At 45.4% G+C, this 130,413-nt stretch overlaps 5 protein-coding genes across 15 annotated transcripts; 3 read left to right on the top strand and 2 right to left on the bottom strand.

Moving 5' to 3' along the window:
* The first annotated feature begins 14,231 nt into the window (after positions 1 to 14,231).
* Positions 14,232 to 29,579, top strand: LOC116941943 (BTB/POZ domain-containing protein 2). The gene is made up of 8 exons (XM_032953352.2): positions 14,232 to 14,829; positions 18,421 to 18,577; positions 19,925 to 20,030; positions 22,251 to 22,448; positions 23,209 to 23,401; positions 24,110 to 24,197; positions 24,784 to 24,930; positions 26,434 to 29,579. Exons 1-8 carry the CDS (start codon positions 14,264 to 14,266, stop codon positions 26,593 to 26,595), a joined length of 1,617 nt encoding a protein of 538 aa, XP_032809243.1. The 5' UTR covers positions 14,232 to 14,263; the 3' UTR covers positions 26,596 to 29,579.
* Positions 29,580 to 29,727: 148 nt separating this feature from the next.
* Positions 29,728 to 48,149, bottom strand: FAN1 (FANCD2 and FANCI associated nuclease 1). Of its 3 annotated transcripts, none has more exons than XM_032953350.2 (14): positions 47,618 to 48,149; positions 43,816 to 45,176; positions 43,489 to 43,629; positions 42,806 to 43,013; positions 42,128 to 42,361; positions 40,751 to 40,882; positions 39,894 to 40,002; positions 38,627 to 38,746; positions 35,454 to 35,618; positions 34,997 to 35,198; positions 34,683 to 34,786; positions 33,031 to 33,225; positions 31,395 to 31,523; positions 29,728 to 30,928 (listed from the first exon to the last, which is right to left on the bottom strand). In XM_032953350.2, exons 1-14 carry the CDS (start codon positions 47,623 to 47,625, stop codon positions 30,788 to 30,790), a joined length of 3,249 nt encoding a protein of 1,082 aa, XP_032809241.2. In that variant the 5' UTR covers positions 47,626 to 48,149; the 3' UTR covers positions 29,728 to 30,787. The 3 variants fall into 3 exon arrangements, with proteins under 3 accessions (XP_032809241.2, XP_032809242.2, XP_075922949.1); XM_032953351.2 differs by having other exon boundaries at positions 43,816 to 45,173; positions 47,618 to 48,148; XM_076066834.1 differs by lacking the exons at positions 29,728 to 30,928; positions 31,395 to 31,523; positions 33,031 to 33,225 and having other exon boundaries at positions 34,085 to 34,786.
* Positions 48,150 to 48,722: 573 nt separating this feature from the next.
* PTAR1 (protein prenyltransferase alpha subunit repeat containing 1) lies at positions 48,723 to 56,157 on the top strand. Its single transcript, XM_032953345.2, has 7 exons — positions 48,723 to 48,895; positions 51,148 to 51,317; positions 51,621 to 51,687; positions 52,093 to 52,197; positions 52,391 to 52,610; positions 52,754 to 53,064; positions 53,602 to 56,157. Exons 1-7 carry the CDS (start codon positions 48,804 to 48,806, stop codon positions 53,963 to 53,965), a joined length of 1,329 nt encoding a protein of 442 aa, XP_032809236.2. The 5' UTR covers positions 48,723 to 48,803; the 3' UTR covers positions 53,966 to 56,157.
* A 2,730-nt stretch (positions 56,158 to 58,887) lies between these two features.
* CA14 (carbonic anhydrase 14) lies at positions 58,888 to 115,301 on the top strand. 2 transcript variants are annotated; one of them, XM_032953346.2, is made up of 12 exons: positions 58,888 to 59,279; positions 59,426 to 59,520; positions 62,110 to 62,133; positions 71,283 to 71,462; positions 73,508 to 73,656; positions 87,467 to 87,562; positions 91,263 to 91,329; positions 95,369 to 95,526; positions 96,679 to 96,814; positions 107,341 to 107,361; positions 108,130 to 108,217; positions 109,220 to 115,301. In XM_032953346.2, the coding sequence occupies exons 2-12, from the start codon at positions 59,436 to 59,438 to the stop codon at positions 109,290 to 109,292; spliced, it is 1,077 nt and encodes a 358-aa protein (XP_032809237.1). In that variant the 5' UTR covers positions 58,888 to 59,279; positions 59,426 to 59,435; the 3' UTR covers positions 109,293 to 115,301. The 2 variants fall into 2 exon arrangements, with proteins under 2 accessions (XP_032809237.1, XP_032809239.1); XM_032953348.2 differs by having other exon boundaries at positions 58,893 to 59,279; positions 96,679 to 96,808.
* Positions 115,302 to 116,342: 1,041 nt separating this feature from the next.
* Positions 116,343 to 127,470, bottom strand: APH1A (aph-1A gamma-secretase subunit). 8 transcript variants are annotated; one of them, XM_032953339.2, is made up of 8 exons: positions 127,361 to 127,470; positions 126,728 to 126,911; positions 124,750 to 124,920; positions 121,646 to 121,719; positions 121,220 to 121,342; positions 120,569 to 120,696; positions 119,590 to 119,713; positions 116,343 to 118,328 (listed from the first exon to the last, which is right to left on the bottom strand). In XM_032953339.2, exons 2-8 carry the CDS (start codon positions 126,838 to 126,840, stop codon positions 118,309 to 118,311), a joined length of 753 nt encoding a protein of 250 aa, XP_032809230.1. In that variant the 5' UTR covers positions 126,841 to 126,911; positions 127,361 to 127,470; the 3' UTR covers positions 116,343 to 118,308. The 8 variants fall into 8 exon arrangements, with proteins under 8 accessions (XP_032809230.1, XP_032809234.1, XP_032809229.1 ...); XM_032953343.2 differs by having other exon boundaries at positions 126,728 to 126,914; positions 127,361 to 127,444; XM_032953338.2 differs by lacking the exon at positions 127,361 to 127,470 and adding an exon at positions 127,015 to 127,354 and having other exon boundaries at positions 126,728 to 126,914.
* Between the last annotated feature and the right edge of the window lie 2,943 nt (positions 127,471 to 130,413).

Genomic DNA, 130,413 nt, shown 5'->3' with positions numbered 1-130,413 from the left:
AGATACATCTGCGCCGTTTTGAAACATTCAAGCTGTTCCGCCAACAATCTACCCTGGGTTTAACCAGACTGGATTGTGTGAGGAGCTCGCAGATCCTTGAGAGATCTGGACACAGTCCCATCATTGAGTTATTCTGGCGGGCGAGGCTGCTTTGTCTGGGTCAAGTAGCCCGTATGCCCAGCCACCGCATGCCAAATCAGCTTCTGTTTGGCCAGATAGAGGGGCTAAGTGGGCACGGGCTAGAGAAGAGATGTGCTAATGCGATACAGAATAACGTGGAGCTGAGTCGATTTTCTAATGACTGGAACCAGCGGCGTCAAGATCGGCTTCCGTGGAGAAGGCTCGTGAAGGACGCTACTGGGCATTTGGAAGCAGCCTCCCTCCAACAACGACGAAGGGCAGAATAGCGACGCTCACAACAACGAGCGCAGCGCCGGGTGTATAAAACGCAGTAAGTTGGCACAGGTTGGTGCATCTGCCAGTCATCTCAGTAGCTCAATCCATAGCACCTGGGTCTGTCCCGTGACCTCCAGCCAGCAGACAGCCTTCCAGACTTAACGTCGCTGCAAAGTGCACCTAGCCTGGCGCAGCCACTTAGTGGCGAACTGCTGCTGTTGTGATTGCGTCTAACGCGCGTGTGTGCGCCTCTCATCCTGTGCACGTGTTTGTGGTGTGCGTGCGAACGTAGCCGTGTGCACGCGCGTGTTCGTATGCATAACTATGTGCACGTGTCTGTCTCTCTATGTGAGTGTGTGTGTGTAGGCTAATGAGTACGTTTCACGTATCTGCGTGTGTACGTGTGTCAAGAAGGTGTGTGTGTGTACAATGAGTGCGCGCCCATCTGTGTGCGCGCGTGCGTGCGCGAGCGTGCGGCGAATGCCGATTGGGTATCAGGTAAACACGCGGAGCAAGGAACGGGGGTGGAGGTGGTGGTGGTTGTTAGTAGTGGTTGGTGGTGTGGTTGTGTTCTTGTGTGCTTTCGTCCGAACCACACGTTGCATTACGAGAGGGGAGAAAAGAAAATGCATTGCATACACAGCCATCATCAGCATTCCCATCATGATCATCACACGCAGACACATATGCATATACAACGCATCGGTGTCGTGCACGGGATTTTTTTTTTATTCCACGCGCGAGAGACAAAGCCATTGATGAAATAAAGATTTGATTAACATGCAGCGCGTGCAGACGAGGATGTGCATGGATGGGTGCTCTTTACGCACTGTATGTAAGGGCGGATATAGATTGCTGCGTGGGAGATTGAACGGATTTATGCAATGTTTGGGTGCAGTGCAGTTGTTCAACGCGTATTACATATTTATATGTGTGCACGTGAGAGAGAGGCAGAGTGAAATTGCTATAAGAAAGGTCGTATTCCCTTACACGAAGGGGTCTTGGTCTCAAGTGCTCTGCTAAGGACTGGTATTTTGTAAAGGATGTGATTGAAACACTGTTATGCTATGACCCCAACACTGTCTGGGGCTGAAAGGAAGAGAGGGGGGGGGGGGTAGGGGTGGTAGGAGGAGTGTGTGTGGGGGGGGGGAGAGATATACGCAGGAAAAATTGCACATCCACGGATGGGGTGGATGGGTGGACGAGTGGACAGGGGTGTGTGACGGTGGGAGTCTTCTCACCCTGGCACCCACTGCTCTTGGGAGCTCCCTCCCCTTCACTCCCATCCCAGCCAGTCTCCCTCCACCTCCTCCATCACCTCCCCCAGTCGATTCGCTCTGCAGAATAATTTCATACTAGACGTGGTGGGGTGTGTCTGTGCGGCATTTTTGGTTTCTGCCACTGATAGATAAAAAAATGGTGAACGGGTTGGAGAGAGAAATTACACGCATGCACACTCAAGAATAAAAATTACGCCGAAAAAAAAGCTGTGCTAAATTAAACGTGTAGTTACCCAAGTCGGAGTTCGCGGATAATTGTCACTGAATGCCCCCGTGTACGTGTTCAACATTTGTTATATTCGTTGGAAAACACCGGCAAGAGCAAGGACCAGCGGTCTTGAAAAAATACATTTCGGGATTGCTTTGCAGAGCTGATGAGCATTACATTAGGCACGTGGACACTGCCTTGACAAGCAAGCCCAACTCGGAGGCATGTCCTCTGCATACGTGGAGTGAGGAGCTAGAATATTTTATTTTAAATATTGCATGAGTTGGCCATGTGACTTCGTTTGCTCGCACCCCACCCCCCTCTTCCATCCCTCCGCACTCATGCCAGACCTCTCTTCCACAGGTCGCCCTTCGCCGAGCATCACCCGGGTAGCCTTTGTTCTCCAAATCACACGTTGCAATCAAGAAATATACCAGATGTGATTATTTTTTGTGCGTGGGGTGTTGGGTGGGTAATGTCTCGACAACTCGCCATCACAAGATTTTCAATTAAGCGCTCATTGTTATTTTGCGTAGATATTCACTAATCAAGGACCGCTGCACGCATCGGCGAGGTTGGACGCCTACTGTGGCGCCTATAGCCGCGTTTGCTGTTGCGCAAATTATCCCCATCGTTAACCGCAGCAACTCTTGACTGCGAATATTAATTGTTCTGCTGGTGACTTATTGCTGCCCCCGTCGTACGTAGTTAAAATGTGTCCCGGGGAAAGTTGACCGTTAAACTATCGCAGACTTGTCATCATCGGCTAAACAATACGCAGCGATTAAATTCATAGAGCCATTGCAACCTTTGGAAATCAAGGTATCAATGATATGTGTATACTGTACAATCAACATTTTTAACACCTTGGCTGTTTTTTGTACATTCATATTGTTTGATCTATTGTAATAAAAGTTTTACTGTACCTGTACAGATGCCCCTGTCTTATATTCAATTCACAAGCACGCTTCATGCGTGAAGTTGATCCAGGCCATCTGTACATTCAGCCGATTACCAAATTTCGAATAGTACAGCACTTGGATGGGCGACTACCAAGAACGACAGGTTGGTTGAGCCTACTGCCAGACTACGTGATGAGCAGCATTGGAAAGTGTACCAAACGCCAGTGTTGGACTTCTAAGCTCCTACGTCTATGCTTTCACAGAACGTGAAATGTGGTCTAAAATAACCCTCGTGACCCGCGCAACGTTGGGAGGCCCTCATCCAGCAGTGGATTGGCAAAAAAAGGTTGTACAGTACATGTATGTGTGCCTCGTGCATTTACGTCTGAGTGCTACTTAAGACAAAGCCATTATTATTGTTCAAGCACAGTTCGTGGTCGAAAATTAGGTGGGTCTCCCAAAAAAGGCTCTGCAATCATTACTCGGCTGTTTACCTTTGCCAGGCATGTATGCACTTGACATTTCTTGAAATGAAATTCATAAACCACGTTGGTTTGGGCTTATTTTTTTTATCATTGCGTTGCTGTGACACGGATGTTCCACTTGATAACAAAACAAACTCAAATAATTCGTCGTCGCTGCTCTATACAAAGGAAAACGTATATAATACTGGAAGTGTCGTGTAAAAGACCTCATTTCCAGATCGGTGTTATTGACGGAATGAGTCGTGTGTTTTGTCATCGTGCTTGTGCACCCACTGACCAAGTCAGCAGCATCCACATTTTTATTTTTGGCCGCTAGATGTCAGCCTTGGGCAAGTTATTTTAGAGGGTGGCACGGTACAGTACATCTATTGTTTATACAAACCAGCGTCCTTTCCTACCGACACGAATCTGCCTTCAACTATAAGGGGGGTGGGGGAGGAAACAAAACCCTGGCTTGTGTCGACCGGGTCATAATGTCAAGATATATGTATAATACAGGCTCAAGTTAAGTATGTAAGCCGTACCGGCATAATGGTATAATAAAACCACTGCGACGCCTTGTCCAAGCTGACCATTGTGCACACAGTAACCGTGCAGCAGTCTGTTTCTGGCCACCGCATTGAGACAAGCTGAAGGTCCATTGTTCTGGCTAAAAAGGCCCTCTGGAGGGTGGATTCCAGATGGGGCCAGTGAGGCGAGAGACCAATATTCACCAGAGATTTGTGCATGCGGAACGCTGAGCGACTGGGGGGGGGGGGGGGAGTCTAGACGAGACTGGAAACCGGTGGGAGATGGTGGGGGGGACGCGGGGAAACTGGCAGCCAAGCGGGACTATGGTAAAATGTAAAGTGCAGTCCTGTGTCATCATGGGACCTCCTTTGCCTGTACCAAAATATGATAATAGGTTTTCCCATTTTTTTCTGGTAACAAAACAGGTGTTAAGATGATAAAACACTATACTGTTGTTAAAAAAAGGTTTTAGTTTGGTGCTTTAACATATTAACACCTGTTTTGTTGCCAGAAAAAAAGGGGAAAACCTGTTATCATATTTTGGTACTGGCAAAGGAGGTCCCATGATGTAGATGCTCACCCCGAGCTCTCATTAACTCTGATAGTGGCATTGTCTTTGTGCTGTTCGCCTTTTGGCGTCCTCTGGTCTAACACCGTTTTGAGACCAGGCTCTAAAGAAAGCTGTCGCTGGTGTGGACCAATCAGTTTCAAAGACAATGCATCATATATTATCAGAGTTTGTTTTTTTGTTTGCATTCTGACCACAAGTATTGTGGTTAATGCAGACATGATTCCTTGTAAAAAGGTTTAAGTTTGGTGTTTTAACATCTTAACATCTGTTTTGTTGTCAGAAAAAAGTGGAAAACCTATTCTCATTCAGTACTGTGGTTTAAATCGAGAGGTGTTCTGCTTCTGCAAGGTAACCAGTGGGTTCGTAAGTTACCGCAAATCAGCCGAAGCGGTCGATTGAGCGCGACACGCATCGGCACCACTCAAAAGACTTCCACCCCCTATTAACATTCAGCCCTACGAATAAAGTGCCTATCACACATCCCTCGTGTCATTTATTTTTTATTATAAAGTATTGTTGGAAAGTGTTTATTTCGGCGTTGATTTCGGTGTAACCTAATTAGCAAGCACTGAATTCCACAAATTGGGGATGGCATTCAATTGTTTGCATGGGCAATTGTTGAGAGTGACGTTATTGCATTTGCACGTTTGGGGCAGCCAGGACGCGCTTAACATCAACCAGATTGCACACTGACATCTGATGAGTCGATTGTTCTCGTGTGGATGTTTCTTTGTTTCCTTCATGAAACGGGATTCATTTTATTAATCGCATCTCAGTTTACACTGTAGACTACCAAATTGCAAGTATGATCTAAAAATGTATAGTACGTTTTAAATGTATAAGTCCATAACGTTACAAGGCACTACACATTTCAGATGTGTCAAATGTGTAAGAATTCTGTTATAACATTAACAAAGTCACAAACACCACATAGAATTGCTGGGTAATATTAAACTAGTAATACTGTGAATTTAAATCACTAATTTCACAGTATATCTGGTTTATTTAATCTGATGCCATGTTAAGTCTAGCTTTAAGAATGTGATTCCATGTTAAGGCCAGGCTTAATTAAACTAATCAGGGTAATAAGCCGAATCTTAATGAAGCTCATTGCATTTTAATCGGTTTAATCGCAAATATCGAATTGCTTAACATTCCTTATTCCATATCAAGCAGCGAGTTAATGAGATGTAAATATGTATCCGCGTTGAAGATCAAGTATACTACACGTACTCAATAATTGTGCATTAATACGTACGGTGCGAAAGAAGGTCAACACACGTTTCACACGTCGCGATTATATTTAAATAAATTGCAAGCTTAATATGTACAACCGGCTCCTATCCATTAGCGTGGTAAGATGGGTTTTTTTTTCCTCATCGTGGCTATACAACATTCGCATTCGTTTTATTTACGAGAACAACGTGAATGCTTTAACAAGTGTTAATTACGCACTGTACAATTTAAAAGTACAGTACATTCGGTGTATTAACGTCACTTCCGATGACGTCATGTTTAGCTTTAACCCTCGAGGTCAAACATTTTTTTTATGTAAAACATAGGCAGTGATTGGAACGGATTACATCGCCGATAAAAAATCTTTTACTTTAAATAAATAATTATGTTTTACAAAAAATGGCACGTAATTGTCAGTGACGTCATCGCTTTAAAAATGTTTGAGGCGTGGCGGTTAAAAAGAGGCGGGGCCAAACGGGAAGTTCAGCCAATCAGATCTCGCGTATTGAAGGTGTGTCTATGGTGGTGACCAATTAGACGATAGCAGGTACGTGGGCGAGAAAAGCTGTTCAAGAGGCGGAAAAAAAATGTTCGTGGTTGGCTCAAGGGGTTAATTTCGCCGGGTTGCTGCCCCCAAGTGGTGACGATTTAAATCGGTTTCAGCTGCGCGCGATTGAACCGGTTTCTTTAGCGCAGTGAAGTCGATCCTCTCAGCCCGGTGACTGATGAACAGAGCCCGTCCCTGGGGTACGGCGAATCGGGGGCGACCGCCTCAGGCCCCGCGCTTTGGGGGGGGGGGGGGGGGGCGCGCTTCGACCTCACGGTGTCGGGTGTAAAACTTTCGGTGTAGTTTGAAGGCCCCGGGCCCCGCACTCCCACTATGGACGGCCATGCTGATGAATGTACAAAGCTTAGCTTTAACTTAATTGTGATTCATATTCTTGGTTCTTTCGGTAAAGTCACGTAGAAGGAAAACAATTAAATAATAAAAGTATAAAACAATTAAATTCTCACGAAGTTTCGACTGCAACACAAGCAATCATCATCAGGTGTGAAAACCACAGCAAGAAATTTTGAAAAAAAGTGGCGTTTTTTTTTACGTTAGCACCACGGAGAGCGATTTGGCAGTTATTCAGATGGACGAGCCCATCTATGTTCGGAAAAGAGGAGGGGGGAGACGAAAATAATGGATGCGGTCTGAAAGCCACCGTAAGCGTGAACAATCAATTAAGACCCGAAATGGTTTATCAAATCCTTCCAATGATTGCTAAGCCAGAATCCATCTTCTCGGTTGAAATTGTCTCTGTGTTTTGTATATGTGGATAGCCTCATGAACGAATCTCTCATGATAGCCAGATGGCTTGCAGAGAAGCTCTGTCTTGGAGAAGTCAATGTCATGTGAGCCTACTGAATTATAACAGTGATCTGCCACGGCCGAGGTGTTGGTCCTACCGTGTTTTAGGTCTGCTTTGTGTTCACGGGTGCGGTCCGAGACATGTCGTTTGGTTTCTCCAATGTAACTACTACCACAGAGGCAGCTTAGTTTGTAGACGCCAGGGTACTGTATGTCCGGAATCACATATTTTACAGACGGAACCAGATCACGGATTTTATGTAATGTGTTGAATCGGACCTGGATCTTGTGTTTATTCAAGATTTTGGAGATATATTTTTGTGATCCCCGCAATGTAGGGTAAAGTGATGGTTTTTAATGACTCCTCAAGAGGGTCCTTCTTCATGGTTGGAGTGATAGCTTTGCGGATTGTGTAGTCGGAGTAACCATTAGCCTTAAAAGCTTGGTGTACGTGCTTGAGTTCACTGGCTATGTGTTCCTGGTTGGATATGCATTGGGCTCTATGGTGCAGAGTCTTGATGAGGGAATTCTTCTGGGATGGATGGTGGTGGGAATCCGGTTTCAGATAAGCATCCGTATGGGTAGCTTTCCTGTAGACAGAGTGGCTCATTGAACCATCAGGTCTCTTTTTTATTAGGACATCCAAAAAAGGAAGCTTGCCATCTTTTTCGACTTCCATAGTAAATCTGATGACTGGGTGTATGGAATTGATGTGGTCGAGGAATTGGTCTAGAGCAGGCCGGCCATGTGTCATCTACGTACCTCGGAATGGCTTCTCCCATTAATGTAATACTATAAAATAGAGATGTGTTTCGGACAGTTATCCCAAGTCTACTCCTAACTTAAAAATATACACCCGCATCACTTTTCACAATACAACAATAATAAAGAACAAATATTACAACGATTCAATACAATTTAAAAATAAGAATAACCTTTTCAGGGAACTCACCAAAACAGATATGCATGTTGGAATGACTGTGAAGGTGATGCGGAAGCGTTAAGTTTGCACTGCAGGGATACCTGTATTTGTATATACTCTTGACACAGGTACATATTTCATTTCGACACAGGTAAGTGCTGTATATCATTTTGATGCAGGTACATGCATCCCTTTAATACACGTACACCGTGTGTAATAATGTACTGTCATAAGCTCTGTTTTTATGAATCACACAATTTTTGAGTGTGACCATGCAGAGGTCTCCGTTTATTCTGGCTCACCATTTGAAACAATGTTCACGTTTCTTAAAGCCCCATCATTTTTTCAAACCCAGCAGTAAAAATGGATAGATCTGTCAGCAGGTTGTGAGATGGGGGTGAGCTGGGAAAAATGCAAGTAACAGAGATATGGAGTCAGAGATTAGGATGACGGTGAGAGAAGGACAGAGGAATAGATGAACAGCAAATATGAAGGAAACAAGAGAAGAAGTGAAGTAACGTATGAGTGGCACCTTAGAGGGACGACAACTAATTTAGATGTTGCACTGGCAATGGGGTGTGGTATAGACAATATGGCAAGTTAATTTGTAGTTTGTCAGATAAATTCGACTGAAGAATAGCATATGATGCAGGGGAAAAGGTGAAGAGGAGAAAGTATAAGGTTGATGCAAAACGCAGAGAGATGGTGTCAAAGAAAGAAGGATTGAGTGACAGATTGGGAAAAGAGAAGAGAAAGCAACAGGAGGCTGATTAAAAAAGCAGAGAGATGGTGTGAGAGAAAGATGATGCAGTATCGAGAGGAGAGAACAATACAAGTAGAAATGCAATTCATGACAAAAGACAAAACCAGGATGAGGATGCAAAAAGCAGAGAGATGGTGTCAGATAAATGATTATCTAGGAAAGAGAGCAAAACACAAGCAGGAAAGAGGACATCACCAGAGAAAATATCAACGTGAAATATGATGCATGAGGATGATGCAGGAGAGAGTGTGATGCTTTAAGCGATATGCTCAGACCATATGGCAGATCCCATAATTCGTAAAACACCGCAGAGAACGTAATATGTAAAAAAAACGCACTAACGTGGCATACCGCACATTACGGGAGGAATTAGACACGCGATTCCATTCAGCGGTAAATAAATTCAGACTTCAGGATCAACGATCCGGTATATTTTAAGAAGAGCCAAGAACCAGGGTAATCCGTAAATAACATTAATTTGCAGATTATAATTGAAGCATGGATCTTTGGAGTCGTGTAATAATGCATTGAGAAGTGGAAGAGTGAACTATCTACAAAAGTATGTGCCCATAATCCGTTCACCCGGCAATGAGATGTGGCTGTGTCATTGTAACACATTCTCAACTGGGGTGCCCTTACACTTGGAAGTGTAACTGTCATGAGGTGAATGTGTTATCGCGTAGAATGAAACCTCGTGACTAATTTTGCATCGGAATTTAGGATTTTAACCAGGCAAAGGTAGCAAAAGCCGACCTGGGGGCGACACAGCTTTCGTAACGCCGTTCTACACAAAAAATTGGATGTTGCCGGATTCTTCACGATTCAGCACCGACGAGATTACGCGTGAATAGACAGAGAAAGAACGAGAAGCTGCCCACTCACCCTCACGCTAATTATTCTGGTTGTGTTAAGTTATTAAGTTGAGGTATGCAACTAAATTGTATCTGTAGTGAGTTCAACTGAGTCGCAGATGCACTCTTTGGAGGCACCACATGTATTAACACCAACACACGGGGTAACTGCCCCTTAACAGAATAACAACCTATGGTGGTGACCACCAGGCTAACTACACTAATTACAACGTAACTAGCTACAATGGACCGGACCACAGCTCGGGTCCAGGTCCACGTGTTGGAGACTCTGTAGGACGTAGAACGTAGACGAAAGTTTCTTCAGGATGAACAACAGCGCCGGTCCCTCTTGGGGACCCGGCTTATATCCTCTGTGGCGTGGCTGACTCCGCCCTTAGCCACGCCCACCTTCCAGAATCCTCAAGCAGGATCTAGACCCTAACACGTGACCACCCCTAGCCCCCACTTGGGACCCCTGTGTAGACTTAACCGGTCACGTGTCCTCTGGGGTCAACCAGAATTCCACGGCCCTTAGTCATCCCATTTCCATGGCCGGCACTTGCACACCCTATCCTGTAGGGGTCGGCACTGCAAGCCAAGCGTGGTGCCATCCAGCGCTGTCAGTCAGCGCTCACCGAGCCCCTCTAGGGCCGGTACTCCACCCACATCCAAGTGGTGTCTGCGATGTCAATACATCGCACGCCGTGCCTCTAGGGCCTGCATTACACGGTGACATCACGCGATGTCACTACCTATAAATGAGAGTAAGTCTATTTTTTTCATTCGTATGGCTGTTTCTTTCGTATGGCAATTTCACATACAGGTGGTCAAGCCAGATAACTGCGTAAGGAGCAACGGAGTGTATCACTGTAATGTCTCCTTCGTATTTGTGGATCAGGCATGTTGTATGGTCTGTTCTGGATGAGCACAGTCACACAATGGAAAGTTTTAAATTTTCTATTTGTGCATCAGGTATCCGCATCTGCCAAGGTTTATGCGTATGCGGTTTAGGGGAGACCACTCCTTCTAATGTGTAGCATGGTGTTTAAAGGGGATGGTATCATGTCAGCATTGAACCATTGAAATGTATGAAATACTGTATGTCAAATTTACAGCTCTCAGTTTGAAAATTCAAAGACCTTGCACTGTATTGGTGTTTATTTTGTTGATAAATTATCATTTCAAGCCCTTTGTCAATCCACTGTTATTGGTTGGGGTTTGACCATACTTCACCATATTAGTGCATGCTGGCAAAGTTGGGAACTCTGGAAATATTCAGATATCACTCCCCACAAGTCACTGGATTCATTGCTAATATTCTCGCTGATTAATTGCGTGGGTGTTTTTTTATCCACACTTGAATATATTTGTTTCAACCCACATTTCCCTTGCACGAAAATAGTTTTCCACAATGAGATATCATCTGCTTATGAAGTTAATCCATGTAAATAAGTGGTTTAAGTTTTAAAGTTAATTGAGTGAATAAGTCATCATTATAAAAATAAATTAAGGTGTTTGTTTAAGTAACACAATAAAACAGCGTATCTATCCATAAATGTATTGATTATTTTATATTTTTGTTTAAGGCCAACCATAATTTGGGTTAGCGATTAAAATTGGCCCTCACTACATAACATCTTATATTCTAAGATCAGATAAGTTTAAAACGCTTGTCATTTTAGTCAAAGTTAATAGTTTCATTAAACACATAATTTACTGAGAAGTGCATACATATGGAGAGGATTGATAACTACTCAAACGTTACCCATGTAGTATTCCTTATACCTACTATAATCACCCAATAATGTCTGTCCTTAACGCTCGTGACGTCACTCCACATCGACCAGCCCCCCTCATTAATATTCATGAGCAGGTGACGTCCTCCAAATGGACACCCCCCCACCCTTCATTAATAATCATGAGCAGGTGACGTCACTCCACATCGAACAGTCCCCCTCATTAATAATCATGAACAGGTGACGTCCTCCAAATGGACACTCCCCCCCCACCATTAATAATAATTAGCGGCTGACGTCACTCCACATGGAGGGGGCGAGGCGCCTCCTCCCACCTCCTCGGCGTCACTTATGGAGTTAGACTGATGGCCTTAATCTTAGTTGTCTTGTGGTTGTTGTTGTTATTTGACTTGCATCCCACTGGCATTTTTGCACACAGCGTTGGTGTACGGTGCTATTTCAGGAATATTTTTTATATTTTTTCCTGTATTTTCTGTTTGCACAGTCACATAATCACTTTAAGATGTTTTCTTGTTCATGTTTTTTGTTTGTTGCGGTTGCACCCGATTCAAGAGCCGAATGGCTCACAGGGCTATACCAAATAAATGAACTATGAACTTACAACCCTCACTACAAAGGCAGAACCCTTACATCACGTGATCTCCGTAACGCTGTTGTTGAGACATCAAAGTAAAAAGGACGTCATGATGAACGAGGGATTATAACCTTTAAATGAAATAGGTCTGTGTCACCGCGCCCTTACAAATTGCACACGAATGGATGCAATGAATATCACGTCGCGGTCTGATTTTCGCTTGCAAGTTTCAGATTTACTGCAATACACCTGTCCTTGGACGGGCAAAAGGCTAGTTTATAAATGAAAGTTTCTATGGTACAGCTATGAAGGCTTCACAGACTACTCTTAGCTGCCCATTGAAATGACTATGGCTAAGCAGCTTGGAGTTACTTTATGTTAGCCTTTGCTTATACCGTATATATTCAACTATGGCATTTTTAATGCGGAAGCATTCATGGCTAAACAGACCGATCTGACTGACAGATCCTTCCGCAGTGACCGCAGGGGTAAGAAAACAAGTGTTATTTGTCCCTAGAAGCGTCATGTCTTTATATGTACAGCTAAAATTTTGATGGGCTAATAAGAGTAAATTACTTGATAACCCACTCAGCTCAAACTGTTATTACATCATTCGCTGCTTTGGCCACATAAAAAAAATTGAGCCACTAAATGTATGCCACCCGAGGTGGTCCCAACAAGGGAAATATCCACTCTGGGCTCATGGACTACGGGAAGAGAATGAGAAGGGAAGGACTCAGGGAGGAGGGAGAGACAGGGAGAAGGAGGGAGCAGAGAAAGAGAAGGGAGGATGGGTTCTAAGAGGGAGTGAGGAGTATAGGAAAAGACAGAGTGATAATACATACCGTATTCTTGGTTCTTTCGGTAAAGTCACGTTGAAGGGAAACAATAAAATAATAATATATAAAACAATCAAATATATTTTATTATTTTATTGTTTCCCTTCAACGTGACTGTACCGAAAAAACCAAGAATATGAATCACTGCAGTCACGAAAGCTTTAAATCAAAATTTTATACATACCGTGTCAACCCATATGGTTTACCCGTATTCTTGTACAGGGAAATTGAGTTTTCAGGTCCATATGGCGTACAGCCGTTTCAATACCGGGTAAAAAAAAATTGTCTATTTGTTTGTGTTTCTCCCAAGTGACGGGACTTTACGGGATGAACGTTGATACTTATAAGGACACGGGGTGACCAATAAGGTCTGAATTGGTATGTAATAAGGTAGGCACTGAGGAGGGGTCGACAGGTGTGGAGAATATGTCAGGAGTTCGCAACCCAAATTACAGCCATTTTCTCCAAATTCGGTTAAGAAAAACCGTCAATATTTCAAGAGCCGCCATGCATGTTCGTAGAAGATGGTCCTTAAAGAGCCGCAGGTTACCTACCCCTGGGCTAAAGGGGAGAGTGGAGGGAGCAGACAAAGGAGGGTAGGGGGAGGGTGTGGAGGTCTGAAGGATGATCCGAAGCGATGCAGAGGGAGAACACTTAGGGGGGCCGGAGTGAGGGAGAATGAGCAATGAGGGATAGAGGAGGAGGAACAATGAGGGATAGAGGATGAGCAATGAGGGATAGAGGAGGAGGAGATATAGAGGAGGAGGAGCATGAGGGATAGAGGAGGAGGAGCAATGAGGGATAGAGGAGGAGGAGCAATGAGGGATAGAGGAGGAATGAGGGATAGAGGAGGATGAGGGATAGAGGAGGGATAGAGGAGGAGGAGCAATGAGGGATAGAGGAGGAGGAACAATGAGGGATAGAGGAGGATGAGGGATAGAGGAGGGATAGAGGATGAGGAGCAATGAGGGATATAGGAGGAGGAGCAATGAGGGATAGAGGAGGAGCAATGAGGGATAGAGGAGGAGCAATGAGGGATAGAGGAGCAGGAGGGATAGAGGAGGAGGAGCAATGAGGGATAGAGGAGGAGGAGCAATGAGGGATAGAGGAGGAGCAGGAGGGATAGAGGAGGAGGAGCAATGAGGGATAGGGGATGAGCAATGAGGGATAGAGGAGGAGGAGGGATAGAGGAGGAACAGGAGGGATAGAGGAGGAGGAACAGGAGGGATAGAGGAGGAGCAATGAGGGATAGTGGAGGAGGCGGGATAGAGGAGGAGGAGGAGCAATGAGGGATAGTGGAGGAGGAGGGATAGAGGAGGAGGAGCAATGAGTGATAGAGGAGGAGGGATAGAGGAGGAGGAGCAATGAGGGATAGAGGAGGAGCAATGAGGGATAGTGGAGGAGGAGGAGATATAGAGGAGGAGGAGCAAGAGGGATGGAGCATGAGGGATAGAGGAGGAGGAGCAATGAGGGATAGAGGAGGAGGAGCATGATGGAGAGAGAAGGAGGGGCAGGAAGGCAGTGAGGAGTAGGAGGAGCAGGAGGGATAGAGGAGGAGACAAAGGCAGGAGGAGGGGGCAGGGAGCAGGAGGTGGAGCGAGGACAGAGGGAGGACATGGCGGCGGGCGGCCCGGCCGTCGGAGCAGCAGCAGCAGCGCCGGGCGCTGCGGGGGTAGCGGCCGCGCTGGCGGCCGTGGCTGCCGCTCCGGGCGGCGGCGGCGTAGGAGGAGGCGGCGGCGGCGGTGCTGGTGCTGCTGTTGTTGCTGCTGGTGGTGGTGGTGGAGCAGCAGCAGCTGCAGGGGCAGGAGGAGGTATCGGAGTTCTTGGAGGAGCAGCAGCAGCAGGAGGAGGAGGAGCAGCAGCCGCAGTCGCTGCAGCCGCAGCCGCCGCCGCTGCAGCAGCCGCGGCCTCCGGCATTTACAGGGAGCCCGTGTATAATTGGCAGGCCACGAAGACGACGGTGAAGGAGCGCTTCGCCTTCATGTTCAACAACGAGGTGCTGAGCGACGTGCACTTCCTCGTGGGCAAGGGGCTTGGCTCGCAGCGCATCCCCGCGCACAAGTTCGTGCTCTCCGTGGGTAGCGCCGTCTTCGACGCGATGTTCAACGGCGGCATGGCCACCACCTCGTCGGAGATCGAGCTGCCCGACGTGGAGCCTGCCGCTTTCCTCTCGCTGCTCAAGTGAGCTCGTGGTTGTCTCTCCTCGCATTCGGGGCGGGGGGGGATTTCTCTTCTCCTGTCGCCATCGCTTTTGTCTCTGCGGCCTAGCCGTGTGCGGAGCCAACGCCTTTTCCTAACCGCCTTGCGGGCTTCGGCGCCTCGGACCGCGGCCGCTTTGGTGGCTGCCGAGGTGGTGCCACCCCCCACACCACACCCCCCGTGCGTCGCAGCGTGAAAGTTGTAAACGAAACGCGCATTCTGGTTTAGTTGGGCGCTCCAACACCTTGGGTTGGTCGAGTTCTACCGTCGTCACGCCTTCCATGCTAAACGCGGGCGACTGATTGAGGCCGAGCACGGGTGGAAGCCTTCGCGCTTTCCTGGTTGGCTCGGCCGGGGCGCGACGCACTCGGCCCGGCCGGCGCCCCCCCCACCCCACCCTTACCCAGACCGCGTTGAGAGAGAGAGAGATGTATTTTCAGCCTTAATTTTTTTCCAGTTTTATTTTCATTCTCGGTTCTTTTTGTTTAAACCTCCCTTTGCTTTGAGATGACCGACTGTTTAATCGTGTAAATGGCTTTTGCGGAGTGTAGGGACAGTGCAAACAATGGCAATGCGATGGGGAGGATCTTAAAGTGATTCATTGCAGGTGCGCGCATCACCTTTCATCATCAATCCCAGCGCAAGTTGACTTTAGCATAACAACAAAAAATCTGGCTCACATTACAGTTTTACTTTTCTTTTTCGCATGCTTCTTCTTGAAAGGGTTGTACCATTTAACAGCGTTGCGAGCACCGAGTAGGTGCTAAATAGTAATTGATGCCTTTTGTTCTCAGAATTTACTGCACTCTTTTTAGCACCGCACGCACACATGTGCATGGAGCAATGGAGAAATGTAATTTCGCGAGCGTGTTAGCAGCATGCTAGTGGCAGATAACAGCACAACGGTCCTTTTCACGATCGGTTTTTATTTTGCAGAAGAGAAAAAAATTGGAAGTTGACAGGTTGTGCATCCACCGTGCACAGCATTAGTTGTTTGTGAGCAGTTCTCATTTATTTTCTGATTGTGTTTTCTTTAAGGGATATCAATGGTTCCATCCGTTGTCTGCCGCGTCAGAAGCGAAATACACCCAGAAACCTATCGTTGAGAAGAGGGTATCTCTAGACAATCGGGTGCAGGGTGTCGAATAAAGGTGTTCTGGGGGCGTCTGCCAGTTTTCGCCACTAAGGGGTGGATTTGGCCACACAAGCTGCTGCTTGACATCCAATTTATTTCGTGCCCCGAGGCAAACAAACCCCCATTCATAACGGTTATTGTCACACTTCACTTATTTTTGTTACTTAAAAATACATCACGGGGTTCGATACACCCGGAGTCATATGACTCTATTTTTTATATGAATTAAGTAATCTCAAGTGGGACTATGCTGCCCTCTCTCAAATAATATGATTTATTATCAGTTGATTATTCGTAGCAGCCGGTGTAAACCGTTTCTCTGTTTTGTGGTGGATAGCTGATATATTGATCCAATCCAACCTCAGCATGCTTCCTAAATGTGGTGTGCATGTTGCTCTTTTTTCCCTCGGTATGTAGCATTCCAAATGTAGCACACTTAGTGTGGTCTTTAGTTGTTTGCAAATGCATTAAAGAAGACCAGATGAAGGGCTTATGTAGTATTGCATGTTGGCAGACTTGGTTAGGATACAGTCTCATCTGCAGTATGTTCCTTTAGAAAATATTCGGTATAACGATGTATTGTTTGCCCATTATTTCAGAGAAGGTCCCCTAAAATATGTTTGCATTAGCACGGTTGGCTACGTACGGTGCGAAAGAAGTTCGACGTACATACAATTGAGTAACTGTAGTTACACAAATGTTGCAGTTACATTTTATACATATTTGGGGTTTTGCTTTTCACTATCACGGCACTTTAGGTAACGGTGTTGAAACGGGGTCTTTAATGTCACCATACAGCTGATGACGTGCTTCAGTAATGCCAGAAATATTTTATCAGGCGCTTGCAGGAATAAAACCGCCGACAATAAACTGACCCACCGGTGAGCACGCTGACCCCTGCCTGGCCTTTTAAGCTGGTCCACCAAACACATTGCATGTAACATCATGACAGATGTATTGGAATGTAATTTAAGTGGCCGTTGAATCCAAAATATCACATTTAATTAGGAAAGAAATTACACATAATTTAATATAATTCATATTTACCCTCACAAATTAAATAAAGTAGCACATATCAAAATGATTCAATTAAGTTGAATTTTGTCAAATAAGAGACAAATCAAGTTTCATTGTTTCCCTTGATTGGACACCTCGGGGAGAGGAAAAAAAGACAATTTGTTTGATATTTTTTATTATGGTAATACCAAAAGTAAATAATTTAATTAATAATTCCATATATATTGTAGGACGCTTCGCAGTAAGGAAAATCATCCAGGGCTGCTGCAGGGCAGACTGCGGAGCAGTCGCAGAAAGGCTCTGTGGAGAGAGAACAGAAGAGATGAAAGCTTCCAGCGTAAATGGCCGTGGTGTGTGTCGTGTTTGTTGGATGTCTGTCAAGTGCCAGCATGCAGTGCTGCACAGTACCACAAATTAAGGATATTTTTTAGTTGAAAAATATCCTTTTCATTCTTGGTGAATAAACAAAGTCCTTTTCATTGCAACACTTGTCAACATCACTTGTTAGCAGTATTTAATACAATGATTGCTTATTTATAAGCTCCATATCAAGAACAAGTAAAATTTTCCAGTAAGTTGGCTTAGATTTTTGGCAACCTTCAATACGGTTTCATCTTCTAGTTAATGATTTTATTCATTACGTTTTAATTTAGTATGTTAACATTTATATGACACTATATATGGTAGGTTTACATCTGTTGTAATTTAAAATAATGTTTCAGCCTTATGGACTGTTACACCAATACACAGTGCATATGTCACTTTACGACCATGTAGTTGGGCTGCTCCATCTATCATGTGAATACAATGAAATTCTGATATTACAATAGCAGGGCAGTAGTCTTTTACAACAGCGCCTTAGCCCATAGCCATGATGTGGTAAATTGTGTGTCTGGGTCTTATTTACCGAAATGATGAAATGGCCACACCATATGGTGTGGCCATTTCATCATTGGATGTCTGAAATTGGCACATTTGAAAATGTAACCAGGTGTTTGGTTGCGGAATAAAATGTATCCCTTACTAAAGAGATAGTGCTTGCGGGAGGTGAGAAGCTAGCCTCCATTTTCAGTATTGAAACCTGCCCATAGGCATGGCAAGAACGGGGTACTTAATTTCGCTCCGCGTGCACATTGCATATTTGAGAATGTGGCTGAAAACACTTGGGCTCTGTTACGTGTGTGGCACATCATGCAACTCCCTGGGCTTGGCCACACCCTTATTTAGTGCCGTTGCAGTTATTTTGAATGGGGGATGGTGGCTTAAAGTGTTCGGTGTGCTTGGCTACCATTGCTCTTTGTTGCCAGGTCGACCTTGTAAAAGCAAGAGACTGGTTCTTCACTTGCCAAGAAAAAAGTGAAGATTTGGCCATGCTCTTGGGGAATCACCCGCTGTCGTTTTGTTTTGTGTTGCTCCGGAAGGTTCCTATACTCGGACGAGGTGCAGATCGGGCCCGAAACTGTCATGACAACTCTGTACACGGCCAAGAAGTATGCGGTTCCTGCGTTAGAGGCACACTGCGTGGAATTCCTCAAGAAGAACCTCCGCGCAGACAACGCGTTCATGCTTCTCACGCAGGTGCCCCGTGTTTTCCCATCGCTGAGAGCAACACAAATTGCTCCCTTTCCACAATTTTATCCCAGTTGTGCTATTGGTGTCATGCATGAGATGAATAATGTAATCAAGTCTCACGTAGAACAGTATGCGATTCCCCCCACTATTAGAAAATGGCAATTTAAAATGCCTTAAATTGACTTGTCCACATCAGGGGGCAGCACTTTTCCATCCACTTTGCCGTTTGAGTGTCATGTTTGCCACTTGACAGTCAAACCTATATCTTCTTTTTCAGAGCTGGAATTTAGCCGAATTAAGGGCAGAACCATGTTTAATTTGTTGTGTTCGTGCCGTTATTGTTGACCCAGCTGAAGCCATCATCTCACGAAACTTGAGCACCTTTTTTAATCACAGGTGGCTGCAATATTTCAACCTTGAATCTCAGCAGTGCCAGCTCAGTGCCATGACCTCTGAGCCATCCGACCACCTTGGATAAATCGCACTAGAATGTGGGGTTGATGTCTTCATAATCACCTACGCACATCTTTAGCGTTTACATATCCAGCTACTGCCTGCTCAATTTTTTTATCACTTGTTGGATTGAGTTGTTTTTTGTTATGATCCTTATTCCTGGAAAAGTATTTAAACACGGTAGGACCAACACCTCGGCCGTGGCAGATCACTGTTATAATTCAGTAGGCTCACATGACATTGACTTCTCCAAGACGGAGGTTCTTTGCAAGCCATCTGGCTACCATGAGAGATTCGTTCATGAGGCTATCCACATATACAAACACAGAGACAATTTCAACCGAGAAGATGGATTCTGGCTTAGCAATCATTGGAAGGATTTGATAAACCATTTCGGGTCTTAATTGATTGTTCATGCTTACGGTGGCTTTCAGACAGCATACATTAATTTATCGTCTCCCCCCTCCTCTTTTCCGAACATAGATAGACTCGTCCATCTGAAACAAGCTGTCAAATCGCTCTCCTTGGTGCTAACGTTAAAAATAACCGCCACTTTTTTCAAATTTTCTTTCTGTGGTTTTCACACCTGATGATGCAGTCGAAACGTCGTGAGAATTTTGTCTTATATTTTTATTATTTTATTGTTTCCCTTCTACGTGACTTTACTGAAAGAACCAAGAATATGTTTAATTGCAGTTGAGTTAGACTGATAGAGTGAGTTCTGTTTGTGCTGTTACTGAAGCACTTATTAAGCTTGCAGAGGGCAAGTGATGCTTGATCCCCAGCGTTAACCATCGATTGATCTCAGAGTTTTCTGAAACAACAACCCTGCTTGCTGGACCTGTGCGAAATGAGTGGGAATTCCCACTTGTAATGTTCCTTGCGTGTGCATCATGGCAGGCCCGGCTGTTTGATGAGCCTCAGCTGGCCAGTCTCTGTCTGGAAAATATCGACAAAAACACGACGGATGCTATAAATGCTGAAGGATTTACAGATATTGATCAGGGTAAGTATTATGGAAAGGTACACTTGTGCTCAATCTAAACATGAGCGTGCTTTTCAACATACTTCATCATCATCCTGGGGTAGCAAGGTGGCACAGTGATACCACTTGTGCCTTGCTGCAAGAAGGGTCTGGGGTTCAATTCCCAATCTAGGAACCTTTCTGTGCGGAGTTTGTTATCCCTCTTGCTGTTTTCCATGAGTTTTCTCCAGTATCCTCCCATAGCTAAACAAAATCCGATACAATGTAAATGGTATTAGCCAAACATTCCATTGCAGAAACACTATTTGCAATTTACTGCATTTGGATTACACACAGCCGCTCCCTACTGCAAAAACATGGCAGGATCCTCCTTAAAAAAACCTTTAGACCCAGGCTTGCCTGGGTAAACAAGTGTAATAAAAAAATAAATCATTCGCAAAGTGTTCATCCGCTGCTGCATGAAGGCCTCCCTCTCCTTACCTATTTTAAGTTCAGCTTTGCAGCCTTTTATGTGCAATTTATTTTTACTGTTTGTTAAAATTACTACTCAAATCTGTGAGGTGCTCAAACCTCTTCCATTTGTTTGCACCTTTATTCTTTCAATCAGGATTACTAAATATAGTCTAATGGTGTAAATAACCTTAGTGACAGCGTATCTTATTTTACTGCTCATTTTTGTACAATCTCAAAGTAGCAATTCCATCCTTGCAATGGTTTTGATGATACCCATTTGATCGTTTTTGTCCACCAAATTAGGTAAAAAAAAAATGCTTGAACGGTTTAATGAACAAGGTCGAGTCAAGAACAGATGCATCATTGTCATAAATTGATGTTCGCATTTCTGCTTATATATGCAAATAGGAAAAATGTTAGACACTAAATCGCACAGTATATAAATGTCAGGCATAACTTAAATGCAAATCTGAGCCATATTGAATTTTTTAATGCAGTTTTTTTTGTCATGCATTCATCTTGAATTTTGCAAAAACAGTTTTTAGCCCAAGGGATCCGAATTAAAGTAGTGCAGGTGCATTAAAACCTGCAGGAGAGCAAAGTGCTGAAAGAAACATTCTGCACAGAATTGACAGTGCCAAATGTATTCGTCATGAAAGAGCAGTGCAGTTATATTTACGTTATCGTTAGCCTATTTTTGACGATTGATCATAATGAAATCTTGCCACATTGGACTTTGTGATGTGTAGTAAGTGACCGTGCTGCTCTCTGCATGTTTTGTTCTGGCATGATTAATGGGGTGAAATATTACAGCTGCTATCAGAGTATTAGCTTCATTTAACCATGATTATTGTTTGATATTTACGAATATATGTATTTAAAAATGTAAGTGTGCTTCATTTAAAAAAATCTAAATTGACATTAAAACAAAAAATGTCGCTGAATACAATTATCAACACTCAAACTGGGTCAGTAATGCATTGAACACTTTGCAACACTTTTCTACAAACATATTAAGCAATGGTGTAGAGATTTTATTAGGACCTTCAATTATTTCAAATGTTATCTTATTTTAATGTGTTTATATTAAATGTGTGTTGTTAACCATAGCTGCCCATTATCCCTTTCAAATTAAAACTACCAGTTGCACAAATTGGTTTATAGTAAGAATAAATCACATTTACTCTAAATATTTACAACTCCGAGGCACCTTACAGTAATGGACAGCATTTAGACATCTTCCAAATTGCACTAAACTGTTCATAATACAAGTTAACCCAGATTAAACCAGTAACCCTTAATCACAACCCTTGATATTTTGCCTAGATAGTGAATCATTATAAACCATATTCCGAATCAGCATTCCTGATGGAAAATACTACATTTTCAGGACAGAATTAAAACGAGGCATGGATTTTTCTGACTGGACATCCAATGAAAGATAGTTCCATAATCTTAGAGAAGATTTCACAGCATGTACCAAACAAGTGAAGCGTGTGAATATATGATTTGTAAAGCTAATTCGAAGTTAAAACCAACAAAACTATTAACTTAAGCATATGACTGGCCGTAATATTTATCGTGATGGTGTAGCTTTAATTACCAAATTACCCTTGGGATGTATCACAGTGCTAGTGTATTGCATTTCAGCCATTTCAACGCCATATATATTTTGGGGCCCCTCGCATTCCGAGGCCCAGGCTGCAGCCACTAAGGCCCCGTGCGTTAACCCGACCCTGGACGTGCGTGAATCACACTGGAAGGACATCACCTTGCCGCCCCGTGCAGATACACTGGTGGCCGTGCTGGAGAGGGACACGCTGGGACTGCGGGAGAGCCGGCTCTTCAGCGCTGTTGTGCGCTGGTCGGAGGCGGAGTGCCAGCGGCAGCAGCTGCCTTCCACGCCCGAGAACAAACGGCAGGCACTGGGAAAAGCCCTCAACCTTATCCGTTTCCCCATCATGACAATTGAGGAGTTCGCTGCTGGTATAACCACTTTCATTGTCTCTTTGCTCGCTGTCAGCTATTTGTGGTTCGTGGGAGGGAAATTGATATGACCCATACTCTTTGGTTCTTTCGGTAAAGTCACGTAGGTAGAAATAAAACAATAAATCGCGACGTTTCGATAGCAAACACAAGCCATCGTCTTGAGGTGAAATCGCGATAGCCGCGATGTCTGCTGCTCTCTGCAGACAGCAGACATCGTGCTGCTCGCGATTTTCGCCTGAAGACGATGGCTTGTGTTGCTATTGAAACGTCGTGATCTATTTGGTTTTATTTCTACCTACGTGACTTTACCGAAAGAACCAAAGAGTATGGATTCCTGCAGTCACGAAAGCTTCAAATCAAGATTGATATTATCCAGTCTGGGTTTTCCTTAATTCCAAAAACCATAACATTTCCCGACTAAAATGTGTTTTGGGGAACATAGCATAAAGAGGCTGTCATCCGGCTCACAAAGATGCCTTGCATGGGAAATCTTCACACCTGGGAAATCTTCGTGATATGTACAGAATGGAGTTTGGAGGGCAGGTTTCTGAGACAGGCATCTGGGAGTGGCATCCAGAGGTAAGCGACGAAAAGGAAGACCTAATTCCATATTGAAGCATACTCTTTAACAGCAGACCTTGAAGGTCCGTTTCGAATGAACAGCAACTGTGCCATCTTGCGGAAAAAAGGGAATGATTGCCACATGTTGCGATCTCAAAGACCTTGGCCTTGTTTAACTGTCGACCTTGACACACAGGCCCGGCACAGTCGGGGATCCTCACCGATCGTGAAGTGGTCAGCCTTTTCCTGCACTTCACGGTGAACCCCAAACCACGCGTTGATTATATCGACCGGCCGCGCTGCTGCCTGCGTGGGAAGGAGTGCTCCATCAATCGCTTCCAGCAGGTGGAGAGCCGCTGGGGCTATAGTGGCACCAGCGACCGTATAAGGTGACTGCTAACTGGGTGTGCAAATGATATCCAAATGTTAACAATTCTCATGTGGTGGACACTGGTACAATGAGAAAAAAAAAACAATACAGATGAGATTGTACAAATGAAAATTTTTTTTTAATCATCGTGGTGATTCATCAAATCGTTGTGGGGATGAATCATTAGCTTACTCTGTATATAAATAATACATGTACGATACATGCATCAAACCATGTTTGTAATAATCGTAATTTACAGCTTTTTACTAATAGGGTTTTTTCCCCTTTTTTCTGGCAACAAAACTGACACCTTTTGCAAGGAATCATGTTAACATTAACCACAATACCTGCAGTCAAATGCAAACAATAAACAACTCTCATCATTTATGCATTGTCCTTGAAACTGATTGGTCCACACCAGAGACAGCTTTTCTTAGTCTCATATGGTGTTCGACCAGATGATGCCAAAAGGTGCACTTGAGTCGAAATGTGAGCCCGGATTCTGTCAATTTCAGCTGTAATGGCTTGCAAATTATTGAAACCCAGCAGATTTATCCCCTCTAGTAATAATGAAGTATTTAAAACTTCTAAAATTTCCCACTGTACCGCTGCACAATTGCAAATTTCCTTAATTAGCTTTTGCCTTTCACCAACTTACACACAGCAAATGATGAATGATATGTCAAAAAGGGGCTCCTAGAGACCAAGTGTGCCCTTTCTTTCACAGGTTTACCATGAACAGGCGAGTGTTTGTCGTTGGATTTGGCCTCTATGGCTCCATCCACGGCCCCACAGACTACCAAGTCAACATCCAGGTGGGTGCCTTTGAGCCACTTTAAAATCGACAGACACCCATGTCAATTTAAACGCAAAAGCTCAGGCAGTTGTGGCTGAGGTATCGCAGAATTTAAAAACGGCCCCTGATCTGATATATCTCTACAGCAGGTAAATAAAAAAAGTATTGGAAGATGTAGTTTTTTTAACATTTTAAGTAAAATTTGCTCAACAAATGTAGATTGATGTGTTGTGATTTCCAAGGACTTTTTTTCTGAGAGCTCGCAGAGGTGGTGATGAGTCGTATAGTATGGTTGTCATGGGTCCTGGTGAAAGGAATTAATTGGGGCCCCATGTTATATCAGTCCCCTTTCCCCTTACGTGTCCGTTGGCGCACTTCACACGCGCACACATGTCCAACGATATCGGCCAAGTCGTCTTGGTGCGTCCAAACACCCACCTGACTACAGAACTTTATGGCCGCTCATCCCGAGTCCCAACAATCTGCAAATACCGACACTTCGTCATCTTGCACCTAGGCTTTGGCCAGTGGGGCCTGGTTTATTTGCACTGCCAACACCCTTGATAGCTATGCCATTGGTGATGCAATTCTGTGGACCTTCACAGATGCTGCACACGGAGAGCAACACCGTTCTGGGGCAGAACGACACAGGTTTCAGCTGCGATGGCTCCGCCAACACCTTTCGTGTCATGTTCAAGGAACCCATAGAGATCCTGCCCAACGTCAACTATACGGCCTGTGCCACCCTTAAGGTATGGCTGCTGTGATTCATCTGTATTCCGTGATGATTTATTATCGGCTGCTTTGATGGACAGTGTCAGCAGTCGGGGAGCTGCTTTTTTCTGTTGTTGCTTGCGTGCACGCTTCGTCTCTGGCATTATGCTTAACATGTTAGAATATCTTCTTTGGTTCTTTCGGTAAAGTCACGTAGAATGCGAAAAATCAATTGATAAATCAATTTATTGTTTTATTCTCATTCTACGTGACTTTTCCGAAAGAACCAAAGAAGATGAATCATTGCAGTCACGAAAGCTTTAAATCGAAATGTTAGAATATGTTAAGCAAACGTAAGCTTTTAAGTTTTACTACAGAGCAAACAGTTTAGTATTCTCGGTTGGCTACGTACAGTGTGATACACGTGTCGTGACGTATATTGTGTCACTACGGCATTTAGCGCTTGCTACTGAGAGCAGAGTGGAACTGTGCGTGTTAGAGCCTCTCTCTGGCACCAGAGTATGTATGGCATGTAAGGGGGCCCTAGGGGGCATGGTTCTGGTGACAGACAGAGAGAGGGCAGTTGAGGACGTGACAGTCTAGGTGAACCCGAGAGGGCACGTGACCAGGACAGGATGAGGGAGGCCAAAAGGTGGCGAAAGGGACACATGATGTATGGCCCAGAACCTTCGAGTCGGATCGAAGGGGGCGTGGCCGAGGGCGGAGCCAGGCCACGCTCGGGGGCATAAAAGGGAAGTACCGAGAGCCGATCCGGGCTGTCTTCTAAAATTAACCCGTGGTGCTACGTCTCTTCGCTCTTCGGCCGTCACGTTCGGCATCGTGGGGCAGTCGGTGTCACTGACCTGACCCGGTTATGTAGTTACCCCATTGTGGTCTAGTTATTAGTGGTAGTTACCACCTGTGTCGGTACCCTGTTGGGATTGTAGAATAAACGTGTTGCCTCCAAGTTGAAGTGTGTGCCTCCGTGGAACCCATTACACATGTACAATTTAACTAATAATTTACCACCATTAGAGGGTAAGTGAATTTTTTCCTAACCTTCGTCATTATAAAACAAGCCCTAATCCTCGTAGATCACTCATAGATTACCAATGAGAAAAATACCATAGTTCTAAGGATTTTTTTATGTACAGGTGAGGAAATTGTTACCGGATTATTAATTTGTTCATTTTCCTTTTGATAAAAAAAAAATCCTGTGAATGCATTCATGAGCAGCAGCATGTGATCTCTGTTGGCGCTGCACGTTGGTAATGAGACAGATGTGGATGGGCTTATCGCACTGTGCTTTAGCTTTTATCACAGCTCTGGGCACCACTGTGGGTGAGCGAAGCAGGGCTATTACTGTAGGCATGGCCCCTAATGAAGGTGAAATTAGTATGCCGCTTTGCTGCTATGAAAGGCAGAATGAGCCCCTCACCCTAACCATTTTAATCTGGTCTCGCTGCTAATATATGCACGGTCTGTTGCTTTGCATATGTATGCACTCTATTGAGGCTTGCATGGCATTGTGGATATTTCAGGGTCCGGACTCGCACTATGGCACCAAGGGACTCCGCAAGGTGATTCACGAGTCCCCCACTACGGGCTGCAAGACCTGCTTCACGTTCTGCTACGCGGCGGGCAACAACAATGGCACGTCGGTGGAGGACGGTCAGATCCCAGAGATCATCTTCTACACGTAAAGGCCAAACGGGGGGAAAAAAAATCCTACTGCTGGCTCGGTCGTCGTCTTTACGTTGTTTTTCAATATTTCTGACCAGAGCACGATTCGTTTATTTTCCATCGCCATCTTTGTCGTTAATGCCGGACGGGCCAATTGGTGCAAGAGCCCAAGGTTCTCGCTTCCGGTATCCCCCCCCACAACCTCTTCCAGAGAGGGATCTTTAGGCAGGAAGACCTACGGGGTAGCCATTACGGACGAACTCCAATGTTGCAGGCGTCAAGACAACCTGGCTTGAGCTTTAACGCATGTAGAAACGCTACCTGATTTTCCAAGCGGTAGTTTTGTGCGGAGGGTTTTTCATGAGTTTTGAGTGGGGAGTTGTGACATGCTACCGTTCCGTCCGTGAAATCCAACTGAGGACTTTGTGGCTTCCTGCATTATACCGGTCTTTTGTGCAGCGCTCGAATTTCTCACTCACGCCACTGCTGGTGGAAGGGCCTCCATTCAAGGGAGCTCTAGAGACCCTTTCTGGAGGGTATTTGGCCCACTGTTCCACGCCGATCAATGTAATAGGTCTCAATTAGTGCACCAACTACAGTTTTGTCACATTGCCACTCGCAAAACGCTGCCGCCGGTAGTTTGCTGCAAGTTCACTAGAATGCCTGTACCTGGTTAGTGCGAGCAGCACTGAGCGATCACATGCAGAAGTGCATTCCTGCCCCCCCACAGTCCAAAACTGTAATATTCACATAGCACTTGGTGTTCTAAGTTCTTGCACTTGACTTTTTAATGTGGCAGCAGCGCGCAGCTTGGAGCGCCTGCACAAATCGGGTGCGCAGAATCTGCACACTGGTCAGAACGCGCGTTGGGCTCGCAGCAGGGGATCACTCGGTGGCAAGTCGCCGCTACAACCACCCACACTGGTTTTAACGCTGGGAAAATGTCGAAAGAGCAGTAAATCTGGAATACCTCATGACGTACAATCATATACAGGGTTACGAAACTGAAGAGCTCTGCTGCCAAGGGTGCAACATTTCCTGTGTAATAGATTCATGGCGTGTTCTCTTAGCTCTGTTAGTGAGTTTAGTTTATTTTTGGATTCATCAGTAGTGACTGGTAGGGAGGAATGTAGCAGTGTTTGGCGAGGCGATGAATTGTCAATTAACATGAAAAGGAATCCTGAGGTGCGGGTCTTCTAAGAAGCGTGTAATGTAGCAGTTTGTTTTTATAATTGCAGTCGAAGGTTGTTAAAGCGCTGTCACATTTTACCCACAATTTGCTTGCAATTGAATTGCAGTAAATATGACTGGACTTGCAAAAATTAGTGCAAGCTTCTGCCAAAGTAGCCACACAATTCATTATTATTCCTAAATGTTTTATATGTACAATGAACTAATTAAAATGGGACTGCCTTCTTTAAGCAAAAAAGACAGCCATGCTGTTGATAAGTAAATATGTGCAGATGTTTAATGTGCAGATGTTTAATGTAAGGCCAGTATTAATTCTGATAATGGAGCTTAATTTCCATTCTTGCATTCGTTGTCTCTTAAATATATAACTGATTTCCGCTGGATTGAGTGATGACAAAACTGCATTGCAAAATCTGTAGAATTTTATTTAAAACTGCAAAAGTTTAATTATGAATCATGCTATTTTAACCGTAGTATTAACAGATGTTTGTGCAAGTTTGGGGTCTTTCTAAAACCTGAACAGTGTAATTGTGATCACACATCAATGGACAGTGCTTATCAGTTTGGTTGGTAAAAACATTACAAAAGAGAAAAAATTACACACGAGGTGTTGGCTGCGTTGCCCTTCGGCACATTATGGCAGTCGTGTTAATGACATTCAGTTTTGCATGTGGAAAAGTGCAGTGACAGCGGTCCATTAAAGGCTTGTTGAGCAGATGCTAATTGTGAAGTTTTCAACCAAATGTGAGTGATTTATAAAGTGAGGATTAACTAGCTGCAAACTCGCGATAAGTTCTCGTGCCCAACTATATTTGCGAATTAGTTTCTAATTACATTTATTAGCAGATTGAAAGACCCTGTACATATCATTTTGCTTTCTTCTGTGTTCGCAAGTAGAAATGTGATTGGAATGTTGGAGCACGTTTTTATGGCAAAAAAGCAGGGTAGGGTTAGGAAATTGGTGAAAGCAATAGTTTTAGGAGGACGCGATGATTTAACATTTTGCGCATAACCTGCCGCTTTCGTGTCGCACAGTTGCAGCCCTTTGTGGACTGTTTAAGCGTTTTCAGGCCTTTGTACTATTTTGTTTTTATGCTTGAACATCAGCCCAGCTTGTATGTACTGCAGCCGCACCTATTTAATGGCCACGGCCATCATTGTTAATGCACGACATGCAGTTGATTTACATTTCGTTATAGATTTTCATAAAATATGGAAGCCCCATTATCACGAATGGACTAAGATGACAAGTGAAAATTTACTCAGCTGTATGTCAACTTCGATGATAGGTTAAATGCATCTGATTTCAGCTATCACGTGATCATAATAAAAAATAATACATGAATGGTTGTCAAACAAAGCTTGAAATGATATATGTAAAATGTAAGAAAATTTGCGTGTCTGCACTTTACTGATAAAGGTGATGTATAATGCTTTGCTTGATTTGTTTTCTCCCCGAGTTGTACAGTAAAGGCAGAAACTGATAAAACAAGAAAAATTGAAAAAAGAAACATAAAAACCATTGCCAATGTGTCTGGTTATTTCCTCTGGGGTGACAAATGAAAGCTTTGCATGCAGTATACTGAAATCCACTTAGGCTCCCAAATGACAAGACGGACTCGCTGTATGCAAGTGCTGTGACTTCTGTGTTCGCACTTTAACCGCTCCGCTTGATTAGTTCCATCATAGAAATGGAAGACATCCTATCACTGTCTTTTCACCGTTGTTGCTGTTGTGTTGTTTTTATTTGTCGCTGCTTTGGGCTTTTTGGACAACCTGTATCCCAAATATAATAAAGAATGTAACAAGGAAATATCCATGCAGTTCTAAGCGCACGGACTCAACGTGTGCAGCATGTCACCAACGTAGCCTTTGAGGAAAGTCTAACGTGCACTGGTTTACCACATGGCTTGCGTTTTCAGTTCCAAGTTTGCCAAAAAATCAACATGACAAAGCCAGAATAATTTTAGTGCATTTACTTGGCGTATTTTTACATTCACGATTTGACAATTTTGCACTCAAAAAAAGCATAATTAGTCTGAAAGCACAGCGTGTCAAATGTGAAATTAAAGTTAGATGAACATTTAATAACCCACACAGGTTAAATTGCGCTTTAAATGTTTTGTGCACCCTGAGCTTGAATAGTAAAACACAACGGTTGCACAGTTAACACTTCTCATGGCACTGTATAAGAATATTTTTGGATGTTGTATTAAACTCCATACGAGAGGCACAAACATGCTCTCAGAGGTAGCGCATCTATTCTGAAATGTAAACCTTTGCAATTTGCAGATTATTTGTTGCTTGTTCACTGGCAGTAAAATCACTCCTGTATTATTACTCTGACCTATACGAAAGCCGAATTTCATTTTTTTTAATAAAAAAAAATGAATAAGCCAAATTAATCTTGCTGTAAAGGCAACCACGTGGAAGAAACCCATTTTATCATGTACAGGCAAGTCCTCATGATCCAGTCTAACCTGAATATAGACGCGCAAATCTACATTCAGGTGTTATTTAATCTACTTTGCACACATGTTGTGCTAAAACGTGGAATGGTGGATCATTGGTAGCTAAATGTTGATGAAGTTCCTTTATGATGGGTGTAAGCCTTTGTTCAAGGCACCGGACTTAAAAATCACCAAGGGAAACACTCCAAAGCAGAGACCACCAATGCCTCATTTCCATAGACTGCAGGAACCATGCGAACAGGCTAGCCCCAAGAGCTCGCATTCCTGCAACAGGCATGCTCATGCCACACCGATCTTAATTGGGATCAGAACCGAGTTGCCCAACCATGGAACACAGTGATTTCACGGGGTCATCACGGATGCAAAGAGTGTATTGTGATGTCACTTAGGTAAACTTCCTGGGAGGAGGTGCGAGGTGGAGCAGTGGGAGTGAGTTCATGGAACAGACATAAATAGCAGGATGGCCACAGATTGAGATATTCCTGGGTCAGCACAGGCTGGTTCCCAATACTAATGGAAACAAGGTATGAGAAATCGTCTTAAGGCCACGTTAGTTTTCCAGTCTGGCAGCCCTGGCTCCATATGCGGTGACATGGCACACTTCCACCTGTGCGCCCAGCTGCATGAGCTCATGCAGCCACAGGAGCTGCTTCTGGGACAACCGATCATTGGGCCCCTTCACCTCCACCAGCTGCACACAGGTGGGCAAGGGGAAAAGAGGAAATACAACTGTCAAGGTGGTGCTGATCCTTAAGTTGCCAGTATGTTATTCGGGTAAATAAATGTTATGACCACAGTGCTAAAACAGGTAATGTAGTGCTGTTTGTTTCTGGTCGCTTGGCATTTTGGGTCTTTGGGCCTGTACTTGGTGTCTGTGATCCAAGCAAGTGTACACATTCAGTGTAATGCATACATGAGATAGGTGGCTGGGCAGCTTGGAAGATAATACCCTGTCAGACTACTGAGCTGCCACTTGATTTTGGCTGAGCATGGATTCTGTCCACTTGTGATCAAACCGGGTTCTCAAGTTAGTTGACGCTTCTGAAGAAGCTGCCGGCATGTGGAGCAACACCCGATAACCAAAAACCATGTCGGAGAGCTTTTGGTGAACTGGTGTTGTGATACGGTGACTGCGGCTCCCAGCGAGGACCTCGCACCTTGCACTGCAGGGTCTGGCTGCTCCACACCACCAGGTCTGGGAGGCCACCACGGTTGTGTCGCAGGTTCTTGGCAAGACGCTCACAAACACCAGCCAGGAGATGCCCGCCCAGGCTCGCCACGAGGCTCTGCACAACAGTAGACCAGATGCTTAATCGGAACATGCATGAAACCACCTGTATTAATTTTGAAAGTTATGAATTTCAGTTTTGAATACAATAGAACTATAATGAAGCGATGTTTCGGTTTCCCATTGCAAATTGGCGCAACACTCGTTTCCTGATAGCTCTAGTGGTGGAAATGTCACGTGCTTATGGCAGTGACGAGACTTTCCTTGGGACAACCACTTAACTTCCACAGCAGTGCTATTTCTATCAACCCCAAAAGAATAGACGGCCGAGGTAAGCTATACCTAGCTGATGAGACTTGGAAAGTTAAAACTGGTCCAGACTTTGCCAATTTAAAGGAATGCTGCTGTAAAACATTGATCCAGAAAGCCTTTGGACTGACAGAGCCAAATGTTTTCATTTATTTTATTTGCCAATGAAACAGAAGCTTGCCTGCATCTTATGTAATTACACACAAATTGACAAGGTGGCACGTGATGATTACACGAACAAATTTGTTTTTTGTTCCTGGGTAGTAAGCGTTATTTCCTAATTGCTTTGCCTCAAAATTACAGAAAATGGCTATTATTCCCCACAAACTCTGCTTTTGTGACTGATATTTTGAAATTTACCTATATTCAATGAGAAAACGGGCAAATTTATGTTTTTTCGTTCACAAAGTCAGAAAAAAACAACATGAATAAAAATTAAAATGCATTTATACTAAAGTAACACAAAAATTACGACAAGATTTAGAAACCAAGGCGCACTACCACAGGCGGGACTGGCCACAGTGGACCGAGTTCTCTGTTGGGAGGAACAATCTCGAAAAACTACTCACTTCTAAATCTTTTGTCGTAATTTTTGTATTACTTTAGTATAAATAGATGCAAATTTTGATTCATATGTTGTTTTCTGACTTTATGTGAACGAAAAGACAAAAAAATTCCCCCGTTTTCTCATTGAAAATAGGTAAATTTCAAAATATCACTATCCTGGTCACAAAAGCAAAGTTTGTGGGGAATAATAGCCATTTTCTATACTTTGGCATAAGCAATTACAAAATGACACTTGCTACCCAGGAACTAAAATTGTGTTTCATAGTGTTATGTAATCGGCGGTTCTTCTCGTGCCAGACTTCACAGTCTCCAAAAACCTCAGTTAAGTCAATTACCCGTGGCCAGATTGTCATGTTTGCAGATGAAGCGTACGATGGTTCTAATATTCGCTGCTCCTTGCTCGTGGAGGTTCAGTAATAGTCCCTACATTACTGCAAACTTGGAAAATAAATCGATTCTACGTTTATAAACAATACGTTTCTACAGCCTAATTTACATGTTTTGCATTATCTGCATTTTCATTTTATCCGGGCTATCCCACCTCCCATTAGCCCAGATAACCGAGAGGTGATTGTACGCCTTCGCTGGTGGCGTACTATTGCACAGCTGTGAAGCCATCCTCGTGCAATGGGCTTAAGCGCACGAGAGGCCCTCCATGGGGGGGGGGGGGGCTGCTCACGACGCGTTACCGTGGCCTGGCTGAGGGTCATGAGGCGCTCCCACGAAACGAGGCCGCACGCCTCTCCCTCGTGGGCCGTCCACGCCGCCACCACGATCTCCTGCAGCTCTGCGCCCGTCGCCCCGCGTAGCTGTGCCAGCCGCTCGTCCAGCAGCTCGCGCCGGTTCTCGTAAAAGCCGTCCGTGTACAAGTCCAGTGGGAAGCCCTTTTCCGCCGCCGCGCAGAAGGAGACTTACGGTGAGTTCTCTTATCCACATGGGGCTTTACCAGCCCAGAGCACCGAGTGCTTCAGGAAATAAGTTTAGTATATTAATAATACTTTACGGAAAATAAATTATTTTTCCAAACCGATTAATCGGCAGCTATTCTGAAAGAGTAAACGCTGGGCATCCAAAATGTGGTAAACTAGCGAGCATGACGTAGTAACGATGAGTGATGACATGGTCATCAATCGCCACCCACCTCCACCTCAGTAGGCTTCTGGTAGCGTTCACATCATGTAATGTAAACATGATTCCTTGCAAAAGGTTTCAGTTTTCTCACCAAAAAAAGGGGAAAAACCCTATTATTATATTGAAGATGAATCATTGCAGTCACGAAAGCTTTAAATCGAAATGTATTATATTCTAGTACTGGCAAAGGAGGCCTCATGATGTAGATGCTTACCCCGAGCCCTCATTACTCTGATAGTGCGTTGTCTTTGAACTGTGCGCCTTTTGGCGTCATCTGGTCGAACACCGTATGAGACTCGGCTCTAAGGAAAGCTGTCTGGTGTGGACCAATCAGTTTCAAGGACAATGCATACATTATCAGAGTGTTGTTTTTTTTGTTTGCATTCTGACTGCAAGTATTGTGGTTAATGTAAACATGATTCCTTGCAAAAGGTTTCAGTTTTGTCGCCAAAAAAAAGGGGACAAACCCTATTATTATATTCTGGTAGCGTTATATACTTGTTCATAATGGCCTTGAGAACACATGATCCCATTAGCTAAAATTCCCATTTGGCCCCACCGATTCAACACTGCTCTTTGCTGTAAAAAAAACAAGTGGTGACATCACGGAAATTACACATTACATTTTTTATTATTGGAGGGTCATCATCAGCCATGGTTAAGATCAATCCATTTCTGGATGAAGGCCTCCCCAAGCGGTTGTTGGTTTTCACAGTCCTGTGATTTAACAATTCACCGGGTATCCACATGAGCTGACTTCATGGCTGCATATCCTCTCCAGCACATTCTCTTAGCTGCTACTTCCTCACTCATCTTTTCCAGCGGCCATCAGCCCTTCTAGTGGCGTGTCCTGCCCAAGCCCACTTCCTTACAGTCAATTATGTCCTAAACTTGCATGTGTTTTTTAATCCATGTCTCCCACTTTTCAGTTTTTGTAAAATAAAAGCATTGGATGCCCATATATCTGATCCATATCACTAGACGGTAATACCCGCCAATTAAAAACTCTCTTCTTTAGGCACATTGATATGTGTTTCATGATCAAGTTAAACTTTCCAAAAGCAGACCAACGTTTTTTCATCTGCCTCTTAATTTCATCATTTTGATGCCAGTCCTTTTAATAACTGTCCCAGGTGCACACATACTCTGCTGCATTTTCCACCTTGATGGATATTTGTGCAATGTGCTACTTCGACTTTGATGCTCACACCTGGTAGGGGTTGAGGAATACGTCAGGGACAGTGTCCGAGAAAATGACGTCCCACAGCAGCAGGCCAAACAGTGTGCAGAACGTGGCACCCTCGCCGTGCAGCCCTGTTCCACACACACACCACACACACGCAACGCTCGTTAGGTCTCCATTGAGAAAAGTGGACACACCGACCCTACACTCGTTGTCTCCATTGAGAGAAATGGAACTCGTTGGGTGTCCATTTATAGAAATGGATACAATCGCCAAACACTCGGTGGGTCTCCATGGAGAATAGCTTTGTTGCACTGCTTATCATGAGCGCAAGTTCACACCTTGATCAAAGTCCTGTGAGCGGTAGTGGGCGAGGGCCAGTTCCTCCACAGAGCACATGACCATGGTGGTGGTGGTGGTGGTGCCCACTCCGTCTCTGCTCCCACCCGCAGCCTCCACCTCCATGGCTTCTTCCTCTTCCTCCCGCAAGAACACCGACTTGCCCATGCCCGTCTGGGGACAGGCCTTGCCACGGATCGTCACCTGCCACGGAGCGAAGAATCAAGAGGCACAGGGCCGTCGTGTTAATTGCTCTGCGAGTCACACGCCTCAAGCTTGGGTCAGCGAATGTCCAAGCGAGATACAATTCTATAGATATGATTGAACGAATGAGAAATCATCTCTTTTACTGCTCGACAATACAACACCAGCAAAACAACAACTACCACTCTGGTGCCATGCCAAGGGAGCCAACTTGCGGAGTGCGGCAACACGGTGGCGCTGCAAGCGCGTCCTCACTTTGGGCGCCTCGTCGTACTCGACGGTGGGAAGGTCCCGCAGTAGGTGGCGCAGAGCCTTGCAGCTCGGGGATTCGCGAATACGCACGGCGCGCTGGTGCAGCGCGAGCCTCTGTCCCGTGCGCACGTACGGGTCCGTCAGCCCCCGCCGGATGGCCTCAATGGCCTGCGTGCGACAGACGGGACGGGGCAGAAGGGCTCATGTATGAGTGCGGTGGCGCAGCAGAGGCGCTTGTGCCAACAGCATGGTTTGGGGAAAATTTCAGAAAAATTGTGATATTCCATTAGCAGTGGTGCACAAGCATATCTCTGATGTGAAGTGGGGCCATTGCCCAAAATGTTACTTATATATTTTGTCCAGTGCTACTAATAAATGTTTCTTTTTTGCAGAAAAAGCTCCGTTACAGGCAAATTAGTTATTTGCATTATGCGTCAGTTATTGTCTACCTGCTCACCGGAGCGAGGAGCATTGCTCGTCTCTGTTGGTAAGGACCATTTTATAAATGTGTACAGCCCATTCATCAATAAACTGCTCAATGAGGACATCCTCAGGCATGTGCGTTTAGTGATGGTTATTTAACCACGTCTTGATCAGTGCACGTTGGTGAAGGCAGGGAGCACAGATGTGAAAAAACATAACCTTAACTTATGAACGAGTTAGGATCCAGAGGTCTGTATGGCATGTACACTAAACATGGGGAATGGCTTTAAAAGTTGTATAATTGGCTATATATGCCATTGGTTCATGTCCTGCAGATATAGATGCCACCACCACCATCTATTGCGCGGTGGTTAAACTTACGACTCTCGGTCCGAACAAGCAACTGGACATACGGACAGTTTGTTCGTATCTCTGAAAGTTTGTAAGTCGAATGTTCGTAAGTAGAGTCCCTGAGTAGAGCAGTACATTTTGGTGCACTAACCTCTACTGCCCATCGTTGGAGCTCCACAAACCCCATGACCACCTGGTCTATCCAGGGTAGTCATCCATCCAAGCACTATTCAGGTGTGATCCTGCTTGGCTTCCAAGATCTCATGACATCGAGCATATTCCAGGTGATTTGGTAAATTTATACGTAGGTTATGTTAAACACTGTAACTGAAAGTGGGCTTTGCTTTTTATTGGCTTCAGCAGAAGGCTCTTAAGTTGCAAACATTCACAGGATTATATTTTAAAATGAAAAGGTTAAAAACCACTCCCAAAAAACTGGGTTGTCCAAAATTAGAAATTGTTTCGTAAATGCTATTATTTTTGTTAAGTATGCTATCACATTGGATTCAGCAGCATTCAAAACCTCCACATGCACATTTTTATTTACATCAGCTCTACTTTGATTGTAGCAATACATTGAATCAACAAAGTGCTGATTCGTTAGATTTCCAAATTAAATTGTATTTAAAATACACCCGATGTGTAATGTCCCAATACCAAGGCGTCTGTGCCATTTCGCGACTCAACACTTTGATATTCACTTCCTGTGCAGAGTGTGTAAATAGAAACCTTTATAACTAAGAGCCCAGCGGGGAAAAAAATTGTATTTGTATTAAAGAAATCATGTTAAAGAAAACTACGAAATCATGTTAAAGAAAACTACAGCGTGTAAAACAAGCAGAAAATGAATTGGATTCTTTGCAACCACCACCACGTAACATTTGGGCATAATTTATATTTGTACTGTCAAGTTTGCCTAGAGGTAACAATACACCCAACTACCCTGTGTGGAATTGCTAAGCAATTTTTTTTTAAATTACCACTCTTACATTCCGCAACCAAGCGCTATTATACCCTTACATTTATTGAAGTGCAGCCTGCAGGTGGTTAATGAAATCTGAGACGAGAGTGTGCGGAGTGCTGACTTGCAGGGTGTGTTGTTTTTGTGTTTGTGATTTACACAAACATTGCAGGGCAGTTCCATACGAAGGTGATAACTTATCAAGGGAATGCTTCCAATGCAGGACGTATTTATAGCTGATGCCGATTGTGATGATGTGCTTTTGGATTTGTGTGTTTGCCATGCATGGGGTTTTAAAGTCAAAACTCTTTTAGTGCCTTGAGATTGATGATTATTATGGTGATGATTAATTTCCCAAGATTAAATTGTCATGAGGGGTACACAATTGTATTGTTTTATTATATTCATATTATATCCTTTTTTTTCATGTTTCAACAGGGATACCTTGCACTTTCGTCTGGTTAGGGACCAGAGCATGGACGAATGTCAAAAATGGACGAATGCTAAAGCAGAGCCTTTATTTAGCCTTGCTCGTTAAGTGTGATTATGTCAAGCTTTTCTTGCAACATATGAAAGCACAAAAATAAGTATTTTACAGTAATCACAAAAATAAGCGCAGAGTATGAATACTGTACACGTGTTTTATAATCACGAAAATAACTAAGGACACTGCAGCATTATACTGTTTTCACAAAAATAACTGTGAATTGTTTACAGTATAATCACGGAAATAAGTACAATAGTAATAATATATTAATAAAGACAAATATAAGAGATGCTCACTGAACGACTTCTATTCAAAGACTGAATGGAAAAGACGGCGCGTGGCACGAACGTCGTGGAAGGTTTGGGATGCAATCGGACTTAAGAGGAAAGCCGCGTGGACGACATTTGAAATATGGTTTTAATTGAAAACGGCCGAAAGAGCGAAGTGACGAAAGTCAAGTGGAAAAAAGTCAAGTTCTAGATTTAAAGCTTTCGTGACTGCTAGGATCCATACTCTTTGGTTCTATAGCGCTCCAGCGCTGTCCTCCAGACAGGCTCGTCCCTTCACCTGATGAAGGCCGCTTGTGTTGTGGCCGAAACGTCGTGATTTTTTGTTATTTTATTTTCACCTACGTTACTTTACCCAATAGAACCAAAGAGTAAAAGTCAAGTTATCGCTATATTGTTTATCACAGCTGTCTCACTATTGCTCATTTCTCCCATTGGCAAAAATGGAAACTACACAAATAATTTTCATAGTCATGGATTCTTAGCTGCACAATTTGATGGATGCATCACAGAGTGAGAATCATAATTAAATTCAAGAACTTGGCGCATGCATATTCAATACGAATCTGCAGGGGAGACGACCTCAAACAGGTTGCATAGTGTGACCGACAAATGATATTGAGCCAGACGAACATCGAGCATCCCTGGCGAGGTGACGCTTACGTACTTTTGGCGTGTCTTTGAGGTGGTGCTGCAGGTTCAGTGCCAGGCGGTCCCACCAGGATCCACGGCGCTGAATGCAGTACGTCTGCTGCGACAACAGCGAGTGCAGCTGCTCTACCGCCTCCTGTTAGCATGCATGCAGCACCGCAGGATTTATTTGTTTTATGTCTGTCAAACGTGCTCCCTGCAAAATCCAGAGAGACGGAGAGATCTTCATTGTAATGCCTCCCTGCTAATAGCAGCCGGGGAAAGAGATAATAAAGATACTGTTTCCAAAAATCTTGATTACCATTGCTGTTCTTGCTTAAACCACCAATGATGCTATTTGGCACTCATAGTTGCAATAGACCATCTGTTTATGTATGTTGGTCACCCACCTAAGCACTGCCCAGGCCTCATCCTGATCATGTCGGGCACATTCAAAGTTATTTGGTTATTGGCTTACACCTGTCTTCATCTTGGTTCAAATGCTGTTTCTCATTTACAGTAATAATTTCCCATGGGCTGTGTGACCTCGTGGTAAGCTGTGATTTTTGTCTGTGTACCAGCGTTCATGGAAACAAATGACAACGTTTTAGAGTAGGGGTGGAGGGCCTTTCAATTCCTGGGGGGCTGAATAGGATTTTTTTATCCGTTTTTAGCAGGTCACACACTAACACACACACCTCAGCATTATCCAGTTAACACAAAAAATAATAAGCATGTCACCTGAGCATAAAGAGGCCCTTTGCAAAAACAGTAGTGACTGAGAGTGCAACATTTAAAACAGTGTTGCTCAGTCAAATATATTCCTCTCTCGTATTCGATTCAAGTTCGAGATATTATCATGGCCAAAGCCGTTGGTGCCACCAAACCTTGCCAATGCTCTCTACCCTTTGCCAGATGGCGCAGATGCTACAACACGAGATATGCACCTCCAAGATCTCCCCCGACAGCAGCCCACGATCTGTTCTTAGGTCTTCTCCTTTGTCGCCGGACTCGTGGAGACTATTCCAATGCCTGTCTCAATAACCAGCCTTCCTCCATCCTGCTCACATCCCACCCGGCGCACCCTGGTTTGCCTGATCATATCACCAGTACTCAATTAGTGATTGAAATATATAATTTTCGGGTCAAGCACTTTGCCTGATGTGGCTTGGGGCTGTGTGAAATGAAGCTGTTGTGGGTAGTGTCCGGCCCATCCCTGTTGCAGTGTTAAGGGAGGGTGCTGTGGCTGCCGCCTCAGTGGGACCTCTGGGGAGACGGTGGGGTTCACATACACACACACACACCGGGTAGAGCTGCAGTCGCTGCAGGATCTCCACCCCACGTGACATCATGCGTGTGTAGGCCCAGCCGGCCGACATGCAGCGCAGGTGCAAGGGCAGCGCCTCCTCGTGACTGCCGCCCACAGAAATGAGAACAAGCGTCTAAGCGAACGCAAAATGGAAATCAGGGGAGCCGATTAAACGGCTCCCGAAAGAGAAGCCGCGTAGCAACTTTGGCGGTTGTGTTTTGTGCAGGGGACACATTTACATGGGGGAAACATAAAACCAGTTCCAAATTACAGCTCTTGCAAGGGATGCAGTAGTTCGCAAAGACATGAAAACCATTTGACAGAGAATATTACTGCGATATCAGCAACAATGCATCGAATATTATTGATTATATCACGAATGATATGTGCACCGAATCACGCGAGGGAGAATCAATTACTGACGATTTATACAAAATTGAATGGGAATTTTCTTGCTATATTTAGACAACAGTGGTGGCTTGGGGAGGATTTCATCTCGAAGTTGATTGACCATGGATGATGATGATAATATTGAGGTTAATAGACCACACAAAAGTGTACGAACGTGACAACAATTTTTTTTAAATATAAAATACATGAGACAAAAAACAATCAGTTAATAATTTTAATCAAGATCTGGAATCGTAACCCAGTGACTCACTGGTGGTGAAAATAGGGTAAGCAGCACTCGCAACGTCTAACCCTAAAGAGTAGTTTTTAAGAGCATTGTTCAGTGGAGGGCGAATTAGACGTGATGATGATTTGGATATACGTTTGTGAACCGGGGATCTGGCAGTTGCTCATCCCCGCGGGCAAAACTCAGCTGCCAGTCGGCCGGCATTGGCACCCTACCTGAAATCCAAGCTCCGTTTCATCTCGTCCCAGATGGCACGGGCGGTGCGGTACAGGCTGCACGCATCCTCCAGTTTGTTGCTGCTCATCGCTTGATCCATCTCACTGAGGCTATGCGAGGCGGCCTCATACCTGTGACCAGGGGCAACGGCCACATAAGAGAGAAAGAGCGGCAGCACGTGTGATAGGTTCTGATGCAGCAAGGGCAATGGAGCCACACGCAGACTGGCATGGCTTTACTCGAGGGCCTCCCAACATCGTGCGCGTCGTGGGGATCATTTGATCGCTTCTACACTGGTTAGTGCAGGTTGGCAAAGGCAGACAGAAAATGTGGGACCACATAAATATTAAACAATAAATATTGCACTCTCCTCTGCTCTCTACTGCCCACCACATAATCCTGCAGCTCTATGGCCACCTGTTATAAGCATGGTGGTCACCCTTTATTCCCAGACAAATGAGGGGTGTGCTTAAAAACTTGATGACCCACAAAATTCCATTGTCTGAAAACTAGGCTTTGTTCAGAGTAGGCAGGTTAAGTGGATGTAAAAAGTTAATTTTACAGCCAGATTTGTGAAGATGATATAATAAAAATGAGGCTCGATCGAAAGGGGATTGTAAATTCTGCCAATGAGGCTGGTTCGGGGTATTTAATGTAAATGATCAAGTTTTTCCAGGACGAACCTCTAATAATGCAGCCTGCATACTCGGCCTGCTGATCACACTAATCTGCTTTCACAGTGGATTGGTGATCATTGCAATTAATAATAACTTACACGTAAAAAGCGCATTTCATGCAGAGGTCGCAAGGCGATGCACAGCACTAAAAGCAAGTAACTCACGCAATTCTAAAACCTAATATAAGCACACAGGCTCACGTAACAAATTAATCAGGAGAAAAGGCCTTTAAGAAAATGCCATTGATTACCATTATCAATGCCATTTTCTTAATCAATGCCATTAACACTACCATGCCTCGTTATGGCTTCCTTCTGCTCGATCTTAAAGCTACTGCATGGTCAACAACTGATCTCTGATTAAACAAGACACCATAATTCCATTCAATAACCAAATCCCCTTTATTCTTGGTTCTTTCGGTAAAGTCACGTAGAAGGGAAACAATAAAATAATAAAAATATAATTTATTATTTTAAAGAACAAAGAATATGAATCCCTGGAGTCACGAAAGCTTTAAATCATTTTTATTTTGTTTCCCTTCTACGTGACTTTACCGAAAGAACCAAGAATATGAATCCCTGCAGTCACGAAAGCTTTAAATCAAAAATCAAATCCCCTTTGTTTTGTTTTAACTCTCGAGATTTTGTGGTGTTTAGCATAGCAATAATAATACATTGACCGACTATGACCGAGCCGTACCTGAGGAGGGCGTCGCGGCTGGGGAAGATGTGGGTCTGGCGGCGCACGGTGTACGCCGGGAAGCGCAGACGCGCCATGCCGACCATGAGCACGGTGAGAAGCGAGCCCTGGCCGCCGCTCGCCGCGTCCTCCTCGTCCGGGGACTCGGCCGGCGAGAAGAGGAGCATCGCGCGCGAGAACACGGCCCGCAGGGCCCGGCGCACACGCACGCAGCGGCCCAGCCGCTCGCGGGCCCTGGCGATCGCACACAAGGCACGCAACGCGTGAGAACGACGCTCGCTCGCCCAAAAACAATCACAGTTTGGGTTTTGTGCAATCGTCTAAATGCAACTGCATCTCAAGACGCTGCACAACAAGTAGAACAAGCGTGCACATGTGGGTGAAATGGAGGAGTTCATATTTTTTAAAGGAAGGTGTGTGATTGGATCTGTTTTGGGGGCAAGGAGGGCCTGGGACGAGGCTAATGACACATTCAGTGCGTGTGACGTCAATCAGTACGGAATCTACACATGTGACTCGACTCCTTTTCTTTTGCGTGTGACATCAGCGGCACGGTTCGGCTTCTGCTGTAGCAAAACAACCTGGCACCTCCCGAACCGTGCCAATCTGGCTCAGCATAGCCCCGGCACGGGTCCGTTGTAAAATGTTAGAGTGGTGAGCCGTTGTTGGGGCAGGAACCTGCGCAGAACGGCCGGGTTGGCGTCCGTGCCACGTGCACCCATGAGGCTGAGGACGGAGCGCTGGTGTGCGAGTCGTGCTAATGCCTCCACCAGCTGCTGTCTGTGGACGCCACCGGCGACGGGAACGTGAAAGGACCGCGCCACCAACCTCAACTCAGGTGCCGGCAGCACGGACAGAGCTTCACTTACGTCCGTCAGCTCAGATTCTGTCAAACAGGATAAAAAAAATAACAATTAATTTCGGTGCTCAGTCATGAATTATTATTGCACCAATGATTGCCTAGCGGCAGAATCATCATTATTAGCCATGATCTACCCACTTCTAGATGTAAACCTCCCTAAGTTGTTGCTAACCCAAATTGCCATGCAATGCAACAATCCATTTAAGAGTAGGCCACGTGTGCCAGCGTCATGGTCCATTTTAGAAAAAAATACTCACAAATTACTTAATTGGGTATAACCACATTGCAACATTACTACCTACTGGCAGATTATACATCTGTGAAACACAGCGCCCTCACCATAACCTTGCCGCAATTAGAATGATGCAGTACAATTTGTACTTAAGTCTTGTCAACTATTATTATGAAGCACACTGCATTCTCTATGAATTAATCTGAATGCCACATGGCTCGGTCATGTGTGGTCTGGACGCAGGATCCTGGTTTGCAGGACACTGACCGGACTGCAGGAGCTCCGAGCTTATCAGCTCGTCCAGGGCAGCCGTAAGGTCGGCCGCGATGCGCGTGTACTTCAGTGTAACCGTGGGCAGCCAGCGCACCTTCCTCTGGAACAGACGCACGTACAACGTCTGGGCAGCTTCTGCAACAACAAAGATCCCCCGTATAGCCTTAAAGAACTAGGTTGTTACAAACTGTACCATATAGCACAATCACGAAGCTGCAATAACAATCTTGCGGAAGCACCCAATCACATTATTTAAAATATTTCCCGAGATTTACCCAAGAAAACGATCAACGTCGCGTATGACGCAGGGCGCTACGACACCTGAGAGGGAATGGAATTTGCCGATGATGGCCATGTCTTCGTTGTTGAAGAGCACCCGGTCGTGTTCGTGTCTCATCACGGTGCGGAGCACCGTCAGGAAGTTCTCGAGGTATAAATCGGGGCGCCCATCCCCCACGTCTGCAGACACACCGTCGTCCTCGCTGTCATCCTCACCCAGCTCGCCCTCCTCAGGCTCCTCCTCTCCCCACGTGTGGGCTGCCTTCTCAGCGGACGGCCGAGATCGACGTTCATTCGATGTCCGATTCGCTTTATTGCCATTGGTGTCCTTGGGCAAGTTTGTGACGCCGGGCCCGCTTTCACGAGACACTCGCGATGCCTCCGTACCCAAAGGAGCTGTTGCCGAAGGCCGCTTCCTCAAAGAGGGTGCGCGTTCTAATTTGCAATCATCAGCGATGCCCTTGTTATTTGTCACTTGCATAATCTTGGCTGCCGAGCCTGCCTCTTCTCTCCCACTTACTTGTTTTGTCTCTGAATTTTGCAGTGGCTCCCTAAGCTCGTCGGGCTCGGACGCATCTTTTCCAGGTATAATAGCTAGCGAGCCACGAGCAGTCACTTCTTTACCCTTAGGAGGCAGTGTTTCTTTGAAGTAATTGATCGTCTTCCTTGTACTACGTCTCAGTTTGGACGACTGCTTCAGTCTTTTGCATTCACGGTCCGATGCCGTCAAGTCAATGCAGGCATCTTCGGGGTCACTTTTTTTTCCAGATCCCAGGGATTGCTCCCTATGGCATGAAACTGTCACCTTCACGTTTTCTTTCTGTGATCCACTGGGCTGACCTCCAGGCTCCACCTCAGTCTCTCCCGTCCATTTGCCAGCATCAACATCTCCATCACCGTCAAACAGCCTTATACAAACACCTATTTTCGACGAGCTTCCACTTCTCAGGAATGTCCGAGACAGCTTGGAGGACAGATTCCTCCTATGGGCAGCTCCTTGGCTCTCTTCTCTCTCGTGCCCAGCCTCCGTCCGCTTGAAGTATGGACTCATGTGTGGCTTGGCAGCAAGTGGCACCGTGGGTGTTTCCTGCACGCTGCCATTGCCTCGTTCTGCGGTTCCAGGCTTCTTGTGCGTCTCAAATCTGCAGGACTCCAAATTCGGATCCTGTAACTCATCATCCTCATGTCTTGGGTGATTCGGCGACCTTGCCACAGCATGGTTATCATTCCTGGCTCGCTTGGTCACCTGTCCAGTGCTTTCCCCACCGTTTCCCCCGCTGTTGGGGCTTTGTTCAGAACCCAAGGCCTGGCACAACTGCTTGGGAGGCGAGCGGGGTCGGAAGAAGGCGAGTATGGATCCAGCCTGTGACGAAGTTCCAGCGGCTTTGCGCTTCTTGCCTCTGCTGAGCGACATCAGCAATTACAGTAAGGTCAATATGTGCAATCGCCACTAGATTGCACGTTTTTTCTTATGTACTCGTCACAAACCCACAGGGCTGCTAGGTGGTCAGATGGTACAATAGCAATTTAGTGAATTAAGCCACCTGTACATCCATATGAGCATAATCTCCTTATATGCATTGCTTTATCCAGATTATCTCCAGATTGCAGTATAGTAGACCAGTGTGTCAACGGAAGACTGTGTATACAGTATACACTAAACTTTTACATGTAAAATAAGGCACTTTTACATGTAAAATAAGGCAGCAGGGAAATCCTTACATCCCTTTTAACCGGATGAAAATCCTGGCCCAAAAATCTATTGACAGTACTAGAATGTATTGACTTTATTACGTCTAAAGAGTGCCGAGTCGACTCCCTTGTCCACCCAATGGCTAAAGGTGCATGCTGTTTAGATCACATATATGTATGCATGTTATTCTGTAAAAAGCATACCACGTGTAAAGGAGAATTCTAACGGTATCAAGTGTGTTCAAACTAGTAACTGAACTAAAAACTATTTTTATTTTACCAGGCAAGGCTCACTGAGCTATGCTGTAAAGCTCTTTTTCAGAAGCGACCTGGCCACGAGTGACAGCTCAACCAAGTGGCTTATTTCGTGGACATTTAGAGAAGCCAAATACTCTAAACGCATATTTCTAAATGAGGAGGGAAAAACAGAAGGACCCGGAGAAAATTCCACGCAACCACGGGGAGAGAGACATGCAAACTCGAAATATACAGCAGGCATCAGGGTCGGGATCGAGCCCAAGACCTCCTGTATACCTGGCGTGGTCGTTAACATCTCACCACCGTGACGCCCCAAAACCCATCTAGCAGCGTTGTTGTCATTCGTAAAGGGGTTTTCTTAACGACGTGCGAGTTATAGGAGAAGGGGGGGGGCTATTCGACCATACTTCACCACGGTGACTGCAGAATGAATAACCCAAGCGCATCCAAGAAGCTTCGAAGTAAAGCGCAGCAATGGCATTTGTTTCGCCGCTCATAACGTGGCCCAGAAGCCCAATGACAATCCTCAGTTTAACACGTAGGCTTTCACGACCAGCATTATCCGTAATAAAGGGGTTATTTTTTTGTCGTTGACGACAGATTTATATTTACGCGATCTAACCCCCCCCCGCCGCCCCCCTTTGTTATGGACTACGATGACACCGTTTGTGTCACTGCCATCCCATACCTGTCAACACCTTATCAGTGCCCCTACCTTATTACAGACCAATTCAGACCTTACTGATCACCCCGTGCCCCTTATAAATCTCAACGTTCATCCCTACTACAAAGTCCCATCACAAGGGAGAAACACAAACAAATCGAGACCAAAACAAAGTTTTTGCCCGTATTGAAACGGCTGTACGTGCCGTATGGACCTGAAAACTCAATTTCCCTGCACAATACGGGGTAAACGGTATGGGTCGACAGGGTATGGGTTGACAGGGTATGGGGTATGGGTTGACAGGGTATGGGTTGACAGGGTATGGGTTGACAGGGTATGGGTTGACAGGGTATGGTGAACAGGGTATGGAGTGACAGGGTATGGGTTGACAGGGTACGGGGTGACAGGGTATGGGTTGACAGGCTATGGGTTGACAGGGTATGGGGTGACAGGGTATGGGTTGACAGGGTATGGGTTGACAGGGTATGGGTTGACAGGGTATGGGTTGACAGGGTATGAGTTGACAGGGTATGGGTTGACAGGGTATGGGGTGACAGGGTATGGGTTGACAGGGTATGGGTTGACAGGGTATGGGTTGACAGGGTATGGGGTGACAGGGTATGGGTTGACAGGGTATGGGTTGACAGGGTATGGGGTGACAGGGTATGGGTTGACAGGGTATGGGTTGACAGGGTATGGGGTGACAGGGTATGGGGTGACAGGGTATGGGGTGACAGGGTATGGGTTGACAGGGTATGGGTTGACAGGGTATGGGGTGACAGGGTATGGGTTGACAGGGTATGGGTTGACAGGGTATGGGTTGACAGGGTATGGGGTGACAGGGTATGGCTTGACAGGGTATGGGGTGACAGGGTATGGGTTGACAGGGTACGGGGTGACAGGGTATGGGTTGACAGGGTATGGGGTGACAGGGTACGGGGTGACAGGGTATGGGTTGACAGGGTATGGGTTGACAGGGTATGGGTTGACAGGGTATGGGGTATGGGTTGACAGGGTATGGGTTGACAGGGTATGGGTTGACAGGGTATGGGGTGACAGGGTACGGGGTGACAGGGTATGGGTTGACAGGGTATGGGGTGACAGGGTATGGGTTGACAGGGTATGCGAGGCAGGAGTGCGTGGGCCGGTGGTTTGCTGGCACTACAGATGTGAAAAACAACAATACCCCTTGCTCAATACAAACTTAGCGCTTTTAACCCGGCAGCGTACTTTGGCATCGCCGTGTCTGGCCGAGAAGGCGCGGGGATCCCAACTCCAGCTGCTGGCGAGGTCACGGACAGCTGATGATGATGATGGTTCTCTTGTTCATTGGCGCGTGCCCATCATTGATTGCGGCGTGCTGATGATGAGTGACATGCTGATCGCGGCATGAGCGCTGATCGGTGATGTACTCGCAGTCTGCTTGCGTCGTATTACAGCGCGTGTTGCTGATTATTATTGATCAGTACTTATGATTGATTGACGCGTGCCGCTGATGATACATAGCAGTGCTGATGATGATACAGAGCAGTGCTGATGATGAGACAGGGCAGTGCTGATGATGAGACAGAGTGCTGATGATGAAACAGAGCAGTGCTGATGATGATGATGAGACAGAGTGCTGATGATGAGACAGAGTGCTGATGATGATGAGACAGGGCGGTGCTGCGTACGACTGCTTCTGATACTACCGGTAAAATTTTGGCGCGCGTTCACGTCGCGCGCTGATGATGCCACGTGCCGCTGCTGGCGATGACGTCATGTCACCCCCCCCTCCACCACCACGCCCCCACCCCCGCCCACAGCGGAGACGTCACCAGCAGCGTCAAGAGCTCGAGTGAGTGGTACTGCGCTGGTATCGCCCTCCTTCATGTTTAAACAAGTCAGAATTGAAAAATGTACATAAATGTATATTTTTAGAACTGGAGAAATCCGATGAGCTATAAAGATATTTTTCACAGATGTCCAGTAGGCGCACGGGGTCAGAACGTTACAACGACAAACAATGCGAAAACAAATTTTTATTTAAAGCTTTCGTGACTGCAGGGATTCATATTGAAAACACGTTTAGGAGTATATGAAAGGTAAAAAAAACATCACTTAAACATAAAGTAAATACATATTCTGATTCACTCACAAAATATTATTTCATTGAGACCCCGCCCACTCATATGAGACCACGCCTACTCTGCTTGGGCCCCGCCCGCTATACTTGAGGGCCCCGCCCACTATCCTTGTGCCCCCGCTCACTTCGCCGAAGAGTCCCCCCCCGGCCCACTTTACATAATCCCCGCCCACTCGGACGAAGGGGCCCCGCCTATATTTTGACGAGACCACGCCCATCCCCGCCCCCCCTCCCCGCCCACTTGCGGTGACGTCACGGCCCGGCGGTTCGCTTCACGAGCGGCCTGTGAAGATGGCGGGGGCGGAGGAGGAGGCGGAGGCGCGCGACTTGGTGCGGAGAATCCTCAAAGACATCGGCAACGCTTTCCGCAAGAACCCGGCCATGTGCGCCTCTCGCCCGCGCCTCCCCCCCCCACTCTTAATCGCGCGCGCGGTCGCTGTTGATGTCGCGTGGTGGGGTCGTTAGTGGTGTTTGTGATGATAGGGTCTGGGTTTGTATCGATTCCCTGTGATCGGGTAGTTGTTAGCCGACGAGAATCGATTCGTACGACTCCTTTTTTACGTTGCTTGGTTCGTGTTTCGATAAGAGTTTTGTCGCTTTGTGTATGTTGCGCTCTGGTAATTGTGGTTGGCGCAGTACGTGAAGAGCGTTTAACCACCGTGGATTGTGCGTTTATTTCGAATGCAATGTTGTGTAAAAAAAATCGATTCCTATTGTGGGGCACTCGCGAGGATTGGAATCGACGCTCTTAGGCGTGGGCGCCTCATCTCCTTGGGTCGTGTCCACAGTTATTTTTAATCTTTGTTTTAATTATGTTATTGTTACGTAACTCGCCTTGTGTCTGGTTTCATTCGTACGTGTATTCTGTGCTGCGATGCTGCGTCTGACTTTGCATTGTCGCAGCGTGGATGAGGGGGGGAAACGTCTTGTCCGCGAATATGAGAATATTTATGCCGGAGGAATCCGATGAGCCGTGAAGCTCTTTTCCGCAGTTAGATGGGCCTGAGACTGGTGACGGATTTGCGGTCAATAGAGAGGTCGCCCACCGTGGAAATGTGATAACGAGACCGAAGAGCCATTCGCGACAGCGTAGCAAAGGGGAAAGCCTTAATCCAGCAGATTTCATTATAAATTGGGCCTGCCATGAGAACGTGGAATTCCATCGCAGGTGTAGGCCCTCCGGCTCGAGTAGGACTAAAATTTAACATTACAACTTGAAATGGTTGTATAGTTAACACTGCCAACGCTGTCTTACTCAGGTCGGATGGGTGAATGCACGAACTTATCGCCTAACGTGGGGGCACGCGACCCTCTAAATGGGCCCGTGTCATGTCATTTAAAATTTAGGTTCACGTTAATTGTTTAACCAGGTGAGAATTAAAGAGACAAGGGCTCATTAGTAAGAGTGACATATTGGGTAGGGACTTAGAGAAATCCGGTTCAATTGATCAAAGGTTTCCGCAGAGCTGTTGCTTGGTATTCTCGACAAACGCATTTTGAGAAGCATTACAGAAAACCGTTCATATCCGTGGGTTTTGTGGTTAAACATTTATTCTTATTTTACAAGTAAACACATTGGTGCCGCCAAGTAGTTTTTTTCTCGACTCGGAAATAATCGCACTGTGCTTACACTCGCTACCGTAAATGTAATTTTGGCCATGTCACGTGATGTGTTAGGGCTTAAATGAATAGCGCATCAGTAGCCGATTGTGTTGCCATTGCCCATGTCATTTAGGTCATATGCCATGGAGTTTTTATTTTAAACACTGCATCTACATGTTATGTAGAAGGCACAACTGCTCAAAGATGTCATCCAGTGTTGTAAACTCTACGTATGTTTAAAAAATATTTTCGATAAATAACCCCATAATTTGTAAGAACTAAGAGGCATTACGTGATTTAACGCATGTTTTGAGTTTTATAGACCTGCTGAGATGTGTATATCTTGTTTACAGGGATGTCAATCCCCACAGGGAAAATCGTTTTTGCTAATTAGCCGTTGCTAGTAATTTCTGATTCAGCAAATTTGGTCCATGGTTGTGTCAGAGGTGGTATTTATTTTTATTGAATATACTTGAGTCAGTAAAGGACGAATTAGTTGTATATTGCAATTGTCAGTCAAGGGTGGGTGTTGATAACACGTTAATTTGTGGGAATTGTGGACACTTACAAAGCAGGGTTTCTAAATTCTCCATTTATATTTAAAGTAACATGTCTATTACATGTCTGCATGTGATGATAAAAATTAAGGAATGTTTTGGCATGTTTTTATTTTCTCATTCCTTCCATTATCCTAAAAGTAAAATTTTCAAACAGGTAGTATACATTATAAATAATAGATTATTACACCCGCAATTTGATTCTTTTATTTTAGGCTTATGAACATTTTTTTACAGATAAATATTTACATGTCTCGTAGCCGAGGCAGCGTGGTAACATCGGACTGGTAAAACATTTGCTAGCCTTAATAGGTGCTCACTAACAGCACAGTTTACAACACTAAAACATGTGTAGGGGTGCCTGCATGTGACATTCTGATATGGAGCATTCCCAACATGAAATATGTTTCACCGCCCTTTCTGTGCTTGTGTGTGATTCCTCGTATTTTTCTCCGACGCCACCACCGCCACTCCAGTGATGAGATTGGCGTGATCCCCGTTTCGGAGGCTCGCTACAACCGCAGCCCCGTCGTGCTGGTGGACAGCAAGCTGGGACTGGAGAGCTGGTGCATTAAGCTCTTGGTGCCCCACGTGCACGTGCAACTTGTGCACTTCCGTCAGCGCAAGATTTGGCCAGATCAAGACGGTGAGCAGCATTTCCCATGCTCAGCCGTGGAGCTTTTCACTGATGTTATTGATTTCCATATGCTGTTGTAAGCCGTTTTTGTTGAGCAATTGCAAACAGCTGGATTTGCCTCGGTGAATGTATGTATGTTGAACTTCTTTTGCACCGTATATAGCCAACCGTGCTCATCGGAGTTGCGGAGTGTGGCTCTCACAGATTCCCTTGTATAGGCATTTTCCCCCAACTCTAATATACGTTTCGTTTTCACCATTTTCTCTGTTGGGCTGCTCATGATGCTTACATCTTCCTATTTATCCTCCGTAGGCCTTGCTGAACTGACTCACACACTGCTGCTTCTTAATCCTGACTGCACTACAGCATGGAATGTACGGTGAGGACACTCAGTGATAGCCAATCAATGAATGTGTAATAGACAGTTATTGTGAGCTTCAGACTGATTTGCTTTTTATTGTAAGACAGCACAGTTTTATGTGCACTCAAACATTTTTGTGATGTGTGCCATAATGTTTTAAAAGGTGCAAAATGTTAGTAATATTTTATAGGAAGGAATATATTGGAATTTAAATAATGTCAAGATGAAATGGAAAATACTTTTTAGTAATTGGGCTAAGACGAGTGATGTTATGGACTTTTAGCCGCACTGAACATGTACAGTCTTGATAGTCATTCCAGGCACAGCCGTGTAATTTTTTCCCCATAGTAATGCCTTGCCTTTGGTGTAATGCTCCCCTTGTGATGCATATGTCTAATTCAACCCCACATACTGTATTTTCAGAAAGGAACTCATCGCCGCCAATCTCTTGGAGCCCAGGAAGGATCTTCGTCTGGGCAGCCTGGCCCTCACCAAATTCCCAAAGAGCCCGGAGACCTGGATACACAGGTTAGCCGTGCTTACATTGATCAGTGAACGTCAGACGGCACATATCCGTTTACAGTCGATGTGTAAACTCAAGCATCTTAACCGCTGCTTGGAAATACCAATCCAAACCGCCTTATCCTTTCTTGCATGCTGCCGGTGTGCGTCGACAGCTGCCGCGCCTCACTACGCTGCATTGTTACAATTCTCCCGGCAGGCGATGGGTATTACAGAGATTGCTGAACTCTCAGGAGCGGGCACGAGCATCTGCAGATGATGGCGATGAGTGTGCGGCGGCGCGAGCGGAGGCTGTGTGGCACTTGGTGCAGGGGGAGATGAGCGTGTGCCGCGCTGCCGCTGAGCGCTACCCTAGCAACTACAACGCCTGGTCCCACCGAATATGGGTCCTGCAGAATGTGGCTCGCTGCAGTGTAAAGGTAGGAGCCGTGCACCTCTTGCACACTTTTAGCACTTGTGGCAAATAGAACTTGGCATATTATCAAACAATCACTCTGCTCGGCAACAATCATTTTCATTGTAAAAATATTCCGTGAACTTTGCTCCATTTGTAACTGAGCAGGCGCTGCTCGCTGAGCTCGCTGCCACCGAGCCCTGGGTACGGACGCACGTCTCGGATCACAGCGGCTTTCACTACAGGCAGTTCCTGCTGAACTCGCTGGCCACCGCCACCTCCAGCGCCGCGGACCCCACCCGTGTGAGCCCCTTGTCAGAGACGGCGCAGCAGGACGGCGAGGGCCCAGGGGCCGCCCTGGCAGAATCTGGTCCACAAAGCGACACGGTGGCCCTGACGACGCTGCTCCATCGAGAATTCGACCTCTGCACCGACCTCATCCTTGCTTACCCTGGCCATGAGACGCTGTGGTCTCACAGGTACTTTAGGGAGTTCCTTAGAACAGGGTCCTTTATTGAATATCTACACGCTCACAATTGATGTGCATTACTGGTAGATGAGGGCCTTCCCATGCTATGTGGGTCTTTTTGACGATACTCCATCCTGCTGTCTGTGTGTAATGTATTTGGAAGCGTGGAGTGTAGTACAGCAAGGGTTGTTATTGCAGCAGTCCCCTCTCCTGTCCACCACATAACCCAGCCCTGTGAACACCATTGTGTTTGGTGATCGCCCATTTGAGCGCAACCCTGCATAGAAATATGACTATCGGCTCATTCTAGGCAATTTTTTCTTCACAGTAGACGTGAATTGATTTAAGTAAAAGACAAGTCGGTTGTTACACTACTGCGTAAGGGTTGCACTGTGTAGTTCTGCGATGTGTTATCAGGTCGTACTGTGTATTTCGCCAAGACGTCTGACGTTTTGTTCCACGTGCCAAGAGCTTCAAGACTTTTGACGCTACATGACATGAACGTAGCTTACCCACTGTTGATGTGCTACGTATTTTTTGTTTGCAGGAGGTTCTTGTATCATCTGTGGCACCGGAATGACGGCAAGGGTGGGTCGTCTAGCCCCAGCGGTACGCGGGTGCCGGATAAAACACGGGGCACTCAACACGAAGGCACCGGCAGCCACAGTGAAAACGCCAAGGATGGCGATGGCAGCGGCAGTGTGGCAAACGGCGGGTCGCCAAGCGCTTCGCACACTCGCGGGCGCGCCAATGGGCAGGGCTCGAAGCGTCTGAAGGCCGAGCCGAGGCCGTACAGCTTGCAGGACGAGGTGTCGTTTGCGGCGCGGGCCCTGGCGGAGTCGCCGGGCTCGCTGCAGGCTCGCTCTGCTGCTGCTTACACCAGGTGGCTCGAGTCTGTCGGCGAGCAGTAATCCTTACAGTCCCGTGCGGGAACTGGGGTTTAAACTGGCTGCTGAGTAGAAAGAAACACCACGATCCTAAACAGAATGTAAAAAATACGGTACACAACCATATTTTCAGTACCCGCAGTGCACTTTGTTTTTTACAGGATATGATATAATGTGGCACAGCTTCCATTTTAACGTTGTTACACGTCCGTATTAATATCAGGTCAGTTGGGCACATTTTTAACTCCATCTGTGTGCCGCAGATACATTTCATCAGCACTTTTTGCATGTGGTTTGTTACTCCTTATTACCCCAATTGGGCCTATTTCTGAATGTTGAAGTTATTCAAAATACCACGATGTATAGTATTGTACTATCCAGAATATTGTGCTTCGTGTTAAAATTAATTATTTACAGGTTTAGGTTTAAATACGCACAGCGTCATGTTTTCACGTAAAGTTAGTTTTATGTTTACATAACAAGTGTACGTGCTATGGGAGTGTGTGGTGTGCCGTTAGTGCAGCTGTGAGATTTTAAAATCTCATCTCCGGTAAATGAGATTAGGAGAGATTAATGCCCACTCAGGAGTGGCAAGCCAGCATCTCTTGAGACCCTTTATTCAAGTCCTGGGTTACCATCTTTGATTAAAAAAAAAGGTAAAAACATTTAATAGCATCAGCGCATCCTTTTAACGAATGTGCAACATCTAATTAAAATTGGTAATTGCACTTGAATCGGCTGTACGATCAGGATATATTAATTTGCAAAAGGAGTACCCATACTGATGAGCACAACTGTAGAACACTGAGCAGTTGATGCAATTAAATGGCATTGGGGGATATGCTCTCGTGTTTTCGATTTGTATTGATGTCTCCATCGACAAATTTGACCTGCTATAGCTCTTAATGGGGACAGATTTACTTGGTTCTCAATCAAAGAAACATCCAACCGAACAACTTTGGTTTAATTCTTTCATGTTTTATTTTAATTGGAGGATGTGGTTCGTGTTGGAAGATTATAATAGACAACTGTCAGAAGTCTGTCAGAATATGCAAAAGAGGTGTCAGGAGTTCATTTATTTTTTTGTTGCATGGCCGTGGAAAGTGAGATTGGGCAGTTCGACCCAATAGTGGAGTTTAGCTACCTCCTTGGACTGTCTTCCTGTGTTCGTGATTCAAGACATTACTGTCAAGGAAATAAATGCACACTTTAGTAGTTGTGAACTATTGTATATGTAGCTTAACCTCAGCAAGTCTAACAATAGTCACTTACGGGTGGCCTGTTTGTACAATTTCAAATCGTTGGATTTAGTTCTTCATTGACCATGCGCATATTTAAGAAGATATCATTCAAATCTGGACTTAATTATATTGTCATGATATTAACATAGTTTGGTCCAGGCTATTTGACACGTGCAAATGTGTGTACTTTTATGAAATCGTGTTCCATGTTTGAAGACCATGCCGTACAGGCAGCAATGTCTGATGGGGCTTTTGAAAGGGCTGCCTAAAATCAACACTTGCAAATGTAAAATTACCTGCTATTGGTAAATAGGTCATGGTTAGTGAAGAACATCCTCGGAAGGCTTCAATGCTTACCAGATCTGAAATGTGGAGCCTGTCACATGCAACATTTTCCTGTTTGTCACAAGTGTTTGCTCGCATTCTTCATTTACAAAACATTTCTTGTTAGAGCAGCATTGAAATGCACGTATTACATTACAATTATGCCCATCAACCATTTTGCCTGCTAGACGTTCTGACATAAACGTGCCGTTGCTGCATCAATACCCGGAATAGATAACCGTAGGACTGCTGAAGATACCGCACATTTGCAAAACACTTCTTTTTCATGTGTTTCCTCATGTAAAAAGTTTTTCACAACTCCCTAACGGAAGACGCAAGAGAAATGCAAGTTCACTGCAGACTATCGATGCTTACGTTTGAAATTTACCAGCTGCTGAATCTCTACTTCACTCTTAGAACCGGTATAAACTGCGATGCTGCACTCACAAGTATGGTTGGATGTGGTCCGTAGATTATTTATCATCAATAAATGTATGCAACTCTGAATCCATTGCTTTTATTGAAACCACGTCAATCACTTATACTTACATGAACACTGGCTGGAATAAAAAAAAAATACTCGTCTGTGCCTTGTTTGGCGTTAAGTAGATGCTTGTGTTAATTGTGCAGTAAAATTTACACGTCAAAATACCAAGTTGGGCACTCGTTGCTTATTTGGTGAAACAAGGTATGTCCTATTCATAAATGCAGGTAATAAAGTACACTCTATTTTTAAACCAAACACTGAACAAAGCATGTATTACTTTCAAACGTTCCCAGGTATTCGCCGTACTGATGCTGCTTGGTCGCCTTTGGGGGGGAAAAGTATTTGAATATTTGCAAATAGTACTTTTGGCGTTGGATTTTGGGCTTTGCTTTTATAAATTTGGAAGGTTTTCTGTAGGGAATATCCCTAATAGCATATCTTTCAAGTACTATATTTATATAGGGCCTTCATGAGAGCATTTACAGACGGACAGCTAACGTATTAACGCTTTCAAATATTGATGTAAAGCAAAAAATTACAGCTGTCAGAGCTGCCAATTCCAGTTATTCCACAAGGATTACTGTGCTGATATCCAATGACATGTAACGCAGTATCAATGGTTAAGGTGGTGATTTTTTGTGTGCCAAATTACTTCTAAACCTGCCAATAGCAGTGGGTGACACGGTTAATGTCGCGAATACGGGCACTGCCTTTTGTGGCTTGAAAGCGCTTTTTTCAGCTAATCTGTGTCCAGGTGTAATTTAATCAACCTGCTGATGGCTGAACCTTCATGTACTGTTTGTTTAAGCAGTCACCAGTTGGTGTCGCTGTACACAAAGAACTGCTGCAGTCCTATGTTATTCAGGGATTGATCGGTGTGACTCGATTCGTAAGTGATATTGATGCGTTAAACCCACACGTGATAATTCGCCAGGAGGGCAAAGCAATCCAATGAGTGTAACCTGTTGCCAACCGCCGGTTGTCCAAACGTGTCCGAATTCCACTTACTCCCGTGCGTTATCTTATTGCTGGCTCGCGCACGTATTCGTGTGAAAGTTTAAAGAAATTACTGAACGTGAAATCGGTTGTTTTGTCAGGCGGAACAACACGCTACGGCTTGGCCGCTGGCAATGCCGCAATAGGTGATGTCACTGCGCGTGATGAACCAAGAGTGTGCGGAGTTTGTTTGGTTATTTGAAAGCGGTCTTCCGGCATCTGTAGACCATATGGATCATGAACACTGGAACCAAATTCTGCAAGTCGCATTTTACGTATTTCGTACAGTTTTGAGACCTATAATTTACACACCAACCTGGTTCCATTCACTTCTAGGACTGAACGACTGTTATCACCAACAACGCTTAAGGAATTATAACAATAATATACCAATATTAATACTCGTAAAACGTTTGCTTCAAGCAATGTTTACCAACTCATTTGTGTTTCATACAACATTGTACATTCTAGATTTGAATATTATACCTACGTAACTTTACTGAAAGATAGTATACCTACGTGACTTTACCGAAAGAACCAAAGAACATTGTACATTTCCTCGTAATATCATATACAGGTATTTTAATACGTATTATAGATAGGGCCCTTAATAGCTCATTAGCATTCCGGTCCGCGAGCAGTAAAGGGCACGGTAAGAATAGAATAAAAAGACCACGCCAACCTATATCTCTGAATCGATTCACTTAATTGGCTTTACAGCCACATGTGCTTAGCAATGCATTCCGCAAGAAGGGTGGTGCTATAGATATAGTGTGCGTGGATGTATGTGGGTGCCCATTGGTGTTTGCGACATCCTATTTATGCATTCTTGGCCCCTGCGAGCTCAAGTCTCGTGGCCGCCCACGAAACAAAACGAAAACCCAAGCTGCATAACAACTTCCTCCAAGTCAGGTTGACGTGACATTTACAATACGTGTTATTGTCGATGGTTTTGAAATCGTGCACAAGATTTGTAATGCATGCGGACATTGGACCTGGGACAAATGCGTACTGCTGCAGATGTTTGTGCTGTTTGTATTGCGTCTGTTGAGATTGGTGATCATGAATGCGCAACACGTTCTCAAACTGCGCGAATAAATGAATGGGGGATTGAATGAATAACTTTTTTTAAAAAGCAGTCTTAATGGATTCAGTCGTATTTAAATGTCATTCCGATGTTATTGTGTTGACTCGCACACACAAAACCCAGATTGACGTCCACTGTGTGTGCCTTTTGAGATGATCCCATGGAGATGCTCTGTAAGTCTGAATTGTATTGACTAACCCAGACTCGTAGACGCACAACACTACGACTCACATCGAAAATCATTGAGGCATACAGAGGTCCATATACACTACTGTAGAATACTCATACAATGACAAATACAACCCGTATAGCCGCAAGAGTCTCTTGGGGCAGGTTGTGTTAAAGACATGAAGGCCAGTATGGCACACGAAGGGTGGGGGGGGGGCATCACACACCCGGATGCCTTTGTCTTCCCAGTACTGATGTTTAACACACCGGCCCAGAACTGGCCCAGGTAATCGTCACTCGTGTTGGCCGTGAGCTGGAATGGAACGCGAGTCGCCAGGTTCGCAGCGCAGCGCACTAACCGCTACACTGCGCCTACGATTCTCCATATCGACCCTCCGACTCGCACACAAAGACCGACTTACGCGCGCCTCTTTCTTTCTGAAACAAATGTACGCCCACTGTTTCTTTACAGCATCTTCAGGTTCTCTCGCATTACTGGGCCAATATATAAATGCAAATTGGTTTTGAATTTTCGGACAATGAGGGTAGGAGGAGGAGGATGGGGGTTTGGGGGAGGGCGGGCTTGTGAATGAAGATCAATCCCTCACCCAGTTTCTCACCCAGCATAGAAGAAGCCACTGCCTCTTAACTACATGCACGCCCACTGGTTCCCCCCCCCCTCCCACCAGCGCTGGAGGAGGGAAGTGGGCGAGCGAGTGAATGAGCGTGCAGAGAGTGTGCAGAGAGTCATCGGTGAGCACGTGTCCGTCTCGCTCACGGTTGTCCGGTGGTCGCGTGCCCTCTGCTCGTCGTTGGTGGGGGTCCGCTCGCTCGCCTTCAACGGGACACAACTCGCGCGGTTGCCCAAAAGCTTGCCAAAACCGGAGGCCAAGTTGAGACGGATAAGACTGTGAATAGAACACCCCCCCTCCCAAATAAAAAAAAGTCGAGCTCAACACGTGCTCATTCTTGAGTTTCAAAAGGTCAGGTTTTCGAGAGCACCACCAACTTCACGAGGAAGGGCAACCTTTACCGGTATGTTCTGCAGCAGTAACGAATACAATATTACTACTACTACATACACGTAAATGTCCGTGTAAAGTACACGTTGAGCCTCCTTTCGCAGAGTGTACGCAATTAAAAGTACTTGACAATTCGTGCATCCACTATTCTTTTTAAAGGTCGTTTGGAATGTCTGGGCTGTGCGGCGGACGTGTGCTTGCTCTGCTGGGCATCTGCCTGGTGCTGAATGGACGAGTTGCAGACAGCGCCACTGGTAAGCAAAGTTGACCCCCCACAACTAAGACACGCATCACAGTTGTATCAACAATTGTGTTCCAGTTCTGCAATTGCTCTCTCTCTCTCTCTCGTGTGTGTTCTAAGACGCACCGCAAACGTGTGCACAGTGTCAATAAGATCATTCAAACTTGGTCTCTTTCTCGCACACTCACCCACATGCGTACCGGCTTATAAGACGCACCTCGCAACTTTAGATTTAAAATATGGGGGGGGGGAGGTGTATCTTATAATCCGAAAAATACGGTGGGGTCGGTTCATTTAGTAGCATTCCTTTGGGATTAGTGACTGCCATTTATATTCTGCGGTTTGCGGTTAAATGTCTAGAGCTATGTGGATGTCGACCTGCAGACACAGTAATGTCGGGGCATGAACCAAGCACAGTAACCTACCGGTGGTATCCTGGTTAGAACACCGCACTTTGGGTTTGATACCAGTTCCACAGCAAATATTCGTGCCGAGATTTGAACTGCTCCGTTCAAACAAGCCCCAGATGGCCAAAATGCATTTGGAGGCTTTTATCCACCAGTGGATTGACAAAGGGCTCTGAACTAAATGACTAAATATCAATGCATGAAGATAGAATCTTGCTAATAATGTACATGTGCGTTTTATATTAACATTTTGTTGGAGCGTATTAGCAGTGTAGTCATTGTACGTGGTATGAGATATAGTCATACAATACCGGGCGTAGTGTTGGTCACCCACCCCCTCGTGTGCCACACTGCCGGCCTTCATAGGTGCTCGGGAACAGCAATTGCCCCAACAGTCTGTTACAGAAAATACGGGGAGGCATTTGTCATACAATGACAATTATTCATTTACACAGGTAAGCCACACTCTTGTAGGAGGGTCCTGCATTTAATATTTTATATTTAAAAAATTTCAGCCAGTTGCTGAATGTCTATGCATACCATTTTTTAATTCACTACAAATCTTGCCTCCTTCAAAAGGAGGCTTTTATATGTTTTTTTTTTTTACAACTGATCCAGCTTAATTGTTATGAACTCGGTCACATTTCCATTAAAGTGCTTACAGGTTTATAACGAAATGGGCATACTTCTGCAGATTATAATACTCCAGTGAATAAAGCTGTTCGCAGTTAATGGTGTGATATACATTTTTGTTTATACATTTGCGTGACTTTTTTCATGAACCGATACCAAAACAATCCAGATAATATCTGAAACGACGGTGATAGCGAGGCTGTGACTTGTTAAAATAATTTGTTTTCAATATATATACACCCGCATATAAGATTGAGACCCAACAAGGGAACATGTGTTTTTGCTGTGAAATATCAGAGAGTTACAACACAGCCAACCCCATCTCTTCTCCCTTGCCCATCCTATTCCTGCTCTACCCCGGCCCCCAGCTATATGTATGACAGGACATATCTCAACCCCTATCACGATCGCAACCCCTCCTTTAACCTCTCCCACCTGTCCTTAACTACACCATCATTTTCAATAACCCCCACTCTTTATTTTTAACCACTGTCATCTCATGCACAATTGTATAACTGTCGTAAAGCGCCTTGGGTTAAGGCGCTGCTATATAAATCTGTATAGGATAAGTTGTTGAGAAGTGGATGATGTCTTGTGTGAAAACTTTGTGTGATACCTGTAGAACCTCGCATATCCGACCGTCGCATATCCGACCTGCCCAACTTATCACCCTGCGCCGAGGCCTCTACGGCATTTTTGTTCACGGCGTAACGCTCGGGTTCTCTGTGTGTTCACAAATCTAACCTTTCTTTTTCACACGCTCATATATTCTTCTTAATCTTGCGTGAATTCGCTCCTACATCACAGTGAAGCATTCCCCACTAAATTTAAAGCGATTTTCAGCTTTACCTTTGTCGAGTAGCCCGTTTTGTGCATGATGGTGTAACCGTCATTGCCTTTACTTCATTTCTGTGCGTGGTGTAAGAAGTTCAATGTTTATTATTGCTTTTTAATTGGATTATGAAATAGTCCCCTCCAACCCAGAAGCACGGGACAAACTGTGACACATCCATGTGGCCTTGGTTTAGCGCTCGCACGCGATAAGTCAACTTTTACCCAGATGTGCCAAGAGAAATGGTTGGTCGCCCAAAACTCCCGATTCAAGGACGTCTGCAAGCGTGCCCTCAGAGACTTTTAACGTAAACGGCAATGGGTGGGAAGCTCTGGTAGGTAGGCGCACGTGACTAGGATGTTCACTGGCTCAGCAGCTCCGGGACAAGCGTGCGGTTCGTTCGTACACAGCATGGCACCTACCGCGACGTCGTCAATCATTCAGCGGCCATGACAGGACCAGAGCCAATTTTTCAAGATGGGACAACTCTGGCAGCTGACCATGCGGAACCAGATTCGGCTCTTACAGCCATTACAGAAAATGTTCAAATCAATTTAAATCCTGTGAAAAAGTGAAAACTGAAAACCCATCTTCTTCCGATGACGAAAGGATGCCATTGTAGGTGTTTTGTTGTTATCGTATTGTGTTACATACTGTTTAAACAAAGTATGTGTCGAACCAAATGTTACGTCTAAAAATTCACACGTATTCCTTGTTTTATTTTTCACAGGAGAGTATCACTGGACGTACACGGGTGAGTCATTGAGTCTTTGTGTTGTTACGTTAAAGTGTCTACATTTGCATTGCTCAGTTATGACTATTCCGAAATTATTTTCATCCGCGCTTTGTCATCTGTCAAATGGTAAGCTGTTGAAGGGGTGGTTAATTTGAAAATGCAGCTTTAAAATAAATTGTGTTCATCATCATCGTCAGCCATCATCTATCCACTGCTGGATGCAGGCCTCCCCCAAGCCATCACCATCTCACACTCCCTCTGGCACAATTAATCGAGCTCCTGCACGTGAGCTAATCGCATTGCTCCATCTCCATGGTGATCGTAATCTCGAGCTTATTTTCTACTCTGACAGCAATTCCATCTGTCACCAGTGTCGTGATTGGCCATCGTTCCTTCTTGAGATGTGCCCTGCCCTTTGACCTCTTACTCTTTCTTAACAGTCGTCCCACTCGGGTCCCTCGGTGGAATTCCACTTCCCCACGCTTCTTTAGCGCACGGTCATCAATTTGCTCCGTTTTTGTGAGTTTCCTTATCTCTCAATGTTTTATGATAGCACACTCGGTAGCAAGAATGCTACTTTATTCGACAATACATTTGGACATTGCTGGTCAGCGTTTCGTCGAGTAATAAGACTCGTGACATCAAAGGCAAAGTTGAAGGACTGCACCACCGATGTCTGCAGCGCGATGACGCTACCCGTGGTACGGTTTCACGGTGACATTTGAATACTTTTCATTTAGATGCAGGTGGGAGTTGATACACAGATATCGTTTGTTTTTATTTCGAGGTGTTTCATATGCAATTGCTTACTCATGGATAACTGTTCACACGGTAATTGAAAAGTGGTCATTTCTAAACCTCAAAATATCTCTGTTCCTCAGGGCCCTTATAATGGTTTGCCAGGCTACGACGCTATTGAAATTGTTGTTATTATTATTAATTAGAGTGCAGTTTCCAACGACACGTCGGGGAGCGTCCATAAATGACGTCACGCACCTGGGGGGGGGGGGTCAGACATTTGTGACGATGTGTGACGAGGGGGGGGTTTGAGAAATGTGACGTCACATCAAAATGCGCAACTTTAAATAAATATAGACAACACGTTCTACTTAAATATACTTTTTAATAAATGTTTTCTCCTACAACATCAGAGTGCAGCGCCACATTAAATACGCACTACAATGATAATAGTTTAAAGCGATTTGAAGCGTGTCTTATTTTAAAAATGGAAATATGGTTTTAGGGGGGGGCAGAGCTTTGTGACGTCATCTTTGAGGGGGGCCTGACTTTTTGTGACGCCGTGTGACGAGTGGGGGGGGGGGGGGGTCAAAAATCGTCAAAAATCGCGTGACGTCATTTATGGACGGCCCCTCAGTCAATCTGTGGATCCTCTCTGCCGTGGAAAAGTAAAACCCAAAATGGTTGAAAAGTTACCGTATTGTCGAACCACTTATAGATACCCCATTGTTTTCTAATAATCAATTTATCTTACGGAGGAGAGCGTCAACAAATGTGATGAGCGTATTGAGATTGAGGGGAGGGCAAAGATAAGTATTGAAAATCAAATATAGTTTCATACGTTATATCTCGAGATTATATTAGTCCGATATGCACTGTAGAGGGTTGTCCATTTCCAGTGTTGTCGTAGGGAATAAACTTACATTTTGTTAGTCTTCAGCCTTAAGTTACTCGCGTAAAAAAAATGTTTTTCACACATCTAAAGAAACGAAGAGGAAGTGTTGGTTCAGCTTGAAATGTGAGCGTGTTGCCACTTAAATGGGCCAAATTGTACATGCAGAATCGTCCTACATCTTATATTCCGTAGCAAGGCAATGCTCTTGATGAATGTGTGTTTTTGTTTGTCTGGGAAGAGTACATTTCGAAACAAACTGACCAGGCTAAGGTGATTCATCATCTCCTGCTTAAAGTCCTTTGACCACCAATTGTGTGAGCAAAGACCCCGTGGAATGTAAAATCGGTCTCCAGCGAATGCGCAATTGAGCAGCCTCCAACTGAACACGAGCTCAGAGATGTTCACTTTGCCATTCATTCGCCTGCCAAGCCTCGGAAGCAATTCGCTGACTGGTTATGTTGAGAAAATTCCAGCAGTTGTTCGTGAGCGAGGGAAGGAATCTCAAATGTTTGTCTCTTGTTGAGCGGGGTGTGCTCAGGTTGGTTAAAGTTTAGTGGCGTCCAGTATCAGCCAGGTCAAACCACTCGCTGTGACATTGTGAGAATCTGGCCGTTTATTATTTTACTTCCTCAGCTTGTTTTGAACATACATTTGCTCGGTCACCTATTTATTCAGGTTACCTAAGGGAATATCCGCACCTCCAATTGTCACGGTTGGCTTCGTACGGTGCGCAAAAAGTTCAGCATACATACGTATTTCCTCTTTCACTTTGTGCTGTCCTTGGTTGGAGAGAGCATTTTTGAACAAAATCCTGTTGGCTGGCACTGGTCATCTACACTCAGCCTCTGTGTTCTTTAAAATTAAACACACATATAGAGGTTTTCTTTAGCCTGTGATGTATGCCCGGATGTTTTGTGCAGCCTCTTGATATCGATTAATCAATTAATATTTATTTGTTACGTAGAAAGGCCAATTCAGCCAGTTACCCAGTCTAGTTTTCAAGGGAGATTCGTGGTGCATCAGAGACGCAGTTTCATGTAGAGGTGCGTGTACATCAACATTGTTGTCATCGTCGTCGTAAATGTAAACGGACATTCCAGATTTGGAGTGCAACAGGCAGGTGTTTAATTCGCATCCTGCGGGACACAATATTGCTGGTACTGCAGTGGTGTAGCAAGAACAATTGTTGGCGGAAAAAGGCACACTCCGGCATATGTGACGTAACTGACCTGGTGCAAGCGCCCGAATGTGGTGGAGAGGTCAGAAATTGTTTGCATGCTTGAGATCAAAGGTCATCGCATATCTGACGGCTCCACTAGCGCTAGAAACATCCTGATATGCTCCCGTGTTGTGGTCAACCCAACTCGTACTCGCTGGCTCGAGACAGAAAAAAAACTACTCCAGGTATGCTGTGATGAGCAGTCTGTTGGGCAATGTACTTGTTTGTAATTGATACAGGCGCAGTCTGCTATCGTTTTGGAGGCTGTTGCCAGGCGTTTGGAGTGTTTTGTTTTGAGCAGACCTGGGATGAATAAATTGTAATTATAATGGCAGCAGATATCAGCTGAAGTTACCACTACATAGTTATTTAGATTAATTAAGAATAACACTGTTACAATTGTAATTGCCCCCAGGTCTGGGTTTCAGTGGTTAGTTAAGGTCGGTTTAATAACACACAACGGCATGCTCATAAACAGCATGAAGGTACAACTCCCGCCAGGCCTTGCATGTCTTGTGATGATGATTATCATTATTTTGTACAGCCAATGAAGAGCAACGATTAGAGATTCAGCTCTAAGTGATTTAACCCTTACATTCCTTTGTCTGAGAGTTTTTGAACTGCAGACACACCACCTTAAAATGTGTGTGAAGTAATTTGGTTCATGGGTTGGTGTTTCTTTGCTGCAGGATAGAGACATTTATTTTTTAACGTTTACATGAGGTATTCGCATCTCCTGTGGTTTGTGCGGATCCGGTAAAGCGCTGCTCATTGTTTCCATGGAAGACAGAAGCCAGGCAGGGAGGTGGTGGGCTCGCTGATGAGCTGCGCTTTGTGGAAGCCGGGCAGTGTGGTGGTCGGCTCGCTGATGAGCTATGCTTTGTGGAAGCCGGGCAGTGTGATGGTGGCGACCAATGTGGTGGTGGGCTCACTGATGAGCTGCGCATTGTGGAAGACGTGCAGTGTGGTGGTCGGCTCACTGATAAGCTGCGTGTTGTGGAAGCCAGGCTGTGTGTTGGTGGGCTCGCTGATCAGGTGTTCTTGGGGCACGATGCTTGAATTCCACGAAATATTCCATTCCATTTAGATGCTGAATTTCGAGTAATGTAGAGGTTGTGCCTGTTTCCAAAACGGCTCTCTGGATCTCAGCCCTGGAATGTTGTTTAGAGCACCTTTGATTGGCAGAATTGGGTCAACTTCTGAGCAGTGCAGTTCACGTAGCAACTATCTGGTATTGCAATATTTGCCAGTACAGGAAGCCGGGGCAATTCTGCAGATTTAAAAGTTTGTCCGTATTGCGACGAGCGGTTGGCTCTCGATGCGATGTAATCACCTAATGGTGCGTACAAAGCTGTTCGCCTTCCGCCACCTCCGGAGCTCAACGACAAGCCATATTGTTGTTCAGACCGACAACTCCGAAGAGTCGGACAACATGTCCGTTCCAACAGGCACACTTATGGGTTAAATGTATTTGTTTTCAGCCCGCACACTATGCTCTGTTGTAATGGGTTTTGTTATCATGTACAGAAAGTGTTGGATTTGGATGATTATTTGAGGTGCAGCCGCGTCTCTGCTGCCATGGGATGTGTATGCTCACAGGGGCTGCTGCTGCTGCTGATGAAGGTGTCCTCTCCATCTCCCTTTTGAGAGAGTCGCACTGTAGGCCGACTGTGAGCCAAATCCTAGCAATTCTTGGCAAAGGATGGAAACTTTATTAAAATTCAGTGCGGGTAGTCTTGGACACAATGAAGCACTCGGGAAAGCGGATAATGTCTTTGCACTAAGCGAGCTGCGTTGCCTCATTACCCCCATCGCTTTGCCGCACAGGGATCTGGGCCATAAACTAATTGCCATAGACATTCTATTTTGTAACATATTGTTTAGTGGGAAAACCACAGCAAGAAAATAGTTTTTGCTGAAGTGGGAGAGAGACGTCGTGATTTACTTTAATTTTCTACTTGCCACGTGACTTTACCGAAAGAACCAAAAAGTATGGATTCCTGCAGTCAGGAAAGCTTCAAATCTAGATTGATATTGTCTAGTCTTGTCCTTTTGTTTTAGAAGGTGTACTCTCCCCCAATGACGGAATTTACCGCCGTTATTTATTATACACAGTGTTGGAATTTGGGCCTGAAAAAAAAATGTATATGAAAGGCATTTTCCACTAAAATGGTTTGTTTCAAATTCTCTCAGTACCGATGCACGTTTATGCACTCGCCATGGCACAGGGAGATTCACTTCCCTCTGGTCCCGCTCCGAGTCGATTGCTAATCCATGCGCGTGGATTTCACGCAGGAATGTTGATCATTGGCCACAAATTGCGGATTCCCCCGCCCCCCCCCCCGTCATTGGAGGAATGTCTGCTTCGGATTTACAATACTGCTAGGTGTAGCGCTGGGAACGCAAGCCGCAATATTGTAGTGTAACGTTGTAAATACCTTGAAGATTTAGGATACTGGCCATTGCTGAATCCCTGCATCTATCTCCCTCACCAGTCTTGAACCAAAAACTGCGACCCCCAAGTCTGGGTGCACAAAAACACCCAATGCAATCGCATTTTTTCATTACTGTTGAGTCGTTGCCCCCAGGTGAGTAAGAGAGTTTCGCACACTGGGAACTTTCGTGCGAACGCCTCTCGTCTTTGGTCAGTATGAAGTATTCCATCCAAACCGAATGTGATGGTTTCCCTTCTTCGTTACTTGCATGTGCAGGCAGTGTGGCGCAGTGGTGGAACTTACGTCTTGCAGCAAGAAGGTTCCGGGTGTGATTCCCGACTCGGGCACGTTTGTGTAAAGTTTGTTTGTTCTCTACACCTGTAGTGACCTGTCCGACTGGGAACAGTCCGACAAGTCAGGTTCTGGACGGGTTTCCTCCAGGTTCCCCGGATTCCTTCCATAATAAAACATTTTTTAACCTGCAATGAAACTGGTATTGGCCAAAACATTCGTATGTTGATTATTTTATTGGGATTATACGGAGTAACATCTTCCCCTACTGCAAAAACTTGGCAAGCCCCTCCTGAAAAAAAGTGTTGTAATAAATAACGCTTTATAAAAAATAACACATAATAAATACCACTTTTCTCAGGAGGGGCTTGCCATGTCCCAACGTTGACAATCTCCTTAATCTGTCTCGCGATGTATGGATAGAGTGGAGCTAAATGAGGACCCACCGGTTATTTCCACTGTGCACAGGACTTGTAGACCCTGGTCGCACTGGATCATGCCCTCTCAAACCCCAGCCAGAAGTATCTGGCTGTCACTCTCCCCAGGTTTCCTCACGAGGTGTTCCCAGTCAGGCAGTCAGACACGAGGTGTTCCCAGTCAGACAGGTTATTACCTCTCCAGGTCAGTAGATTGCCATCTCCTCCCTAGCCAATCGCAATTCCAGATGCCTTGACTTTACTGAGGCTCCCTGATCAGCTTATTCCTTTTGACATATTTACCCATAAATTCGTGTACTCAATTGGGTTTATACACGGCAATCAGCGCCCCCTACTTGCACACTCAATGCCCATTTGGAGGTGAGGCGTCGAGTCGCGTTGTGTCCGCAGGGAGAGCTGCCACTGGGTGGTGCCCTTTAAAATGTTTGAGATCTTCTTTGGTTCTTTCGGTAAAGTCACGTAGAATGAGAATAAAATAATAAATTGATAAAATAAAATAACACAATAATATTCTCACGACGTTCTGAGACACCCGGGCGTATCGGGTGCTGTATGAAAAACAACTCATTTAAAAAAAATCGTATTCTTGCTACTACATTGAAAGCAGACTTGGAAAGCCACAGCCGGGGTCCAGTTGGATCCGCTTCCTCCGCAGTAGTTAATTGGACGTCGCCGTGTGATGATTGGCGCGTGTGCTCGTGCTCGTACAGCTGCGTGGTCCTGCAGTACGGATAGCACGCATGTCCACATGAACTCTCATCCTCGGCATCTTCCAGGTGGTCGTTAGGAAAGTGCCTTGCCCACGTGGAGCTTAATAGAGACGAGTGCGGGCTGCAAAGCAAGCAAACATTTACCGTGGTAACAAATCTGCAGGCCACACTGTGTATATAGTGTGGGCTTAGATAGCCATCGAAAGAACGCGTCTCACGTAACGCAATAAGGCTGGCGCGCAGGTTAAACACAATCGGTAATTCTTGATAACGTCTTTGCGGCTTAGATCACGTGAAATGTACACCCACCTCCACCCGACACAGGTCATTATCAGTCAGGCTTTGTCCCGTGAATAAAATGTACCGATTTCTTACCACTTCCGCACACAGGTGTGTTAGGTGGGTGTATGACACATCTACATTTATGCGACCTAAACCAAAAAAACCTTTGCGATCAATAATGTTGGTCGCGAAAGCCTACTTGTGAAATAGTCGAAAACTTTATGTAGGGCTGTACACGGCACACCCTGGGTCTGTTTGCACAGGGAATAATGTCTTATATAAGATAATCTACCTAGACATATGTATCCAGTAATTCAATGGCTATACACACAGTGCTGTGTTTCAAAAATATTTAAAGCAATATGTGTGTCATACGGTAAACACCCGCCGGGTTGCCAATGTGAGAACTGTTTCAAAACAAGACTCTCCATTAATTTCATAATCGATATCGACTTCCAACCACAGAGTTATGACTGGAAGGCTGTCCACAATGATTTGTTCAAGCCATACATCCACTGTTCATCCCATACGGTTCAGTATGACACAGGCTGACAAAAGCAGCTGATCTCCTCCCTGCTAACCAGACCCGCTTTCCTTCCGCACCACAGCGACTGCTCCAACAGGGCCCGTCAACTACGGCACACATGACCTTCATATACAGACACCCATGCCACATCATTTTGCAATGCTGCCGAAGGTGACAGCAAACATGAGCACAACTCCATTATGGCTCTCATACAAATACGTACGATATGTGTTTTGGTCATTTAGCCCATTGGGTTTTCAGACTGATGTTAACCCAGCAGTTTTTGGTTAAGCAAGAAAACTCCGGATCCAGGTCGGTTCCTTCTAGTATCATGCAGCTATCACCTGGGCGTCTTCCCCCACAGCTGCCCCCGTGGCCTCCTCCACACACATGCAGCTCCTTCTACCAGCGTTAGTTATATCCAGTCGTTCCTGACACAGGTCCTCTACCTCTCCGCCACTCTAAGCTGCCTCCGTGCAGCATTCAGCTACCGCTCCAACTCCCTCGCCTTTTATACAGGAGGCCGTGGGTTCAACCCTGACCCTGGCGCCTGTATCTTTAGAGTTTGCATGTCCTCCCCGTGGATTTCGTGGCTTTTTTTCCAGGTCCTCCGGGTTTCCCCCCGCCTTTAGAAACATGCATTGAGAGGCTGATATAAATGTCCACGTGATAAGCCACTTCGTCGAGCTATCATTTGTGGTCAGTTCTCTTCTGAAAAAGAGCGACATAGCTCAGTGGGCTTTACCTGGTAAAATAAAAAATAAGGGTTGTACCACCAAAATGTGACCATTTATCGAACCCCTCCGAGTGTGAATAATTGTAACTTGCCTCCTATGTGTTTTTTGAAGTTGGTGAGTATTTACATTTTTGTTACATATTAATCGGAAGCATCTGTCATTGACGAATACACGAGAATAAATTATGAAAGTGCAAAAAGAAGCATGGAAAAAGTTGCATCCTGTGAATTACAATGAGAGACAAAATTATGATGTGGAGGCTTGGGTAGGACACGTGGCTCGGAATAATTATGGCTGGTGGATGAATCTGACTTTGGAGACGAGTAGCAGTTATTGGAGAGAACATGCCCAATAGGCCATCCGCCGTGGAGATGGAGCGATGTGGTCAGCTCGTGCGCAGGTGAAAGATTGTAATATTGCATCTCAAGAAGGTGAGCGATAGCAACAGCATGGGGAGAACCTTCATCAAACAGTGGATGGACCATGGCCAACTATGATGGTGAATAGATTCCCACTGCCCCGCTTGTGCCTGGCCCCACACAAAGACAAAGATCCCCCCGTATAGCCTATGACAGACTGTTGGGGCAAGCTGCTGTTAGCGCGCACCTATGAAGGCCGGCATGGCACACGAGGGGGTTGGTGGCCACCACCACGCCCGGCCACCTTTGTCTCCTTAGTAACGATATTTGCACACTGCACCAGGTACTCATTTGAGGCTGAGTTGACCTTTAAGGCTCATGACCGGTTCAATTAATTGTCACTGGTCTTGGCCGTGAGCAGGAATCGAATTCGGGTCATCGGGTTCGTAGAGCAGCGCTCTCACCGCTACACTACCGCTCCCCTGGCCCCACACTCACACGCGCGCACGCACACACACACACGCGCACACACACACAGGTCCCCATGGACAGGAGCACTGGAAGGAGAAGTACCCAACCTGCGGCGGGGACAACCAGTCGCCTGTGGACGTGAGAACGGATGCCACCCACCTCGCCCACGACCTGCCCCCCGTCTCTGTCTTGGGCTACGACGCGCCCAGCCAGACCACCTACAACATGACCAACAACGGGCACACACGTACGTACGTGCGTGCGCGGGCATACCACCAAAGCGTCCGTCCGGTGTTAATGTCATGAATGACCTCTTGCCAGCGAACCTTTGACCACCTTCACATGGCCTCAAAGCATACGAAGCCTGGCCACCGGCGCTGCAGTGACGTGACTGTCACTTAGTGATGAATGGTGGTGATTGTTGTCGTTGTTGCTTCATTAGGGAAATTCGTGACCAAAATAGTCGCCAAATGGAGTTTCTTTTTTTTCGGTCTACAATGACTGATTGGATGAAAATCATCAAGCAGGACGATGACTACAACTCCACGAATGATCAAAGTGTAAAACCAACTATGCCGTGGCAACATTAGAGTATTTGGAGTATTTGGCTTCTATAAATGTCCACATGATGTCACTTTATTGGGATATCATTTGTGGCCAGAGCTTTTTTTTGCTCTTGGATAGTATAAAGGTTTTACCATAGTTACTCTATGAGGCAGCTTGTGGTAGGGTAAAGTGCGGGTACTCCCACCTCTTCGAAAACGTCTGGTCAGCATGGAAGAGCAGGCCAAAATAGTGGAGGTCCTTCCGCCAGCGGTGAGCACAAGCAACAATTTGCAGGACTGCTCCTTTTTCCGTCATCCACAGGACAGTTGGGATTGGCGCAGATTCCCCCAGGAATGGTGGGGGCTGCAGCGCAGGTGCATTATTCATCTCCTACGCTTTGCCTTTGCCTCTCAATCATTCATTCACCACCTGATTATTTCACCTGCCACTGGAAAAAGGTTGGATGGAGTTTATTGCCTCCTTGTGCTTGTAGCCACAAGCTGTCGGAACGGGGGCCTTTTGAAGTTCAAAGTGCCCACTTTAAACTACGGGTTATAGAGCATGCAAGTTCGTACTTGTTTTCAAACGTACGTTTTCAAGTACTTTTGGGGGTCACCGGTGGCTCAATGGTTAGCAGCGCACTGTACTTCGAACCTAAATTTGATTTCCCGGCCATGACTAACATCAACGGCGAATTATATCTGAACCGATCCCAGGCTTCACCAACCCGCACTGACCAGCGTGGTGAAGTATGCTAGAAATAGCCAACCGCAACTGACCGAGCATGGGGAGGCCTTCATCCAGAATTTGCTTGATCAAAAGCCGTCAATTACAAGTGCTGTACCTCATTTATAACCCTACAATTATAACACGACAGAGGCAGCAGGAAGGGCAGCTCAAAGTAATTATGCCTGAGGAAAGGTGGGTCACTGTCGCGGAGGCTTGAGTATTGATCTCACGACAAAAGAAGAAGAATATTTACTTTGCAGGGGAGTTTTGCCAGTGTCGACGGAGTCCACCTTCTTGACGAACCTGGTCCCGTTATGTAACCTTCCCCCGCCCCCCACCTTCCTCCCCAGAGCTGCAGTTACCACCTCTGAAATACAACAACAAAACTGGGACATGTCATTGGAATATGCAGAATAGATAAAAATACCAGAAGAAGGTAGAGCGACGTGTGGATATAATGCATCGTTCCAAGTGGTGTATCATTATTACGGAAATTATATAAAAAAAATAGGACTTTTAATGTCCTAGATCAGGGGTTGGGAACGTCCGGCCCGCGGTCCGTATGAGGCCCGCAAAATCATTTGGTGTGGCCCTGCCAAGGCAACCGCAGGCAAGACTCGAAATTCAATAAATCTAGGAGCAAACCTGGAAAAGCAGTTGCGAGTAGCAACATCGTCAATACCAGCTAACATCATCAATACCAGCTAACATCATCAACACCAGCTAACATCATCAACACCAGCTAACATCATCAATACCAGCTAACATCATCACACGCCTCACTAAAGAGAAGCAGTTCCAGCCATCACATTAGGGGTGAGTTAATTCAATGTTTGACCAAATATAACAGGCTAATTTTTAAGTTGATAATTTTGTATGGCCCGCGAATGATGTTATATAAATATCCAAATGGCCCTTGGCAGACAAAAGGTTCCCCACCCCTGTCCTAGATGATCGTTGAAAAGCCTGGCCAGGTGGCAACCCCCCCCCCCTGCCTCGGCCCTCTCATGCCCACAGTGTTTGTGAAACTGCCGCCCGGGATGGAGATGTCGGAAGGGGGCCTGCCCTATCGCTACGAGGCTGTGCAGTTCCACCTGCACTGGGGCAGCGCGGGGAGACAGCTCGGCTCGGAGCACTACGTTGACGGGGTGCAGTACGCCGCGGAGGTACAAGGGGCACGGGGATGGAGTGGGCAGGGGAGGAGGCGGGGATGGAGGGAGGGGGGGACAGTGCGGAATCAGGAAGGCGATGGGGGATTGCATCAATGGCAGTGATGTGTTTTCTGGTTGAACCGCTGGGTGAGGTGTCGTGGCTTTCATCAACACTGTTTGCGAATCCCCACCCTGCTTAGTGAACTCGTGGTTGGTGAACTCGTCACCAGAGCTTCGTTTTGCAAGGCCACGTACAATTTGTTAAAGTCCAGGACATTTGCGGCCGTATGATGGACTGTAGATGCATAGGTCTTAACAAAGAGAGGTCTTTATAAGCATTGAGCAATATAATAATAATGATGACGCGAAAATTCTGGGCTGGCAGGGTCGATGGGGTTGCTTTAATGAGAGTGGTGTGGCTTTCTGATGCATGTTTGGGTCAAACCGCGGTGGTTATTCTCCACGATGTCCGAAGTTTCGCTCCACATCCTGGTCGCTTCGTTAGTAACTGAACAAGTTCTTGTTCAATTCTTGAAGCAGCTCCCAGCACACTTTGGAAAGTACTTTAATAAAAAAAGAAATAAACTTGACGGAAGTACATTTACTTACATTGCAATGAGAAACAAAAAATACTCTTTAAGGTTGTAGCCAAGCATTCTTAGAGTGATCCACTTGAAAATGAGTCCTGGGTGAAATTGAGATTCAACAAAAATTATAACTCTGGTTAACCAATTACATATCACAGAACAAAACTCAAAGCATTAGGGGAGTATCGATGCATCTACGCATCAATCAACATTTATAATTATTGAGCTCATTATACGTGTCTCAAATCGCGTGTGATATAATAGTTGCGAGTAAAACAAAATGTGTTGTCTTGCATTCACAAGTCCCTCCCCAGTCACTAGAGATATGATTATTATTTACCACACTTGCAAAAAAATGTTGCTCATTGAACTTATTCACAATCCTGAATTCAGACATTTCATTGAATCGAGGTGGGAGTATGTAGGAGGTCGTGGGTGTGATCCTAGACCCGAACGATGCCTGTTGTATATTTTGTTCTCTCTCTCTCCCCGTGGTGGTCGTGTGGACTGTTCCCTTGGACCTCCAGTTTTTCCCCGCACATTTAGAAACAACATTCGTTTTGATTATTTGGATGTATAGAACTACAAATTGCCATTTATGATGATATAAGCCACTTTTGATGAGCTATCATGTGTGGCCAGGTCGTCTCTGAAAAAAGAGATACTAGCTCAGTAATCAAAACGTTAAAGAAAACGGGCGAATATGAAAGTAAACTCCATTCATTGACATTGGTAACGTCTAGGATTTTACAGAATGTCGGAAGTGAAGGTTATCGCTGCTCTGCGTCAGAATGTAATGAAAGCTCAAACCAAAGTCTTTCTAAGGTCGTAGGCAAATCGCGTTACTCATGCAAGCTGTAAAACGTTAACGCTGCAGTATGCATGGACACGGACGTTTGTACCCGCATTCTACGCCATGGCCGCATGTCCTCGCACCATGCACAACGTGGTCCATCTTCTCCTGCAAGAAACAACTTTTCTGCCAATGTCCATACCTCAATCAGAATTGTCTTTCACACGTACAATTACATGCAAATTGTTCTCATCGTGCTGTCTTATCATCGTGTCACGAGGCAAGGGAATTCCAGTTCGCAAACTCTCGTAGATAGCAGTGCATCGCCCCGTGTCGGAGAATGGCCCTGGCAAATGAAGTTACAGAACTACTTTTGAGGTTACTTTAAGTGGTCTCTTTAGCCACACCAAGGGTCGTCTTTTATACGCCCTACAAAATGGTTTGTGGAATATCAACGCAAATGCTTTACTTTTCAGGTCGGAAATTTAGGCAGTTAAGTGAAAGCCAAATTTAATTAAAACACTAATTTAGTATTTTTTTGCGTGTGTAGTTTACAGGTATGAGACCACAAACTCACTACACTTCATTCAATCACAGGTGGTCTAAACCTGGATACAAACCCCGGAGTTCAAACTGTGTAACTGGCGTAGTTTCCTGACCGCCAAGCCACCAGGTCACCTCAAGCTGATGCAGCTATTTAGAGCTAATGTACGTGTTCTAAGTTCACGTGTAAGTGGAAGCAATCCTTGGATTCGTAGATCTCTTAGAAAATCATTAACTGCCTCAATGGAAAGGACAACTTAAGTGCAATTGGCGCTAATGCGTTACTCAGAAGATCTGTAACTGTAAATGTCCTACCAAGCACGTGAGCCTATTAACATTACGGTCTCGTGGCTTGTATCGCTTACGACCTGCTGCATAGGGAGCACTTGACAGCCAAAGTGTAATTGAGCCCTGCTATTGAAGCTGTTAACGGCAGCTATATTTACATCAAGTGGCAGCCCAGAAGTGCTATACACACAGCAGTGTTTGTCAGCTTTCAATTTTAGGTTGTAGGTAAATCTAATTCAATGTCAAGTACCGAAACGCATGAGTAAGGGCAAGCTGGAAGGGTATAGATTAAATATTATTTGGTTCTTTCGGTAAAGTCACGTAGATAGAAAAATAATAATAAATAAAGTGAATGCAAATAAAATAAAAATAATAATAAAAACCACGACGTTTCAATCGCAACACAAGCGGTCGTCATCAGGAAAAGGGGCGGCATGTCTCGGACCGTGTTCGTGAGCATAAGGCAGATTTTGAAACACGGTAGGACCAATAGTTCTGCCATGGCTGATCATTATTTTAATGCGGCTGGCTCACATGAAATTGATTTCTCTAAGACGAAGATACTTTGCAAACCCACTGGCTATCAACAAAGATTCGTTCATGAAGCCATCCATATATACAGACATATTTAAACCGAGAAGATGGGTACAAACTCAGCAATCACTTGAAGGACGTTATCAACCATTTCAAGTCATAACTGGCTGTAATGTTTCCATTTTAGACCTGGCAGCCCTTTAAGTGGTGGAAACCCACCACCAGCGCCGTCGTTGCCCACTACTACCATCACCTCTCGCAGCAACCGCCACCGTCATCAGCGTGATTGTGTAAAGCGAGGTGCAATGATTACCTGGCAGCCCTTTAAGTGGTGGAAACCCACCACCAGCGCCGCCGTTGCCCACGACTACCATCACTTACATTAACTTTAGCTGCCCCGCCCATGCTGCTGACACTCGGGCTACGCCCATTTGAAACCTTTATAAACAGTTTGCCTTTAGAGGCTAACCCCCTTTTTCCTGATGACGACCGCTTGTGTTGCTATCGAAACGTCGTGGTTTTTGTTTTTTATTTTATTTTTATTCACTTTATTTTTATTTTTATATCTATGTGACTTTACCAAAAGAATGAAAGAATTATGAATTCCTGCAGTCACGAAAGTTTTAAGTCAAGGTGATAGTTTAACAGAAGTGGATGGTAAACCTGCCGGGTACTTGGCTCATTTGACTCACAGTAGTTTACGTTGTGAACTTTCCAACCTGCTGCTGCTTGATGAAGGGCTCTCCGTGGCTTGTCGTTTCGTGGGGGCACGCATATTCGCTTGGAGAATTCACTGTGCCATCAGTGTGTCATGTCATGAGGTGAAGCGCCAATTCCGATCTCTCTCCTCGGAGCAGTACAGACACAGCCCTTCGTGTTCGGGAACGCTCCCTCACAAGTAGATTTCGCAGTGCTTGCCTCTGAGAGCCCTTCAATTGACCTCTGGTCCACACAGTAGGGGGGCAGAACTGTCCCACTCGCCCATCCACGTGAGAGTGCTATTCCCCGCATGACAGGTTTTTTTTTTTTACGGAGCTGTAACTTATCCAAAATGAGCACACCGCTCAATTAAATGTGATTGTTTCTCGTGCAGCCATTCGGTGACTGGGCTGGGACCGTCAAAACTCCACCGCACTTGGGAACCCGGTTTTATAAGCACAGACAGCTTCCTCGAATTCGAACCCAGGGGTCACCCGGCCACCTCTTGCGCTTGCGGAGGAATTCCGAGGAGGGCGGTTTTGTTGTTGTTGTTGTTCTTGTTGCTGTTGCCGCCGCAGCGCCCCGCTGGCACGGTTCCGGGACTCAGAACTGTGGCGCATCGGGGCGAACGTGGTTGGTATAAATAGCGGCCGAGCCAGAATAGTGTCAGCGTGTCACCACCGTGGCCACTGTCCTGCCAGCGCTAAGAAGGACACTGTCACGAATGCCGAGCCACAGTGGGGGAGGTTAAATAACGAGGGGGGAGGGTGATGTACGGATGAAATGACAAGAACGGCAGGTCAAACATTAGACCGAGATAGCATAGCGACTATATAGGTAACATATATACTGCAGAGATCGGTCATCGCAATTGTTCTGCGATATCGTGGTGGAATTTGGGTACTACACAAGGACAATTGTGTTTGTTACCACTTAAACAAAATGTAATTTTGGTCTCAAACTATCATGATCATCATGATAATGTAATTGCTTGACATGGTTTCACTGGTGAGTGACATCTGAACTTGTCCTGCCCCCCACACTCCTCCCTCCCTCTCCCCCCTTCACCAACCCGCACTGACGATTGTGGTGAAGCATCATCGAGGTTTTTTGGGGTTAGATCGCGTAAATATATCAAATGTGTCGTTAAAACCCGCCACCACCCGACAACAGCCAACTAGTAAGGGTTGTCACGTAAGCAGAACGTGGCTAAATCGTCACTAGTACAGCACAATGGTGTGTTTGGAAAGCCAAGCCACAACATTTACAATCTGCGTACGACGTTTCGCCAGTAATTACAACTAGCTTCATCAGGCGACAGCCAGATTTGTGAAGTCTAACAGTTTTGTTCCTTATATAGAGGCGTAGATGTGGTGACCACGCTTCTGCTCTCTTGCGTCACGTGGGTGGGGGGGGGTTAATGAGTCAAACGTACATTATGCATGCGCATTATGCAAGTGGTGGTGGTGGCTTTTAACGACACATTTATATATTTACGCGATCTAACCCAAAAAAAAACTCTTTTGTGGATGATATTTGTCGCGAAAGCCTGCTACGTGTTGAATTTGTGAAGCAGAGTCAAACAACTCCGATCGACAACCAGGCGTGAGTATGCCGCCAGGCCTTCGTCCACCAGTGAAATGTCAGAGGCTGTAATTGACTATTGCGGTTACTTGTGACATGTATTGGGGTTCACATTACTCCTTACAGCCACGACAGACTGCTACGTTCACCGCTACAATGTTTCTCATCCCTGAACGTGACATCAATCTGATCGCAACGGGTAGAGGGAGGGGTGGGTAGCGAGCGACTGTTACGCGAAGAGCTTCAACATTGTTACTGTCACGAAAAAAGTAACAAAACATCGTGGACAATTTGCGGTGCGCCGATTTGGCATCGTGGTGAACGCGACCAACAAGCCCCTGACACGGAACGACACGGCTTTCTGTAAATGCATGTGGCGCAACGTGCACGGGACATGGACACACACACACAGAGTGTTCCGAGTTCCATACCGAGCCTTACGGGAATTGCCCTCTTAACACCCCGCCGGGAAGATGAACGTACACACTTAACAGCAAACATGTTCTCTTTTCTTCTTTGGTTCTTTCGGTAAAGTCACGTAGAATGAGAATAAAATAATAAAATAACGCATTAAAATTCTCACGACGTTTCGGCCACAACGCAAGCGGCCGTCTTCAGGTGAAAGGTACAGAACTGTCGGGACGACAGAGTTTCAATGTTGCTTTGGTTTGCTTAATCACATCCCCAGGGGTTTACAGCCCGGGGCCATTGTGTGCGGGCGTCAGCCGCCAAATGTTGCCGCGATTGAAGAAGGGTTCACCGCAATTCTTGATTTGATAGCTTTCCTAACTGCTGGAATCCATACTCTCATCCAGCAGTTTTTTTTCTTGCTGTGGTTGTCCCACCTGATGACGGTCGCTTGTGTTGCGATCGAAACGTCGTGATTTATGATTTTTCTACCTACGTGACTTTACCGAAAGAACCAATGAGTTTGTTCGCCGCAAGTTACTCAATCTGGATGATCGTTTTCCGCCGTGTCGCTGTCTTCACCCTTGACCAGGCGGGCTGAATTCCCCCCCACCCTCCACCCGCCCCGGGTCACTCTTGCAAACGGGATTCTCTATCCTTCACTTCTCGCGCCGGTTAAAACAAAATCATCGCAGCTTAAATTTTGATTTAAAGCTTTCGTGACTGCAGTAATTCATATCCTTAGCTCTTTCGGTAAAGTCACGTTGAAGGGAAACAATAAAATAATAATAAATATATAAAACAATAAAAATTCTCACGGACGTTTCGACCATAACACAAACGGTCGTCATCAGGTGCGTCTGATGACGACCGTTTGTGTTATGGTCGAAACGTCCGTGAGAATTTTTTTTATTGTTTTATATATATTTTATTATTTCATTGTTTCCCTTCAACGTGACTTTACCGAAAGAGCTAAGGATATCATCGTAGCTTGTGAACCCATTCTCAGCAGTGCTCCGCGGTTATCTTTGTCCCAGGCCTCGCTGTCCCCGCTAGTGGCACTTTGCAGCATGCAGCCCGATCTTAGAAGCCGCGGCGTGGGTGCTAAGTGCTCTGACGGGGCGACCACCGGGCACCCGACGTTCGTCACAGGCTTGCTAGTCCACGTGGTGGGCGGCAGAGGGGACAGCCGCAGCAAAAAATATAACCGTTGGACTGTACATCTATGCTCCCACGTTTACACAACTACCGTATAACGGCAATGCCCCTTGCCTTCACCCAAGCTGCGGCGACGGCCAGCGTAGTTGAACTCTACCATCGACATCATTCCCACGGCCCCGCACATCGGGGGCCTCTCATCCAACAGTGGATCGACTTTGCTGTGTGTTTGTGGCTTTTCTGCTGTTCCCCACATTGCACAAACAAACTGTGGTGGTGGTGGTTGTGGTTGTGATTTATTTATTTTGTGCACCCGGCATTGGCTCTTTGTTTTCTGATACCCGTGGGGTGTTGGGAAAGTCAGCAGCAGTGACTTTGTGAAACGCCACTTGTCGTGAGCTCCCCGGTAGCTCCATGGAGTGTGTGGGAGTTTAGGAGGAGGAGGGGGGAGACGGTTCCGCTATGTTGGGTTCGTGCTGATGGAAAACGGTCAAAGTTTTGCAGAAAAGATTTTCACACCGTGCGAGTGGAAGGAACGCAATACAGACGTTATTAATGCACACGCCGTGCAGTACACACACACACACCGTGTAGTACACACACACACACACCGTGTAGTACACACACACACACCGTGCAGTACACACACACACCGTGCAGTACACACACACACCGTGTAGTACACACACACACACCGTGCAGTACACACACACACACCGTGCAGTACACACACACACACCGTGTAGTACACACACACACTGTGCAGTACACACACACACACTGTGCAGCACACACACACTGTGCAGGACACACACACTGTGCAGGACACACACACACCGTGCAGTACACACACACTGTGCAGCACACACACACTGTGCAGTACACACACACTGTGCAGTACACACACACAGTGCAGTACACACATACCGTGCAGTACACACACACACTGTGCAGCACACACTCCATCAGCCTCAATGCAATATCGCCATGTCATCATACCTGTCAACCCCTTATCATCAGTGGCCCCACCTTATTACAGACCAATTCAGACCTCACTGGTCACCCTTATAAATCTCAACGTTCATCCTTACAAAGTCCCATCACAAGGGAGAAACAAATAGATAAAAACAACATTTTCCCCGTATTGAAACCGCTGTACTCTGTATGAACCTGAAAACTAAATTTCCCTGGACAAGAATGCGGGTAAACCGTATAGGTTGACAGGTGTGCCATGTGCTGTACATTCGCTGTGATTTATATACATTGTAACTATAAAGTATATAGCGAGTAGCTTTACTACCCGGCTACGCCCGGGACTTGAATTCACGACGCCCGACCGCCTTTGTCTCCCCAGTGGCGATGTTCACACACCACAGCAGTTACTCGTTTGAGGCTGAGTCGACCTAGGGGAGGCCCAGGACCGGTTCAAATAATCATCACCGGTGGTGGCCGTGAGCGGGAATCGAACTCGGGTCGCCGGGTTCGTAGCGCAGCGTAGCGCTAACCACTACACTACAATGCGTTACGCTTCCACACACACACAGACAGACACAGACACACAGACACACACAGACACACAACAACAACCGCCATTCGCCACTAAGTGGCGGTGACGTCACCACGACGCTTGTGCCAGGCTATGTGCACCCTGAGGCCACGTGAAGTGTCGAACGCCCGCGGGCTGGAGGTCACGGGGCAGACCCAGGTGCCACGGGTCGACTGACTGAGATGACTGGCTGATGCACCACCTGTGCCCCCTACTGTGCCAACCTGCTGTGCTTTAGCCACCCGGCGCTCCGCTCGTTGTTCTGAGCGTCGCTCCTCCGCCCTCCGTTGTTGTTGGAGGACGGCTGCCTCCAACTGCCCAGTAGCATCCTTCACGAGCCTCCTCCACAGAGGCCGATCTTGACACCGCTGGTACCAGTCATCGGCAAGTCCACTCAGCTCCACGTCCTCCTGTACCACATCACTCCATTTCTTCTCTAGCCCGTGCCGCGCCCGCTTAGCCCCCTCAATCCGGCCAAACAAAAGCTGTTTCGGCATGCGGTGGCTGGGCATGCGGGCTACATGACCCAGCCATCGCAGCCTTGCCTGCCGGAGGAGCTCACCGATGGGACCCTGCCCAGATCTTTCAAGGATTTGTGAGCTCCTCACACAATCCAGTCTGGTTAAACCCAGGATGGATCGTAGGCAGGCCAGCCTAAATGTTTCTAACCGGCGAAGATGTTCCATTAGGGGGGTCCACGTTTCGCAAGCGTAGAGAAGGGAGGGAATGACCGTGGCCGAGAAGACCTGAAGCTTAGTGCGGAGCGACAGACCAGGTAGCTTCCACACAGCGTTACGCAACCGATGAAAATATATTGCCGCTCGACTGATTCGGAGTGAGACCTCTGCTGTTAAACTGGAGCCAGTCATAAGCACACTGCCCAGGTATGGGAAACTCTCCACTCTCTCCACAACTGCCCCATCACCGATTGGGAGTTGTGGGGGTGGAGTATCCGATGGTACAAAATACCCAGGCAGGTGCTTAGTTTTGGTGGGGCTGATGGTAAGGCCCCACCTCTTAGTGGCACGCTCCAGTCTCAGCAGCAGCGTCTCCAACTCCTCCTCTGACTGAGCAGCTATTACCAAATCATCAGCATACATAACGTGGTTGAGCAATAGGGAGCCATCCCTTGACCGCACCCGGGCATCGATTAGCCTCCCATTATATCTGTACCATATGGAGATTCCCCCGGTACAGCTATTGAAGGCTTCACGAACTACGTGGTCAAAATAGATGTTAAATAATGTGGGAGCCAGAGGACATCCCTGTCGCACCCCAAGGTGTAAGACACACACACATACACACACAGACACACACAGCGCGCTAACCACTACACTACAATGCGTTATGCTTCCACACACACACATACACAGACAGACACACACACAGACACATACACACACAGAGACACACACACAGACACACACATACACAGCGTGCTAACCACTACACTGCAATGCGTTACGCTTACACACATACACAGACACATACACAGACACACACACAGACACACACACAGACAGACACACACACAGACACATACACAGACACACACACAGACACACACAGCCACACACACAAACAAAAAACAAAGAACAAAGATCCCCCATATAGCCTTAACAGACTGTAGGGGCAAGTGCTGTTAGCGAGCACCTATGAAGGCCGGAACGGTACACGAGGGGGTGGGTGGCCAGCACCACGCCCGACCGCCTTTGTCTCCCTAGTGGCAATGTTTACACACCGCGCCAGGTACTCATTTGAGGCTGAGTCGACCTAGGGGAGGCCCGGGACCGGTTCAGATAATCGTCACTGGTGTTGGCCGTGAGCGGGAATCGAACCCGGGTCGCCAGGTTCATAGCGCAGCGCGCTAACCGCTACACTATCGCTCCCCACACACACAAACACACACATACACACACACAGACACATACACAGCGTGCTAACTACTACACTACGATACGTTACACTTCCACATGCGCGGGTCACATGACAGATTTGACGTCACAGCTCACTTGCTGTGCACAAAATCTATGCATCATTGAGCTCCCCCCCTCCCCCCCCAAAAAGTGTATTTTTATAACTTTTGCATGGTGCACAGTCTGGAAAGTACCCACATGGCAAATTTCAAGTTTGTTGCATGTCGGGAAGTACGCTAAACATTTTGAACAGACAACACATAATCACAACTTTGCCTTATATATATGGAGATTTACACATCATTGTATGTTTACCGTGCCCTGTATATTACACGGCCATTTATACTTCGGTGTTGCCTTGTAGCAGTTTGGCCCAGCGGAATCTTACTTACAGGCCACTCGGAGTCCATCAAGCATTCAGCAATCAAGACGAGAAAACCGGAGTCGGATAGTTTGGCAACTTTGTCCATGTCTACTTTATGTCACCTGACCCAGACATCTATGACGAAAAATGATATTGATCAGGAAAGCCTACATGTTAAATTGACTAAGTTTATTTAGCTTTGGTGGCTTGCTTCAGAAAACGTCCTGTTTGTAAATCTATTGCGGGATAACGGCCTCCCCATGGCTCTGTGAGCCGTGAGGGACAATTGACCATACTTCACCTCGCTGGTCAGTGAGAGTTGGTGAAGCTGGTGGGAGTAAACAACAGCAAAGTATTGTGCTGCACTTCCCTCTACTGCCAATGACGCCTACTACACCGGTGTTTTGCGCATGTGATCACCCATGTGATAACCTATCCTGTGATCACCAACCCATGTGATCTCCCATTCATGTGATCACCCACCCATGTGATAACCTATCCATGTGATGATCCACCCATGTGATCACCCATCCATGTCATCACCCATCCATGTGATCACCAACCCATGTGATCACCAACCCATGTGATCACCCACCCATGTGGTCACCCATCCATGTGATCACTCATCCATGTGATCACCAACTCATGTGATCATCAACCCATGTGATCACCCATCCATGTCATCACCTATCCATGTCATCACCCATCCATGCACTACCCAGCTTCAGCCCTACTTAGGTTCTGAGATCTATGCATTTCGTGCGATTTCAAAAACTTAAATTTACGCTACCATATTAAATATATTTCTGTACAAATGACAATGCAATGTTTAACAATTCTGATATTGTGGATGTAATGACAATGATATTCTGTGTAGTGGCAAGGACGACGGTAATTATCAATTGGCATTGCCGGTTTTACTGAAACGCAACACGAATGATTCACGGTGAAACCTCAGCCAGGTTCCTTGCGTCTGATTGAGTTGCACGATTCGGTTACACTGCGGTCAAATTTGACTGCGGTCAAATATGACCACAGTTTTCTGTCATCGGGTGGTTTAATTACGAGCTGCCACCGTGTCTGCTAGCCAGGCGCACGCTTTATTTCGGTGTCCGCCCGCTTGTTTGTAAATGGATATAAGACACGGACAAACCCTTGTGCTATCCCAATAGATAATAATTCCTACAATTATTTAAATTGTAAGATTAGGTGATGGAGACTGGCTTTCTACACGTATTTTTGCGTGTGTTTTAATTAAAATGTCACGACTAAAAGAGCATTGCTCCAAACCACTTCATTAAGCACCTTGCTGACCCGAACCTCTCCACCTGCTAAACTCCAGGCTCACTGCGCCTTGTAGCAGTTTGGCCCAGTGAAATCTTACTTACAGGCCACTGGGAGTCCATCAAGCATTCAGCAATCAAGATGAGAAAACCGGAGTCGGATAGTTTGGCAACTTTGTCCATGTCTACTTTATGTCACCTGACCCAGACATCTATGACGAAACATAATATTGATCAGGAAAGCCTACATGTTAAATTGACTAAGTTTATTTAGCTTTGGTGGCTTGCTTCAGAAAACGTCCTGTTTGTAAATCTATTGCGGGATAACGGCCTCCCCATGGCTCTGTGAGCCGTGAGGGACATTTGACCATACTTCACCACGCTGGTCAGTGAGAGTTGGTGAAGCTGGTGGGAGTAAACAACAGCAAAGTATTGTGCTGCACTTCCCTCTACTGCCAGACTCACTGCGCCTCCTCTGTCTATGACTGACGCCGATCTAAATCTCTCTGTGAAGTCTTCAAGACCGCTTCTACCAAAATTACATCTTAGGATATTGGGAAGCCACTGGAGCTATGCAATTTTACATCGAGATTGAAAACTAATTTCTTGAGAGCTGCTTTTTGCGTTTAGGTCGTTGCCATTCCCCCGCACCTCTGATGAGCACGCTTGGCTACGTACGGTGTGAAAGAAGTTCAACATGCATACACACAGATGCCCTTCTGGCCTTGTTCTCAAATAAATATAACACTCCTCTTCAAACTCTGCAGATGAGCATACTTCTGTTTGTACATCAACTTGAGACACCAGTTGCATTCAGACTCTTTAAAAGCACAATTTGTATGCTGTTGTATATCATGTCCTTGCTTGCCCCAGTGGTCAAATAGTCATCATCATCCATAACCAGTAATGCTCCAGTGGTGTACAAGGTTTATATTTTTTTTATCCAAAAGTGTTATATTGAACAAACGATTCGGGTACACACATAGTTCATAGTTCATTTATTTGGTATAGCCCTGTGAGCCATTCGGCTCTTGAATCGGGTGCAACCGCAACAAACAAAAAACATGAACAAGAAAACATCTTAAAGTGATTATGTGACTGTGCAAACAGAAAATACAGGAAAAAAATATCAAAATATCCCTGAAATAGCACCGTACACCAACGCTGTGTGCAAAAATCCCAGTGGGATGCAAGTCAAATAACAACAACAACCAGAAGACAACTAAGATTAAGGCCATCAGTCTAACTCCGTACTACAATAAACAAAAACATGGGCAAAACAAAAAAAACTTTTCGAAATCACCAAAATAAAAGCCATAAATTCAATGTAACAGTGATCATAGGGACTGTGACCGAATTTTTAACAATAAACTACATAAATAAATTATAACACCAAAATCTAGAGCCATATTTTAGGCCACTGAATAGCAGTGGCAGCTAGGGTTGTACAACTCCTCTAGAGCAGTTTTGAGTGAAGATCTCATAGGCAGTGATTCAAGTTGCAGTTTATTGGCAATAGCATTCCAGACCCTGGGGGCATCAATAGCAAAGGCCCTTCCTCCAGTTTTTGTACGGCAATAGGGAATGTGAAGCTGGTAAATGAGCGAAGACCTGAGGTCAAATTTGTTCTTTGAAACAGAGAGGAGATCCAGTAGGTAGTCTGCGGAATTTTTTGTAAGTACATCGTGAATAAATAAGATCTGGTGCACAAGCCGTCGAACATTAAGAGATGTTAAGTTTGACCCAATGTAGAGATCAAAGTGGTGAGTCCTATATGGGCAGTTCAATGCAAATCTTAAGGCCGAGTGATAGATGGAATCAAGCTTCTTCAGTACAGTACTTGGGGCTGATTTATACACAGGGGGCTATTGACACCCGTATAGATACAATGCGAAGTACTATATGATGATTATTGCTAACGTTTTCTATTTTTAACCTGTCTATGGGTTTCAATAAACTCTACATCCCTGGTGTCTACTTCCTTAACTCGGACAACCCTCTCGGGGAAGGACAGGGGTGGGTGGGTGGGGGGGGCAAATGAGAAAGGGAGTTGTGGGTGGGTGCCTAAATGGCCATATAAATGGTTGACCTTTGTGTGCGTGTGTGTGTGCGTACCATTTAGATCCACATTGTTCATTTCAACAAGGAAAAGTACAAATCGATGGATGAAGCCATGAAAAAGGTGGATGGGCTGGCCGTGCTGGGAGTCCTCGTGAAGGTGAGTGGGCCTCTCCGCTGTGAATTCTAGCGCACGCTCCTGAGCCTCGCCGGGGATCACGGTGCTCACTCGGTGCTCACTCAGTGTTCTCTCGGTGCTCACTCGGTGCTCTCTCGGTGCTCTCTCGGTGTTCTCTCGGTGCTCACTCGGTGCTCTCTCGGTGCTCACTCGGTGTTCTCTCGGTGCTCACTCGGTGCTCACTCGGTGCTCTCTCGGTGTTCTCTCGGTGCTCACTCGGTGTTCTCTCGGTGTTCTCTCGGTGCTCACTCGGTGCTCTCTCGGTGCTCACTCGGTGTTCTCTCGGTGTTCTCTCGGTGCTCTCTCGGTGCTCTCTCGGTGCTCGCTCGGTGCTCTCTCGGTGCTCTCTCGGTGCTCTCTCGGTCTTCTCTCGGTGTTCTCTCGGTGCTCGCTCGGTGCTCTCTCGGTGCTCTCTCGGTGCTCTCTCGGTGTTCTCTCGGTGCTCGCTCGGTGCTCTCTCGGTGCTCTCTCGGTGCTCTCTCGGTGTTCTCTCGGTGCTCGCTCGGTGCTCTCTCGGTGCTCTCTCGGTGCTCTCTCGGTGCTCGCTCGGTGCTCTCTCGGTGCTCTCTCGGTGCTCTCTCGGTGTTCTCTCGGTGCTCGCTCGGTGCTCTCTCGGTGCTCTCTCGGTGCTCTCTCGGTGTTCTCTCGGTGCTCGCTCGGTGCTCTCTCGGTGCTCTCTCGGTGCTCTCTCGGTGTTCTCTCGGTGCTCGCTCGGTGCTCTCTCGGTGCTCTCTCGGTGCTCTCTCGGTGTTCTCTCGGTGCTCGCTCGGTGCTCTCTCGGTGCTCTCTCGGTGCTCTCTCGGTGCTCGCTCGGTGCTCTCTCGGTGCTCTCTCGGTGTTCTTTCGGTGCTCTCTCGGTGCTCTCTCGGTGCTCGCTCGGTGCTCTCTCGGTGTTCTCTCGGTGCTCTCTCGGTGCTCTCTCGGTGCTCTCTCGGTGCTCGCTCGGTGCTCTCTCGGTGTTCTCTCGGTGCTCTCTCGGTGCTCTCTCGGTGCTCACTCGGTGCTCGCTCGGTGCTCTCTCGGTGTTCTCTCGGTGCTCTCTCGGTGCTCTCTCGGTGCTCTCTCGGTGCTCGCTCGGTGCTCTCTCGGTGTTCTCTCGGTGCTCTCTCGGTGCTCTCTCGGTGCTCACTCGGTGCTCTCTCGGTGCTCTCTCGGTGTTCTCTCGGTGCTCACTCGGTGCTCTCTCGGTGCTCACTCGGTGTTCTCTCGGTGCTCACTCGGTGCTCACTCGGTGCTCTCTCGGTGTTCTCTCGGTGCTCACTCGGTGTTCTCTCAGTGTTCTCTCGGTGCTCACTCGGTGCTCTCTCGGTGCTCACTCGGTGTTCTCTCGGTGTTCTCTCGGTGCTCTCTCGGTGCTCTCTCGGTGCTCGCTCGGTGCTCTCTCGGTGCTCTCTCGGTGCTCTCTCGGTGTTCTCTCGGTGTTCTCTCGGTGCTCGCTCGGTGCTCTCTCGGTGCTCTCTCGGTGCTCTCTCGGTGTTCTCTCGGTGCTCGCTCGGTGCTCTCTCGGTGCTCTCTCGGTGCTCTCTCGGTGTTCTCTCGGTGCTCGCTCGGTGCTCTCTCGGTGCTCTCTCGGTGCTCTCTCGGTGCTCGCTCGGTGCTCTCTCGGTGCTCTCTCGGTGCTCTCTCGGTGTTCTCTCGGTGCTCGCTCGGTGCTCTCTCGGTGCTCTCTCGGTGCTCTCTCGGTGTTCTCTCGGTGCTCGCTCGGTGCTCTCTCGGTGCTCTCTCGGTGCTCTCTCGGTGTTCTCTCGGTGCTCGCTCGGTGCTCTCTCGGTGCTCTCTCGGTGCTCTCTCGGTGTTCTCTCGGTGCTCGCTCGGTGCTCTCTCGGTGCTCTCTCGGTGCTCTCTCGGTGCTCGCTCGGTGCTCTCTCGGTGCTCTCTCGGTGTTCTTTCGGTGCTCTCTCGGTGCTCTCTCGGTGCTCGCTCGGTGCTCTCTCGGTGTTCTCTCGGTGCTCTCTCGGTGCTCTCTCGGTGCTCTCTCGGTGCTCGCTCGGTGCTCTCTCGGTGTTCTCTCGGTGCTCTCTCGGTGCTCTCTCGGTGCTCTCTCGGTGCTCGCTCGGTGCTCTCTCGGTGCTCTCTCGGTGTTCTCTCGGTGCTCGCTCGGTGCTCTCTCGGTGCTCTCTCGGTGCTCTCTCGGTGCTCTCTCGGTGCTCTCTCGGTGCTCGCTCGGTGCTCTCTCGGTGCTCTCTCGGTGCTCTCTCGGTGCTCTCTCGGTGCTCGCTCGGTGCTCTCTCGGTGTTCTCTCGGTGCTCGCTCGGTGCTCTCTCGGTGCTCGCTCGGTGCTCTCTCGGTGCTCTCTCGGTGCTCGCTCGGTGCTCTCTCGGTGCTCTCTCGGTGCTCTCTCGGTGTTCTCTCGGTGCTCTCTTGGCCCACGCCTGGCATTGCCGATCCGCGTGCCATTTTTGATGTACCGTCCGGTTTTTGACCTTGCTGTGCCGTGTCCACCTCGAGCCTTCGATCAGATGTAAAAATTGTAATATATTTGATACGTTTGCACCATGTAAGGCGGATGGTTACGTACGGTGCGAAACGAAAGAAGTTCAACATGCATTCAAGGCGCAAACTACAATGTTGCAACTGGAGTGTGGGTTGTCATCGAGGGGCCCACCACAACACGGCATACAGCGTGCTCGATGGAACCGGTTTCCACTCGCCTACAGTTTGCCTGCTTCACCAAAACGCTTCGCTGAAGCATTTTATCATGAGACGTATGATGTTACAGTATCAGCTCAATCAATATTCAGTTACATGTGGAGAGACGCACTGTTGTCTGTTTTTTTATTGTTTATGTTACCCTTTGATCCTCCACTTTGGCGCATAACGAGTTTGATGCACATCAAATCGCGACGCTCCGTCAAGCGGTCAAAACCACCGCCACATTAATTTATTGAAACTAAGAGAATTGGCCACACTCTTTTATTTTCACCTACGTGACTTTACCCAATAGAACCAAAGAGTATGGATCCTAGCAGTCACGAAAGCTTTAAATCTAGAATTGGCCACCTTATCCATACCCACCCCGCAATTGGCGGCCGCTTGAGTAAAGCTGTCCAGCGTGCGTCCACCCAATCGTAGATGTTTCAGGTCATCGGGTGAATCCCTGCACCGATTTGAAACGGCTTCGTGTGCACGCTAGCCGTGAGCCGCGGGTTCTTTGTTAACGAGAATTTCCTCTGGGGTGTATGATCACGCATCGCTTCACCATCTCTCTTCGTGTCCCCAGCATTGGATTCATTTCACGCCCCCTCGTCGGATGGCTCAAAAGGGTTGAGCCCTTTTTTTGCCCTCATCGGAAACTTCTGTCGTTTCAACTCGCGTATCTGATTCGAACGTTCCCTGCCACAGCCATTCCCCCATTGCAGCATCCGATTACAGCGGACGTGCGAGCTTGGATGTGAATGACTTGCATATAACCTTTATTCATTTATTTATTCGCTCCTGGTAATGGGTACCCCGGCTCCATTGTACATTCGTCGTGTTTTATTTAAATGCGCGCAACCGTGATACCCATGACAGTTCTGCGATGTGACTTGCAGGTTTGTGTACAATACTGCGCTGCAATTGTTATCATTGTCGTTAACCTGGATGTTGTTATTTATTGTGTTGTTTTTGGGGGTTGGCGGGGGGAAACCGTGCTGTGGGTTTGAAGAGTGGGTCTTGTCATTGTTTTTTGACCATTTCGCAGGTTGGACCAAGGGACAATGAGGTGTTTACGGTGCTCATGAAAGAGCTTGGGAAAGTGAAGTACAGCGGTGAGTGACAGCACCCCTGTTTGGATGGTGAACTCGTTATTCCTCATTCCTCCACGTACCCATTTTGTGTCCTGCACTCGGTGACACCTGCTTCACCCACTCACGATGTTCAGTTTGCGCTGAATGTTACGGACGGACAATTGCGGAGGGGTTCAGTCAGCACCAGTTGAATTTCTGGATTGGTAGAGGAATCTGTCCCTTCAATGGCACCGTAAGAAGTAGCTAACCTCGTACGCTGGGGTGTGGTCCAGATCTTTTTTACTGCATTTATCTAGATCTTTGTCTTTGTAATGCGACCGTCCCAGTAAATGTGGAACGTTGGGAAAACGTTAGGTCAACATTTGTCCAACAGTTCCAAACCCATGGCAACATTTGCCCAACGCTGCATGTTTACTGGGGTTGGACGTATCAGGGCACCATAGTGGCGAGATGTTAACGACCTCACTTGGTATACAGGAGGTCGTGGGTTCAATCCCGACCCTGACGTCTCTATATTTGGTGATTGGATTTTCTTCCCGTGGTCGTGTGGATTTTTTTCTCCGGGTCCTCTGGATTTTCTCTCCACATCTAGAATCAACATGCATTTCGAGTATTTTGCTGCTATAAATTTCCACATGATAAGCCACTTCGTTGCACTATCATTTTTGGCCAGGCCGCTTCTGAAACAGAGCTATATAGCTCAATGGGTCTTGCCTGCTAAAATAAGAATAGTTTTTTAGTTTTAGCTCAATAATATCTCTGTGAAGGGACATATCCGTATGCCGTTACAAGTGTCCCTATGCTGTCAACGGGATTTTGTGCTCCAGTGTTCTGTTCTGAATAAACATTCAAAATAAACACACATGAAATGTATCGATTTACAACTCAAACACACAAAAACTCCACCACACCCATCCCACTACTGTCCTTACCAAAGCCGCATCAATCCCGGACTACATGGTCCATGCTGCAGCTGAACTGGCAACAGCAGCAAAAATCATTATGTATGTTGATGAACTGTGAATAACCCAAACAATAATGGGTATTGCATATTCTCAGATTAATATGATCCACTTTAACTTATATGACTACATGAACCCCCCCCCCCCCCTCTGATCTTCACACCTGATAGGCCCACAGTGATGGCATCACATTTACTCCCTCTATTTCAGACCGAAACACGACTTCTTCACAAATCTGGCTATCGCCTGATGATGCCAGTTGTAGTCAACGGCGAAACGTCGTACTCGAATTGTAAATGTTGTGGGTTTACTCTCCAACACACCGGTGTGCTGAAGAAGTAACGAATTGGCACGTTTTGTTTACGTGACAAACCTTCCTAGTTGGCTCTGTTGGGTGGTGGTGGGTTTAACGACACATTTATATATTTACACGATCTAACCCAAAAAAACCTTTATTATGGAAGATCATCCCTGCTCTCGCTCCACGTAAACACCAGCAGATCACCCGTCAACCAGATACTAGGGACTCTCCATGATTCTCCCGTGGATTGAATTACGATCTCTCTCTCTCTCTTCATTTGATCTCCATTAGACATTGGCCGGATTAAATGTTCAATGTTTAAACTCTTTAAGTGGATTCTTTCCCATTGTCGTCGTCTGGGCCAAACATTGTGCTGTGCGTCTGGAGCTTGCAGATGGGTTTCCAGACTCACGCTGTCATTGGGAGGCATTTAAGGACAACCCTTTTGTCTTTCCGTTTATGCACATATTTATTTGTGTAATGATTACACACACTGTGCAGGTCATGGCTTTGTGGGTCTTGAAAAAAAGAGTTGAGTTGCTATTTTTCAGTCCTTTTTTTCGGCTCGTAAAAACGCAACGCTTGTTGCTGTTGTTTTAAAGAAAGAAAAAAAAAGATTGTCACAGTTGATGGAGACAATAAAATTTCAATCCCCAGAGCTAAAACCACGTCTGTTGGACGGTTTCTCAAAACCGCCAGGGCCTTCGCAGAAACTGGCTCTTTTTTTTAACTAAGCGAATCACACCGACGAGTCGACTTCCAACTCCCGGTGAACCCAGCTTTCCCGCTGTTCCTTGTGATGCACAGATTCCTCTTCTCAATGAGACCCTTTATTCACTGCAGTCATTCACGAACGCCAGGTGGCTTTTTTGAACAATGCGGCGATGCAATGCGTTGACCCCGTTGGAGCATTGTGCCGAGCAAACTCGGCGGTGTCAAAAGCTTTGCGGGGGCAGATGAGGGTACCTCCGATTTGCCTTTTAAAAAATGAGCGTGCAGGGTTGGACTGAAGATTGGTGTGAAGGGCACAACAGGGACTGTCGTGAAAAATACTGCCGCAGCCAATCAAAATCATTCGTTTCGGGGCCCATGGGATGGGATTGCTTGTATGGTGATGATTGGGGAAAATGGTACGGACACGACTAGACTTCGGATTAAGGTGAGAGCTACTGATTAATTGACTTTTAATGCATTTTTTAATTGCATTGTTATTTGGGATGTAACAGGAGGAGGAGAGGGGAGCTTTGTCTAATGATGCAGTTGCAAACTTCTGTGAGCAGTGTTCACTGCTGATGAAAGCACTGTCGAGCTGTTGTTGAAGTGAGCAGAAATGACGCCACCTAGCACGGACCGGCTTGGGAATCGGGTGTCACTGGGTCTGCTGTGTTTCTCCCACACGTTCCTCACCCATCCCCTCTGACAGACGCTCTGCATTTGTGCACGGAACGGATTTCTTCAGTGTGTTTAATGCCGTCATGTTTTAATAGCTCAGTGCAATATTGAGAAAGCTCAATCGAGACTTGTCTGATACAAGTTTTCCTGCGAGGGTTCCCAGTCATATCCATTAGAATCCTAGATTCCACCCCCAAATTTACCCAGGTCAGTGAGTTTACATGGTCTCACCCCATTTATCAATTACTTTAAAACAAATATCGGTCTTGTAGATACATACCTAGGCTGCGTGTAGCAGGCTGCCCAACAAGAGTATTGAAGCTTTGTTCACGAGAATAAAGCATTTACAGGAGTGGAGGAGAAGGCACTGGGACAGAAAGGAGTGATGTAGAGGAAGCAGAAGAAGAGTCCTCGACGATAGTCGAGGACTCCTGCTGCTGCTGCTGCTGGAGGTTTGTGGACCCACTGGTCTCTGTAAAGTGGCTGGACATGAAGAGACAGAGAGATGATGATGTCGTGACGTGTGCAGGCGAGTGGGGAGGCTACCCACTTACTTTTAACGCGGTAGATGCGTTGTTGAAAAGTGCCGCTTTCAGCGGAAATGCGCTAAGCGAAAACAGTTCCTCTATAAATGATATAAGATTAAAGTTTAGCGAGATACGATGTACACACACACACACAGTTTGATCGCGGGACAAATAGCTGAGGGTACGCCACCATGTGTTACTGTATCATTTCGCATACTGTGTCTTACCACTCAGCCACGCAGCTCAAGAAAGAAAATAGTTCATCGTCAACTAAACGGAAACCACGTTAGATCGGTGTGCGTTCCACGTTATAACAGGCGCGTTCTGAATTGTGTGGAAATAATTCCTGAATTAAAGAACCTCGTTATAGCGAAAACGCGTTGTGTGAACACCATGCGTTTAGCGAGGACTTTTCGCAACATCACAATTTATGGTCAGCTGCTCCATTTACAGCTCTTTAAACGTGTATAGTAATTGCATTTTTGTTATATTGAAATCCATGGGAGTTATGTCGCAGTAACGCGGCGGTTAGCAAAGTGCTAACCTCTGCGTTACCGCTCCACCCTCTATCTTTTTAATTACATTTACTGATCACAGGACCAGAGCTCACAATGTCAAGCGGCCAGCAACCAACAAACCCCCATCAACAAGATAGGATATCTCTCTTTTTGGGATTTTAACCTTCCTTTCATTTTGAAATTGTTGATGGATCAATTGAGACCTTGCAAACTCAACTGTCCTTGCCAAAACAATAGACTGTGAAACCCACCCGATCGTGACTCCGTACCCATGCAGGAAGGCGGCTGGCACCGGTGCCAGCCGTGTTACATTCTTCTATTGATAAACGCCTTGTGCCTCTGTCCCACTCGCGTGTGCAGGCCAGCAGACAGTGGTGCAGGCATTCAGCATGCTGAGCCTCCTGCCCAAAGAGCTCGGCCACTTCTTCCGCTACAACGGCTCCCTGACGACGCCGGAATGCAACGAGACAGTCACGTGGACGCTGCTGCACAACCCCATCGAGGTGTCGGTGGCACAGGTGGGCAGCCCTCCCCCCCCCCCCTTCCCCATCACCTGCACACGTCACGACATCACAATCTCTCTCCTCTCTCTCTTCATGTCCATCCACTTTACGGAGATCAGTAGGTCCACAAGCCTCCAGCAGCAGCAGGAATCCGAGACTATTGGGCGATCGTCAACGTATCCCTTCTGCTGCTTCTTCTACGTCACTCCTCTCTGTTCCAGTGCCTCCTACGCTCTGTCCGTTCGTCATTTTCTCGGTCGGCTTCTGCCTCGGTTAACTTCCACTACCGGCAGGATGTTAACTCCCTCTGCCTGGTATGCAGGAGGTCGTGGGTTTGATCTCGACCCTGACGCATGGTTGTATATTTGGAGTTTGTATGTTCTCTCTCCCCGTGCTCGTGTGGATTTTACTCCGGGTCCTCCGGTTATTCCCTCCACATTTAGAAACATGCTTTTAGTGTATTTGGCTGCTATAAATCGCCACGTGATAAGCCACTTCGTTGAGCTGTCATTTATGACCCGATTGATTCTGAAAAAGAGCTACACAGCTTTTAATTGGCCTTTTCACAGTTTAGCTTCGAGTGTTGCTGTAGATTTTGCTGCATTCCTGTTTGGGAACATTCTTCTGACGTGACCAAAACATAGCAAGTTTCATTCCTCAATTCTTTTCATTATTGGTAAATTTTCATTGTCAAGTTCTCACTTGATTTTTTTGTCTTGATTTCTTATTCTTTATTTCTTATCTTGATTTCTTATTCTATTAAACCTTCTTACCGTGAGTGGTTTTCATGAGCATGTTATTCTTATAACTGTCGGCGTATTGTTATATTCCTGTTTCGTTTGCGTCTAAGTTCATCATACATACTTAAATACAATACTACTGTTATTAACCCAGTCTCTCCAGTTCTAGCCTGGTTAAACAAATAAACATATTGGTCACTGTGAGGGTTCATGGCAATGAACCCATGTGAACTCCACCAACTCAACGGAAGCATCGAAGCACATAAACTGAAATAATACCCCGGCTAACTAATACGTAAATGGACTTGTACGTTGCCATTCATCCATCCGCAAGCAAGAGCAATGGAGGGTGGTGGTACACACAAGACAGACGGATGGAGTGGGCTGTGTAACTGCAGAGTGACCTCGAGTGTGGCTTTCCTCACAGTTGACCACGCTGACCACCGGCCTCGTGGACACGGAGGCATCGGCCCCCCTGGCCTCTACGCTGGAGAACAACTTCCGTTTTCCGCAGCCCCTGGGTCAGAGGAAGATCCTCACCTCCTTCCCTCTGCCAGGTCAGAGTAAGGAACTTCACAAACACAACGTCCAAGTGTCCGCGAGCACATGGCAGATTTGAAACACGGCAGGACGAATTCCTCTGCCGTTGCTGATCATTGTTTCAATGCTGTGGGCTCTCATGATATTATCTTTTCCGAGACCGAGGTGCTCTGCAAGACATCTGGATACCACCAAAGGTTTGTCCATGAGGCCATCCAGATATACAAACATAGACATAACTTCAACCGAGAAGATGGATTCAAATTGAGCAATCATTGGAAAGATGTGATTAACCATGTTACATCTTAAACCTCAACTGCTACTCTCCCCCGCCCCGCGTCCCTCCCCCCCCATCCGTGGCTCCGATGTTCTCTAGCAGGAGCTTTACCTTCCTGGCTCCACCCCCCCCCCCATGTTGCACCCGTCCTCCTTGGCTCCTCCCCCTCCTCTTACCCTATATAACAGTCTATCATCACAAATAGCTCTCTCTACAGTTATTTTGCTGTGCCTTTTTTACACCTGATGAAGGAAGCTTGTGTTGCCTCCGAAACGTCGCGATTGGATTTTTATTTATTTATTATTATTATTATTTTACCTACGTGACTTTACCTAAATAACCAAAGAGTAACAACTATTTTGTTAATTGTAATTTAATTTTTCTTTGTAATCTTCATTATCGTTGATGGTTGAATTGTGCAGCATCTTGAGATGTTCCTGCATTGCAAGGCTTTTATTGTTAATATTATTATGCTACCCTTAGGCTCACAAAACAAACGGTATGTACTAAACAAGACAACATATGAGGCGAAGATATCAACACGTTCGTCCAGGGCACTGGACAGTGGCACAAAGCAATTTGTTTACTTTGGACAACATACTAGACAGAGAATTGAGACGGTATAAAGAAGACAAAGTAATAATCTATTATTGGATGGAAAAAGTGGCCCCGAATCGTGATAGTCCTGTTGTTTATTTGGTAAGGGATTTATCATCACAAACATTTTAAGGAAACCAGGGTACTCCAGTATTTTAAGATATGTTGTCAACATTACAGTGGTGTGGGGGTCCCGTGGTAGCAGCGGATAAGAATCATGAGCTGATTGGTGGCTTAAATCATAATATCGGCTCTTCCCAACTGTCTTACTCACCCAAAGCCACGCATTCCATTCCAGTCCACGACTCCCATCATCTCATGAGTTCCTCATTCGTCCCGAGATGTCACAATTGAGTAACGAATCAGGGGAATTACCTTGAGTTAGCGTGAGCCCTCTGAGGCCCACGCCCTAAATGGTCACCTGGATTTCTAAGTCACTGATGTACAGTGAACACATGACGAATGATGCCGTTTTTCTGTAAAGTTGTGCTGCGGAACTAAGCATTTGTGTTGGTACTCAATTTGACCGTTACAAATGTCAGATTGATTATCATGTGACGAACATTACTCTCTGTAGCAGTGTGGGTGGAAAGGTGCTGTCCCGTAGATCGGTGTTCACTTTGAAGGGATCTCAGAAGTAATTCTCTTACATCCGTTTTCTGTGAGCATTTCTCTGACACGAATGGTGGGACGGCTCTGCAAGAGATCTGAATGGATTCTTCATCTAATGCCATGACACTGATAGCCCAATTGGGATACAACTGGGGAGAGAAATAAAACGACAAAAATAACTTGTGCTGCTTTTTCCCCTTTTTCCTAGCAACAAAACTGAAACCTTTTACAAAAAAATAATGTCTGCATTAACCACAATGCTTGTGATCAGAATGCAAACAAAAAACATACTCTGCATTGCATATATTATAAGTTTGGTATTTTAACATCTTAACACCTGTTTTGTTGCCAGAAAAAAGGGGAAAAACCTATTATGTTATTTTGGTACTGGTCAAAGAGGTCCTATGATGACTTGTGCTGTTGAGGCATGGAGGTCTTCTATTATAATATAGACTAAAGTAACTGTATACTTAAGCCACAAGCCAAAGTGTTGTGTATATAATGGTACTTATATATATTGGTTTATGCTGGACAATTGTAGCGTAGTGGCAAATGGCCATGCTGAAGACCTGTTAATGGCATTTCTGGGCCACGATAAAAAAACATTTGCCCTACTTGCCTTGCCCATCATCTTTGTAACTGATGTTTGCGAGTCGCGACAGGTCTTGTCCCAGTTTCGTCTCTGAACCTGCAAGTTGCATAAAATCACGAACAGGCAGGCGAGTTGGCTGTAGTGAATGTCGACAAATAATTCTGTGAAGTCACAGCAAGTTGTGACATACATAGTATCTGGCCAACGTTCCATTAACATGAATTTGTCGGTCACCTTGTTAACTCGATGTCCGTTTTATAATTTTGTGCAAACGCATCACTGCTGCCTTCCTGTTACCATGGTCTCTTGAGATTCCTCTGCAAAGCTGAGATGCAGTCTCTCTCTCTCTCCCTCTCTAAACGTTGACCCAAAAGAACCCCACAATTTCCCAGCCAAACTAGTGCTCTCTGTCCTGCCTTGTGGCCATTTGTAAATTGTTCACGTTTTATCGGCCTCCCGTGTGAATGCTGGGTGAGCAAAGACGACTCCCGTGGTTGTCAGTGGAAAATGTTCTTCCCGTTGAAAAAGTTTATGATTTATTTCGCGATCCACCCCCCCCCCCCCAACTTACACGCAGTGAGGGTTCTTAGTGGCAAGGGTAGTGTTTATTTTATTTTAACGTTACAATATTTGATTTCACTCACAAAGGATAAGTTCAGCTTTTGCCTAAGTTTCTTTGCCCCGGGTCACCTTTATTCCCTAAACCACGCAAACACAACAACAAACGTTACTGAACACAAGCAGTGTTTGCTTGAATGACGGTGGGAATGTTAATGAGATTGGGGCACCCACGAACAAAGGGATGAGAGTTGTGACCCCCTTGTTAGAGCTCACTCGGATCAACGCACACTTTATATAAACATCGACGATGCTGATGCTGCTGATGTCCGTGGTACACAAGGACAAGTCACACAAAAAAACTCTACACAAATCAGCACATTCATCAGTGCGTTATATATATCCCCCCCCCCCCCCTTTAAGGCAGCAGTATTATTGATGAATGCGTTGGGGTTTGTGTTGATAATTCACGCTTTATTGTATGCATTCCTGGAACCAGGCAACCACTCTCTCAGGCAAGTAAGTTTAAATAAAGTTGTTGGCTTACACTGTGTAACAGGGTAGTAAAGTGTTATTTCCTAATTGCTTATGCCTCAAAAGTACAGAAAATGGCTATTATTCCACACAAACTTTGCTTTTGTGACCAGGACACAACATATGAATCAAAATGAACATGTATTTATACTAAAGTAATACAAAAATGACTATTTTCTATACTTTTTAGACATAAGCAATTGCGAAATAACACTTATTACCCAGGAACAAAAATTGTGTTACATAGTGTTATTGGAATGCGAGCGTCATCTATGACACGATTGTGCAAACACGAAGATAGAGAGCAAGAAAAATATGCTATTACAGGACCTCTTGAATTTCTAAAGAGACATGTGAGCGCACAAAGAACTCGGCCACAACTTGAGAAATGACGTTTGAACTGGCTTTCTTTTGGGGGAGAGTTTTCGGGTTGCACCTTGTGTTGCTCGGCACGACGTTTGATGTTTTCTCCACATTCTGAGAGTTTCAGAATCTGACGCCCCGAAACTTAGTTTGGCTCTGAGTCTATTAACACTTGGCCCTGTGAGAGTGAGCGCTTAGGAGCCTTAATCTGGCTCCATGAGCATCATACGCAAACACTTCAGAAACCCAAGTTACCTGCGCGTGGAGCTAAACGTCGGACATCATCCCAAACAACACGTGGTACGACCCGAAAACCCATCGGAGAGCTGTACAGCACAAGCGTGAAAAGCTTACGCGGTGGTTCAAACGAAAAAGAAGCTTGCATTTGGAGGAGGAACCTGCTTGTGTTAAACTTTCAAGCTGAAGCCACAGTACAGTAGTTTGTGAAGCCAACGGTTTAGTTTCTTTATGGGTCTCGGGTGCAAGGCGAGCAAATATGAAATCATGTGCACGTATAATTTAATGTGCGCCGTCTGTTAATCTAATCCCTGGCCTTGGTCTGTGCCCAGTAAATAAAACACCGAGCCTCTGTTCTCGCATACGCGGCTGGCAGCGGTGCCTTTACCCTTGAATAACCCAACTGTCGAGGAGTGATTCCAGCCACGGTGAAAAACGAGCCCCACTCACGGAGCCCAGTGGACACCACCCCGGGATGTCTTCTCTCGCTCCGATCGCCCAGATTCTTTAAATACAAATTCTCCTTACCCGGATTTCCACTAAGTCGGAAAAAATAACTAAAGTCACTACAGCCCTTTTATCAATCCACTGCTGGATGATGGCCTCTCCACAGCGTTCTTGCCATGGGGGTTATTTGACCATGTTTCACCACGCTGGTTAATGTGATGGGTTGGTGAAGGTGAGGAGCATAGAAGTACAGTGCAGCAATGGATTTGCTGCATTGCACCCTTCTGCCTACAACATAGTCCCACAGTTGCCTATAACACCTGTTTAGTATGGTGGTCGCTCCTCCAAGTACTAGTCTGATGCAAAAAACTGGCTTAGCTTCTGCGATCTGATGAGATGGGGAATATTCTGGGTTGTTTGGTCGCTTGGTCGTCGGTATTAGTTGCATTTGGCTTATCTTATTTTGATTTAAGGCGGTATTCCCTGCATCTCTGGTATGATTTATTCAACAAAATATAAAGTAAGATAGCTCTCTTAAGGCGGTATACATAATGATCTGTGCCATAATTCCAAAGCATGTTTTTTAAATTCATGCAAGCAGCACCCATGAAAAAAAACCGTGAGATGGAAATGCAGTAAACGAACAAACATGTTCGTGCGAGTCAAATTACTTTCCAATCCAACACACAGAATCCTAACAATATCCCACGATAGGTTTCGAATATAATGTTGCCTGTAGTTTTGATGGTCTGCTGCTATTGCTGCTGCTGTGAAATAGAGCTTTATAGCTCATCGGATTCCTCAAGTGTAAATAAATATTCTGATTCCGCAACTGTTTTCATGAGAAGTCTCACGCTGCTGCGTTGCCGTCTTCATTCCCCTCCCCCCTGCTGGGGCCACGGGCCCAGCTTCTTGTACCCCAATCGCGTTGACCCAGAAGCAGCCTGGACTCGTCACCAAGGTGACTGTAAACGTCCCCCGATGGCAGGAATCGAACGAAGCGGTCTCTCTCCAAGTGGACAAACTTTTTGACGTGGCATAAAGCATTGGCAGTGGTGCACACACACACACACAAATAACAAACAAAAAACTCAACGCATTTGTCAATAACACTGCTTTAAATAGGAAAAACTATATATAAGGTGATGTTTTGGGCCTACGGCACTTCTCCGTAGCAGAGTGTTGATAATTTATTATTTTGTCAACATTAACGAAAGTGCTCACGTATTACTCTTTGGCTCTTCCGGTAAAGTCACGTAGGTAGAAAAAAATAGATCACGAGGTTTCGATTGTCACACAAGCAGTCGTCCTCAGGTGGGATAGAAGACGATTGCTTGTGTGGCGATCGAAACGTGATCTATTTTGTTTTATTTCTACCTACCACGTGACTTTACCGAAAGAACCAAAGAGTATGGATTCCTGCAGTCACGAAAGCTTCAAATCAAGATCGTTCATTTATTGTTATTTCTCCGAGAGTGCAGTTTTATGGCTCCTCTGCGACCCCTTAACAGGAGCTTATCCATAGTCCTTCCCGTTTACCCATTACTAGTTGACCCCTGCCCTTTGCTCCGAGGCTCCGAGCCTCATAGGCCTTAAGCTCTGACTCATGTTCTCAACAGCAGCTGAAACCAGCCCAATCCAGGCGTGTGACCTTGTTTAAGGAGGGCAGGCCATACGCAACCACGGTTGGGGGGAGAGTTAATATGACAGTCCGCGTTAAAGAAACTTCAAACAAATGTGAACGCTAAACGGAACGAGTTAAGGATATACGATCTTGCTTCCATAGCTCGCCGGCGTGTTTCTCTGGGTTGTAGCCGTGCGGTATTCGGCATGGAGCCCGACAGTGCGCTCCAAGTACTGTGGGGCTCCTGCAGAATGTGTACCCCGTGATCGCAAATGAAGCCTCCACGCAAATGCCCCACGATTTGCTTTCATCTACCAACTGTTCCAGCTCTCAGCCGCTGTGTATTCGAGGAAAGGCTGCGATACCCATCACTTCATTGCCAATGGTGTTAGATAGTTAAATGGCGCGACAATTTATTTAGACTTGTCTGTAACAATTTACTCTGGAAAGGTGGCTGAGCCTATAGCAGGGCAGGTGGGGGGCTCAAGCCCCTCCAGCACCTCCCCCCCCCCGAATGCTACGACAGTGCTGCAGTGACCTCTGATATCTGGGATGCCAAAACAGAGTGGCGAGAACAAGCAGGCGGACGTATACGTTTGGTACCTGGCGCTCACTGCTCGTTTTAAGGAAATCAAGAATGTGAAGGGGGGGGGGGGGGGTCTGCTAAGTTTTGAGTTTCCCCTTCTAAGAATCGAAGATTCGATCCACAAAGAGGAAGATTGAGTCATGCTATGTTTTCCATCGCAGGCATCCAATGCCAGTCAAAAACTATTCATAGCCAGAGAAGAGGCATTGCCTGAAATGTCACGTGTGTGTTTAGTTTTCGGTATTTGTGGTGGTGCACAACTGGCAATGCAGTATCACAAATTATTGTTGCTGAATACCAGTTAAAGGTCTGGTGCAGTCCCATTTAATGTATTTGTGTTCCCAGCTTGATAACGGCTAAATGAATCAGCTAAATGTGCCTCGTTCTATTGCAGGCCATGATGGCTTCATATGAGCCCTTGGGTGATTGAAATAAATTGGCTGTCCCTTGGGGATTTGTGCGGGTTAGCGGTGGTGCGGATGCGGGTGGTGCAAGTGTGGGTTAAGAGGGAGCAGTGACAGTGGCCTGATTGGTCACTTTCCACGAAGGATTCTCGTGGAAATGGGTGAACAAGAGGGAGCAGTGACAGTGGCCTGATTGGTCACATTCCACGAAGGATTCTCGTGGAAATGGGTGAACAACTACGGCGCTGAGCCTGCTCGAACGACTCCTTCCAGCATTGCGACCGAGCGATTGTGTGCACGTGTATATACCGGTACACGCCCACAATTGGCTCCCCACTGAAAATTTCGGCATTCGGATTGAAAATCCCCTGTAGATTATATGGGGTGCCACGGTGGCGAGATGTTAACTACCTCACCGGGTATGCAGGAGGTCGTGGGTTCGATCCCAATCCTGACGCCTGCTGTATATTTGGAGTTTGCATGTTCCCTCTGTGGTCGCATGGATTTTTCTCCGGACCCTCTGGGTTTTCACTCCACATTTATAAACACGCGTTTAGAGTATTTGGCTGCTCAATCAATTTCCACGTGATAAGTCACTTCGCTGAGCTCTCATTTTGTGGTCAGGTCGCTTCTGAAGAAGAGCTATATAGCTCAGTGGGTCTAACCTGGTAAAATATAGTTTAGTTTTTAGTTTTATATTGGATACGTGTGAACTAAGTTCGCAATTTGCCGTTGCATTTCAGACCAGATAATTGTGTTACATTGACACATCGGTTTAAAAGACTCTAGCAATTTTAATGAAAAGTGCCATGCCACCTTGAGTTTTCTGGGTGTATCTTTCTCCGTGCCCCCCCCTGCACCCCCCCCCCCCCAGAACCTTGCTATGAGTGCACTTCTGTTTGCAATTTTAAAAAAATATAAATAGATTGCCCGTTTCTCAAACAATGTTACGTACATTGCATTGACACGGAGCTCACAGTCGGCTCTAAAAACCAGGGTCATGGATAACCGATTAAAGAAATCACGGAGACGAGAGTGTTGAGCAGGGATGAGCGGTGAGCTTGTGTTATGTGGAATAAGGAGGTGGAGCAGTGGCAGCGTGGCGGTGTGTCCAGGTCTTTATTTTTGTTTACAGAGTAAGCTCGTCAAAAAGCCGTTGAGCAATGCAGCGCAGTAAAGTAAAATAATGAGCTCTTTGTGCGGCACTGGCGCTTGTCCAGACCACCCTTCAGACTGGCCACCTCCATCGCCTCCTTCATAAACCACGACCCGCGTCGGTCCCCCACAAGCCCACGGCCCTGGTCCCTCGCCGTGTCGCTGTAGAATGCGTGGCGCCCTAAGCCGAGACGACATGAGGAATAACCCGATAGGGCGCAAGGACGGAACAACCACGGGTGATGCCGCTGTCACCTGGGCGCCGTCCCCTTTACGCTGCGATTCGGCATTTTGCAGCACCCGCACTGTGACTCTCGTCCACCTCTTTTCTCTTTCATCACAAATTCCGAACTGCCAGTTGGAATAAAAAAAAACGCAGAGATCGTCGGTGACTTAAAAGGAGGGCATGCCCAGTTTTGTGGAGTTCTGTGAGAAAGTCGATCGAAAGCGGTAGCCTGCAGAAGTGGTTTTGCCAAAGACAACTTGGCACGGGGTGGTCCACCACAGAAAGCCTTGCGCAGAGAACTTGCCTCCAGCTGCTCCATAGCTGTGGCCAGCCAAAGACAGCCACAGCAAGGATGTCCTGCCAAAAATCATCTTGCCCGAGAAATCCAGCACGACCTCATTACAAGTAATGAGCGAGCATACAACGCATTTGGGGAACTGCACAGCCAATGTGATAAGTCTGTGTAATCAGCCAGCAGTAATATGTGCAGCAGCTCAGATTCTATCCCAGCCCAGGGATTACAGGTTGCCTTGTATAATTGCCATGCAGTATCAAGAACGCAAGACATCAAGGCTCATTTGGTTGTGTGTGCGGTTAGCGCGCTGCACTATGAACCCGGCGACCCGAGTTCAATTCCCGCTCACGCCCAACACCAGGGACAATTATCTGAACTGGTCATGGGCCTTTCCTAGGTCAACTCAGCCTAAAAGGAGTACCTGGTGATAAACATCGCCATTGGGGAGACAAAGGCGGCCGGGCGTGGTGCTGGCCACCCACCCCCTCGTGTGCCGTACCGGCCTTCATCGGTGCTCAATAACAGCACTTACCCCAACAGTCTGTTTAGGTTATATGGGAGATCTCTGCCCTTGTCTTTGCACCTCTCTGTCGAGGGCCCACCATGATGGGATATACAAGTGGAGACAGAGCTTGTATCAGCGTTTGTAAAATTTAATTATTCTTTATATTGTGTCATGGGCTTTACTTTTGGGAGGGGTTCTGTAGAATTTTTTGAAAGCATGAAATCCAAACTGTCAACAAAGTATATTTAAAATATATATCTCATTTTCCATAAATGAGCCAATTGAATGGAACATTTTACGGGCACAAACGAGCTGTAATGTTTAATTGGGTATTCCCTATTGGCACATCAAATTCGTAATGGAGTGGTGGCGCAGTGGCTCATGCACTACTTGTGAACCGTGCTTCTTCAGTTCAATTCCCATCCAGGGCTAATGTCAGGGTTTGGTCAAACAACTCCCATGGCCAATACTGTATGGGGAGGCTTTCCTCCAGCAAGTAGATTGACAAAGGGCTGTATATTAATACATTTGTTGGATCCGTTTTCCCTTGGATTAAATTTTTTAGAAATCCCACCAAGCACGTCACTCCATCTGCTGCGCGGCCCTCATGGTCTGGAAGTCCCTTCCCCTTGTGGACGCCCCTGCTCATGTTCAAGTCCCAACTCCCAGACCTTCCATATTAAAATCCGCCTATCACTGACTGACGTCACGCACCTGGTGGGGGGGGGGGGTCAGACATTTGTGACAATGTGTGACGATGGGGGGGGGGGGGGGGGTGAGAAACGTGACGTTACATAAAGATGCGCAACTTTAAATAAATATAGACAACACGTTCTACTTAATTAAATAGACTTTGTAATAAATGTTTTCTCCTACAACATCAGAGTGCAGCGCCACATTAAATACGCACTACAATGACAATAGTTTAAAGCGATTTGAAGCATGGTTTTTTTGGGGGGGGGGGCAGAGCTTTGTGACGTCATATTTGAGGGGGGTCTGACTTTTTGTGACGCCGTGTGACGAAGGGGGCTGGGGGGATAAAAAAACGTCCAAAATCGCCTGACGTCATTTATGGACGGCCCCTAAGGTTTCCGCACAGCGTTTTGGAAAGCGGTCGCATTTTAGCATCGCTGTGTGAATCCACATTCAATCATAACCGCATTGCGTGCGGTCCTTGCAAACCTGTCAACCCCTTATCAGTGCCTATCTTATTACAGGCCAATTCAGACCTTATCGGTCACCCCGTGCCCCTTATACATTTCACCGTTCATCTTACAAAGTCCCATCACATGGGAGAAACACAAACAAATATACTTTTTTTTGCCCGTATTGAAACGGCTGTATGCCATATGGACCTGAAAACTCAATTTCCCTGTAGAAGCATACGGGAAAACCGTACGGGTTGTCACGGTATGTGGTTGTTTCGCCTAACCTCGTCACTTCTGCACACAGGTGCGTGCTGGCCACCTCTGTGAGCCGCGTGTGACTGAACACCTGTTTATTTTATGGTTTCTCTGTCTTTCTGTTTTTGTTCCAGGACAAAAGGGACTGCGTGTGGGTAAGTGAACTCAGTTGACAATGCATTATACGCAGTGTTGACGTATCATAAGCACCTATACCTTCCGTTGGAGGCTGAATGTACAGCACTGATTACCACCTCCAGTTTGTTGCCAGATGGTGTCATAGTAAAAAAAAAATGGTTAAAAGGGAAGCTGCTGTGGTGTAATGGTTATCACACTGGGCTTCAGAATAAGAATATTTATTTATACTGGAGGAATCCCATGAGCTATAAAGCTCTTTTTCACAGGTGTAAGCGAGACCAATTTGATCTCCTCCGGCGGCAATTGAAATGATGGGAAAGTTTCTGAAATCCCACCGCCTTTGTCTTTTTCCCGGTATATGAATGGGAACACCAATTCGTCAATCGGTAGGTAACGTATGGTTGGGCAAGTGTAGCAGATACTCCCACCTCTTCCAAAACACCTGATCAGCATGGAAGAATAGGCCAAAAGTACCATCAAGAGCATCTGTTATGGGAGGCTTCTCCATCAGCAATGGGGTTGGCAACAATGTAAGGGATGCACCTCTACATTTACCTATCTATCACCTTTTCTGATTAAAAAGTTAAACTTTAAACCTTAGATATTGTTTCCATGTTCCATATGCATTTGTGGCTTTACTTATGGTCAATTATAATCAATTAACTATGATTTTCAATGAATTGACCATGATTAATTGGTTGACTGCATTGCAAAATTCTATCGTCTCGTCGAGTGTGCACGATGCCTCCCCACTCACCCTGCTGGTGTTTGCGCCGTGCGTGCAGGTGACATCCTTGCCATCATCTTCGGCATCCTCTTCATCGTCTGCTTCATCGTCCTGGTCATGTATTGCTTCTCCCAAAGACGCAAAACGTACGGACAGATCGCGGAAATGTCGTGATCGTAAACTCTAAATGACGGGGCGCCAACCTGGTTCTAGGTTGGGTGGCCAACGCAAGGTTTTGGTTTTCTTGGTGGTTGTAGTAGGCCCTTTGGAGGAGCATCATAATGGCTACCAGTATCGGTGAATGAGTAGTTCGGTGGTGAGGTTACTGAGCCAACACCGCTACCCGTTCTCAATAGGTGATGCAGAGATAGTGGTGGAAATTCCACATTCCTCTGGTGGGGGGAGGTTGTCTTCATTTAACACAACAATTTTTTAAATTCCACAGTGCTCGTGATGGGTAGAGTTAACCCCGGCTAGGACTTGTACCTGTACCCTTGTGATGATTGTTAGCACAGTGAGCTATCGTGGCCTTAATCAACTCCATTTGCTACTCTACCTTGTTCGGTGACCTTGTCACTGGAGCTTCGCTGTAAAAGGCCAGGGATAATTTGGATGTTAAATTACAGGATAATCCTGGCTGTGTGATGATAAAGGGGACTATAATAATAAAAAAAAACATATTTACATGCTCAGCATTTATTCACTAAGTCCAATACTTTTTTTCTGGAGGAATCCACTTTCGGATGTTTTACAAATCCTATGAATAAGTGTTTGGATTTGTGGAAGGAATCTGGAATACGAGGGGAAAACACATTTATATGAGATTATGACACTCAGCACTGCAATCACGTGGCTACTACGCATCCACAGTCCTACAACACCTGGCAAGCCTTGTTGCTCACTTTTTCAAATACTAAGCAGGTGCAACAACTGCTTAGCTTCTGAGATCATTGCTTTGAAATGGTCATAGACGACAATGATAGTGTAATCATGAATTATAGCAGTAATTTCACGGTTGTAATTTTCAATAAAATACGTAACACGACTTAAAATAGTTTGCAATGGTCACTCGTGATGCCAGGTAATTTTTCAATTGTTGAGACTACAATCTGGTTTTGTACATTGTTTTTTTTTTTAATCATCCACAGGTCCAGACAGTCTGCCACGAAACGCGACGTTATCTACAAACCGGCCGCTAACCACGACGGTGTCCAGATTTGACGGTGGCATGAGGGTGAGCGTTGATCCCGATGCTCCCAATGAAGGTGCCAAGAACGAAACGGGCTCGGTCGTTCTATTATCACCATTGTCGTTATTATGGTTGCTATGTCATAAGCCGATAACAGATTGCGTCTTGGTGGGGTGAAACGCACACCTGGAACGTGGAGGCATGTGCCGGGTGCTTGTGGGAAAAGGAACACCTTGACTCGCAGTGTCATGAACAGTGTGTAATTGGCGCACCTTTACACCATCGTAATCACTATTATTTTTTCTTAGAAGCCAGCGGTAATGCTCAAATGGCTTCAGCTAACGCATTATCACTTCCAGCTCCACTTTTGTCGTAACGACTAGAACTTCCTTGAAATGCTTTTCTCAACCGTTTCGCCCTCTTGCCAATCTCCTTCATTGAGCGACGCTTGAAACACGTAAACCCAGATCAAACCTGAAACTTGCTGCGCAATTTTATTGTGAAGTTACCATTTCTCTAATTTTATTGTCTTTCAAACACCTTATTAGTTTAAAAGCCGTGTTCATGGACTGCCTTTTGAACTGAAACCTCCGGGTGAGTCTGGGACACGTGTTTATAGCTGGTTTCTGACTCGGCCGTCATAAAGCACCGTTGCCGGGAAGTATCCGTCAGATGTTGACGAATTGGCTCGGAGGGCGTGGAGAGTTGCCACATGGGTTTGCCACATCCTCCCAAAGCAGATATCGCTCAAGGGGTTAATTTAAGACCAGGCGTGAGATGTTTGTTCTTGTCACGCACAGAAGGCAATGAGCCACACATGCCACCGGGGAAGGCAAGTTTGGGATCATGTGTGAGCTCTTCCACTCACCGTTTCGACTTTTCGAGCGAGGTTCTTTGTTAGCTGTGGGCTCCCTAGGGATGTGTGCAACTGACACTGCAGCAAAGTCCACATCCTTGTGGTCAAGGAATGTCTCCTGAAGGGTTTTTTTAAGTAAATGTCATGCCGACAACTGAGATTGTACTGGGAGATAAAGTTTTAGGATTGTGGTGGAATTTACGTTAAGAGTGTGGTTTTGGGTTTTTTGTGGACTCGCTTCTTTGTTCTTGGAAAAAACTAAAGAACGTGTTAAATTTTAGACTTAGTCTTTATGATTTATAATTAGTTTATTTTGCGTTAGGTGGTGTGAAAATGCATGTCGTAAACCCTCCTACACCGCCACAGGCAATTAATACAAGTGTCACGTGAATCGAATGTGCCAGATGTATTACTGCTGCAGGAGCGGCACCGGTGTGATTGTTGGAGAGTAATCTCACAGCGTTTAAATGGGTACGGACGTTTCAAGGGATATTACATCCAGCATCATCAGGTTATTAACAGGAGCTCGGATCTTCAAATCGCTTCCTGATCCAGGTCCGTTAGTAGATGCCATGGCACAGTCATGCATCTCGTCCAGTTAAATAATTACATATCTAGTTGATTGGTTGTGATTGGCAGGTTAAGTGAAACTATGTAGGGATTGGTGAAAATAAAAACAAATATTTAATTACGTTAAGGTGTATTGTGTTTGTAATGAAGCTGGCATTTTAAGCCCTTTCACGACACACATTTTTAAACGACCTAATCTAAAATTAACCAATTGTGAACTGTGCATTTAGTTTCAAATCAGTAGATGCAGTTTTATACAAATCCAGTGTAGTATAATATATATCTAAATAAATAGATTTGTCCACTTTGTTAATAATAATAATGTGCAAACCCACGCTAGATTTATTGACCTCAGAGTCGCAGATTTTCTATGGGAAAAAAATCAGCAATAACAAAACCCTGTCATATGAAAGCTTTTTCCGTTGTTAAACTTGACTCAACCAGTTCTACGCCATCAGTGCTTCTTCATATGAAGTCAGCAGTCAAATAGTTTAATGGGCTGCGGAACTGTTGCAGATACTACCGGTTTCTTTTCTTCTTCACGAAACACCATGTATCTTACTGCCCGTTGCACAGCTAATGTAAGTAGATCGCATAAATAATAATGAATCAGCACAGCTGGCTTATTGGCAAAATCTGCCAGCATCGACTACCGATGTCATCGTTGTACATTGACGCATTGTCGTAGCTGGAGTAGCAACGGCCATTGAGTAAATCAAAAGCAAGTGGATCTTTTTGAATGGATTTTAAGTTAAAAGTTTTAGACTCGTTTTAATTTTCAAACAAATGTGTTTTTTTATGGTGAATGGTTGTCCGCGAAAAATATTTTTATGGTTGATAGTGGTCCACGTCCAGAACGTTAGGGAATACCGATCTCGGACATGTATATTGTTGAGTATTGTGAAGTTAAACGCAAGAAACCTGTACATCAGACTTAATGACTTTCGCCTAATTAATAATCCAAGCTAGACATTACATCCTGCATGCCTTAAAAAAAATCTATATAGCCTGAGTCATGCTGTCACAGAAAAGGTGACATCATAGTCATGCTATGTATCTTAAACATACGCACGCCACATACAATTCGATGCCACTTATCAAATTGAACAACTCATTTGATTAATTTGAATTCGGGACCACTATTTATTCACTGAATGTAATATTTCTGCAAAAGTGTTTGACAAATATCATCCAAGATATTAGTGTGTTAACTTGGCAGTGATACATAGTGGTTGTATATTATTCTGGTTAGTGGGCGGTGGTAGTGAATGCTAATGTGGGTTGCCGGGTGAAGTTATCCAAAGTGCTCTATTTCTTTATGTGATTGCACATGCTCTGTCCCATAAGGCTTAGTGTTGTCACGGAAATCTGTGTGTGGCTTAATAACGGTCATGAGCAAAGTAAGAGGTCATTATAACCAGGGAGAGCTCGTAGATTTAATAGATATTATATGAATATTAGGATACATAAGGATGTTCATATATACTGTGTATTGTATATGAAGTACATTTTAAAAAATTCTGTAAGTATGTTATGCTGTTTGAAAAAAAAAATCAACGTAGTACTACAGTACTATATTTGTCTAAATTAAATGCTTCTATGTCTAAACCGAATTAACTTTGTGATTAAATTGCCCAAAAAATAATTTCAACAATGAGTTTGGATCAATTTGCAGAGTACAGTGACGAGACATTGAATGCAATTGGGTTGAGAATCTCAGTCACAGGGGCCTGGTAACTGGAAATCTGGCAAAACAGGTTCTGCATGGGCGAGCGTACTTTGGTCCGTCTTTTAAAAGCGTAAGTAGGGGAGCGTCATTTATGATTGCCACCTTAGGAGGTACACAAAATGAGGGGCATATCGTGGGAAGAAAGGTTTCTCATAATACCAGAAGAGGGGAAAACTAGTCGTATAATCGTTGTCTCGGAACGGCTGACAAGATTTATCGGGATGGTTTCCTCAAAAAGAGGGATGGTCCTGGGGAAAAAAAAAAACGGAACAGGTGGAGATCCTATGTACAGGGTGGTCCGTATGTCTTGTGACTCGCGTTTCATTCTATAAAACGTCGTATTTTTTTCTGTATACTATTGGGTGTGAAAACAGAAACGAATAATATATCACGACGTTTCGATGGCAACACAAGCGGTCGTCTTCATGCAGAAAAAATAATCCAGCAGTGGAAGTGCTGAACCAGCGAGAGAGCTGTTACAACAAGAGGTTATTTATGTGGTAGTGTTTTGTTTTTGTCAATTCCATACACCCATCCATCAAATTCATCATGGAAGTGGAAAATTATGGCAAGCCACCATTCCTGGATGTTTTGATCGAGAAGAGGCCTGATGGCTCCTTGGGTCATTCCGTCTACAGGAAAGCCACCCACACGGATTCCTATCTAAAGCCTGACTCCCACCACCATCCGGCTCAGAAGAACTCCTTCATCAAAACACTACACCATAGGGCCCGCTGCATCTCCAACCAGCGCCACCTAGCCAGTGAGCTAGAGCACGATACACCGAGCCCTCATGATGAATGGATACTCAGACCGCACAATCCGCAAAGCTGTATCCCCAGTCATGGGGAGACAACCATCTGAAGACCCAATCAAAACCATCACCTTGCCATACATAGCAAGTGTTTCCAAAAATATTTGCAAAATCTTAAACACAAGTTCCAGGTCCGATTCAATACAGTACACAAAATCCGTGATTTGATCCCATCTGTGAAGGATGTCATTCCTGACATGCAATACCCTGGTGTCTACAAACTAAGTTGCACCTGTGGTGGCTGTTACATTGGGGAAACGAAACGACATGCCTCGGACCATGTTCGCGAACACAAGGCAGATCTGAAACACGGCAGAACCAATACCTCTGCCGTGGCTGACCATTGTTATAACGCAGTGGGCTCGCACGATCTTGTTTTTTCCGAGACCAAGGTACTCTGCAAACCTTCGGGCTACCATAAAAGATTTGTCCATGAAGCCATCCAGATATTTCAATACAGAGACAATTTCAACCGAGAAGATGGGTATAAGCTGAGCAATCATCGGAAGGACGTTATTAACCAAGCAAAGTCGTAACTTGCTGCGGTGCTTCCATTCTTCCCTGCCGTTTGACTGTTATCTCCGACTCTCTGAGTTGTATTGCCCTGTTAGGTGCCTCTGCATTAACGGGCTGGGGTCCCACTAACATGGCCACCTCTTCTCCCTTAGCCTCGATGTATCGATGGTTCTGGCTGTGTGATGGGCTTTGTATCACAGGGCAGTTGGCAGCGCCGCAGCTTGTGTTTCACAAAGACATGCCATTAACTTGCTAATCCCCCTAATCTCCCTGCCTAATCTATCCCATCAACATAGTGCTAGTCTCCCATTAACACGGCTGTTGTGCGCATATGCGGGGACGATACTCGGAAGCTCATTTCATGCTCATCTCTCTCCCTAATCTCTCTCTCCCTATCTCCCCCATTAACACAACTGACGTGCTTGCGTGGATGGGATTCCTTTCCAGCTCAGCCCCCGCTTGCTTGCCCATCGCCACATAAATAACCTCTTGTTGTTGCAACAGCTCTCTCGCCGGTTCAAAAGTTCCACTGCTGGATTATTTTTTCCGCCTGAGGACGACCGCTTGTGCTGCGATCGAAACGTCGTGAGAATTTTTGTTGTTGTTTAATTTGATTTTTCTACGTACGTGACTATTACCGAAAGAACCAAAGAGTATGGATTCCTGCAGTCACGAAAGCTTCAAATCAAGATAGAAACGAATAAGCAAATGAAGAAACAAAAAAATTAGGGGTCAATTTATTTGCTGGGGCACAAGACATCTGCAACCACCCTGTGCATTTCTGTGCGCTGTTTGGTTTGGTGTGAAAGCCCTGTTCGGGCACGCTCACATCTAAGGGCGTCGCACTCTCTGCACAAACGCAATTAGATGACGCCAATGGCCACATAGTGCTTTTGTTTTCACCGTCATTGTCGGCCTTCTGCGGGGAGGGCTTAAGCGTCAGCTGATGGGGGTAATGGCTGTCTGCCTGAAACCTCAAGTGCCTCTCCATATAGCCTTAGCAACTGAAAGTGCTTTACATCAACATGTCATCCATTGCATTGCAATGTTACAGTCAAGGGAAGCCACCCCCACCTCGTGGCAGCGCTCCTCGTGGTGACACTGGGACCGGGGCCGTCTTCTCGTGGGACGCACGCTCACCTGGATTGACTCACCGTGACCAGAACGAATTAAGCCCTGACGGGTTATTAATATTGGCTCACGTGCCCCCTCAGACAAACGCTGAGCGTGCACAATGTACCCGTGCGTGTTTTGCTTGTGGGACAATAATGTCAGGGTATTGCATTCGCTTTCTCTAAGAGTTTGTTTCCTCTCGAGGCGGGGCCGTGTTTTGTAATTTCCGTCCCTCCGCATTCCCTGTTCTGCCTCTTTAATGTTGTGGCTCAAAATGTAGAGCTCCTGTGAGACACTTGATAAAGCATCGTGATTTTTAAACGGGCAATGTTGTCATCCTCAGCCGTATGTGATAACTTTATTCTAATAAACGGATTATAATTGCACGTTGTGTAAAATGTATGATTTAGCTTATAAACCCATAATAAATGGTCTTATGTTAACGTGTCAATTGTTTTTTTTTCATTTCAAATTGTTTTATGTTAACATCTGTGTCAATTGTTTTTTTGGTTTTCCGTTTCCAAAATTACAGTTGTGCAATGTCTAAGCTCGAAGTTTAACCTTTAGAACTGAATTTTAACTTGGGTATGTTTAGTTTGTTCGTGAACTCCACAAATATCAGGCCAAAATGCTGATTGATTTATCTGTGCGTCAGCTGTGGCCAACAAATTCTGTGTGAAAATCATAGGACAGTGGCAACTGAATAATCAAATATTCAGGCTGCACATCGTCCGTGTGTTCTGCCGTCTCTCGGCGGAGTTCCAAGCATACATAGAGACATCACTTTGACTCTTAATAAAACGTAAGTGGGCTTGGTCAGGATACATCCGCTAGAAGGGACGGTGGAAAGGTGTTTGGACTAAGAACGCAGTGCCTGAGATGCTAGATATGTGCCTGGACAGCAAAGGAATGCGTGTTCCTACATAATTTATCACAACTTAATATTTAACATTACCCCAAGGGCTTCACACAGTATCATACACCTCAGCCAATAGCCAGACTTTTTTTTATGGCCTTGAAAATATGGCCGTGCGTTGGGAGCGTTGTGGCTTGCGGGTGTCAGGCTTCCTGTGTCCTGCAAAAGTCGTGTATCTACCTTGAATCTAGGAATAATAAAGATTTCAATGAATCCTGTGCTGGCATAAACTATGTCCACTGCAGCCATAATTTTTTGGGAGATTGTTGAGCGTCATGAAAGTTTTTCTCACATGCTCAATCACTGACGTATACAGCATATTCAATGGTAAAAGTGGGTCCTCTGGCACTAACTACACAATAAGATGTGACAATTGTTTGGCAGTGAACTACAACTGCTGAAGCAGGTGTAACATTTGAGCCATGGACACACCCTTAATTTATTTAAATCATTGTTAGGTCATGTGTGTATGTTGAACTTCTTTCGCACGGCACGTAGCCAACCGTGCTAATTGGAGGTGCGGGGACGGACAATATACCAGGACATACAAATAACTTATACGAAAAGGCACAATTGCTTTTACTTTATTTAACAAAAAGCTTACATAAGGCAGTTGTGCACATATGTAGAAAAACGTTTGAGAGAATTATTTCATTTAGCATTTTTTTACAATGTGAAAGTATAACAGCAAAAGGAATGTGTTAACCAGGTAACGTTTGTTCTTGAATCATTCGCATCAAAAAATCTTTATAACAAGATTATTTGGTAAAGTCCTCCGACAGAAAAGCTCACAAGAGCGAGTTTCACACCGTGATTAAATCCTTCACCAGGTGGCAGGTGAACCAGAATTGTAACTTACAGTGTTGACATCCAAATGCGAAAGGAAAGCACCAAGGCCCCCACAAGCAGACAAGTAGAATTCCCCAAGCACGTGAATGGCAATGCATCGTACCTTTCGATATAATTTTTTACTGCAGCATTCAGCGTGAGCACACAATTATCGGACTGCAGAAGACATCGGCAAAAACACCGCTCATTAAATAAATGTTGTCCCTTTGGGGTTGTTTTTTTTGTTTCAAACTTTTGTGCACGGTCAATGTTTCTTTGTTCTAGTTCACCGGTAGAACTACGGGGAACACAGCCATCGTTTAGAACTGTAAACAGGAAGTCGTTGCCCGCGGAGCAGTAAATTCCTGAAAATGGTCCTGAGACGAAAATTAATAACGACAAAAAGTATATACAGCATCGAACAGGTGTTTGCACTGTTCTGTGCACGTCGCACACCTTGATATGTATATTGCTACGAGGTCCCGATGCAATACTGAACCACTTTATTTGCAGAAATACATCAAGTGTCACGCAAGGCAGTTAAACACCTGTAACACCTGTGGTCCAATATAAAAAAAAATAGTTAAATGATCCTGCAATACATTTCATGCAATATTATACAATGCGGTGTTGTACAATGCTTTCAACGTGTGGAAAATGAACACCCTTTGTTATCAAAACACATCACTCGTTTTTAGATCTTGTGCTATTCCTGTGTATAAAGTATTTAAGATATTTTATTTCGACTTAAAGCTTTCGTGACTGCAGGGATTCATCTTCTTGGTTCTTTCGGTAAAGTCACGTAGAATGGAAATAAAATAATAAAAATAAAATATATTTCCATTCTACGTGACTTTACCGAAAGAACCAAGAAGATATTTAAGAGATGCAAAAATAATATAATACAGTGATCACGACAAAGGTAACAATGAATGAAATACAGTGAATGCCAACACAGCCTTGAATCTATGTTACTGCCCCACACTATTTCCCTGCCCAAAATAAAAAATGCCACTGCTGGTAAGCGAAACCTGTGTTACAGATAAAGCACATCGCTCGTAGTAACTTCTGTACAATATAAAAAAAGATGAATCGCATTGTTTTATTTCAAAACAAGTAGACAAATTAATCCTCTTAATCATTATCATGACAACTAAAAATGATTTCAAATGAGGGATTTAAGAAATAAAATTAGTTTACAAATTGGCAAGCATGGTTCATGGAGAACCGAGGTGGCAAGAATTTAAGCCCCAGAAAAACTTAAATACAAAAACTAAACCTGGATTTAAAAAAGTATTTTAGATTGTTGCTTTTGTTGGAAATATATATTTTTCGTTATGTAACTTGCAAATGTCAGAATACAATCTGCAATAGCAATACAAATATCTTCCATTTGTTTTCAGAAAATAGTTTCACTATAATTGCCATCACCAAAACTGTGTTGTGCTTTATTGCTGCTCGATTAGACATCTAAAGCAGTAACGCTGTCTCTTGACAGAAGCCATGTGGAAACATTTACACTGCAAAAAGACCATTGCAAAATATGCGTTTACTATGTTGTCTTTTTATACAAAACCAAGTGTCCAGAATATATTTAGTACATTTTCTTGTGTTCAACCCTGTTTCTTGTGAGCATTCCATCTTTGAAAGCTGCACATAGCAGTCACCATCCTGGGCTCCATCTTTCCGTACTTTTCATGTCTGGATCAATCAGCTTCCTTGCTGCCTGTGAATGAGTGTGAATATTAGCACTGTTAGGAATGTGGCCCACTTAGCGCCCCAGGTGGTCAACAATGCATGTTTAGAAGTGCTAAACCACTCGGCATAGTGCCTGGACACTGCACCGATGGCAATGTTGTGATAAAATAGATTTTGCAGTAATTAAATAAACACCATAAATCAATCAACACATTAACAAACAGCCTCGATCTTTCCTTTAAATTCACCACAGAAGTGGGTGTCTGTGCATATTATGATGGATACAAGAACACCAGCCAGCAGTTTAAGTAGGCACGTGGGGGCTGTAAATTGATGACAGCCTCTCAATCAATCCTGTGATGTTAAGTGTGCCATACTATTAAATAATTAGACAGTAGCTGACTTTGTAATACCCTGCAAAGTCGTTAAAGCTGTAGATTTTTTGGTTTTACTCTGTAAATCTAAAATAAAATTGTCAATAGTTAAAAACTATCATTACCTCTGAGCATTAACGGTTTTACACTGCCACCAACATATCATGTACTGTGTCTGCAGCATGAAATCCATGTATTGAGTCGCAAAAATATGACTATTTTCTTAAATCATTGAGTGCATTATACTCATGTACATGTTATACAGCCCTTTTTATCAATCCACTGCCCAGATGATGGTTACTCACCATGCTGTCTGGGTAATTTTTCATTGCAAGTACACAATGTGCTTAAACCAAGGACATAAACACATGAGAATAGTGTCTCCCGTTTTTTCTGGCAACAAAACAGGTGTTAATATGTTAAAACACCAAACTGAAACCTTTTACAAGGAATCATGTCTGCATTAACCCACAATATTTGTGGTCAGAATACAAAAAAAAAACGTACTCTGATAATATATGCATTGTCTTTGAAACTGATTGGTCCACACTAGAGACAGCTTTCTTTTGAGCCTATTCTCAAACGGTGTTTGAGAGTCGGCTCAAAGTACTTGAATAATGTGATAACTACAACACAATGCATGTGTGAATACAACACATGCTCGGTATTCAGGAACAGCCGCTTGGCATGTAGAGTTCATGCCAACTTCACACAATACTTACACGATCTAACTCAAAAACCTCTATTATGGATGATATTGGTCGCGAAAGCCTACGTGTTAAACTTAACACAATTGTACGGTAATCATTTTATGTTCGAGTAGTGTGTAGTTTAAACATAACTGCTCACAGCAACCTCTCACACCGCACCAATCCAGCATGAGAACGGAGGTGAGCCCATAATCCAAACCCTTACAGGTGAGGGCACGGTGCAGGCTCTCCGGGGTGCCTCCAGCTACGACGAATGCCCACAGCAGCATTCCGACCAGCACCACGTACGTAGGCACCAGGCTTCCCGCGTACACGGGGTTCAGGAATGTCTGCCGCACAAATGCGCACACAAATCGGTCACCTCAGCCGAATAACTTGATTAGCAACACACAACCCGATGTCAACGCACTATGGATGAAGGCATCAGCTGCATACAGTTTGGATTATGCATATATGCAATATTAGGTACAATTTAAACGAAGACCAACTGCATGATGTGATCGTTTCATTTTGACTACAGACTAAAAGCTGTCTTTTAAAAATTATTTATATAGGTGAAATGGATCATAGTAACAATATAGTGGACAGCCCTTTGTCAATCTGATTCTCGATGAAGACCACCTCACACTTGTGTCAGTCATAGAGGTTGTTTAGCCATACTTTAACATGGTCAGTGTGGGTTGAAGGGGGGAAGGGGGCTCAGGACTGGTTCAGATATCACTTGCCAATGACGTTAGCCATGGCCGGGAATTGAACTCGGGTTACTTGGTTCGAAGTCCAGTGCTCTAACCACTGCTCCACAGCTCCACCCTCTGTTTAGTAGAGAACACCAAATCAATTTCTTTGTATTATGCAGGAAACTTGTCTGAGTTTAATTACGAATTCAAAAACGATCATGATCTAAATGCTTTTACCCAATATTTGGCCAGGTGGGTGCCTTTCACAGGGATTAATTTCCATGTAAATCACCAACGTCACTTGCAAGTCACTCAATTGTAAGTGTGCACAACTATTCAAAGCAAATAGTGACCGACTTATGGGTAGACGTTTGTCGACAGCGTAAGCAAATACAGAATATTTTAACTGTACCTATTTAGGTATTCACTATTTATTAAACTGGCAATACTAATTGTAGGTGAGTTGGTGGTGAGGAAGTGATGATGGCATCCTTGCAAACAACTAACCATGGACGAGACGAGGAAATGCAAGGCAATGACTAAAAGCACGGCCCAAACGCGGCTCTGTTGGCAACCGTCGAAGAACACGACACCCCAGCACATGTGCAGAAGAATCACTGCCAACGTCAGGAATGCTGCACACACACGCAACAAAGATCCCCCAATTAACCAGATAACAAGTATTGTTCACAAGCACCCACAAGAGTCCGGGTGTGGTGTGGCTACCACTATGCCCAGCCACATTTGCCTCTTCAGTGTTTTTTATACACCACACCAGGTACTCATTTAAGGCTGAGTGGAGCAATGGGTGGCCTTAGACAGCTTTCAGATTTCAAGTATCGAAGCAAGGTCTCTGTAACTAAGCGCAGTACACAAACCACTGCACTTTCACACACAAACACACGCGTGTTTTAAAGGCAAATCATTACCTGAATATCAAGAAAAAAATTACCCAACAAAGAAATTGCAGGTCTTGCAAGAATGCCAAAAGATAGCGATTTAGGCAGCTATAGTTCAGAATTAACCGTTGTTTGGATGGAAATGCGCTGTCAAAGCATGCTCATGCCACCTGCTGGTTAATTGGTGAACAACGCATTGCGCCGGAGGTGCTGTTAACTTGTCCCGTAGTGCTCGCAGGTATATGTCAGAGGATCTCACCCGAAGTGAGGAAGAAGTACTCAGAGTCCTGGCGAATCCCGACAGTTCCAGGCCCGATCGACTGCGCCAGGATGTTCACGACCGAGAAAGCCCCACTGATTATTCCAAATCCCAAGCCGGCCACTGCAGGGATGGGCATGTTTAAATTCATGAAAATACAGGCAAGTAATCTTACTCATTTAGTAGGCTTGGAATGGTTGATCCCGCAATACAATGCAATGTCAGAATTCAGGGACCAGGATTCGATTCAAGGATCGATTCTTTTCGTCGAGTTTATATTGTCTTATATCATATTGCTTTAGTTTATCTCTTAACTTAAACATAAGATGTGCGTGTAATTTGTATTTGATGTGAACACTGTTTTATCAAGGGTTAAAGCAACATCTGCTCTAATTTTCATGAATAAAAATAAACACAGTGCCTTACCATACGCCATCTCTTGCATGCTGATGGGAGGCCTATTGTCTTGGCTGAATGTGACCAAGCCATCCTGAGCTTTCCTACACAGATAAGGAAAGACTCATTAACCACCATGCTAGCGATACACTAACAGCAAGCTGCAATTCGATTTCCATTTACCTGACATGGAACATCCAGTATTTATAATTAGTTTTACTAATGTGTTGCCAATTATGTAATCATCAAACGCTTGTAAATAGCTTGAGACACTGAGACATCATCTAACCTACAAAGTGAATTATTTCTTCGTGGCTAGGTACGTTGGCGGCATGTGTTGTAAATAAATACACTAAAATGATGCTCAAGTGGATAACAACATGTGCACATTTTCACTTGTAATTTATTTAAACCAAAGCAGTCAGTTTCTATGTTTATATTCATAAAAATTAATAAAGGCTCGACAAATTAAAGACTAAATGTAGTAAACAAAGAATGTACAAATACAGCCCTTTCATGAATCCACCGCTGCATTCGTTGTTCAATGTGAACCTGCAATCTCACTCCTTTATTGCATATGGTATACAGTGAGGGAAAAAGTATTTGATCCCCTGCTGATTTTGTACGTTTGCCCACTGACAAAGAAATTATCAGTCTATAATTTTAATGGTAGGTTTATTTGAACAGTGAGAGACAGAATAACAAAAAAATCCAGAAAAACGCATGTCAAAAATGTTATAAATTGATTTGCATTTTAATGAGGGAAATAAGTATTTGACCCCCTCTCAATCAGAAAGATTTCTGGCTCCCAGGTGTCTTTTATACAGGTAACAAGCTGAGATTAGGAGCACTCACTTTAAGAGTGTGCTCCTAATCTCAGCTCGTTACCTGTATAAAAGACACCTGTCCACAGAAGCAATCAATCAATCAGATTCCAAACTCTCCACCATGGCCAAAACCAAAGAGCTCTCCAAGGATGTCAGGGACAAGATTGTAGACCTACACAAGGCTGGAATGGGCTACAAGACCATTGCCAAGCAGCTTGGTGAGAAGGTGACAACAGTTGGTGCGATTATTCGCAAATGGAAGAAACACAAAAGAAATGTCAATCTCCCTCAGCCTGGGGCTCCATGCAAGATCTCACCTCGTGGAGTTGCAATGATCATGAGAACGGTGAGGAGTCAGCCCAGAACTACACGGGAGGATCTTGTCAATGATCTCAAGGCAACTGGGACCATAGTCACCAAGAAAACAATTGGTAACACACTACGCCGTGAAGGATTGAAATCCTGCAGCGCCCGCAAGGTCCCCCTGCTCAAGAAAGCACATATACATGCCCATCTGAAGTTTGCCAATGAACATCTGAATGATTCAGACAACTGGGTGAAAGTGTTGTGGTCAGATGAGACCAAAATGGAGCTCTTTGGCATCAACTCGACTCGCCGTGTTTAGAGGAGGAATGCTGCCTATGACCCCAAGAACACCATCCCCACCGTCAAATATGGAGGTGGAAACATTATGCTTTGGGGGTGTTTTTCTGCTAATGGGACAGGACAACTTCACCACATCAAAGGGACGATGGCCAGGGCCATGTACCATCAAATCTTGGGTGAGAACCTCCTTCCCTCAGCCAGGGCATTGAAAATGGGTCGTGGATGGGTATTCCAGCATGACAATGACTCAAAACACACGGCCAAGGCAACAAAGGAGTGGCTCAAGAAGAAGCACATTAAGGTCCTGGAGTGGCCTAGCCAGTCTCCAGACCTTAATCCCATAGAAAATTTGTGGAGGGAGCTGAAGGTTCGAGTTACCAAACGTCAGCCTCGAAACCTTAATGACTTGGAGAAGATCTGCAAAGAGGAGGGGGACAAAATCCCTCCTGAGATGTGTGCAAACCTGGTGGCCAACTACAAGAAACATCTGACCTCTATGATTGCCAACAAGGGTTTTGCCACCAAGTACTAAGTCATGTTTTGCAGAGGGGTCAAATACTTATTTCCCTCATTAAAATGCAAATCAATTTATAACATTTTTGACATGCGTTTTTCTGGATTATTTTGTTGTTATTCTGTCTCTCACTGTTCAAATAAACCTACCATTAAAATTATAGACTGATCATTTCTTTGTCAGTGGGCAAACGTACAAAATCAAGAGAGGATCAAATACTTTTTTCCCTCACTGTATGTATGTGGTTAAAATAACACGATTTATTGCATTACATGCATCACGTGACTGGCATTAATTGTTGTTCAAACCTGCCACTGGGACTGTACAACACATTGCTCGGGCGGCTGGCACAGGAAGAGGTGCTATAAAAAAAAATAAACATTCACCAAACTGCAATAAACAATGTTTTAAACCCACAAATGCAAAAACTCACATCCTGAATACAGCCATGTCCCAAATCTCCCTATCTCACTGTAATCCCCTTCATGTAGCCATCTGTTCCAGTATCCAGTGTCAGGTACTGAAGACAAATTCTTGGTATGACAATTCAAAACAAAGCAATTCCTGACATTGTATTCCTTAACTTTGCCTTTCAATTTTTAAATGGCCATAACCCAAACCATGATTTTAGTTCCTTTATTATGGTATTTATAATTAATAATGACCCAGTATTCACAATATACGGTCAAAACCATTTTAGTAACTTTACTTAAATCCACTCAATATGCACAAAAAGTAACAGAAATAAGATTCAGGGACCTATCCTGTTGCAACCTGCAAAAGTGAACATTTACAGGTGAAATTCGCCCCAAGCAAATCTCACAACTCGAGCACCATAAGAGGGCCACACATTATTTGACGCTAAACTTTGATCACACTAGGACTATTTGCATTGACTGTGTACTCAGAATGACTGAAAATTTAACAGGTGGCCAGCCGACCATGCTAAAAAATTGTCAGGTCAAAAATATTAATTCCCCTCGCGTACCTGAATGGTGTAGTTGAGATGCTTATGACAGAAAACTATTGTTTACAGGCTGTTTCGAAGTGGTAGGCCTTCTGTGGCCAGGGGCTGCGTGAAGCGGATTAAGGTCCTTATAGGTACCCCCCAGCCCTGGTTTAAAGCTGCTCTCTGTTAGGGCGTGGTGGATCGGTGCACGGAAGAGAGCCGGGGAGGCTCTACGCACCGCAGGAGGCGGTAGTATCCATATCGGAAGACCTCCTGGAAGAGCACGGAGAGCAGCACGCCGAAGATGAGCAGGCCATGCTGCAGCTCCTCATTCTTTCGATCACTTGCCTTCGTGGCGATGAACCACACCAGCGATGATAAGAGCAGAGAGACTAGCCAAAAGAAGGCCCTGAAAAATAAAATGCACGTTTCTCATTTTAGAGAAGTGAAATTGTGCACAGCAATCAGATATATGTAACTCCTAAATATCTTCACTGGAAAACCTTTTAACTGTAAATGTGGTGGCACAAACCTGAAATGCAAGTGTTGGTGAACCCAAAAAAACCCTATTATGGATATTGGTCGCGAAAGCCTACGTGTTAAACCGAGTGTGGATCTGTCAAACTCTGAAACCCATTGGGCTGCAAGGTGGTCAGGAATGGCAGTACCAAAAGTACAGTAACTTCATCAACAATATGTTTAGATCTTAAGAGTGTTATCAACTCTTATCCATGTGTTTTTTCCAGGTACAGTACTTCGGTTTCCACCCACACATAAAACTCACTGAAATGGAATCGGACAAACATCCCAAAAGGTATTCTCAATCTATGTCTAATTTATTATAGATTTTTGGGTTAGGCTATGAAATTAATCTGCCACATTTCTGCCCTAAGACCCTCCACCATCCAACACGGGCAAACAAATGTACTGGATGTAATTGTCACTTGCACAAACGTTTAATGCGACAATTACAGTTTTAGCCTGTAATGAAATACATTTCGCTTGTGACTGTTAAGCATCTTTAGGAAGACTATAGGAATTCCGAATAACATCCAGATGACGTGGCCTAACCCATAGAACAATTATGAATCGAAATATTGGCGAAAAAAATCTACGTGTTAAGTAAATCTATATCATGAACAAGTCCATTCAGGCTAAAAGAGACTCCTGGTCTTAAACCCCTTGTATATATGTACAACCATCTGTCAATCAACTGCCGGATTAGGGCCTCGTCAAGCAAAGCGGGCTGTGGAGGTTTATCCTATTTCTCCACAATGAGTAGTGCAGGTTGGTCCACAGCCGGCTCCGTTACTATTCGCCACTGATGTTAGCAGTGGCCGCAAACATAAATTAGGTCACCGGGTACAGACCGCAGCGTGCTAGCACTGAAGGTGTTGTTGCAGGTGGGGGAGCATATATATGTGGGAGCATAGTACCAACGAAAGCATTTGCTGCACAATGTAGGCTTACAACCTCTAATATCATATCATAAAACAAGTTTAATATGATATGTTAACATTCATGTTACAAGAGACTAACTGGTCTCAGTGGCCTCATACCTGGTCTCACAAACAACTCACCTCAATCCCCTCTCTCACCTGGACATTCATGGGGTCCCATAAAGAGACCTTCACAATAATCCATAATATACGTTTTTTCTGGGTTGGATCTCGTAAATAGAAATGTGTCGTTAAACCCGCCACCACCCGACACAGCCAATTAGTAAGGGTAGTCATGTAAACAGAACGTGCCAATTCGTTACTAGAACAGCAATACCGTGTGTTGGAGAGCAAATCCACATTTACAATCTGAGTACGACGTTTCGGCAGTAATTACAACCACCATCATCAGGCGGACAGCCAGATTTGACGTCTGGCTGCCCAAATTTGGCTGTCCGCCTGATGATGCTAGTTGTAATTACTGTCGAAACGTCGTACTCGGATTGTAAATGTTGTGGATTTGCTCTCCAACACGCCGGATAGTGCTGTACTAGTAACGAATTGGCACGTTCTGTTTACGTGACAAACCTTACTAATCGGTTGTATCGACACATTTACGCGATCCAGCCCCAAAAAAACCCCTATATTAAGACTATTGATCGCGAAAGCCTACGTGTTAAACGTCACTCAACAAACCCAAACCATTCACATCAGGCGCAACAAGCAACCCCCTAGAGAGACGAGAGAGGGGCGAGAGCACGCAACAGGCGCACGGACCCTGCGATGAAGATGATAACCCTGAGAGGATCTCTTGCCACCGTGAGGATGAAGAGCGCAAATGCCGGCCCAAAAGCGATGAAGGTACATCCGAAAAAAGTCGCCAGCGGCATGGCTTTGTTCTGAGTGCGCTCTCAAAATCCTCGAGGTTGTCCGTCCGTGAAGATCCACGTCGCTGTCCCTGCTGCTGTTGTTGTTGTTCAGAGTGAGACACAGGTTGAACAACATTCATTAGCAGTAAGAGAAAGGGAGATCCTCTATAAACCACCACCGCGAATAAAAATCACCTCACAGCTCCGAGTCTCTCATCGACGCGAGTGAAGGCGACACGGGGCTAATAACGCTGGTACAAAAAAAAAGCACGTCTGTTTAGTAGTGTACGTGGCTCGTGATGTAAAATACTTTACTACAATAGAGGCGCTGAGAGGATGCGGCCTGACGGGTCTCTCAGACAAAGCGATTCGGAACGCAGATCTGCACTCCGCCTGAGGCCCGTCTTAAATCTTTATTCTACGCGCGCTGTGAGATGTAATGTTTCTTAACGTCGCGGCGCTTCGACACATGCGGTCGCTGGGGGTAAACGTTAAAACGAACGCGCACTTGTGCGAACTCCGATGGGACTCGCCCACTCACGTCAAAGTGCGGGCGTCAATTTCCGCTTCGCGAAAACAAAACAAATCGCAGACAGCAACAAGGCGCGACCCGTAGGCGTGCGTGATGACGTAATGACGCGCGTCCGTTATCTACGCGTCATCACGTTCAGTACAAAGTCAACGTTGTTACGTAATGACGTAATCACGCAGGCCCGTATCTTCGCATCATCACGTTCAGTGAAAAGTCAACGTTGTGTTACGTGATGACGCAAAGACGCACCCGTTATCGGTGCATCAGCACGTTAGTACAAAGTCCACGTTAAATTTTGATTTAAAGCTTTCGTGACTGCAGTGGTTCATATTCTTGGTTCTTTCGGTAAAGTCACGTTGAAGGGGAACAATAAAATAATAAAAAAAATATAAAACAATTAAATTCTCACGACGTTTCGACTGCAACACAAGCAGTCATCATCAGGTGTTCACATAGTCATCATCAGGTGTGAACACCTGATGATGATTGCTTGTGTTGCAGTCGAAACGTCGTGAGAATTTTATTGTTTTATATATTTTATTATTTCCCTTCAACGTGACTTTACCGAAAGAACCAAGAATATAAAAGTCCACGTTGTTACGCGATGACGTGATGAGGGAGGCCCGTTATCGGCGCATCATCACGTTCAGTGCAGTCCACGTTGTTACGTGATGACGTGATGACGTAATGACGCGCGCCCGTTATCATCGTGTAGAGGTGTTAACTACGCACTGTACAGTAACCTGCATTGCCAACAGGTATCAAGGGGGCAGTGCAGCATTACCTTGGTGTACATAACGGTTGGGGTCAGACGAGGTGAAGTGGATCGTAGCCACAGTCGGGGAGAACCAATCAGACAGTTCCACGTGGGAATGTGGGATTGGTTACACCTGGCCACGAACGAGTATAAGAAGGGCGACCGCGCAGAGCTCGGGGAGTTCTCTCCCTACACGAAGACTGAAGCCCGGGCTGAAGACTAGCTAGGACCCTGGACCAGCCTTCCAGCCCTTCTGAGGGCTAAGGCTTGGCGTATCCAGCGGTCAGGACCCACCGGGCCAGCGGTTGGTCAGATAGCCCCCCCTAGGTCCCAGCCGGAGGACGCTGGGATAGGGTAGCGGTAGATGTGCAAGTCCCGCCAAGCTAGGAGGCTGTACCTCCTTAGGTATCAAGGAGACCTGTGTGTAGGTTACACTGAGTCCGGAGGCTGTACCTCCTTAGGGTATCGGGTGAGGGGACCGGATACCCCTCTGTGTGTTAAGGACTGTATAAGAAATGAATTACAATAAACAGAGTGTGCCTCCTAAAGAAGTGTATTCGTCTTTATAAACACTACAATCGCATCATAACGTTCAGTGCAAATGCTTTGGTTCTTTCGGTGAAGTCACGTCGATGGAAAAAAAATCCAAAACTAACGATGTTTCAATCGCAACACAAGCGGTCGTCATCAGGCGAAAGAACCAAAGAATACCGAAAGAACCAAAGAATATGAATCCCTGCAGTCACGAAAGTTTTAAAAATGCCTACTTTTTCCTCGACTCTCCTGGAATCACATGGAAATGCCAGGATTTTCTGGAAAACAATCAAATGTATCGAAAAGGCATCTAAAACAGACAATCTGCCCGTTGAGCTTAACCGAAATGGGGAATATTTTTCAGATCCCCAAAAAATAATTGACAATTTTAACCTTCATTTTTCTGAAGCTGGTAATCTGTTTGATAATGTATTGGGAGTCACCCCTGCTCATGCAAATTCCTACACCCCTGTCCAAACATTAAACGAATTTAGTTTCCAACCAATCCACGAAAGTAATGTTCTTAAACAACAGTCCTACCTCAAAGGGTCCTCCTCTACCGGAGCAGATAGTATTCCAGTCTTTGCTCTACTAACTGTTGGTCACCTAATATACAAACCTATTGCCCATATTTTCAACCTGTCCATCAAAGAAGCATCGTTCCTCTATAATGGAAACATTCCTATGTCCGTCCACTTTACAAAGATGATCCAAATAACTACCGACCTACCTCAATTTTGTCCCCATTGATGAAAATTTTTGAAAAATTATTGACCTACCATATTAGCAGTTTCCTGTTCACCAACAATCTACTACATCTAAAACAATCTGGGTTCCGAAAAAAATACAGCACCACATCTGCTGCATTAGACTCTCTGAATCACATTTACAGTAGCCTTGATAATAAGCAGTACTGTGCCTGTCTTTTCTAGACCTGTCCAAAGCTTTTGATACAGTAGACCACAACACCCTGCTTAGTAAACTAAGTTGCCTCGGTTTTTCCGAAAACGCAGTAAAATGGTTACAAACATTACCTATTTTCTCGCACCCAAACTGTATTCACAGATGGTTGGAGGTCAAACAGTGTTAAAATAACAAAAGGGGTTCCACAGAGTTCCATCCTCGGCCCCCTTTTGTTCTCTCTTTATGTCAATGACTTGGGCACTGACCTGGATCATTCCAGGGTAAATCTTTTTGCAGATGACACGATACTGATTACTGCTGGCCACTCTCCGGATGACGTGATTGCTAAGCTACAGGATGATTTCAACAAACTACAACATCAGCTAGTTGCTTTTAAACTAGTCCTGAATACCTCAAAAAACAAGCTGCTATGCTTATCACCAGGACTAAAGCGGGAAGTTATTTTTCCCCAATTACATTCCTTAAATAATTATCAAATAGAACAAGTCAAGATCTATAAGTATCTTGTGGTCATCCTGGATTCAAAACTTAATTTTGAAGATCACATTGATTATATTGGTAAAAGACAAAAATAAATATTGGTTTTCTGTATCGACACAAGCACTGCTTCCCCCCAACGTTCCGTTTGGAATTGATGAAAGCTACCATACTGCCTCTACTTGACTACTCTGACATCGTGTATAAATCAGCCCCAAGTACTGTACTGAAGAAGCTTGATTCCATCTATCACTCGGCCTTAAGATTTACATTGAACTGCCCATATAGGACTCACCACTGTGATCTCTACAATGGGCCAAACTTAACATCTCTTAATTTTAGACGGCTTGTGCACCAGATCTTATTTATT

This window comes from Petromyzon marinus, chromosome 13, assembly GCF_048934315.1.
Source record: "Petromyzon marinus isolate PM22_M1 ecotype Great Lakes invasive population chromosome 13, UKy_Petmar_22M1.pri1.0, whole genome shotgun sequence".
Lineage (NCBI taxonomy): Eukaryota > Metazoa > Chordata > Hyperoartia > Petromyzontiformes > Petromyzontidae > Petromyzon > Petromyzon marinus.
This window is presented reverse-complemented; position numbering and strand designations above follow the sequence as displayed.

Bases quoted from the DNA above. Each gene is read 5' to 3' on its own strand.
- FAN1 (XM_032953350.2), bottom strand. The intron at 40,003-40,750 runs GTAGGGTGCCAA...TGTGGGCGGCAG, and splicing joins AAACGGAGCTTGGATTTCAG to TCACGAGGAGGCGCTGCCCT. The intron at 35,619-38,626 runs GTACGTAAGCGT...TGTCGCACGCAG, and splicing joins ACCTCAAAGACACGCCAAAA to GCCATTGAGGCCATCCGGCG.
- APH1A (XM_032953339.2), bottom strand. From the start codon at position 126,840: ATGCCGCTGGCGACTTTTTTCGGATGTACCTTCATCGCTTTTGGGCCG. The intron at 120,697-121,219 runs GTGAGATCCTCT...GTGTGTGTGCAG, and splicing joins GTACTTCTTCCTCACTTCGG to CATTCCTGACGTTGGCAGTG. The intron at 118,329-119,589 runs GTAAGGGTTTGG...ACTCATTCACAG, and splicing joins CCTGCACCGTGCCCTCACCT to GCAGCAAGGAAGCTGATTGA.
- LOC116941943 (XM_032953352.2), top strand. From the start codon at position 14,264: ATGGCGGCGGGCGGCCCGGCCGTCGGAGCAGCAGCAGCAGCGCCGGGC. The intron at 18,578-19,924 runs GTGCCCCGTGTT...GCATCATGGCAG, and splicing joins CGTTCATGCTTCTCACGCAG to GCCCGGCTGTTTGATGAGCC. The intron at 24,931-26,433 runs GTATGGCTGCTG...TGGATATTTCAG, and splicing joins CGGCCTGTGCCACCCTTAAG to GGTCCGGACTCGCACTATGG.
- CA14 (XM_032953346.2), top strand. From the start codon at position 59,436: ATGTCTGGGCTGTGCGGCGGACGTGTGCTTGCTCTGCTGGGCATCTGC. The intron at 59,521-62,109 runs GTAAGCAAAGTT...TATTTTTCACAG, and splicing joins AGTTGCAGACAGCGCCACTG to GAGAGTATCACTGGACGTAC. The intron at 107,362-108,129 runs GTAAGTGAACTC...CCGTGCGTGCAG, and splicing joins ACAAAAGGGACTGCGTGTGG to GTGACATCCTTGCCATCATC.
- PTAR1 (XM_032953345.2), top strand. From the start codon at position 48,804: ATGGCGGGGGCGGAGGAGGAGGCGGAGGCGCGCGACTTGGTGCGGAGA. The intron at 48,896-51,147 runs GTGCGCCTCTCG...CCGCCACTCCAG, and splicing joins TTCCGCAAGAACCCGGCCAT to TGATGAGATTGGCGTGATCC. The intron at 52,198-52,390 runs GTTAGCCGTGCT...TTCTCCCGGCAG, and splicing joins CCGGAGACCTGGATACACAG to GCGATGGGTATTACAGAGAT.